Genomic DNA, 141,636 nt, shown 5'->3' with positions numbered 1-141,636 from the left:
ATGAAACCGTAATTAGGACACGGCTGGAGTGTGAAAACAACAGGACTGCCCTACGGGAATGGGATTTTTGTATTTTAGTACTTCCCTAATATTCTAGAATATCAGAAAACGTATTTCCTGGTTAAACAAAAGACAATCTTAAACACCGGAAAAAAAGTTCAATTTAGAAATTTCTCCATAGAGTTATTATTGTTGTTGACGTATGAATCTTTGACAAAGTAAACGATTAGAAGATTCTTGATTCATGCTGTTTGAACCAGCATATGAAGCAAGTTTAACCCATAAAAAGTGTGCTAAACTTTAAGGAATACTACACCCAAATGTGAAAATGTGCTGGAAATGTACTCACCCTCAGGCCATCTTAGATATAGCAGTTTGTCTCTTCATCAGAACAGATTTGGAGAAATTTAGCATTAAACCACTTGCTCACCCACTCGATCACACACACACAACAGTGAATGGGTGCCGTCGGAATAACTGTCCACACAGCTGATAAAAACATTGGGTGAATTATTCTTATAAAGACTGTGCTTTTGAATGATAGGGTCACCATATATTTAAACTACTGTTTTTATTTTTTTATCAGTAGGCCTACTTGTCAATTTTAAAGACCCACAGAAAAGTATTAGATGTCATTAACGTTTTTAAATTTTAGCACACTAAAAGTGTTAAAAATAAAATATTTCTCCATACTTATACAGAGAGAAAACTCCTCACACAAACCTTCATAAAAGCGAGTAAAAAGTCAGCTGGCTTATAGTCACAGATCTGCCCTAGATCAGAGCTCCTACAAAAAAAAGAATTGATGGCATTTTGTATAATTGGTCAACAACGCCACCTGGTGGATGATTGACCATTAGTTCTATCATTAGCCGCTCGATAACTCCTAGAAATGAAGTAAACCGTAAAACTATTTGCGCATAGGGTGACCACCCGTCCCGCGTAGCGCGTGCGCGCACAGCGTTTGAAGCCCAATTCATGCGTCCCGCAAATTGAGACTGTGTCACGCAAAATCAATGCTTGCTCAAAAAAAGTTGATGGCTCTATATCCTCGAGCCCCAGGCAGCCAAACGAACATTACTTGACAGTTCAGCACGCTACTGCGAGAGCGAGCGAGTTTGAATGAGAGATGAAGTTTACATCTTTATTATTTCTGTTTTAACGTTTTTCCTACATTATATTAAAATATGTTATGTAGGCAATAACTCAGTTTACTATTTGACTAATTTACTGAGGTGGCATCGTTGTTAACTTACAAAAAAGATAATTTGGTGGATAATTTACATTTTTCCGTTAATAACAGGTAGTGTATTCCGATGTAAAATTAACAGTCGCCTGTGGAAGCTCAACAACCATCTTATCTGAGCTCAAAACGCTGCTTGAGCAAGTGTCAAGATACTAAAAGTAATAAATACATTATTATGAACGTTTATGTGTGTTTATTTTTGTTCTCAGTACGTTATTTTAATAGCAATTAATGATTATGAACATAAAAGCATTACTATATATATATATATATATATATATATATATATATATATATATATATTATTATTACTATATACTATCAATGAAACCACAAAGCTGACGCGGGAGGTATGTATAACTGCAATATAAAGTAATTTTGAGTATTATTGCTATTAGTATTATTTTCTAAAATTAGGTAGATGTAATATAAAAGTACACATGGCAATGTTTTTGCAACAGCTCCAAGTCTCACGCGCAGTGTAGGTTATACGTCACTGTCCGAATCCGTTCACTTATTTATTTGTTCACTCCTTCCTGATATAGTGAACTCAACTGCCATACACTATATAGGGATTAGTGAATGAGTGAATTCCCTTCCCTTGAGTTGTGATGTCAGACTTTTTTTTTTTTTTTTTACTTTTCCTGTGGTGTTGAGCAACTACAATTCATTTTAATCCTATAATTTTATATTATAATTTATTTAAAGTGAATAAATTGTAAATAAATTAATAAAATAGCTAAAGTAAATCGTAAGTGGAAGTGCATCTGTCAATTCTGTCATGAGCATACATCAGCAATTACACACGTTTAGGGGAATAGGGCATTATTAATATACCATGTAAGGTGGTATGTGCTAGAAATGGGTAAACCACTATCAGGGAGTCTGCCCATGGGGTGTCCCACATTGTCCCTCAGAAACGTACCCCTTGTCCCCCCTTGGGCTTATTAGCAGGTGGTCACCCTATTTGCGCATCAAGCAAGTGTGTTTAGGAATATGATAACTAAAATAATGATACAAAATATCAGTTTGCAATATCAAGAAAAATAACAGGCAGTTCTAAAATAATTAAACACTGGTAATGGCCAGTCAAAATGTAACACTTGCTAAAATGAGCATTTAATGTAATACCTAGTGTTTATATTTAAAGTGATTACGTCACTTCCTGTTTGTTGTTGGCGGCTGTACTGCGTTTGAGCTCCGTCACTATATTCTTTTCATTGACTATTTTTAACTCAAAAATCAATTGTATACATCATCGTTTCCGTTTATATAACGTGTGAATATATCCTCTATTGTATTCTACAACAAAAACAATCAGAGCGCCTCGCTATCACTAGTTTTATTTTGATCTCCCGGGTCCGCTATTAGCTTTTAGCCCGTTAGCATCAGCGGCGTGGTTGCAGCTAACTGCGCTAACATTGCTAATACTCTATTCACACACATTACCACTGCTGTACTCACTGTTACTTACTTTAATGGCGGATGAATGTCTCCACTCTGTGCAGCTCGAGCTCGAGGCCGTGGGAAAGCAGATTCGCGACCTGGAGGTGAGGCAGGCCCAGCTGAGAGAGCGGAGAACCGCGCTGGAATCATCCCGGGCTGACGCTCACAAGTCCGGGGTAAGTATACAGCGATCTGTTAACAGTCCCACCACGTCTACTCCGTGTGTTTCTCTGCACAGGCCCGGTGCACCCAGGACGCGATCTTCCCAGATGTCCTTCACTGCGACGCCGGGACACCACGGACCCTGGGTGCATCCACAGCGGAGGACGCGAGCCGGGTCCCGGGCGACGACTTCTCCCCCTCCTGCCTTCGACATCTCCATCCGGAACCGCTTCGCTCCCCTCCGCGAGACAGGACGCGACGCTGTGATCATCGGAGACTCCATCGTCCGACACGTAAGTGCTACGTTAGCCGAAGGTAAAGTGCACACTCATTGTTTGCCTGGTGCTCGTGTTCTCGATGTTTCTGCGCAGATACCCGCGATCCTGAAGGTCGACGAGAGCCCCAGAGCGGTCGTGCTTCACGCCGGGGTTAACGACACCACGCTGCGGCAGACGGAGACGCTGAAGAGGGACTTCAGCAGCCTGATCGAGACGGTTCGCAGCACGACGCCCGCGGCGACGATCGTCGTGTCAGGACCACTGCCCACGTATCGACGAGGACACGAAAGGTTCAGTAGACTTTTTGCTTTAAATGAATGGTTGTTGTCATGGTGTAAAGAACAGAAACTGCTATTTGTTAATAACTGGAATCTTTTCTGGGAGCGTCCTAGGCTGTTTCGCGCTGATGGATTACACCCCAGCAGAATCGGAGCGGAGCTGCTCTCTGACAACATCTCCAGGACACTTCGCTCCATGTGACTAGTAAGACAATTCTCTAATAACTATTATGATGAGTTTTGTTCCACCCGCTTAAATGATAAAAGTACTTGTGCTGTAAAAACTATTAAGACTGTGTCTGTTCCCCGAATAGTGAGGTCAAAATATAATGTAGGATCTAGAAAAAATCTTATCGTAATTAAACCAGAAAAATGTAAAGTAAATGAACAAAAACAATTTTTAAAGTTTGGGCTCATAAATATTAGATCACTCACACCCAAAGCAGTTATTGTAAATGAAATGATCACAGAAAATAGTTTTGATGTACTCTGCTTGACTGAAACCTGGCTAAAACCAAATGATTATTTTGGTCTAAATGAGTCTACTCCACCAAACTACTGTTATAAGCATGAGCCCCGTCAGACTGGTCGTGGAGGAGGTGTTGCAACAATATATAGTGATATTCTCAATGTTACCCAGAAAACAGGATACAGGTTTAACTCTTTTGAAATACTTCTGCTAAATGTTACACTGTCAGACATGCAAAAGAAATCTAATGTATCTCTTGCTCTGGCTACTGTGTATAGACCACCAGGGCCGTATACAGAATTCCTAAAAGAATTTGCAGATTTCCTCTCAGACCTTCTAGTTACAGTTGATAAGGCGCTAATCATGGGAGATTTTAATATTCACGTTGATAATGCAAATGATACATTAGGACTTGTGTTTACTGACCTAATAAACTCCTTTGGAGTCAAGCAAAATGTCACCGGGCCCACTCATCGTTTTAATCATACACTAGATCTAATTATATCGCATGGAATCGATCTTACTGCTATACATATTGTACCCCAATGTGATGATATTACAGACCATTTCCTTGTATCGTGCATGCTGCGTATAACTGATATTAACTATATGTCTCAGCGTTACCGTCTGGGCAGAACTATTGTTCCAGCCACCAAAGACAGATTCGCAAATAACCTGCCTGATCTATCTCAACTGCTATTTGTACCCAAAAATACACATGAATTAGACGAAATTACTGACAACATGGGCACTATTTTCTCTAATACATTAGAAGCTGTTGCCCCCATCAAATTGAAAAAGGTTAGAGAAAAACGTACTGTGCCATGGTATAACAGTAATACTCACTCTCTCAAGAAAGTAACTCGTAGTCTTGAACGCAAATGGAGAAAAACTACCTTGGAAGTTTTTAAAATTGCATGGAAAAACAGTATGTCCAGCTATAGACAGACTCTAAAAACTGCTAGGGCAGAGCATATCCACAAACTCATTGAAAATAACCAAAACAATCCAAGGTTTTTATTTAGCACAGTGGCTAAATTAACAAATTACCAGACGCCACCTGATTCAAATATTCCACCAACGTTAAATAGTAATGACTTTATGAATTTCTTCACTGATAAAATAGATAACATTAGAAATACAATAGCGAATGTAGATTCTACAGCGTCTAACACTTCAGTTTCATCCATCGCACCCAAAAATAAACTGCAGTGCTTTACAAATATAGGACAGGAAGAGCTAAATAAACTTATCACTGTATCTAAACCAACAACATGTTTATTAGATCCTGTACCCACTAAATTACTAAAAGAGCTGTTACCTGTAGCCGAAGAACCGCTTCTCAATATCATTAACTCGTCGTTATCTTTAGGTCACGTCCCAAAACCATTCAAGCTGGCGGTTATCAAGCCTCTTATTAAGAAACCAAAACTAGATCCTAGTGTACTGGCAAATTATAGGCCTATTTCAAATCTTCCATTTATGTCTAAAATTTTAGAAAAAGTTGTGTCTGCTCAATTGAGCACCTTCCTGCATAAAAATGATCTGTATGAAGAATTTCAGTCAGGTTTTAGGCCCCACCATAGCACAGAAACTGCACTTGTTAAAATTACAAATGACCTGCTTCTTGCGTCAGATCAAGGCTGCATCTCATTTCTAGTCTTACTTGATCTTAGTGCTGCGTTCGACACCATAGATCATGACATACTCATAGATCGATTACAAAACTATACAGGTATTCAAGGGCAGGCTCTAAGATGGTTTAGATCCTACCTGTCCGATCGCTACCATTTTGTTTACTTAAATGGGGTGTCATCTCATTTATCATCAGTAAAATATGGAGTGCCACAAGGATCCGTCCTAGGTCCCCTTCTATTTTCAATATACATGTTGCCCCTTGGTAATATTATTAGAAAATACGGAATTAGCTTCCACTGTTATGCTGATGATACTCAGCTATATATTTCAACGAGACCAGATGAAACTTCCCAATTATCTAAGCTAACAGAGTGTGTTAAAAATGTAAAAGATTGGATGACAAATAATTTTCTCCAATTAAATTCGGATAAGACAGAGATATTAATTATTGGACCAAAAAACACCACACAGAATCTTGTAGATTACAATCTGCAACTAGACGGATGTACTGTTACTTCCTCTACAGTCAGAAATCTGGGTGTTATATTAGACAGCAATTTGTCTTTTGAAAATCATATTTCCAATGTTACAAAAACTGCATTCTTCCATCTTAGAAACATTGCCAAGCTACGAAACATGTTATCTGTTTCTGATGCAGAAAAGCTAGTTCATGCATTCATGACCTCTAGACTGGACTATTGTAATGCACTTCTAGGTGGTTGTCCTGCTTCGTCAATAAACAAGCTACAGGTAGTCCAAAATGCAGCAGCTAGAGTCCTTACCAGGTCAAGAAAATATGATCATATTACCCCAATTTTACAGTCTCTGCACTGGCTACCTATTAAGTTCCGTATCTGTTACAAATTATCATTACTTACCTATAAGGCCCTAAATGGTTTAGCTCCTGCGTACCTAACTAGCCTTCTACCACGCTACAACCCATCACGCACCCTAAGGTCACAAAACGCTGGACTTTTGGTAGTTCCTAGGATAGCAAAGTCCACTAAAGGAGGTAGAGCTTTTTCACATTTGGCTCCCAAACTCTGGAATAGCCTTCCTGATAATGTTCGGGGTTCAGACACACTCTCTCTGTTTAAATCTAGATTAAAAACGCATCTCTTTCGCCAAGCATTCGAATAATGTATCTCTTAAATTGTGAGTGTAGTTGCATCTGCATTTTTATTCTTTAGCTTGGGTTAAACTAATTTTACTTTGTTGGATCAGCAGCTATGCTAATGATGTCTCTATTTTGTTTCTATGTTTTGCCACGGAACTAGGATTTACACAAGCTCCAGTCTGGATCCAGAACACCTGAGAAGACATGATGCTGACCCTCAGAGGACCCCAGATGATCCTAACCTTGAATCAACAAACAGAACTAACAATTATTGCTACATGTGTGACTGCATCCTATAATTACTATTAATTAATAATATTGATAGTTCATCATCTAGCTGACTACGTCTTGTATTATTATTATTTTTATTTTTCTAAAATCCTGTCAAACGTGCACAAACTACTAGCTACTACTAAATATTTTAAACAATTTAAACAATTTTCTGTAAAGTTGCTTTGTAATGATTTGTATTGTTAAAAGCGCTATACAAATAAACTTGAATTGAATTGAAAAAAAGCTAGACTTATTTCTTATCTCCTTAGTGTCTCACAAGAAAAAAAAAAAAAACACACCCAGTACACCATTTTAAAGAAACCGATTCTACCAGAGTATTGTAGAAAATTCTTTATTTGCCATTAATTGAGTCGTACCAACGTGTAACAAAACACTTAAAACACTGAATAAAGTCAAGAACACGGTTATAATAAAGAAGTCTGATCCCAATTTTAAGCACTTCTCGTAACAGACAGGCCATGAACCTGAAATGAACGCGTGATTAGAAGGAAAACATTTTTACAGTAACTATCCCTTCTGCAAACATCCTACAATCGTGTCCAACAGCAAAATGAACACTGCTGCATTGTGTTTTCATATAAAACTATAAATATAAAGACTATGAAAAATACAAATCAAACCGTCTAGGCCGAGACATATCAGTTATTGTTATTGCAAAAGCTTTTTAGACATTTAAAATGTGAATTTAAAACCTCTGTGGGGGAAAACATGTGTAATTTGCTCCCATTCTAAAGTAAAAACTTTCCACAAACGGCAGAGATCAAACACTTTTGATGCGTTTCATAATTAACATGTTCGTCTGGATCTCCAAGGCACAATAAATACAGCAATGAAAACGATTTCTGAAGCCGAGGCACAGATATATAACCCTGACCGTCAGTGAGTACTAGTTGGCCTGGTTCTTCTTCTTCAAAACACTGAGCAGTTTCTCAGACATCCGATAGGGTCGTTCTGGGCTGCCATCATTCCTCTCCAGGTCCTCCACTGTGATAAATCAATGTGAGAGACAGATGTTGAAGAAGAAACGAGCCATGTTTACCTTTAGCTAGCACACTGGAGGAAAGGAAAGTGACATGCATGCCTTCAAACACCTCACACACAATGCAGACAGACTTAAATAACAAATGCACCTTCTTGCATAATATTTATTAAAGATTAAATAAAATCTTTGTTAAGTAGCCAAGCGCCCAAAAGACAAAGTTAAAGGCTCCTGGAGAAGGCAACAAGGTGCTTTTCCAAAGTAGGTTGCAAATTGCTACCAAAAACAATAGACAATGTTAAAGTGCATTAAAAGGTTATGACTTACAATCGGGAAGAAATGCATCAACATCATCAGCTGTATGACATTAAACAATTAAGAGTAGCATTAAATGTTCTTCCATGATGGAATAAAAGAGAATGATTTAGTAACTGCAGGTATAACTGAACCTATTGACCATTCAGTCTCTAAATGTACTAAATGAGGTTACATTAACAATTACGCATTCTAGGTCACTTTCATCAGTTTTCCATGGTTTTGTCGAGAGCGTCAGCTGCATCTCCACGTCACATTAGGGTCTGAGCCACATCTGTGTCCTTCATCAGGATGTCGCGCAGCTCTGTGGTCATGTAATATGGTCGTGATGCAGAGCCATCATTACGCTCAAGGTCTTCACCTTTGTGTGGCGTTAGTGGGTTTAGAGATGTGGGGATGTCAGAGGGAACGAGCAGAGAATGGTGTAGGTATGATAAGTGAAATGAAGTGTTTGTGAGGAACAGTTGTTGAATAGGAAATAGAAAAATCAAGGGGGAGGGGGGCAGCCATAAAAGAAGGAGAAAAAAGAAAGAATCTGGTTATTATGAGATGAAAGACAGAAAAAGCACATCAGTCCCATTGAAATGACACCTTAGTTAATCAGGTACCACAGACGGATTAGAAACACCTCATACCAGAATATATAACTGAAACCGTAGTGCCACCAGAGGTTTAAACCCATCTACATGCACAATGAAGAGTCAGTCGCTCATTAGTGACAATGATTCATCAATTTAATTGATTAAATACTTCCCTAAAAGCAGCGGTTTACCTTTTTTAAGGGATCAAAAATTACGATTTGATTTTCTACCTTCCAGAGTGGAGCTTGATGTTTATACTCGTACTATATACACTTGTACTATACACACACACACACACACACTAATTAATGCCAAGTACTCACAGAAGCAGAGGAAGAGTGTGTCCACACACATGGCGTAAACGCTGAAAAACCCATGTGCAATGAGGTAGGAGCCCACCAACACAGTCTGGAGAAAAAAAAATTAAATAAAAGGTGTTCAGAGGTGTGGGTTTTTATTTTAAAAAGGTGACCGAGTTATTCAACAAGGATGTATTGATAAAAATCAGTGAAGAAATATTTTGTAATATTTCTATTTGAAATGCATGTTTTTCAAGCTTTGTTCAATAACGAATTCTGAACAGCAAATCAGCATATTAAAACGATTCCTAATTGTGTTTTGGTTCGGTCTCCCTCATTTGGTCTTTTGTCCTAGTTTCTCTGTCTGCTTAATTACTCATTTCATTCACCTGTTGTTTAGTGAATTATCCTATTTGCTTCAGTGTATTTAAGCCCTTCAGCTCCTTGAGTTCATGGTCTGGTATTGTTTGTTAGAGTTTCATCTCATTTAGGTTACCCGAGTCACTTTGTCTAATAAATGAAGTTTCTTCGTCCACCTTCTTCAGACTAAACGTGACACCCTGAACTCTGATCACTGGCTGCGCCAATGTTGGGTCTTTACTTTCTGACATGGCCATTATAATTTAGATGGATGAGTAAAAACAATGTTAATTTACATTTTTAATAGTCTGACTCGATCACTCACCAGAATAGGAACCCAGTAGTAATGGAGACTGGGTGTGGCGCCCTTGAACGCATCCGTATGTCCTGAGAAGAAGAAGAAAGCAAAGATCCCTGGGGAAAGAAGAGGGAGTGAGAAAAGCCACTTTATGCATTTCATCAAAATAAATAAAGCTGTATATTTTATTAACTTTGTCAGTAGTAATTAAAATCTAAAGCAGAAAAAAAAAGGTCTAAAGTAGGAAACTTACCCACAAGCCCGACAATAAGGAGTTTTCCAAGGAATAAGATGAAATCGGTGACCTTATCCAAGACTACCACCCTGTGATGAGTGAAAACACCTGTGAAACACTAAGCGTACAGCCTAGAGAGCGCTTTACTTCCTGCACCTTGCCTTTTGAACTTTGTGCAAATGCATGCACTTTGCGGTTATCAGAATCACAATTCATTGTTAGTGTTTCATAACATCAGTTTTAAGATGACACCCACCTAATTACATTTCTCATGAGGAGGAAGAAGGCATCACACGCTGATCGGCAGAAGTTTTTACCATATATGGCCACCTGTGGCAGAAAAGACAGCAAGAGTGCATATAGAGATGCTATTAAGATTAATTATACATATACACACACACAAACAAATGTAGACATCAGTTAAAAGTGAAGATTGCCTCCTTTTAGACACTTTAGTGAATGGGTGCCGTCAGAATAAGAGTCCAAACAGCTGATAAAAACATCAATCCACAAGTAATCTACACCCCTCCTCCAATCAATTAATGTCTTGAAGCTAAACCTTGCATATTTGTAATAAACAAATCCATCAAGTAAAATCTGCAGATCAAGCTCAAGTCCAAAACAGTTGTAAACAAACATATCAGTCGACTTTGATGGGAGACTTTTTCCCCCTACTGGAAAAAAAGATTTGTGGATTACAAGATTATTTTGGATTAAACATTTTGATGGATTTTGTGTCATCACCACCAGATTTTCACCTCACAACATGTTAACTGATAGACTAGAGTGGATTATTGTGAGGTTTTTAATCAGCCCTTTGGACTCCCATTCTGACGGCACCCATTCACTGCAGAGGATCCATTGATGAACAAGTGACCTAATGCTACATTTCTCCAAATCTGCTCTGATGAAGAAACAAACTAATTTCCATCTTGGATGGCCGGAGGGCGAGTACATTTTTAGCAAACCATTCCTTTAAGTTGTAGTGAAAGAACACGCACCATAATGTAGGCGTTCCTGTTCATGAACTTGATGAACTTCTCCAGGCACCAGAAGCAGCATTTCAAACAGCACATCAAGAACTTGGCAAATTTATTCTCTGCTCCTGTGGGATCAAAAGGCAGCAAAAGTTCACAAACAGATTATTCTGAACAGTGTGGGTGAATAACATTCGGCATCATCTCAAAACTGCAGGGTCTAATCACCCTAAATGTAATAAAGACCTGCTGAAATGTTTATTAACCTGCTTATTACATGACTACTTATGAATAAATAAAAAGGAGATTATTGATCCGAGTTAACATTATTTTATTATGTGAGAACTAGGCTGCAGAGTAATCTGAGAGACATGAAACTAGCATAATTGTGTAGGAAAACAGTCAAATATGCTTTAACTGTCATTGTATATGCACATATTTCATAATATATTGCAACGATTACCCAATAAGATCGTTTTTCCAGTGGGTCGAATAACTGACTGTAAATGTTTTTCTCTTACCCTTGAGTTTGTGGTCAATATACTCCAGCAGAACCCTGATAATCTGGACGATGGCAAGGATGAGAGAACCAAACGCCAGAGAGCCCGTGTGATATCTGTGTACACAAAATGCTTTAAAATCTCAACTTAATCGTCCTTAGGACACATGCATAACGCATTCGTCTTTTTCTAAAGTCAAACCTGAGGGATCTGCCCAGAGAGGCAAACAGCGGGAAAGCGGGCATGTCACTGGGTTTATTAGGAGCCCAGTAGTAAGATGCAAACGCTCCTGCCAGAGTCATCTGACCCAGAGCAGTGACAAAGTTTGCACACCAGAAGAACAGGAAGACGTTGTAGAATTGAAGGAAGATCAGGTATTTGTGATATGGCGTTTCCCCACCATAGAAAGCAAACAGGCACTCAGAACGTGGACAGTCTCTCTTCATCTCAGAAAGAGTGAAGTTCTGGAGGAGTCAGAGAAAGGAGAAACCGGGATCATTCACTTTGGGACTGTACTACATACAGAAAAAAAAAAAAAAAAAATATATATATATAGTATAATGTGTCTAAATCACATTGTAATATTTTGACACCATGATTAAGCATGAATACCTCAGGGATGCAGGTTTCCCTCGCATGTTGACAAACGGTTTCATTGAAAACCTTATAAACCGGTTCACTGGATGTAGAGAGGAAACTGATCAGAGCGATTAAGGACTAGTACTCATACCATACTTTGGACCTACACTTGTTTGTTTTAGTGAGTGATTCAGGAGTTGACCTTTTGCCCTTTGACCTTCCATTAGAGTGATTTTAAGATGTAGGTTCCCGTATAAAAATGCAAACACTGATGTTTCCTCTGATCTTATCTTGAGTCAAGGATACACTGCAGTGACGCCCCAGTACGCGATGACTATGGTCAGGAGGAGGAAGGTAAAAATAGGGTAGAACAGCGATGACATCACATAGCCCACAGCCCTGAAATCAGAAAAACAGCACAGAGGGTAAACAAGACTTGTAGGTAAAACAGGTAAAATACCTTTAAACTTTAATAGTAGGCAGAATGCCCATAACAAGATGTTATTGTGGAACTTCTTCACTAATGTTTCACATGGATTCTCAAAAACACAAACCTGCTGGCCTCCTTCATGAGCTCAACAGCGATCCGAATTCGGTTCCTGAGGAAGATGAGGAGAATGATGATGATGAACTCCAAAATAGCCAAGATGATAACTGCAGAGAGGAACAGGAGATAGTTTCACATTTAAAACCCACAGAAAATCTACTTCGATTTCTTAGAGTTGTGAGAAAAAGAGAGACTAGCCACAGCAAAATAGTAATAAACGGACAACTTAATGGTCTACATAGGTTTGCCCATGCAGCCATTATGCTAAGGGTATTGTAGATTGCTTTCAGTGTGAAGCTGTGCATTTGCTAGCGTCTTCTTAGCCCTAGTTAAAAGACAATATTAAGATAATGGCTCGGGTCCCTAGTTGAGGTACACATTACAGGCTTTAATTCAATATTTAAGGTCTTTTTGCCAATTGATAGTCCCAAATATAAGCAATAGTACTCACTGAAGGCCAGCCAGGTCTGTCTGATGTGCAGGTACACAGAGAAATCAGGCTGGAAGCCCAGCTGCTGTAGTGTGATATTAGCACCAGGTGTGTCCTTCAGACTGACATACTTTACACTGCAGTGAACAATACCTGTGTAAAGAACAGCCAAATGATTGAGTTTAACAGATATACTGGACTAGCTGAATGTGCTGAAGAATATAATCCAGGCCATACCATAGGCAACGACAGTGATGACCATGACGATCATGACCCAGACCATGATTCCAGCCAGATAACGCAGAAGAACGATGAAGATCAGACTCAGCACCACAGCAATCAGCAAACAACTGCATGAAGAAACGGATAAGTGTCTGTTAGTTGGTTATAAACTTGAAAGTGTGGGGATTCACATGTAAATAATAAACAAAAACAGCACTGATCATGCCGTTTCAGCCATGATTCGATATAGAATGTACCTTTAATGAAACTCTATATTCTAACCCAAACTGAATCATTTAAAACAATGGGTTTTAAATGGGTGAATCTAATAGTCTTTTGACATACTCCGATTCTTGATAAACCCCACTAGACATGCCTATTCTGTGCATTTTTAGCACTTTTTGTCTGAAATCATATTCATTTTGAATGAAACCCACTTAACACTCACTCAGAGCAGGAAAGACATCCAAACCAGTGTTATTGCGGTCAACTAAATCTATTAAAAACATTCTTTAATAAAAAAAAAAAAAAAAAGGGAATTAAATAACTGACAAACAGGACTTACATAAAATCCTGATTTACATAACTGATTTTATATTTCTAACTGATTTTTCATTACCAAAAAAAAAAAAAAAAAAAAAAAAAAAAACTGTAAACACTTATGGTAAACTAAACTGAAATGGTAGCAAATTTATATAACATTTATATCATAACATTTCTAATTAAAGTTGAAATTCTAAAACTAAAATCCCTAAATTAAAACATTTGCCTAACAATATCAACAACGAAACAGAAATGAATAAAAAGCTAAAACTAAAAAAGACAAAACACACAAAATGACAAACTTATAAAAAAATGAATAAAAAAAAAGTTAAAGATACTGATCCAAACATTACACTAAATAGTTCTATTGATAGATATATAGAGATAGATAGAAATAGATATTCACTAATAAAAAAAAAATCACTTACATTAAGATCCAGTACCAAGACTTTGTGTAATCCTCAAAGATCTTCATTGCAACCTGACGACCCTCCATGACTATTGTCGCGTTCCTTTAATTGTCAAAACAAATAGGAATTAATAAAGTTCCCCTTCACCTGCACTGCAACTGCAGCAGTGGCATATAGATGAGTTATTTCCTTGCATATGCATGTTTGAGTATTTGTGTAGTATAAATGCGTTTACTTCATTCCAGACACCAGGTCTTTTGCTTCTCTTATTTGGTCTCCATCATTAAATGTTTCTTGATCACCGACTGTGATGACTTCACCCTTTTTGCCCAGAGATGGAAAACAGCGCTGCAAAACTGAGGGAGAGAGAATAGGATAGGAATAGGACTCATGAAAAATTTGTAATAACTTTCCATAGAGTAAATATTGCATTAAAAACAAAAACTTTACAAGGTTTGCTGGAAATCAGATATGCAGGGCACAGTTTTTCTTGCAAAATTTGCGGCACTGGCTTTAAAGGGAGACAGAATTGATCGGTCATTAGACTTTCAAAAAAAAAAAAAAAAAAAAAAAAAAAAACCTGAAAATTTAACCAATAGCCAAAAAAAAAAGGTTTGTTAAAAACTAACTTACCTTCACCCCTGGGTCTGCTCTGCAATAACTCTTGTAATATTCCCAGTCTTGTTTTTGTGCAAAGGCGGTTAACAGAGTCATAGTGCGATTAGGACACGTTTCTACACACACCTACACAAAGAAAGCAATCTTCAAGATATAACCGGTTTGCCTCTCAAAAACACAGCAAAGTAGAAGTCTATCATTTATAAACTTATTTTTGCATGCACTTATTTACTGAAACAGGAGATAAATACAAAAAGAAAGCAAGACTTCATAATGGAGTGCGAGCATACTGCACATACAGTGTCATTTTTAAAATAGTATACATTACATAACTCAAAGTTGCATCATTAAATTTGTTGTAGCCAAGTCAGAATGACCTTCTCTCCTAGGTTCACGAAATGGTTGTCCATAAAATGCGTTGCGGTTCTGTTGTAAGTTATCTTAAAGATTCCTAAATGCATCTAGTTCTGGAAAGTCAAATAAAGTGTTTTTGCTTTCACCTAGATACACACAGCTTCTCCCGAATGAGCCGTTTTAAGGAGGCGTGGCAGTGTCTTAACTTTGATAAAGAATATCTTTGGATTTGAGACTTTAATCTTTGCAACTTTACAGATCTTTATGCACCCAGAGCTTGAATCACTCCAAAGAGAAAAAGGAAAAAAAAAAAAAAAAAAAACACATCATATGACCCCCTTTAATGAAAGAGTAGTTGAGCACATTGTGGGTAATAATGTATCCCACGATGCAGTGCACTCAGATTGTATACTGCACATGCAAGCACATAACAGTAGAGAAACTTCAAATATATGAACAGAACTCTGCTATACGAGTAGTGTAGTAGTATGCTAATCCACAGACAGAGACCGGTGGACAGGACACAAACCTGAGGGGTGGGACACTGGAACTCTAGGAGGACCATGGGACTGGCACACTTCATCATGTTGAAGTAGAACAACAAGGGCTGCTTCCTGTTTCCCACATCATAAAAACAGATTCTCTATTCATTGAGGCTTATACAGATTCATTTCAATTCAAATAATCACAGATCAATCAAGCATTCTTAGAAGTCCTTGAAACAATTGTCATTATCATGGTTTCCTTTTTTTTTATAAACTGTCCGTCTTCTGGTTTGTTCAACTCAGAAAAGACAGGTCATCATAAGGTTGTGTAAAAATCTTTATTTTGATTAAAATTCAATATGAAAAAAAAAAAAAAAAAACTGCACATTTGTGGTCTGCAATCCTGATTTAATTATTCATGAATAATTCACTGGAATGCACTATGAATCTCGATTTTCCTCCTAAATCCTCACGTCTCCTTCCAGGTTTGTTTTCAAATGTAATGGTCTCCCCTTTTCACTTCTATTTCCTATTAACAATTACTTGAATATTTCTAATGCAGGCAAATAAAAATGTTATCCATCAAAATGACAGAAATTACTTTGAAATCCCTCATTGTTATAGTTAATAAGCATTTTTGATTAAGAAAAAGTATATTACATAACAGACATATTACAGATATATTCCATGTCTTTCGGGTCTGGGTAATACGTTAATGCTTTTAAAAGTGCTTTTAAGGTTTGGATGGTTGAAGGATTAATAGATTATGTCAGCTCATTGTACCCGGTTTTGCAATCATAAAGCAAACCTTTCGTGTAGGAAAAAGATGGGTACTGACTTGATTTACAAATGATTCATCAATTGTTACAAAGAATCAGTTCAAAAGAATTAGATTCATCTATATGAGGTCACTAACAATGTCATAGTATAGCAACAAACGTCATCATAATTCTACATTTGGTGCAACTTACTCCAGTTTTCCCTGGCCACAGTACTGTCCCATGCTGTCTGTGGGATAGATCACTTTCCTCGGGTCACCATGAGTCCAGGCTTACAGATGAAAACAGAAATAATAAGTATTTGATAAACACAGACAGAAATCAGGGGCCCGTTTCACAAAGGAGGTTAAGTGAAAACTCAAGAGTATGTTAACCCTGAAATGAGGGAAACTCTAGGTTTTCTGTTTAAGAATAAGAGGTATGTCAAACCCGAGAAAGCAGGTTAAGCCAAGCCCGTTTCTGAAAGAGAGGTAACTTATACGCAGAGTAAGTTACCATGGTAACTTACTCTATGAACCTAACCTGGTCAGGAGCAGGTTTTCTTTGGTAAACCCAGAGTTTATTTCGGTCTCCTCCCCCTTTTTAAACACTTCATTAATGCACGCTGGAAAAACGCTCTTCTTACCAAGTGTTTTTTTTTCTTCTTAGAATTTATAGAATTCTTAGAATTTATTTTCAATAAAAATGAACAAAATGTTCTAAAAATGGAAGTACCTAATGAGTGTTTAATAATGATACAACTATTTATAATTGTAATAAATATAATCCTTTACAAGCTGTTATTGCATCCTGTTAATGTATAATACTGAGGTGCAAATGTATCTGCCAGTATAAAGTATAACTAGCATCTAATTATTTACACTTAGTCTGTTGCAAAGAACTGCTACTTTTACATGGTAAATGAAATACATCACGATTTTCACTTTACATTTTTTCTGTAAATAGCATCTAGAGCTACTTGCACTTAGCCTAAGAAAACTCTAGCACTAAGAAAGTAATGTTAATTCCACTACATGTAAATAGCCACTGACGCATTTTTCTTACTCTCTTGGCAGATCATTTGTAAAATAAGAAAAATGCACTTAAAATATTAATATTATTTTACATATATATTTTTTGCCCATGATATACCATAAAATGATTAGCTATTGGTTCATTAATCTAACGTTCTGCCAGTTTTCACCTGTGATAGAACACTGAGAAAGAATTACAATTTGTATTGAGTCTGAAGTATGCAGACAGCTTTTTGGTGGGAGCTGTTGCCATGGTAAATCGTAATATCGGCGCTCCATTGATACTGGCTTTTTATAGTTGTGGTGCACGCGCTTAACTCCGAGTCAGTCAATTTGGAGTTGATTAAACCAACTCATTTCAGCTGTTCTGTAACCAAAAACTCTGTTTCCCATCTCAGGGCAAGTCAACTCAGAGTTCAAGTTTAAACTCAGAGTTGGTTGAACCTCCTTAGTGAAACGGGCCCCAGGACTTCTTGAACTGCTCCAAAAACAGATTTTAATGTCATTTCTATGAAGCCATTACATTTTTAACACGATGTCATTAAGTGTGCGAGTATGAATGCTGTTTTCTGAACTCCAGCACAGCTCGCTTCTGATATAGACACAATCGTCCTAAATCAAGGCTGTGAACAACTATTTATGGCATGTGAATTGGTCAAACGGTGCATTTCTACGTTTACTCACTCGCTTTCAAGGAAAGCGTGAATGACGCGCTGCAACGGAGAGATTTAATTTATCTTTTTTGCTTGCAGAAATCGACTACCACATTCTTTTGAAGCTTTGCATTACAGTCTTGACAATCAGATGCATCAATTATAATTTCATCTGAAGTACACAGTGTTTCCAAATTAGCAATTTTGTTGCAAGATTTAGCAACTTTTCAGACTACCCAAGCAACCTCAAATAATCACCTAGCAACAAATTTAGCCATTTTGAAAATGTATTTGGCAACTTTGACCCAAATGATAAAAGGCACGCTTTTTGTTCTAAATTACACAATAGGAAATCAATGGTGTCTAGCAGTACACATCACGTAAATTAGATCACTAGTTGCAATTGTAATAATTGCTCATTTATGATTGGACCTTATTAGTTTGTACCTGTACTTGATCGGTTTAAAATTTTATATTGTAAAAAAAAAAAAAAAAAAAAAAAACTCTGGTTGTATATCTATGCAGTCTTGCGTTGGGACTGCATAATGATGCACTTGCTCAATGGCATAACAATCCGTCCTGCCTTTAGAAACTTCCCCTGAGAATTAGTTGGCAACACTTGGAAGTACAACAAAGGAGGAAGCAAGCATCCATTCGTTTTACAGTCTTCTTCATAGGTAAACAGCTGCCACTCTGATGAAGCAAACATAGTGTTTCGGAAAAAAATGTAACCTCATGAACAAACTAATGGGGGCATGAGAAGGTGGGAGCAAATCAAACCCAGCTTCAGCCCAGGCAACTGAACCAAATGTAAAAGCACCCATAGAGAAAAACAGTGTGGACACAAAAAAAGGCATACTTTTACTGCATTTTAGGGATTAGACTCGATTTTTTTTTTTTATATTCGTTTGTTTTATATAAATGACGGTTCTTCCAAAAACAAAAATTATAATATCCTTAGTCATTCCAGAGCAAATACAGATTATGAAATAGCCTACTTTGAATATGAACAAAATACTGAAATATTTTTTATATCTAGCCTAGAACTATCAAAAACACACAGAGACCAATAAACCACATACAAATTTAAAGGGTCATTGTTACACAGTAACCAAATCGATCTTCAACACTGCTGCAGACTGACTTACCCAGTATTCCCACTGCAACGTAGCCCACTATTGCCACGATGAAGATGATACAGCAAACGATGTCTGTGCATCCTCTGTGGAGCAGAGAGAAACTGTTGCAACATGCTCTATGCTTTTAAAAGGTTATGAAACGCATCTTCAGATTTTTGTTATATTCTCAAGGTTAGTTTATAAAGTTTGCAAAGTTTTTAGCACCCAAACAGGTCTAATATATTTGTAATATATATATATATTATATATAGATTCCACACTGTGAAAAACAGAAGTGAAAGAGGGGTTACCTCTTGCAGAAATGAAAGTGTAATAAAGTTAGCCAGTCACAGCAGTGGGTGCACTGTATCCACACCTTATACAGGATGTTGTTTTGATACTTGAGATGGCAAGCACTGTGATACAGCCATAAATATAAGCCTGACATGTCACCATTCCCCCTCATTTCAATTCCACGCATTACAGAAGGGTATAAGTCACATTTTAAACTGGGGATATTTTTTTTTGAGTTCTGAAACTTGCAGTGCATTTATTTCTCTGTAGTGTAACGCCTGTGTAAATGTATATATATAAAATTGGATTCTCCACGTCATGACCACTTTAAAAACCACAGGACAGATCAAATAGTCACTGACCATGAAACAACACTCCATATGACAAACCATCAAATATTGCTGTTTGCATGCAAGCACAGTGAAATCCTTTTACAAAAAAAGCTAGGTTTGATAATGAATTTGAATTGGTTCATTATACTAATCTGCTGTATGGAATCAGACTTAATGCATGGACCACTGTTACAACACTTTTAATGGTGCCCTTTTTTTATATACTTCTTTTTTGGACAGGGTCTAGTAACTTTTTGCACCCAAAAAAAAAAGAAAAACACAATTTTGTGAACGATTGCTTATGTTCTGAAATCAGCTGGTTTCTTACCTGTTTTGGATGGGCCCTTTGAAGTCTGGGTCAAATTTCTTGGGCTCTCCTATGAGAATAACAGGGAAAAACTAAATTAAATACCATTGAACTAAAACATTCAATAAAGAAGACCACTCACAATCATGCGGTTCAGACCGTGTTTATCCAATAAGCACAACGTATAGCTAAGTGTTTGCATAACCACTGCTGATCTCCAGTAGGGGAGTTTCTCCGGCACATGCCTGGAAGACGACATTCCAGCAGAGTGAGTGAGCAAGAGCTTCTGCAACATCAAAAACAACCACCTAAAATAACCTACCAACCACCCAAAACACCACAGCAACATCTAGCAGTCAGAACACCCTTGTCTTTTGATTGGGAGTGGTGTTTGCCTGTGCAAAAGTCACGGTGCCATTTCTATCAGAAAGTGACAACTCTACTCTAGCTTTGTGCCATAAATAATAGCACCACACTCATGTTGGTTTGGAAAAAAAAAATCTCCCATTTTCAGCCCTGGAATGAATTCTCTCATCACAAAATGGAATGTAAAGGGCAAGCCAAGTAAGCTAAGAGAGAGCATTTCCATGCAAAACATGCATGCTTTTACTGTACATTTGTTGCTGCTTGTCAGTTAGCATCTAGTGCCAGGGGGTTGCTTATAAAATAAGTCTCTGTCAAATGTATGAAATGCTGTGCTAAACAGCAAGTGGACAAAAAGTGGAGTCAACTAAGCTCAAATTACTCAGCTGGAAGTATTTGAATCATTTTGCCATGCTTAAAATGTCTGAATTCCACTGGCTGCATTAGAAAATAAATATAAATCCAAAATGGCATGAATTACAAAAGACTGCTCAAGCACATTTTATTAAATGTAAACCAAGCGATATGGCGATCAAACCAAGGACAAAATGTATTTGGGCCCAATCTTTTTTTTTTTTCCCCAAACCAATTTGAAACCTGTTGCAGTTCCTTTAGCGCAAGAACTAAAATATCCTTCCATCTCCTCCTTGGGACTCGAGACCGGTGGGTCGAACAGATGTAGTTCATCTCCAATCACTCCACCGGCCTCGCTCCTGTTCCCACGTCTCTCGGCCCCGCCCCACTCGTCACAATCACTTATACAGAGATTCATAAATGAGGAACACCACAAACAATGCGTTATAATTTGCTAACACCCAGGTATAAAAAATTAATAAAATAAAAACTAATTACTATTTTGTATCCATTTAAAAACTCATTTTTTAGTTATTCAAATTGCTTCGAGTATAAATTTATTCATTAACCTGGTGAAAATTTGGCTAGTTTTATACACGCTCATATACATGCATACATACATACATCTAAATACATATAATTGTGTATTTAAAAAGCATCCAGCTTATTTACCATTATACAAATTTATTGAGTTTTATGCATGACTGAAGCATAAACTGCATTAAAACGGTTTAATCCTAATTGATTGAAATTTTATGCATTTCAAATACATAATTAACAGAATGCAATATCAAGTTTAGTATAAAATAGATCAGTAGATAAAACAACAGTAAAGCAAGGGTGAGATGCTTTTTTTTTTTTTATGTAAAAGTAAATGTTGGTTTATGGTTGTAAGGGTCATGGTTGTGGATTAGTTAAAACCTAAACTAATAAAAAATAAGACAAAGTTGTTGCTATTCAGCTTTATAAGTTAGTTTGGCCTCTTCATTACAATGATTTCATCAAACTGAAAATGACGCAGTGGATTGCTAAGATGTAGGGAAACCCCAGGCACTTAATGGGAAGATACTGACATGAGAATTCCTACAGTTGCGTGTGACTAAACATCCACACCCTCCGAGACAGACATTCAATGACCGAGTTTTAGTTCCCTGGCAGACCAGGGTATTGTGAAGATAGTCAAAGGCCTAGTAAGACTCTAATGCAAAAATCCAAAGTAGTGCCATTAGAGCAGCTTCAAGAAACTAAAAAAAGCCTTAAAACACAGCCGCTAAAATATCTGGACACAAACGTCTGGACACAAAACTAGCCTGACTGCACAGAAATACTCTATTTCATTAATCATACAAGAGGACATAACAGCACAACTTTACTTGTGGTAAGCTGTTCAATGTGAGCTTCAAATGGCTTTTCCAGAAACCAAACCTATGAAAACAGATGCATACTTGTATATAAGACGAGATGCCATCAAGTGACTTTACCGTTCTTTTTGTAAGCTCCTTCCTCCACAGGCATCTTTCTGTTCAGTGGCTCTATCTGATGATCAGATATTCCTTCCTCACGGTTAGGCTGGAAAATGGTCTTTCTGCCCACAATCTGATTTTACTTCCTGAATTCAAGCAGGAAAACAACCTGCCACGATTAAAAACTGGTTCAACCAGTCTAGAACAGGTTCAAGCTGAACTAAACACCCCTTTTCAAGCAAGTAAATATTGGATTTCCCTCGTTTGATCTTTTTAAACTTGGTTGGGTCTCCTTTCTGAACGGTTTTTCCTCATACTTTGTCTCTGCAAGATTAAATGGAGCAGTTGTGTCTCTAGGGATCTGAGCTGGTGTGATGACAATGACACTCGTTCAACTCCATTCATGCTACCATTTTGTTGCGTAGGTTTCTCTTGAACCTTCCTAAACTGCATTAGCAGCACGACTGAAACAATTTGAACAGATACAAGATCTTCCCTTGCAGCTCACACACAGCCTGATGTGCAGTTTATCAGTGTGAAAGCAAAGAAAAAGAACTTTGTTATTTACACTTTATCTAGAGAGACCAGTTTATATGTAATGGCACTTAATGGATTTATATGACTAAAACAAGCCTGAAACAAAGCATTTGCACTTTCATAAATGTAAAGTTGAGGTCAAAAGTGTACATGCACCTTAAAGAATCTGCAAAATGTTAGCTAATAATAATAATAATAATAATTATAATGAGGGATCATACAAAATGCAAGTTTTTATTATTTAGTACTGACCTGAATATTTCAGATGTTTACATATAGTCCACAAAAGAGAGAAAAAAAAAAAAAAAGTCTAATTTATATATATATAAAAAAAAAACAACAACCTGGTTTAAAAGTTTGCATATGCTGGATACTTAACCGTGTTGTCATCTGCATGATCCACAGCGGTTTTCTTTTTCCTTTATGTTTTGTGATGGTTGTTCATGAGTCCCGTTGTCTGTCCTGAATAGTTAAACTGCCTGCTGTTCTTCAGATAATCGTTCAGGTCCTACAAATTGTTTTTTCAGCATTTGTGTATTTGAACCCTTTCCAGCAATGACTGATTTTGAGATCCAGCTTTTCACACTGACGAAAAATGCTGCATTAAGAGCCAGGGGTGAAAACTTTAACAGAATGATAATGTTTCTTATTTTGCCTAAATATATATATTTTTTTTTAGCATTTCAGAAGCTACAGAAGACACTTGTTTCACAGAAGACAAAATGAAGTTCAATTTACTCTGATCTTCAAATTCAAAATGTTTTGACCTAAAACACTTGACCTGAATAGCTCTGAATAGCGGAGTCTGATGGTTAAAACAAAGTCAACTGTCAGTTATTAAACAAGATTTTTGATAAAGATGATGAATATTTTGTATTCATTATTATGGCTTCATTAAGGATTCAAACCAATGATTAGAAAGAGTGCATAATGAGTCTGATAAGGATTAATTTACAGAGAAAGTGTACAAAAAACTCAGTCCAAAAAGTTGCCCTTAAAATAAATGTATACTGTACAAAAAAAAATTTAAAATAAAGAGAGCAAAAGGAAGAAATCAAATCAACAACACTTCCATTTTTTCTTAATCTCTAAATGGAACGAAAGCTACTGTAAGCAGTCCATTTCCTAGACTGAATACAATAAGATGACGTCTAATTGTTAGTGTACATCAAGCTTAAACTTTTCTAAAGTCACTGTACAATTACGTTATGATATCAGAAGTGACAGGGTGAATTCTTGTTGTCTGAGAAAATGAATTCATGAATTTCCCAAAGTTTTCAGTAAACCACTGCAAGTAATCATTACTTCAGAACTTGACAATAACAGAAGTTAACTACAACATGCAAGAATTACGTGCAGCCCTACAGCATAAGTCATGAAGGCTGCACTACTCTCAGTGCTCATTTAGATTTTATTATCACCTGGCACAAAAAAGGGAGTACTGACAGTACAATTTATCTAATAAAAACGCCTTAAAAAAACTCCTTAATTTGTTTTATTCCTAAGGAATTGCATATACTGAATGCATTTATGACTTTAAAGCATGTCTGTGTGTGTACGCGTTGCAGAAGCTGCAGCGACAGCGCATTATTGTAACGCAAAAGCACATTAAAATAATGCGCAAGTGTGAAACCCTCCGCTCGCACGCAGATTTCTTTTGCTCAGTTACAAAACCAGAAGCACATGCTCAGATACATGCTGCTCTCGCCCGGGGAGAGTGCGTGCACTTAAAACGTGTCTCCTCTCGCTCAACCTGTGTCTTGAGCACTCACAACCATCTCTTTGCTAATGCACTAGATATTAAATCTTTTCGCACCTTTCTATTTCTAAACTTATCTGTTCACATCTTTAACTGCGTGCAGTGTGAACATTCTGATCCGTTAACATGACCTCGAAAAAATATGCATCACAGACAGAGCGTGTGAACCTGGAGTTAGGCATGTGCCCAGTCTGTTCTGTTCTCGTGCTCAACTCGCCGCAGAAAATCGTGCTATAAAGCGATTTAGCACATGCTCAAATCATGATTTTATTACGATTTCGATTAATCACACAGCCCTAACAACAATCACATAATCTTGCTCTTTAATTGTGCTCTACTCTAGTATCGTGTTAAAGGGATACAATTTAAAAATTTGGTCATTAACACTTACCCCCATGTTGTTTCAAACTCAAAAGCTTTGTCTTCGGAACACAATTTAAGATACTTTGAATGAAAACTGGGTGGCTTGTGACTGTCACATAGACTGCAAAGTAAATTACACGGTCAATGTCCAGATAATTATAAAAAGCACCGCAACACAAGAATGTGCGGTTTTCTTTCAAATCAAAGCATAAATACACGTAGAAAACTTGTCCTTGTAGCGCGGCTGACACAGAATATTGTATGCTGCCTGCTCAGCTCATTCTCTGAAAATGGCACTACGGAGTGCAAATGATGCAGAGAGCAGGGCTGGGGTGTAACGAAATGCATGTAATAGCGTTAAGCATGTAAAATGAAAAATACAAGTAACTATTTTGTTATAATTACATTTTAAGTGAGGGGTAACCAGATTTTAGATTACCAAAGTGATTAATTTTAATTGTAATGTAATTTCTTAATTTAATACTTAAGTAGACAGTCTGGGGATTAACCAACACTGTAAACCCGAACAGAGAAAATAAAAAAATAGTTAATTTCACTCAAATAATAATGAAGTTCATTGGACTTAATTGAAATAAGTTCTGTAAACTCAAAATGCTGTTGTAGTAAGGTGAACTCAAAATGATTGCGTTTTCTAGTTCCCAGCATGCCTTGCATCAGCCAACAAGGAAATTAAGTGTAGAAATTAATTATTTTGTGTGTTTTTACCGAGCGCCAACCTCCCGCTCTCCCTCGTGAGGCCAATAAGAAAGTGACTAAAACTGCAATTAATTGACTGGCCGCTTGAGTCAGTCCCATAAACTCCTCATGTCAAAATGCCCAACTTTACAGCAAAACACAGGTTTACAGCCTGGTTCAAAAATTATTTAGTCTAAATAGCAAATTTTGCCCTTCATGACAACTGTGAGGGTGGTGAATTTTTTTTATTACTCATCCGTTTAAATTATATTAAGACTTAAAGTTCTGCATAATTAAGGGTGTGGCCACTTGAGTGACAGTCTCAACTTCTATAAAGAATCTCTTTGGAGACTTTAGTCTTTGCAACTTTACCAATCTTCTTTATGCACTAAGAGCTTGTAACACTCCAATGAGAAATGAATAGAAAATTGCATCATATGACCCCTTTAAGCATTTCAATGTATACTAAAGTATTTAAATTAAGTTACTAAACCAGAATAATATAATGAAAAATACATTACTCATTACTTTTTAAAGCTTGTATTTTGCAAGCTGTAGTTAAATAAATTGTAAAAGTAAACTTCCCAGACCTGGGAGACAGACACAGAGACAAATTGTTGAATAAAGTTGTTATTTTGGTTTTCTTATTGCACAAAAAGTCTTCTTGTCGCTTCATAACGTTACAATTGAACCATGGACTCTTCTGATGACGTCTTTCATACTCATCTGGACATTGACACTGTTATTTACTTGGCCGTCTATGGGACAGTCACAAGCCACCCAGTTTTCATCCAAAATATCTTTAATTGTGTTCCAAAGATGAACAAAGCTTCTATGGGTTTGGAACGACATGGGGGTAAGGGATTAATGACAAAACTTTGCATAACTCTGCCTTCATTCATTTGTATGTCCATCTACAGTATAAGTGTTTGGGCGGTTTAATATTAGGATTTGGTCTAAAAATCCCCCAACACCCCCAGATAAAATGAGTTCCCATGACTGTTCATACACAAAACAGCTGCGTGGTTTAATATATCCTGAGGCACAGCTTTGCTCGATTCTTTTGACGTTTTTGCAGCTACACAATGAATCTGTAAACAAACCAGCACACGATTACTATAAAATTAACACATTAATATTTCAGCCATATGAAAGCCACATGCCCAGTATTTATTTTCCAACCACCAAATTTACATTAACTAGAAAAAAAGTTAACTACTTTATGGTCAAAACCCGCAATGATTGCCACAGTGTTTTAGCCTTTTATGTTTGTTTCGGAGTAAGAAAGTCACAAGACACGAGGTTCCTCCTAAAAAAAAATCCACTGACAAAGCAAATAACGGGAATTTAACGCGTTGCCTTACTAACAAAACACTTTAAACACCACACGATTTCACTTAAGAGCCCAAAACATCTTTCTTATCAGATCTGGGTTATGTTGTTAGCGGCGGTGACGTTCAAATCTAATTTCAAGTTTATGTTTGGAAGCATTAAAAACCTCAAACCGCCAACTTTAACAACAAACACTAGCAAATGTTAACCAGGAAAAACTTACCGTATTTTGGCTTCTCTTCCATATCCATCTCAGATGAGCGTGTATTTACCAACTGTGGAGAACTGGGGCCCGTTGTTTGTGCGTCACTTATTATCGTTACATCTGAGATGAAATATCATATCATCTCGCTATCCCGGATCTAGTTAATGCGGTTCTTCGAAAGCACCTGCTGTTGATGATTGTTTTGGCTGCATTGAGTAATCTGAGATAATTGCGCGTTCATGAGCCGGTTTAAAAGGGGCTATATCAATCCTCGAAACCACGAAGAGCAGCGCAGTGATTGGCTGGAGACAAGACAGCAACGTAATGACATCATATAATTAAAAAAAGACACCTGTCGAAAAACTTGACAAATTTTTTGACTTTTATAAGGAAACAGCCAAGCAAACAAAGCTACGTAGATGTTATAATAGATAAATGAAATGTGCACTGTTTTTGTTTTATTTACATTTTTTACATGATTCCCAGTTACTTATATTCACGATTTCTAATATTTGTACAGGCTTTACATTTTTATTTAATTAGCAATTCAACCATTTGATATTTGAACATTTTTGTTACGTGACAGCATTAATTAAAGTTTCTTAAGGGTCAAAATCATGTTATCTGATCTCCTGGTTTAAGTTTAGGGAACATAAAATATAATCCAAGATCATGCCAAATCGTCAACAAACAAATCCAGCTAACAACGAACTGCAGACTGAGCACACCACTCAATCCATAGGCATGAAACTAAAATCTTCCCTTTTTATAAAAAGATAAATATTTTTGTAAGGATTTTATCCTTACTGAGAAAAGTTCAAGGTAACCTAAATGTATGTCCGGTTGCTTAAAATGTCTTTACACACTCTAAGGGTGTAGATAGTGTCTGTTGCTCAATGAGATAAAATATCCTGGTGTTGGTAAATTCCCCTTTTGTTAAAATATTATTGTTCCCCCTCATTTTAGCCCACCCCTGTATACATTAAAATTGTGTGCATGTGCAAAAATAACAAGGTGGAAAAAAAAAACTTATAGGCTACTTAATGATTTAGGCTAAAAGTATGTCCATACGTTTGTTTGTAGTTTAAAATGTTTGTGATTACTATGTTTATGCTACTTGTACTAAACTCTTGGATTAATTTGTGTGGTTTCATAATTATAATTTCATTTTCAGAAAGTAATGAGAAATAGAGCATTTAACTTAGAGAAACTTAGAAACACTAGAAATATTTTGAACATGCATAACCTTAACATAATTTCTTATACTTTCTATAATTTTGTTTGAATTAAACAGGGAATTGCAGGGTAATCTGCACAGACCTCATCACAGACTATCAGGGCAGCTGTTAAGAGAGATTGACAAAAAAAATAAGGGATATATAGATATTTTAGACTTGCTTGCGTGTTTATTTTCATTGAATCAGTGCTGTAATGCTAAATGAATGTTATTTGTATAATGTGAAATGGTTTGTAAAAGCAGTCAAAGAATGTGTCTTATGAAGATCACATATACAGTGATAAAGGGATAGTTCAACCAAAAATGGCAATTCTGTAATCACTTAATCATTGTAAAAATGTCACCGTATGGGAATACCTCTCGGTGTGACGAATGTCTGAAGCCCTATACCACCCCGCCAATCCTATCGCATGCGTACGCATTGTATACCTGAGTGCCGCGCGCTATTTCGCTCAGATTTCATGAACTGAAGAAATGCTATCAAGGTACGGAACGGCCGGGACTGCAGCATCTCGTTCCCTATTCAGGGAACCGTGGTTACATACGTAACTGAGATGTTCCCTTTCATAGGTCACTTCGATGCTGCGGTGACGTCACCATATGGGAACCCTATACCATAACGCCTGACGTACCTGATAGTTGGAATCCAAGGAAAGCATCTGCTCAAGCGGACAGAACCCGGGAGCCAGGAGCCATCCTCACATCCAGACTGTAAAACTTGACAAAAGTGCTCAGTGAGAAACATCCTGCCGCAGCACCGACATAATATATAGAAGAACCACTGAGAAAGCTTGTGATGAAGCCACTGCTCTCATGGAATGAGCTCTAACTCCTAAGGGTGAAGCGAGTCCGCGTGCCTCTATAACTCTATAACTAACTATATCCGGTATAGTTTCAAAGGGCTCAAACGGATGCCCTGATAAACCTTGCAACACAATGGATAAATCCCATGAAGGAACTCGCACAGGGCGGAAAGGCCTCAGCCGTCGCGCACCCTGTATAAAACGAGAGACCAGCGGAAGACGGCCCACTGAAGCACCATCTATATATACGTGGTTAGCTGAAATTGCTGTCGGGTAAACTTTCAGAGTGGCTGGCGTTACTCCATCAGAGAAACGGTCTTGAAGGAACTCCAGTACTGAAGCCACTGGGCAGTAAACCGGATCCTATTACGAATTCCACACCAGGTCGTAAACAGTTTCCATTTGAAAGCATATAAGCGTCTAGTAGAAGCTGCCCTAGAATTCATTATAGTCTCGATGGTTTCAACAGAAAGACCGGGACATATTAACTCACTCCAATCAGAGGCCACGCCCACAGCTTCCATAGATCTGGCCTTGGGTGCCAAATCATTCCCTGTGCTTGCAATAGTAAGTCCTGTCTGAGGGGAATCTCCCATGGAGAGCCCGCTAACAGACTGACGAGGTCCGCAAACCACGGCTGTGTGGGCCACCACGGAGCCACCAGCAGCAGCTGCTCCACTCTGTCCAGCCGAATCCTGGATAACACCGCTGGAATTAGACGAATCTGGGGAAAAGCATACAAGCTGGTTCTGGGCCAATTGTGAGCTAACGCATCCAAGCCTAGGGGCGATGGAGGGCATAGGGAGAACCACAGTGGGCAATGCTTAGTCATGCTCGACGCGAATAAGTCCACTCTTGCTTCTCCAAATATTTGCCATAAATGGCTCACCGTTTGGGAGTGCAGCCACCATTCCCCCTGCTCCAAAGTCTGTCTGGATAGCAAATCCACTCAGAAGATCAAACGTCCGGGGACATGAACCGCTCGGATCAACAGAAATCTGTTCTGAGACCAAAGAAGAATATTTCTCGCCAGCCTGCACAGGGGGCGAGGGCGTAATCCTCCTTGATGATTCAGATACGACACAACCGCTATGTTGTCTGACCTGAGTAGTACATGACGGCCGATCAGCAGATTCGAGAAATACTGTAGAGCTAGAAAAACCGCCAGTAATTCCAACCTGTTTATATGCCAACTGCGTTGTGTCGCCGTCCATTCTCCGTGAGCTGGGCGCCCTTGACAAACAGCTCCCCAACCGGTCAAAGACGCGTCCGTCGTGACTGTCTCTTGTGAAGCACAAATCCCCAGCCGAACTCCGGCTAGAAGGAATTCGGTTGACATCCATTGTCTTATTGACATAACATACCTCAGTGTCACCGAAATCGTCCGATGTGGAAGACAACGGGGTGAAATGTTCCGGCTTGTCATCCACCACTGAAAAGGGCGCATATGAAGTAAGCCCAGACGGATTACAGGGGATGCTGCTGCCATTAGACCTAAAAGTCAGAGGCACAAACTCACCGTCACTGTGCGACCCACTTTGAAGTGACGCACGCATGACGCGAAAGACTGAGCGCGCGGGAGAGATAGTCTTGCTGTCATCGCGCGAGAGTCCAAGTCTATTCCCAGAAGGTTTTCCGCTGAGAGGAATTAAAACACTCTTCTAGAAATTTGTGCATAAGCCCAGGCTGTTTAGAGAATTCAGCACAAGATCCCGATGGGAGTGTGCTTGAGTCTGCGATTGTGCTAACACCAGCCAATCGTCCAGGCAATTCAATACATGAATGCCCTGGAGCCGCAATGGGGCCAGAACTGCGTCCATGCGTTTCGAAAGTACTCGATGAGCCAAGGCTAAGCCAAAAGAAGAACACAGTATTGATACGCTTTGCCCTCTAAAGCAAATCTGAGGAACTTCCTGTGTCTCTTGATGATCTGAATATGAAAGTATGCATCCTTCAGATCGATCGTGACAAACCAACTGTTTGGTTGAATCTGAGACAGAATAGACTTTACCGTTAACATCTTGATTTTGCTATCTTGAGTGCAAGATTCAAACGGCGTAAATCGTCACTTTTATTATTTTACCAAAATAGCGGCTGTAAAACCTGACTCCATCTGAGAGGGGTCTACTTTTATAGCTTCATTCCCCGCAGAGATGCTCCTGCCGCAGCACGATTTGGTTAACAACCATGGGAGATTTCCACGGCAAAAATGCGCGCCTTTCTGAACTGAATGGTGTCTCCATGACGAATTGTGCGTAACACCCATAGTGAAAATGCCGGGCAAGCGCTACCCTGCGGCCCATAAAACGTAGTGGTTTCCAAGCCTCCGCCTGCAGCGTTCCCACATGCATTAACGTCCGAGCACGGAAAGCTCACAGCGTCCGTAAGCAAGGAAAGCGCATGTGTAAAAGTCACTACGTTTCGTTGTGTCTAATCCTGAAGCGTATCCACGGCAGAATTAAATCCAACAAAAAGAACATCGGGCCACGCCGCTAGCGTGATTACGGCAGCTGTGTGAGCCGTCATAAACAGGCCATCTTAGTCAGCCTCTTGTGCCGTCCCTCAAACTCTGAAGGCTGGATTGTACAGCTTGTCTGAGGGGGCGCTCAAGTGATAGCTCGATCCAATGATGCTCGAGGTGCCTTTGCTGCGAGACAGTCAGTGTTAGAACATGGGGACTGCAGTGAGAGGGTTGGGTGTGCATTAGCAGTCCAACAGCACTCTCTAGTGGAGGGCACAGTCCTTGACGAACAGGAAGGGAAGCGCATGCGTCAAAAACGCTGCGTTTCGTTGTGTATAATCCTGAAGCGTATCCACGGCAGGATTTAATCCAACAAGATAAACATCGGGCCACGCCGCTAGCGAGAACGCGGCAGCTGTGTGAGCCGTCATAAACTGGCTGTCTTAGTCAGCCTCTTGAGCCGTCCCTCAAACTCTGAAGGCTGGATTGATCAGAGTGTCTGAGGGGGCGCTCAAGTGATAGCTCAATCCAATGATGCTCGAGGTGCCTTTGCTGCGAGACAGTCAGTGTTAGAGCGTGGGGATTGAGGACGAGAGGCTTTTGCCGTCCAACTCAGGTTTTGTAATGTCGGCGAGATTAGCCAAGGTGGCGCTCGACCGTTAACATCCCCGTATAGAACAGTTCACTGCTCGGGCAGTATGTTTGGTAGCACTTAGTGCCAAATCTGTTGCCCCCGCAGCTTTTTCACAGCCTCCGGTTGTAATATTTTTCTCGTTAAGAACCGCCATAAAGCGAAGTAAATTTGCCGAGATTAAACGCGACTCGACACGCCTTCGACGAGACTTAGGCCACAGCCGAGTTCGGCGCGATCCGTTCGGCTAGAGAGTTCGTCCACAGCGGCATCGCTGTATAACAGCAGTCCGCCATGTCAGCAATGGTGGCGAAACCTGCGGCGTTCGTGACGTGCGCTGATTAAGGCTGCTTCCAGGACCTCGAAACCTCTTGGTGGAGGTCCGTGAAGAAGGGTAGCGGCTCACGGGGGGGATAGTTTATCCGCCACGCGGGTAACCACATTCAACAGCTCACTGAGGAAGGGGAGGCGCGTTTCTCCTGTCCGCCCCGGAGGGAGAGAACCGCATGTGCCGGCCAGAGCCTACGCTGAGTCCGAAGCCGCGGTGGACAAACATAGTTTGTAAAAGCAAATCTGCTGATTAACACACTCGAGTGGGGGAGAGCGAGCAAAGTGGAAAAAACTCCAGGGCATCACTGTATTATATTCCAAGCCGCACACATCGCCCCAAATAATAAACCCATTATGATAAACCCATTATACGGTTCTTACCTTTCGTTGACTCATCGCGTCCGCGAAGAGGAGTTGAACACTGCTCGAAGAAAAAGCCGCTGAGAACGCGAGATGGTTTCCTTAGGGCACAGATGATTCGCTTTCCTGAAGGAAATGAAATCTGAGCGAAATAGCGCGTGGCACTCATGTATATGATGCGTACACATGCGTAGAGCGGTGCTTTGCGCTATTAGGCCAATAGGATTAGTGGGATGGTATAGGGCTTCAGACATTCGTCACACCGAGAGGTGTTCCCATACGGTGACGTCACCGCCGCATCGAAGTGACCTATGAAAGGGAACCATTTTTAGCGATTTTTAGCACTTCCGTTTCTGACGCGCAGACTCAAACTAAGCTTGATGAAGTCAACAACCTGTCTGACAGATGTAAATCTTCTAGTAGCTGTGAGTGCAAACTGCCATCGTTAATCTTGCAGAGACGGCGAGCTTGAGCGGGGAGTTCTTTGGCGTGAGTGAGCAGGAGTAAGTATTCAAATAGCAAATAAACTGAAAATGTGTTTGTTTGTGAAAATGTTAACTTTTTACATTTCAAAATATATTTCAAATGAAACAATTTGCATAAGTTAAAACATATATGAAAATATATGTTAACATATTTACATATATTTAACTTAAATATATTTATTGGGCCAATTTCAAATATTTGCATATATTCCAAAAATATATTTCAAATATATTTCTTTTGTGTATGGGATATGACACACACACCCATATGAATATGCACGTAAAGACATGTGCATGCACAAACACACACATTATGCACATACACTCCCTATATTAAAAAATATATATGATTGCCATTCATTTAAAATAAACCTGTTGTTGTGGCATTTCACTTAGAGTACAATTAGTTTTTGGGCTTTCTGAATTGCAGGTGTTTGAGTTCGTGACCTATGGTCATGACTGCAGCTGGCTGCTGATGAGGCCGAAACCAGCACATCCAGTGCATTTAATTACAATTTACAATATTTTATATATCATCTATATGGACAAATTATAATCTATATTTTACTTATAGCATTTTATAGAAAATAAACATGATTGAAATCAGATACTCTTACTGTACGTTTACTTAAGTAACGTTATGGTTTTCAGGTAACGTTACTCTTTACACCTCTGCTTAGGCCTATATAATGATGATTCAAAAATTCATAATCTTGCATTATATAGATGGAGAAAGTGTATGTGACAAGTGGGGCGGGACCGAGGGACATGGGAGCGAGGCCGGTGGAGTGATTGGAGATGAGCTACACCTGTTCGACCCGCCGGTCTCGAGGCCCACGGAGGAGATGGAAGGATATAAAACTGGAGCGACGACAGTGAAGGACGAGAGAGGACCAGGCCTGGGATTTTAGTTGTGTTTTGGTTTTTATTTTGTGCGCACTAGTCGTCCGTGAGGGGCTGGTGCGCTGTTTTGTGCTTATTTTGAAATTAAATGTTATTTGATTGTCCGCCGGTTCCCGCCTCCTTCTTCCGGATGAATATGAAAGGTTTTATCATTACAGTGGTGCCGAAGCCCGGGAGAAGGAGGGACGCGCTGCTGAAGATCCCTCGCCACTGTGGTGAATCCGCGGTGCCATCGAGAAGGCGAGGAGTGTGCCGCCATGGACGCTCGAGGCGGTGGACTGGAGCGAGTTACCGGGGACGGGCGAGCTCGCTGCCGACCGCCCACGATAGGGAGGGGCGGCTGCCTCCGTGAGGGAGCGGAGGAGTCAGCGCCGTTCGCCAGGGGGCCGGAGCCGGCTGCCTCCGTGAAGGTATCCGGAGGAGCAGGGAACGGGGGACTCCTGCCGGCTACACATCAGAATAAACTCACATATGTCTGTGTGTGTGTGATTTTGGAAATCAAATCGTATTGTATAGTAATAACATAATATAATAATATTATAATAATTATATATAATATCATATTACGCTATATATAATTACAATATGACATCTTACATTAAAACATTATAGGCATGACAAAAGAAGTGGCTAAAATCGACTTTTATTATTATTATCGACTCTGAAATTATAGCCTATTTTTGGATTGTAATCGTTTGCCTTTCTGCAGTACTTAGTCATTTTAGTTAGTTAGTTTAGTTAGCTTATTTTGAACACACACACACGCACACATAATAATTTTGTGTGTATATATATATATATATATATATATATATATATATAACAGATAACAAAGAACATGTACAATCATCCAAAATTATTAAAAGTGATTCAAATAGCACATGCACACATCTACATCAAACCGAATAGTAACCCAATCCAAAACAGACAAATATAATCCCAGGAACCATACTGTCAGTATACAATATCCCCTCGAGTCATTTTCGTATCGATTCAATATAGGCTGTTCATTAACTAACGTTACATGATTTCATCTCTTCACGTAAAACATTTGCCCATAGGCTAATATTCAAATAATTGTGAGCTAGGTGTTAAATCATGCAGTTTTGGCTAATAAATCATGGTCAAAAACACTTGAACAAAAAACTTTTTTCTTTATTTCACGTTATGTAGGCTATGACATTTTGTAGATGGTTTCCGACCAGGATGAAAGGGATCACATTCATCTTCAAGCGTAGATCTGTCAATAAATAAAGGAACGTTAACCGCGATTGACATTGAGATTTTTCTTACACTGCCTGTATAATTTCCTGATAATTTCTCCATTCCCGGTCAATATACCGGCCGTTACCCATACTTCATTATTTAATGAAGTAGATAAATTATTAAAGTTCGTGGATAAAAGCTACTTCATATGTATTCACTTGCCACATACCGAATTATTTCCAATTCCCCAAAAACGTTGTTGAAATATTTTGTCCCGTTGCTTTTATGGACTCTATATGTATGGGCTTCTCTCTTGACGTCTCCCCGATTGCCTGCGAGCTTCTCCTCCTGTCTGTACGGTAATTTCTCTACTGTGCGACAGAAAGTCTAGGGGTTATGACGCAATCGTTAGCCTATTTTTACAAAAACTGTTTCTACGGGGCCATAATGTAACATAGAAGGTAATGGAGCCCTTTATACATTGTCATGTATCTTTAGAAATAAATAATGGACAAATTGAGTCTTCAAACGCCTCAGATGTAAAGTTATTCGCTGTCAAAGTGACGCCAAAATGAATGGGAGTCAATGAATTGCTAACGCAAGTGAAGTTCTGCTACAAGATGGCGGCACGCGACCGACTTCAACTTCCGGTCGACTTCCTTCCCGCCTGGGATGTCACAGATCTCGTGTTATTGTATTCTATCGATGATTGGCTGCATTGTTTTCCTCTTCCGCACTCATCGCATTAGCCTAAAGTCCTGAGTTCTGCTCGAATAAATCCGTGATTAATAAACTACAGGTATGTGAAACCCACATCTGTACACATGACAGCACATATGAGTGTTTATAAGCTTCTAGATTATCAGAATCAGAATGAGCTTTATTGCCAGGTATGTTGTTTTCGTGACAGCAGCTCCGCAGTGCAACATAATGACAGCGACAAAACAAAAAACACAATAAGGAATAAAAAATACAAATACAAATTATTATAGTCTGCTTGACTGACTGCGCTCTTGGTCAGTTTTGCAAACTAATTTCCTTTCGATTTCAAATTCTCTATTAAAGTAGACGTGTTCGTATAGTATAGTATACATATAGTATAGTATGTATAGTATAGTACAGATAGTATATGTGAAAGAAGTTACATAATTACAACAAGTGACAACTTGCCCCAATCTTAGACTTAAAAAATGTGCCCTTGTTATCGTAGTTCAGCAGTTACAGTGTACTTTGACTATGACTTTACTTCATCTAAATGATTAAGAATGCAATAATTGTTATAAAAGCAGTATGCTAATGTTGTTTTGCATTTTTTTTAGCAACTTTACAGGAACTGAAGAAAAACAATGGAACATCAGCGTAAGTTTTGTGTTCACTCACACTTAAATGCACAACATTTGAAATAATATTGGCACAGATTAAATTTGCTTGACCTAATGTTGCTTACTGGTTGATTTGATTTTTGGTTACCATGTACTGAAGGTGAGAAAAGGTTGAAATCTGTCTTTGCTAACTGATTGGTATTTCATATTTCCGCAGATGCTGAGTTCGTGGACACACACTATGAAGCTCTCCTTCAGATAGTTACATCTGTGATGCCCATCGCCGATAAGCTGTATGAAAGCAGAAAGCTTACCTGGGAAGCTTATTCGAAGATCACAAAGGCCACATCTAAAAAGACTCAAAGGAGAGAGCTCCTAAACACTGTGAAATCTGGAGGACCTGCAGTAAAATCTGCTTTTTACAAAGTACTGCAAGAAATCAAGCCTGATGTCATTCAAGAACTTGAAGGTAAAGCAAGATTGGGAGGAAAAAATGAACAAAGCAAAGTACTTAAACCTTATGTATTTTCAGCTTTTATCTTAAATTGATTTCGCAGGGCCATCATCACCGACAGACATGGAAAAACAGGTCACTGAGAACAATATCATCAGGTGGAACCTATCCTCAATAAAGTACAAGAGCAAAATAAAGGAGCTCTGGATTGATTCCTCCAGGAAAAAAGTCGGGAACCTTTATTTTTCTAAAAATAATAAATACATTATTGGCTCTGGAGGAAGTGGGACAGTGTATCTTGGCCTGAAGGAAGATGGCACTGAGGTAGCCATTAAACGAATAACCAAGGACCAACAGAAAAGCAAATGCTTTGAAAATGAACTAAAGCATCTACGAGATTTGAATCTTGAGAGCAAGAACATTGTCAGGTACGTGGACTTAGCAGAGGATGATGACTTTTATTATCTTGCACTACAGCTTTGTGAATATGATATGGAGGATTACATGGAAAATCTTCGTCAGCAAGAACAAAAAGACAAAGACGCCACTTTGAGAAAAATAGTGAAGGAGATTCTTCTTGGCCTTCAAGTTCTTCACCGTGCTGATGTGATACATCGTGATATAAAGCCTGGAAATGTTTTGATAGGTATTAAAAAATAAGTTTAATTTCTGCTTTTGTAGCTTTATAAGTTACGGAGCCTCACACATGACATGCAAGAAAAAATAAATAAATTGTGTGCATGATTACTATTTAATTCCCTCGATTTGCTAAATCGTGCGCTCAATTAACTCATTCGTTCTCTCGATTTATAAATCAAGCAAACGATTAGTACATCATACACACGATTTAGCCTACTATTATTTTTTTTCCTGTATGCCATGTGCGGAGCTCCGTAACAAGGGATTCATCAAAGTAATGTTACACTTTGTATTTAAGGAGACTTAAAACTCTGTAACATACTCTCACCAGATTCAGGAAAAAATGCAAGGTTGGCCGACTTTGGCTTAAGTCGCAAACTGGAGGAGGGCAGAAGTACAGTGCATACTGCTAGAGCTGGTACACAAGGATGGGAAGCTACGGAGATCCTGAACCAAAAAGATGCAGTTTACAAGAAGAGCTCAGACATCCAGGTTTTTGTGAAATATCATGAATCAGCTACAGAGATCTTCTAGCTATAGGAAATATGAGTCTTTCGAACTCTAATAAAAGCTAACTCTAGTGACAAGATTATTATTAAAAAAATCAGAATTTGGGTTTTTAATAAAATAAAGTGCATGAAGATAAATAATGACATAATTATTCCTCCAAAAAAACAGACACCGAAAATGCCATTTCTTTATTAAACATTACTAATAAAATGCCACGTGAGACTGGTCCCAGAGTTCAACCTTCTTTATCAGCTCTTGGTATTGTCTCTCTCTCTCTCTCTCTGTCCTGCGGTCAGCATGTGTTTGACGGGCTGCTCTGTTTATTACAGGTTGCTGGGATGTTGGTGTACTACATCCTCTCTGATAGGAAACATCCTTTCGGGGACGTCAAGGATCGTGAGGAGAACATCAAGAAAGGGCAATACTCTTTTGAAGATTTACAAGATATAGTAGCAAAGGATCTCATAGAATGGATGATCAACGTTGAACCAGCAGAGAGACTGACCATTGATGAGGTCCTACGACACCCTTATTTCTGGGATAATGACAGGTGAATAGTAAATGGCGTCTTTCATAGTTTTTATCACTGTGAATGTTTGTTAATCTAGTGTTCCATCTTTCTGAAGGAATATTTCACAGTCGTGGCTATGAGATCGATCTTATGCATGGTCTCCACTGCAAACCCACAATTTCTTTACGTCTTGCCTGCTTGAAAGAGTTTCTTCTGTTTATTTCCAGTTCTTCAGATGCTGTTCTTGCCTGATACTCTGACAGAACTAACTCTTGAGTCACTGCCAGGATCTTGTTTCTAGATTTTGGACTCTTTAGGCTGACATCTATCTTGTGTCTGAGAATCGTAAAGGAATAGTTCACCCAAATATTACATTTCTCTCATGATTTACATCACCCTTATGCCGTTCGTCCATAAGAACCACTTTTATGATGCTATTTTGTAATTTTGAAGCTGGACAGCCCTCATTTAGATTCAATGTATTGACAAATGTGGCCAGAATATTTACGTTTTTTTCCATGCATATCGTGTGTGTTGTGATTAAAGTGCACTTTCTGAGTGTACTCCCTTGTTCTGTTTCTGAACTGACCTGCTCAGTGCCTGCACTTTTTTTTCTTTCCTTCAGCAAAGACACAGTCCTTAGGAAGCTGGGTGATAGGCCTGAAATCCAGAATTACGAGACTTTAGCTAAACTTCGCAAACTCTACATAGAAAACGGACACACAGAGGGAACAGGCGCGACAGCAGCACTGACCATTGTTGAGGCCTTCAGTGAACTGAAAATCGAGAATGAAAAGAAGTAAGTTTTAAGTTTTTGAAAGAACTCTCTTCTGTTCATCAAGGCTGCATTTATTTGATCACAAATACAGTAAAAGCAGTAATATTATGAAATATTAAAATTTAAAATAACTGTTAACTATTTGAATATATTGTAAAATGTAGTTCATTCCTGTGTTGCAAAGCTGACTTTTCAGCATCATTACTCCAGTCTTCAGTGTCACATGATCCTTCAGAAATCATCATAAATAATATTAATATCAATGTTAAAAACAGTTGTGCTGCTTTTATTTTAATGGAAACCATAATAAACTACCATTCAAACGGGTAAGTAAATCAAAACAAAAAGAGAGAAAGGAATATATGAAAGTAGAAAACAGTTATTTAAAAACAATATTCCATTTTTGATCAAATAAATGCAGCCCTTTTAAGCATAAGAGACTTCTTTCAAAAAACTGTTTTGAAAATCTTAATTATTACAAACCTTTGACCAGTTGTGCACGTATTATTAAATTAATTTTATTTTACATGACAGTTTACATGAAATGTGGATCATTTTTCATCCTTTAGGCGAAATGACATTCTTACAATAGTGGGTGAGGATTTAAAAAACCTTTGGAAGCTCTTCAACGCTGCAGAGAAGGTCACAGAGGGAAAATACTTTTCTAATTGGCAATCAGAGGTGAGTAAAACAGCAAGACTCACCTCAACACATCACAGGAGCCTTCCTCTACTTGCTTCGTACATTATCTTGGTTTATTCAGCAGTGTTGGGACTGCTAACAGTGTTACACACTAGACAGTCTGTGCTAGCCAAATGCCATAAACATTGTATTTTTTTTTTATGTGCAGCTTTCAGAAATATGGACAGACATTAACAAAAGGCTTCCAGAGGACATTCTTGGCCTGCTGCGTGTTTTGCGCAACAAATTGGTGCATGCGTAAGTGAGAAAAAAATGTTCATCCAGATCTCAGTTAGATCTCTATTTCTGTCATTTGACCAGTGCTTTAAGTACTTCCAAATATAGCTCTTGAGGGTACCGCCACCTCTCCGTGCGCCCAGGACGTGCTTTTAGCGTACCGGTAGGCTCATTTGGACACCCCTTACCCATATATATATATATATATATATATATATATATATATATATATATATATATATAATAGATTACCGGCACCTCTTTTGGGCCACTTAAATCACTGCATTTGACCCTTTTACTTGTTTCAGTTCGCTTTCATTAATATGGGAATGTAGGTAGTCAAATGTTGATGCATTTATTTTTGTGACTGTAATGCTTCTGTACTGACTTGCAATTAATTAATTCTGTCTCTTTTGTTTCTAACAGAAATGTCGGAAATGAGTTTGAAAAGAAGAAGATTTTTGACCTCTTCCCAGACTTTTTCATCAGTTTACACAGAGTGGCTAAAATCTTGAGCTGGAAATACTGAAGATGCTGAGAGAACATCACAACACGGCACGACTACAGTTTTCACCGTCGACATAAAACTTCTCGTTATTTTAGATGGAGCAGTTATTATTGTCAACCAATTTAAGCACCGTTCTCAGAACTCACTTAACTTCATTCCTACATGAATCACAAATTAAATCTACTTTTTTAATTATTATTTTAATTTCTTTTTTTCTTGGAGCTCACACCTCCCTGAAACAAGTCTCAGACACCAGTGTCTTTTCTACTTTGTGATTTAAATAATAAATATATTTACATAAACAGCATGTATTCCAAAAGTTTCATTTCTAATGTTCAGTTTTATTGTGTTGAGTTATTCTCTTTTACAGTTTTGCATGCAATTATATAGCATAGTTTGTATCACTTAGTTCTTCCGTTAGGATATTAGGTCTATTAGGATATTAGGAAATTAGGTAGAATCAATAAATTATTATTTACTGCCATTTTGTAAAAAATAGGTTATGTAATATCATCAGTTAAGTCAGTTACCACCCACCGTGACACGCTTGTTTCCCGTGGGGATCCCTTAGTGACATGAGTCGAGTCAATGTGTATTTATGCAGAGTCTCTACCTGGACAGAAATACACGACTGTGTGTGTGCTGGTATATTTCGTTTATGAGGACACAAATGTCTCTCTCTCTGTGTGAAATGCAGACTAAAGTCTCAAAATCTAATTGCAAGATAACAAACATCAAAGTCTGCTTTCAGCCTAATTTCAATCTTTGACATGGTCAAAATTAGTCAGTGAAAAGGATTGTTGAATTTTCACAGAATGTTCTTTACCTTATGTAGGATGATTTTATAGTATATAAAACAGTAAATCACCAAAAAAGGGTAACTTGATAATGACATGGGTAATAAAACGTAAACATGGTTTATGAGGACACTTCCCGTGTCCACCTAAATAAAAGGCTGTAAAAAAACCATGCAAAACGGTGTTTTATGATATAAAAAAAATTGCCAGTGGTTTTCTGTAAGGGGGAGGTTTAGGGCAAAAGAAAATAGTTTGTACAGGATATAAAACTATTAAGAGTCCCCGTAAACCACAAATGCAAGTATATGTGTGTCCAAATATATTTTCTAACTCCAGAGAGAGAGAGCAGTTTTGGTCAACAACAAAAAAAACGGATACTTGGGACTAACGTTTCTGGACTAACTCCATGCGGGTAAAAGCAAATTTCATTAATTTTTCTTTCTGCCCTGTTTCATTTAAATGCTTTTTTGAGGCTGCAGGTGCCACACTAAAAATGGCGCCCTGGACTCTCCGTCTCTCACGCAATCATCATGTTCCTCTTCCGGCCTCCATGAGCTGCCAATCTGTAGAGATCCCACCTGTCTAATGTCCTTAGCGCTGTACGAAGAAAGTGTATTATTACTGTGTTCACAGCTCGTCTTGATTACAGGTACGTGAAGTTCTTATCTGATTACATGACAGTTAAACGGAGTATATTATCAGCTGCTGGATTGTACCTGTGCTCCTGGGTCAGCTGCTTGACCTATGGCCAAGAACTGTGACGCTTTAATGTGTATGCATAGATAACGATTAGCTACTTGAGGATTTGTTTACAGTGACTGACACTCTCCCACCTGAAGGAGCATTACCAAATCTGTCATTTAAAACACCGTTGATATCTTTAAGCTTAACTAGTTTTTTTTACAAAATATTTTGCTGATAATTAGTATTTTGTTGATAATGTATCCCGTCATTCTGGACAGTTGTCTTTTATCTTATCTGAAAGGGCCAACCTGGTAAAATAAAGATTTAATAGTAATGATACATTAAAATGTTTTAAGGCATTGTCCTCTGTTTTGATGCATGCTTTGTAATGTACGATTGCTCTCTTTCATGCATTATTTTCCAGAGGCTCACTCATCATGGCATTAAGGAGTGTGAGTCGCCTGCTTGTGAACAGCCAGAGATGTGTCCTCTTTACAGCTTCCAGATCACAGAAAACTTCTGCAGCTTCTCCATGGGGTCAGAACTGCAGTTTGTTGGATTTATGTCTCTAGATATATATAATGATATAATGGACACTTATGCTACCTTGTGTTATTCTAGACCTGTGTTTTGTTATTTTTTTTCAGTGGAACATGACCATCCCTGTCTAGCTGAAAAAAAAACATAACTGTAATCGATATAGTTTTTTGCAATTATTTTCCAAGCCTTCTGAAGCCATTTATTGGATACATGTGAAGAACCGAATGAAAGCAAAGTCTTTATTCAAAACAAATATTGTATGCAAATCATTATGTAGCATGAAGATTCTGTTAATAAAAAGAACAACATACAGGTTTGGAACACCATTAGAATTAATTAATACTTTACATTTTTGTATGAACTATCCATTTAAATGTGATTTTATTTGAGTTTTATGTAATCTTTATCAATGCATTTCAAAGCTCAAGTATAGAATACATTTTTTTTAATAATTAATATTTCATGCATTTCTATTTTCACATGCATAACATTGTAAAGATGCACATGTATAATTCTATTCTATCAGATGCAGAGAAGTCTGGCGAAAAGAAGCAAGTGAAAACACGTATGTTTACTTCTTGTGCAATATTTTCGGCTCTAAATGTGTGAAGATGAGGTGAGCACTAACCTGCATGTCTGTTTATAACCTGTGATATAAACCTCAGCTAAAGCGCAGTTTAACTGGCGGGATGCTTTGGACCTGGAAGGTCTCCTGACGGAGGAGGAGATCATGATTCGTGACTCCTTTCGCACCTACTGCCAGGAGAAACTCATGCCGCGCATCCTGATGGCCAACAGAAATGAAAGTGTGTATGTTCATATTACATAGACAGCTTATAGTTTACAATAGGACTTCTAAAATAGACTTCTAGTAATAGTAAACTAACTGCCCTTTGTTCTTCACTAGTTTTTCATCGTGAGATTGTGTCTGAGATGGGGGAACTTGGTGTTTTGGGGCCCACCATTAAAGGTTTGCACAATATATCATTCCCATATTGGTTAGCATTCAATATTAGAGTAGAGCTGCATGGTTCACTGACATGAAATCAAAATCTACAGTTTAATTCAGTGAAAACATGTCCTGCATGTTTCAGAGTAAAGCTCACCACTGTGTTCATTAATAAAAATAAAAAAAATTAATAAATGAATTAATAAACTAAAAAACGAATGAAATTAATAAACTGAAGCAGCTCAGTTTCGGTTCGCAGTAAATGCTAATCCACACAATCTCTTCTCTGCATCTGCTCTGAGCTTGGGTCACCTGTAATGTATCATGATCACCTTTTTTTTTTTTTTTAATCCAGAAAAATGCAAATAGGTCTTTTTCCCCAATGCAGCCCTATATCAAGAGATTTGTTCACATATATCCTTCCCGTCATCTAGTAACCAATCAGGAAATACAGAGCTGATTGTTTGTTCAAAGTGTAACCATCTATATGTTTCTGTACCTCACTCATGCACACTTCCCTATCAAGGTTACGGTTGTGCTGGCACAAGTTACGTGGCGTACGGTCTCATCGCGCGTGAGGTGGAGCGAGTGGACAGCGGCTATCGCTCGGTCATGAGTGTGCAGTCCTCGCTGGTCATGCACCCCATCAATGCTTACGGCACAGAGGAACAGAAGGAGAAATACCTGCCCAGGCTGGGTACGACCGCAAAAATCAGTAGCCAAACTTTCAGAAAACGTGTTTGCAAAAAATCCCAATGGATCATAATCTTTATCTTTAGATTTTGAGCTGAAGTATTGCTTGTAAGATTCACCCACTGTTGTCTCTGTGTCATGCAGCTCGAGGAGAGATTCTAGGTTGTTTTGGATTGACAGAACCAAACCATGGCAGTGACCCGGGCAGCATGGAGACCAGGGCCAAATACAACCCATCCAGTCGTACCTTCACCCTCACCGGCTCCAAGACATGGTGGGTTCAGCGCAGCTCTTATATAACACACAAGATTTAGGACCACAGTAAAGACAAGCAAAGTTTACAAATGCATAGAACTGCATGGATGAACTCAAATCACAATCCATTTGTACAAAATAAGGTTAAGTAACATTCGCTGCATTTACAAACTGTGTCCACATGGTGGTGTCAGGAGTCTTATTTAAAGACTGCATTCACTCAGTGGACAGTTGAGTGATGACCTATTTTTGTAGGCCAACCCTAAAGTTTGCATCCCCCTGTTTTACTTGACAAAAAGCCAATAGGATTTTCCCTTGGCTTTTGGATTATTCATTATGATAATCTTCAAAAAGGAATTTTGAAGCCTGTAATTGTCAAAGAAAAAAAAGACTACAAATAGACTACAGATGCAACTCTTTAAATCTTTATTTAATAATCATGTTCCCTGAAAGTCAACCGTATTTTCCGGACTATAAGTCACACTTTTTTTCATAGTTTGGCTGGTCCTGCGACTTATATTGTTAACTTCATGTGCGAGGGAATGTATTATCGCGAGAGTCTACGTGACCGGAAGGGAAGACTGTTTTTCCGGTGTGTAGGTTTGGCGGGGTTTGTGAGGGAGGCAGAAAATAAATAACCTTGTGCAGAACCACGTCGTGTCTGTGGCTATTTTCATGGTAGCAGAGGATGGTTTCCAACTATAGAGTACCGCCTAAGCTTGACAAAGCCAGACCATATGAGTGCTGGAAAAATGAAATTAGTATTTGGAAACTTGTTACGGATTTGGACAAGAAGAAGCAGGCACTCGCGGTGGTGTTGGGGCTCGAGGGGCGAGCCAGAGAGACCGCTTTGGAAATACCCGCGAGCGATCTGAACGAAGACAACGGTATGGAAACCTTGCTAGCTAAGCTGGACTCCGTATTCTTGAGAGAAGAAAAAGACCGCGCTTATGAAGCGTACTCTCATTTCGACTCGATTTCCAAAGACAGCGCGGTCTCCATGGCAGACTACATCATAGACTTTGAGCAGAGATACAACCGCATGAAGAAGTACAACATGACCCTGCCTGATGCTGTGTTAGCGTTTAAACTACTGGACACGGCTTGTCTTGAAGAGAAGAGTAGGCAGCTAGAACTTACAGCGTGCACGGATTTAACATCTTCAAGCTGCACAGACCTTTCAGATTTGGTGATGGTCAGGTGGTACACTCCAACAGAAAGGTAAAGCTTCCCGCTAAGATCGGACCAACAAAATGTCACATTGAAACGGAAGTTGTTCCTGTTGATATTCCTTTACTGCTGAGCAAAATGGCTCTAAAGAGAGCAGGAACTGTTTTAGACATGGAGAATGACAAAGTTGTCATGTTCAAGCAACCAGTGCCTCTTGAGCTCACTAGTTCGGGACACTACTGTGTCGACATTAGAGATGGTAATACTGAAGTGGACACCAATAAAAGTGAAGTCCTTGTCATCACAGCAGAGATGTCTACAAAAGAGAAGCGTAAAGTTCTCCTGAAGCTTCACAAGCAGTTTGGCCATGCCTCTGCAGACCGGCTGCAGAGGCTTATCCTCAGCTCTGGAAATACTGACAAAGACTGTCCAGTTATTCTGCAAGAGATCATCCGTGACTGTGAGGTATGTCAAAGATATAGCAGGACCAAGCCCAGGCCTGCTGTTGGTTTGCCTTTAGCCTCAAAGTACAATGAGACGGTGGCAATGGATTTACATGAGCTGGAACCTGGCATATGGTACCTCCACATCATCGACCATTTCACACGCTTCAGCGCTGGAAACATTGTGAGAACAAAGAAAGCCTCTGAGATTGTCAACTCTTTCATTCACTCGTGGATAAGTGTTCATGGTGCCCCAAAACGGATATACTCTGACAACGGTGGCGAGTTCAACAATGAGGAGATAAGAGAGATGGCAGAAAAATTCAACATTGAGATGAAGACTACAGCGGCATACAGTCCTTGGAGCAACGGGCTGCTGGAGAGACACAACATGACTCTGACTGAGATCCTCCTGAAGGTGAAAAGGGAAAACGGGTGTGGCTGGCGGATTGCTCTAGACTGGGCTCTAATGGCCAAAAACAGTATGATCAATGTGTCCCAATGTGTCCACAGTCCTAATCTTCCCTCCGTTTTGGTTAATAAACTGCCTGCTCTAGAAGGCACTTCTATGAGTACTAGAGTAGGACAGCACCTAGCAGCATTGCATGCTTCCAGAAGAGCATTCACAGAGGTGGAATGCTCAGAAAGAATAAAAAGAGCTTTACGAAAGCAGCTCAGGCCTACAGATGAAAAGTATGAGACAGGAGACAGAGTGTACTACAAACGAGCAGACCGTACAGAGTGGAAAGGTCCTGCTGTAGTTATCGGTCAAGATAGCTCTGTAGTGTTTGTCAGACATGCTGGTATCCTTGTCAGAGTACACCAGTCCAGGCTGAATAAAGTTAATGCACAGGATGAGGATACACCTGTACTACCTGATATCCCTGAAAATAGTAAAGAAAAAGAAAATGTAATACACACTGATGTGTCAGAGAATTCAGATGATGAAATGACTGTTAATAGAGAAGTGCAAATCCCTGAAAACACAGAAACAGATGATAGAGAAGATGTGAGACAAACTAATGAGACAGAGAGGGATGCTACTAATACAGTGGGTTCCACTGGTGTCAAACTGAGAACAGGTCAGACAGTGACATTTACAAACAGAGATGATGGTACTAAACACACTGCCAGAGTTTTAGGCAGAGCAGGGAAAGCAAAAGGGCAATATAGAAACTGGTACAATGTGCAGTATCTTGAACCAAATGGCAGCGAGAGTCAAAAGGAAGCTTTAGACATGTCACAAGTTGATGATCTTCTCACTGAATGTGAGAACACCGATGGTGATGTACTTATTACCAAAGACATCTCTTTTGATGCTGCTAAACAGCAAGAGATTGAAAACTGGCAAAATAATAATGTTTACGAAGAAGTCACAGACAAAGGTCAGAAATGTATCTCTACTAGATGGGTCTGTACGTTAAAGGAAACTTCTAGTGGTGTTTTGTTTCCAAAGCCCGCCATGTGGCGAGAGGTTTTGAAGAAGTCAATATGCATGAATTACAAAAAGATTCTCCCACAAGTGCATCAGAGTCACTCAGGCTGCTGTTGGCTGTTATTTGTCATTACAAATGGCAAGTGAATTCTATGGATATTAAGTCTGCTTTTTTGCAGGGAATGGAACTCTCAAGAGACATTTACATTCGTCCCCCACTAGAAGCTAGCGTGGACAATGTGTTGTGGAAACTAAAGAAATGTGTGTATGGACTTGCAGATGCTTCCCTCTACTGGTACAACAAGGTCAAAGAACTCATGCTGAACAGTGGTGGTAAAATGTCACGAGTTGATCCTGCAGTGTTTTATTGGCAGAATGAGCAGTCTGAGGTGACAGGAGTACTGGCATGCCATGTGGATGATTTTTTTGGGCAGGTTCAGAGCATTTTGTAACTAATGTCATCCCTGTACTTAAATCTGCATTTCACGTGGGTCGTGAAGAGCATGAGAGGTTTTCATATGTGGGGATGAACATTGCTACTGTGGGTGGTGTAGTGCAGGTGCATCAGCACAGTTATATTGAAAACCTACGACCAGTTCACTTACAGGCAACACGTGCTGTACAGAGAGAGGCCCCACTAAATGAGAAAGAAAGAGAACAACTCAGATCCAAAATAGGACAGGTTCTGTGGGTTGCTAAACAAACAAGACCAGATGTTATGTTTGACACATGTAGCCTAGCATCCAACATTAAGAATGCTATTGTTCAGTCCATACATGAAGTGAACAGAGTGATCCGTAAACTTAAGTCAGAGAAGGTAACACTTAAGTTTCAATACTTGGGCAACAGTGATGATTTGAGTTTGGTGGTATTCAGTGATGCTTCACTGGGCAATCTTCCAGATGGAGGTACACAGGGTGGGGCTCTAATTGCCCTCATGGAAAAAACAGGAAAGTTCTCTCCACTGTTTTGGCAATCTAAGAAAATCAGACGTGTGGTAAGAAGCACACTGGCTGGAGAAACCCTTGCCATGTCAGATGGTATTGACAATGCTATGTTCTTGGCTATGCTCTACTCTGAGCTCACTACTGGTAAAGCTGATCTTAATGCTCTTCCTCTTATCTGTGTTACTGATAACCATTCCCTGTTTGACGCTCTTAAGTCTACAAAACAGGTCACAGAGAAGAGACTAAGATTAGAAATAAGCGGTGTCAAAGAGCTCATACATGCTAACAAAATCAAAGAAGTGCGTTGGTCAAAAGCCAAGTCACAACTTGCTGACTGTTTGACGAAAAAAGGTGCTTCCTCTCTTATGCTTCTTAAAGCGCTGTATGAGGGTGTATGGAAACTGTAAAATCTGGTCCATTGAGCATCTATCTTGGTACAGTTTTTTTTATTTAAATACGCAAACTCACTTAAATGTTACTGTGTTCTGAAAATCATTTTTTTGTGTGACAATGTTTTATGTCAAAATCACCCGTTCATTTTTTTTTATTTAAAGAAGAGAGTGAGATTGTTAACTTCATGTGCGAGGGAATGTATTATCGCGAGAGTCTACGTGACCGGAAGGGAAGACTGTTTTTCCGGTGTGTAGGTTTGGCGGGGTTTGTGAGGGAGGCAGAAAATAAATAACCTTGTGCAGAACCACGTCGTGTCTGTGGCTATTTTCAGGTGCGACTTATTTATCAAAATGAATTTGACATGAACTAAAAGAAATGAACCAATAGAAAACATTACCGTCTCCAGCCGCGAGAGGGCGCTCTATGCTGCTCAGTGCTCTTGTAGTCTACCACTGAAAACATAGAGCGCCCTCTCGCGGCTGTATACGGTAATGTTTTCTCTTGGTTCTAAATAAATGCGATTTATAGTCCAGTTTATGTAACTTATGTTTTTTTCCTCATCATGATGTATTTATGGACAGATGCGACTTATACTCAGATGCGACTTATAGTCCAAAAAATACGGTAGTTAGAATGGTGCTATAAACACAGCAATGCTGCAGACTAGTAAAAGCTTGGGGGAGGGGGGGGGTGCTACTGATAAATTTCACATTGTAGAGTAAAATGTGAAAATATCTTGAGCTTGTGTCAACCAGGTATTTTACCAAACACCCATTCAAAAAAAAAGAAAAAATTAAGTTGGTTTCTGAGTTTTAGGACTCATTCCTGAGGCACTCTACACATGTTGTGAAATGATTTATATTGTGGACAGCAGAAGTGGCAGAGTCTGTTCTGTCATCTTACACTCGCCCCCATCTCTTGCACAGGATTACGAACTCACCAGTGGCTGACATCTGTGTGGTTTGGGCCAAATGCGAGGATGGGAAAGTACGCGGCTTCATCTTGGAGCGTGGCATGAAGGGTCTGTCCACGCCTAAGATCGAAGGCAAGTTCTCCCTGCGGGCTTCAGCCACCGGCATGATCATCATGGACGAGGTGGAAGTGCCAGAGGAAAACCTGCTGCCCAAAGTTTCAGGACTGGCAGTGAGTTACATTGGATGCAGTGCAGTGGCAGTGACATTTATTGGATTTACATTATTACTAGCAGGCAAAGATCTGAAATCAATACTAGATTATGATATATGACATCTTTCACAATAATGGTAACGCACTGGCTTGAAGACGCCAGAGCTATAGTCATTTAGTAATTAGAAATTTTAACTAATGTTTTAATTTCCGATTGCCAAAAAAAAAAACAAGACCATATTGAATGAATATGAATTTTTCCAGTTTTCTTACCCCTTGGGTGAGATTGCAATCGTACTATTTCCTCAGAATATTTCCTCAGACTTTTTAAAAAAATAAATTTTATATCCAAATTGTGCCATTGATAGCAGAGGATTTGTTTCCACGCAAATTAAATCCAACCAAAATCTCTTCAGGCAGATTTAATCCATGTCTTGGACCCCATGGTACACATGTTATCTTCTAAAAAAGCAATATAACAGTGTATTTCCTAACAAATACGAATTAAAATGGATAAGCAAAAAGAAACAAGCATAAAACATGAAATGTCTTAAGCGCCACCTACAGGGATTAGAGATGCAAATTATATGCATGCGCTTTAATATTTACACATAATGCATGTTTTTTGTGTGTATAATAATATATATTTTTTTATTGAAATTTATGAAATAATTAAAAAAATGCTGATATATATTACTCGGGCCAATTGTTGACCATTATTTCAGTCCTTAATTCAGTTCCAAACTCTGCTAACCACCTTGTCAGTGCATAATACAGTAATTTATTTGTTTTAATTTCATATTGACTTTAATTGCATGCTAATATACTCGCTAATATTTTCGTCCTCATTCACCAGGGTCCATTCGGGTGTCTAAATAATGCTCGTTATGGTATTGCTTGGGGGGCTCTGGGAGCCGCAGAGTTTTGTTTCCATGCCGCACGACAGTACACACTGGACAGGTCAGAGCACATCTGTTATTTAATGACCATCTGTACTCATGAATGAGTCACTGGATAATGTGTGGAAGAATTCCAATACATAAATGTTAATGTCAGTAAATTTGCTTGCTTCCAGTTGATTGCTTGCTTGCTAAGATTGGCTGTCCTTGTGGTTAAATTCTTCATGGTTCTTGCAGATGTTGTTTTTCAGCATGTAAGATAATCTGTAATGTTCCCATCAGAATCCAGTTTGGAGTTCCTCTAGCCAGAAACCAGCTGATCCAGAAGAAGATGGCAGACATGTTAACAGAGATCGCCATCGGCCTACAGTCGTGTCTTCAACTGGGCCGACTGATAGATGAGAAGAGGTGAGGTTCATCTTAATTCTGCTGCAGTTTTGACTGGATTTATAGATAGATTTGGATTGTATTTTTGTGAGGACGCAGGTATTGAATGCACAACCAAGAAAGACAAATATTTGGTGCAATTAAAACCTGCCACAGGGTCATGGAAAACCAGGAAATATTGGTATTTTTAAAAATGTGAATTAATATGTTAGAAAATTATTAGCATTATAACCCCAAAGGAGCATTTCCAAGCTTTTGATCGTTGCTCTCTAAACTACAGAGCGGCACCAGAGATGATATCTATGCTGAAGAGGAACTCCTGCGGTAAAGCCCTGGATATCGCTAGACAAGCCCGAGATATGCTGGGAGGAAACGGCATCGCAGACGAGTATCACATCATTCGTCACGTCATGAACCTGGAAGCCGTCAACACATATGAAGGTCAGAGAGAGTGAAGGAGATGTGAATAAAGTGATCAGATCAGGCGTTACAGAGAAACTCTGCATGCCACTGAACATTGATTAATGTCTTCTTTTGTAGGTACCCATGATATCCATGCCCTGATCCTGGGCAGAGCCATCACTGGACTGCAGTCTTTCACGGTGGACAAATGAGCTGCTGTCATGTCCACTGTCATAGCCCATATAGTCCCTGAATGCTTTTAAAGTTTGCATCATTTACCATTACAAATGACTTGAAATTGTCAGTACAATATTCTCTGAATCTGGTGTTTAAAGGTGAAAAACAAATGATAGCAGTATTTTAATTAATGTGTGTCATTTTCATTGACTGTACTTTATGTAGTCTTTGTCAGAGGTCTATTTTTCTATGTTCTCACTAGATCACAACATTTTGAGTGAAGGTTTGACTGCAAGTAGATTTGTAAAGAAATGCACCAAGGATAACAGAGATAAAACGTGCATGTTATTGTTTGTACATTGATGTATGTATGAAATGTTACACAGAATTAACTGCAGTTGAATAAAAGCTGAAATATTAGTGTTCCCACATTGGTCTTCATTGCACAGATTGTACTGAGGGGCTCTAAGGTCTGTTATCAAATCCTCATTTTATAATGGTGTTGTATCTTGCTATCTGTATCTATTTACAGCAGCTCATTTGTACCGAGAAAGCCATAAAGAGAATTGACAGCAGATTAAATGAGTTTTCAATAACTAATGCTATGGGAAAAAGCCTAAATCCTACAAAGCTCAAACCTTAGTTATTGAAACACAAATAATCTGGTTACCCAAACCACATTTGAAGGGGTTTAGAAGAAATGATAGTCAGAGACCTTTAGGCAAACCATGTAATCCATCAAAAATACATTTTAAAGAAACAGACATTACTTTCAAGACATGCAAACACAAATCAAATTAGCATATTAATGTGCATTCAAACTTTCTTTAACATACTGTGGTATTAAAAAAAATTGAAAACATTTTGAAATGTTTGAACAGTTCCTTAAAGTTAAATTACTTTAAAGTAACATACAAAGTGTACTCTTCCTCATGTTAAGTTAGAGTGTGATTAGTTTGGTTGTGTATCTACTGCTCTGTGCTGTGCTGCAGGCCTTTATTGATGGCGGCCAGGGTTTGACTGGCTCCCTGTAGCTCCATACTCAGCTGACTGCTTCTCTCCAGCACCTCCGACAGCTCAGTGATGCTGGCCTCCATGCCCTGACTGTGCTGCTCATAATACTCAAACATCTGCTCCTTCACCTGCTGACACATCTCCCTCACCTGCACAGATACGAACAACACTAGATCACCCAAGACTGTAAATATGCTGAAAATGTACTCCATCTCAGGTCATCCAAGGTGTAGAATATGTTTCTTTATTGGACATGCTATTCACAAGACATTAATTGATGGACTGGAGTCGTGTGGATTATTGAAATGGTATTATAAGCTGTTTGGACTCTCATTCTGACGGCACCTATTCACTGCAGAGGATTCATTATTGAGTGATGTAATGCTACATTTCTCCAAATCTGTTCTGGTGAATAAAGAAACCCATCTACATCTTGGATGGCCTGAGGGAAAGTCAATTTTCAGCAAATGTTCAATTTAGGTGAACTGTTCCTTTAAATGTCTAAATGTACAGTGTTTGCATTAAAATATAAAGGAAGGTTTTATATATGTTAGGCCAGTTGTTGCTGAGCCATGCTACATAACTACTTTTTATGCACATATGCAATCCAAACAAAGCAAATGCTCGTAGCTCCTTTGGAAACCATTTGGATTCAAAGTTTCCTCAAAAAAAAAACTAAAGTTAACCCCAAGACCACACTTCACAGGTATGAGGCCTTCGAAGTTTGTACAACTTGTTCAAAAACATATTCATCAACATAATGAATATTCAGGCATACATCAGATCGCAAAAAAAAAAAAAATAGAAAAAAATATCTTGAGATTAATAATATTCTACATGTTCCTGCTTGGCTTAACTAAATGCCAAATCCTGTTTCATTTTTAAGCATACTGTATGTTTTATGATATTCTGATACGTCTAAAATATTCAGATATTATGCTTGTATTATTTCAGCCAACTACATTAACTACTTAAACAATATACATTAGTCAGGCACTACTGTTTCTTCTGTCTTTATCTATTTCTTTTTACATTTTTAGTACCTTTTTAATGAGCTTTTCCTCAAAGCTGTTCATCACATGTTGGTCCATGGCCCGTCTCTCATTGATTCTCTCAATAAGGTCCTGTGCTTTCTTTCCAATCTCATCTATTTGTGAATTTGGGGGAGATAACACTGCTGCGTCTTCCATAGTACTGTTACCCGGCGAACTTCTTGTCGAGGTTTTTGAAACACTGATACCCGAGTCCTCACTGTTATAGGGTGAGAAATCGGCAAAATGTCTAAAAATATTTTCAAGCAACAGTTAAAAAGCAAGAATACGTTTTCTGTTACTGGCTCACCTTTGCTGCTCATTGCTGTCATTCAGGGTAACAAATGAGATAGTTTCACCCGTTGAGTTAAAACCATCATCTGACATCTGCACCGAAAAGAAATTCACTTTAGCAGCAATACTATTATCAGACATTTGACCACAGGGTATAAAATCACATGTACCTTTGAAGAATGGTGATGGCCAGATTTGGGTGTTGACTGCAATGTCATAGAGCCTGAATTTCCAAAGAAGTGCTGAGCCATGGCTTTAAAACATAATAAATGACACATATGTACACAGGGCTTAAAACTAACATTTTGCCACACCTGCCAATGGCCGGTGACATGATAAAATGTACCGGCCATGAAACTCTTTTTTTGCAAAAACAGGCAGTTATTACTACTACAATGATTAAACATATTTACAATGTTTCTAATTTGTCCAGCTGGTGCGTTTTTCCTCAATTTTCCATATTAATAATAGCCATTCAACACTGAAGTATAATTGAAATCCATTATTTTCAAAATTTAATAGGCTCTGAATTTTTTTTACTTTTAAGTGATTTTAAAACAATCTTCACATAAACAATATTATATATGCTTAAACTATACAGATTGATCTTTATTCAAGCTATTACAGTTTATCAGAACATTACAAGGATTTCTCTTTTTCTTTTGTTCTTTGAATTACATCAATGACAGGCTTTAAAAGGTTTCACTTTAAAATCTGCGCTGTCTCTTTAAAACCTGATGCACATGACACGGACACATAACTCTTGACGGTCTTTTAAGACTTTATAATTATTTAAGAACACGTTTACAAGGTAACTCGCCAAAACTGCGTATTAAGACACAATTGTGTGTGTATATAATTCCGTTATAATTCGTAGAAGTTGTACCCGCCAACTGGCGACTGACACTTACATATAACGTTACGTTACTCGCCAACAATGATTTGTACTCGCATTTGGCACTTGGCAAATGTTTATTTTAGGCCCTGTATGTACAGATTAACATGACAGATGCACTGTATAGTACATATAGTACATACACACATTAACATGGGAATTAACCTGCATCATTGTACAAAAACCTAGTGATTTCACGATATTTAACACCGAAGTACGTCAAAGGATACTATGACTATCGTACATTTAATTCATACGGTAACGTTACGTAATAACGTACAATTTCGAATTAAATCAAGTCAAATTTACGTTACAGGTTTAAGCTTCGTGTTTAAATTAGCATGTTAAATTATCATACTGTAAGTTAACTAACGTTAGCTCGTTGCTTTGCAAATCAAAATGACTTAAACTTACTCTTTTCAAATGTGTCACCGTCGAGTAATGTGTCTGTGTGGTTTTTCTAAACCGTAATAGTAACAAAGTAACAAATGGGTGGTAATTTTGCTAGTTTTTTTTTAGCGGAGTTGTTTAGCCTACAATTTACGAAAATCCACAGCGCGCAATGATGCACGTGACGTGCACGCGCCGTGTGATATTAATTACATATCGAGATTAAAAAACATTTATAGGCCATTTTCAATGTAATTTATTTCTAAATAAATAAGTATTAATAAGTGATTAATAAAAAAATAATAAAATGTAATAAATATAGGATATGTCCAGTAACCCATGGTATTTTTCTAAGTGTTGTGTTAAGACCATACAGTCTATGGTTAAGACCAACGGAGTCTCTCTCTCTCTCTCTCTCTCTCTCTCTCTCTCTCTCTCTCTCTCTCTCTCTCTCTCTCTCTCTCTCTCTCTCTCTCACTCACTCTCTCTCAAATCCTCCTTCAATTTACAATCCAACTACAGTGAGTTTTATAGGAAGACCTAACTTCATAATTTGCACTACCGTCTCAGGTCAGCATCTCAGGAGCAACCATTAATCCGTAAATGGAAATACATTCGGGCTAGGCCTGACTGGCTCAGAACATAATGGACTGTAATAATGAGATGAATGAGTGTCAGAGGACACAGATAATCCCTGCTGTCGCTGAGCCAGCTGGGACAACCAGGAGAAAAGTACAAACATTTGCACCATGTCCAACTTGTAAATAATATAACTTAATGACAGTGTTGGGGAGTAACTAGTTACATGTAACGGCGTTACGTAATTTAATTACAAAATTATTGTAACTGTAATTAGTTACAGTTACTAAGAAAACATGAGTAATTAAATTACAGTTACTCATGAATTTTTTTACGATTACAAAGGGGATTACATTTGAATATTTACCCACATCCACGTACAGATTTAACTGATTTCTTTCCCAAATTGCACTGACTATTCTGAGACATACCGCCCTAATAATTTCTGGGATGCGGAAGTACAGTCTGGTTCGTAGAATCCAGTCATAAAAACGAAATGCCTAACGCGGACGGAATATGCCACATTTTGGATGACTAAATCAAAAGTAGGTCAGTTCACTTGAATCAAAACATGACATCGACTACTGTCTGTTAATATAAAGCCCCAAAAATGCAATATATGACTTGCACATTCTGCGTGTCTGTGGAAATCAGGCGCGGACTGGACACCGGGAGAACCGGGACAATTCCCGATGGCCTGGCAGCCGATTTTGCCCCACTATTTAATATCATTATTGTATAATTGCCTGCTGAATGTACTAAAGTGATCATTTGCGAATCCGCCATTTGATAATTAAATCTCTAATAAATCATGAATTGTTAGTCATGACTTGCGCGCTCTCCGCGCCTCCGCCAAACGGTTTGGATCAGACTCAGAGTAATCACTGCGAGAGAGAGAGAGAGAGAGAGAGAGAGAGAGAGAGAGAGAGAATAGAGTGGACTGCTGGAGCAGAGAAGTAGAACTCCTGTTCAGGGTTCCAGGTCAGTTTCATCTGTAAAGATGCTTTTTTGTCTTTGTTTTTAGGATGCAGCAGCACGTTGCTCATCAGTCATCACTCAAAATACTATTAAAGGACATCATTATTATCTGTTGTAATGTTACATTAGTAATTTAGCTGAAAAAAAAATATTTTTTCGATTTTTTTATAGGTTTAGGGGGAGCTACGACAGACAGCAACACAACCCTTATTAAAAAAAATTAACATTTTAATATTTAACTATAAATCCAGAGAAAATGGTTACTATTGTTTAACTGTGATAACCAAAAATGTAAAATCTTTTTTACAAATGTATTTATTTAAAAATAAATACAAATCCATTTGCAAAAAAAAAGGTTATTTTACTTTTATATAGGCTAATAAAAGCATGGTAATATTTTGTAAGGGAAAAACATGACTCGTGTACAGTATTAAGATTTTTCTATAAAGATATTGTAGTATTGTAGAGAATTGTATTGTAAAGTATAGTTTTGTTCAATCTTGAGTATTAAAGTCATGAGAGAGATGGATAACAGGGCAAAATAAAGAGACTGAAGAGAAAAATGGAAGTGAAGGTGCAGTTCAGGAGAGAACCTTTAATTATTTTGCATGTCCCCAAATTAAAGATTTAAACCTTTTTTTATGTCAGGTCCATACAAATAATAGTTTTGTCCATGAATTTGTTTGTATGAGTTTGAATTTTCCAGTCTGAATTTTTTTCCCAGTCCGCCCCTCCTGTAAATTAATGGCAAAGACATGGTTTCATTTACTACACATAGGCCTACTGAAGCTTGCAGTGTTTTCAACCTCTGCTGCCTCAATATAGGAGTACACGAGCACATAAACATAATTTCTAGAACTGCTCTGTGTCACTTCATGTGCATTTTACTTATTTTGAGAAAACTATCATCATATACAGAGACAGCAGTTTAAAAAAAACACCAATGTTTCATGAGTTTATTACACAGAATACGTCACATGCTTATTAGATAACTGTATTTAAGTTGATGTATATGCTTTTATTTATTATTCTTTAATTTTCACAAATTTAGAAAAGTAATCAAAAAGTACTCAAAAGTAATTAGTTACATTACTTTAATAAAGTAATTGAAAAAGTTACACTACTATTACATTTTAAACAGGGAAACTTGTAATCTGTAACCTATTACATTTCCAAAGTAACCTTCCCAACACTGCTTAATGATTAGCTAACATGAACAATATTGTTTACAGTATGTATTTTATTATCTTTGAATAGTTCAACCAAAAATAAAAATTTCCCACCGTCAGGACATCCAAGATGTAGCTTGGCTTGTTTCTTCATCGGAACAGATATTTACCATTATATTACTTGCTCACCAAGGGATCCTCTGCAGTAAATGGGTGCCGTCGGAATGAGAGTCCAAACAGCTGATAAAAATTTCACAATAACCCAAAAGTTATTCACACCACTTAAGTCTATCGACTGACGTCTAATGAAATGAAATGCTGTGATTTTGTAAGAAACAAATCCATAAAATAATTTTTTACTTCAAACCATCGCTTTCATCTAAGAGTTATGTTAGAGTCATAAGAGTAATATTGATTCCTTCTGTGAAAAAGCTGTGTTGTCTGAAACAGAGGACAAATATGCACAGATCATGTTTTTGTTTACAATCCAAAAAAATGCAAAACAGATCTAAACAAATATGTTGGTGGACTTTGATATAAGAGGACAATATTATTATAAGAGAAAGCGTTATTATGGATTGATTGATGCACTGGAGTAAATTACTTGTGTATCATGATATTTTTATCAGCTGTTTGAACTCTTTTTGAACTCTAAAATGTTCAGCAATTTTTCATTTTTAAATGAACTATTACTTAAATGTTACAATTTACATGTAACATTTAAATGTTCATACATGTTAGTTCGAATGCACAATGAATGGAGACCTTGTTTCAACGTTTTACCGTAAAATCTATGCATGGCACTATTTAAGGCTAAAAGGTTTTCTTGTTTATATACACTGCTAAATATGCCACATTTTTACTCTGGTGCGTTTGGTTGTTTTTGAGATGTTAAATGACCCTTGTATTAAAAAAAAAAAAAAAAGGTGCAAAGTCACATAATTCAGAATATTTCCCGAACACTGACTTCTAGCAGGGACACAAAAAAATGTTCAAATGTTCAAAGTCAAACCAGGTGCCAGATTTCATTTAAAAGCTCGTCCTAAAATAGAAAACAGCGAGGGACACAGAGAAGAGAACAGGATGTTGTGAATGCATGATGTCAATCTACTGATGTTTAGAGAGACAGTATCTGATATTAACCCATGTGCTGACACATTATCACAGAAAGATCATATTCATCAGTGTCTTGCACTAAATGTCATGTCTGCTCAACTTTTGTTCACCTCAAACCAGGCACAATTCCCAAGAAGGAGAGTTTTGGGCTAGTTGAACAGGCAAAATTTTAAGATAATGTGTGTGCAAAAAAAAAAAAAACCTACTTAAGTGAAATGCGTGACAACTTGCCCCTGTGCCGATAACCACCTCCCACATAGTCATGTAAAATATGTCCACAGTTGCAGCAATGGCCCTGAGATTTTTCTTAAGAATTTCTTGATATTGATATTGATATTTACATTTGCTCATATAAATATCAGCTACTGCACTAAACTGCATATTTCCCTCAGTTTGGGCCTCTGAATAAAACTGTGGGGTTTTCTCCCTCAAGTATGAGCTCCATATTCCCATATGAGCCATTAAAACATTATGTATAAAAAATGACTTTTTGGCAAAAAAAACCCTTTTTTTTTTAATTTTTTTATCTTTGTTCATCTGCCGTAAGCACTCTTGTGCAATTATTCTTATGATTCTTATTGCAGGGGTCAAGCTGGAGAGCTGGAAATCCATCAGGAAATACACAGGAGATAAAAAGCCTTTCATGCAGTACAACAAAATAACTAACACGGGCTCATGGTCTTCTGTCAAGCTATGCTGATTTTGAAGAGGGCCATTATGAAATCAACAAATCCTGACCTGCACAAGCTCAAAATGGTTATGTAAGAGGAAAACTGCTTAGCTGTAGCTTAAAATTAATTTGACAATATCCTGACAGAACTTCCATATTTCAAAAAATGCCCCCTGATCCTAAATTTAGTCTGAAAAGTGTTTTTTCCGCGTGTATCAATGAGCCCCCTTTACTTTCATGTTACTCTGTGGCAATGTGGTTTGAAAATGGTCAACATAACACTAGTGCTTTAAAAGCTCTAAATTAAGCGTGACACAAACAAAAAGAAAGTCTATAATCTTCATTGTCATAGTCCAGACTATTTACATCCAAAGACTCCATCAAGTCTAATAAGCATCCAAATAAAGGTCCAGCTAAAAGTTTCCATGAAGAACAAAAATAGATCAGATTTCTGCTTTTTTTAACTGTTACAATTTTTTACATATTTTGTTTACTCCAAATAATTTTTTTCAACATTCATGAAAAATTTTCAGCTTAAGCAATTTATTATGCTAATAATTTATTTATATTATGTATTATGCAAGTGACTATCATCATGCATGACTGCAGTAGAAGAACTAATGTCATAACGTTACAAGTTTTGCTCTGTCAATATGAAATGCTACTTATTCTTCAGTATGAAAGTCGTGCCAATATTAAAAAAAAGGTTTGGTGTGTTTTACCTACTCTACTTGATCTTTACGAACAGTAAAGTTGGAAATTTTCTCCAAAATAGAAACGTTTAAGAGACAAATGTAGTATTTTTATCTGCTAAAATATTCGTTAAACAACTGTTTATCACTTTTTATACATTATCATGAACTAAATATCAGATACTTTATAAAAAAAATGTTTTTACATTTTTCACGTCGCCAAAATTTTGGTTTACGTGAGAATTTTAGTTTTTTTTTCTTTGTGAAAAGCGCCATGTAAATAATCTGACTCTGACTTATCAATGGCACGCTGGCTGTGACGTGTCGGACTGGGCTGCTGTCACGCACAGTGATTTATTTTCGCACAAAACAAAGCCAAGATTAGTCTGATAACCTGGAATTAACAAGTGTCAATGAAAAAACAGGTCTTTTTGGAGGGATCGCCATGTTCGCGGAATTCCCGACTTAATTAAGCGAATTAAAGGACTTGGGACGGGGCCTGCGGCGGCATTATCTTCTTCTTTTGGCAGCGGGGTGAAAGGAAATCATCTACCTCTATCCAGTGACGGAAAGTGGGCGGTCTTGGAAATGTACTCTTGGCTGATTGGTAATACTGGAGTCAACCGAGAGTCGCTCGGGCAGTGAGAGGCTTTAGCACCACGGACAGCGCACGGACGCGCACGCGCAGCACGCGCCTGTGAACCTTGGGCTTGTATGAAGACGAAGCTCTGTACACTCTCAGAAGCGAGAATCTGCAGGCACTGAAGAATACATAACTTCAACAATGAAGATGAGGACACAAGTTGCAATATGAATGATCCTGGATCTTAACTGCTCAAATTATCTCACTTTTCCAGATTATTATAAAGCGAAGAGTTTTTAATCAGAAAATCAACAGTCAAAGTTTTTGGACGGATTGTTTGGCGAAAAAAAAGGGCTGGTAATGAATTCTCTCAACGTAACAAGTTTGAATTTTACGGATAAGACTGGGCATGCTTCTCGATACTCTTTTCCAAACGAGGACCCGATGTTCAAAGACTACAAGCCAGTGACCCGAGACCTCATCCCCTTACCAAAGGGGGTTTTGTACCTGTTAATGGCCGCGCTGGTGATTGTTGCAGTCGCCTATGCCATAGTGGGACATCTGATCAAAGACCTCGCTAATGATGTAGTAGGTAAGATGTGAGCTCAGAAACTAATCCTTGTGGATAGCATGTTAGCTGATCAAAACCTTTTCCAGTTTATTCTGCAGAATGGGAAAGCTTTGGCATAATGAGAAAATGTCATGGTATGTTTTAAAGTGCCATGGTATTGCTCTCCAGTATCATCCTTGTACCATGGTATTGCCTTTATACGTTTTTAAGGGGATCTATACAATGTTTTTGTTGCAGGGTATTGTTTTCAGCATAAAGATTAATAAGATTCAGCATAGATCCTCCAAGCCAGGACATATAGAAACACGTGAATCAATAAGTTACTTATTGTAGGGCAATTTGTGTAACATTAATAAGAAACTCTTTAATCCACTTCCACGTCTCTATTTTAGTCTCTAAAGCAAAGGGGAAAAAAGTTTTGACTCAACATTTTAGCATTTTAATACAGTAAAATTACAGTATATCCATATTTAAATTCAAGTAGAATTTCTCAGTATTTTTACACTCCTGTTAAAAGTTTTCTACCTTAAAATATATGTTCTCATCACTGTCTTTTCCTTGCATCGCATGGTAGACTGTGTGCTTGGCCCTAATGAAGACGATGCAGAAAAAGACGACATATCGAGCATCAGACCGACCCGTCTGCCCACGGCTCTGACTCTGTCCCATTCCAATGCCTTCCACGTGTGGGACCAGGATGATGTAGTGATCCCCTTACCATCGGACGACAGTCCCCAGATGAGCCCTCTGCTGCTGGCCGCCATCCCCTACTTCCCCTCCTTTTTCCCCACATCCAGCTCCAACAACAGCCCCTCAGTGCCCAACAGTCCCGGGCCAACATCCCCTATCCCACGCGACGTCTGAGAAAGAACGAAAGGTAAGAAGGTGAAGCTTGGCCACTTCATACGAGTATAGGAGGGGTCAAGTCCACAAAAAACAGGAACATTCAAGGACAAATGTCTTTGTGCATGTTCTTTTAGTGCAGATCTGACTAAAACTGACTCTCCTGTGCTGACTCATATTATGAATCTGATAACATTTACATTCATGCATTTCATTCAAAGCAACTTCCAGTGCATTAATACATTTTACCATTCACACTCCCTGGGAATCAAACCTATAACTATGGCGTCTTTGGAGAACTTCATTGGAAGCCTCTTCGGTTTTATTTTCCAAGGTTTTTGGACTCTGAAAAGGTCACTTTGGAAATACATAGGATGGACTGCTCTAATCATGTTACTTTTTCCTGTTGTGTAAGACGATTTACGGAAGCTCTGTTATGAGCAGTCTTGAACATCATTATAACTCATCCCCAAAAGGAGGATTAATTTTAAAGAACTTGAGCTGAGAACGACTCTGCATTATATATTCAGTTGGTATTAATGACATAACAACTCAAGTCTAGACTTTTCATGCCAGTGCAAATAAACCCAAAATTCTTCTTGATGTCGGATGGTCTCAAAGGAGCATCTCATTACGGGAGCCAGTATCTTGGAAACATGAGATGAGCGGGGCGAAGGATAAAAAAGGAATGATATTTGGACGGAGGCCCAAAGCAACATAAACTCAACAAATGCCCTTGAAAGGGTCGAGAAGCTTGTTGGATGTTTGAATTTTTTTTATTTGTCTGAATATGTTGGATCTAGATGACATTGAATCTTTAGATTCACCATGTTAAGGATGCACTAAAACATTTGAATATTTATTTTGTTCATTTGCATTTTGGAGACCACATGGGGTCGTCCATACAAGACATGTTCTTGCATTGTTTGATCAGTTTTAAATGTTGGTTTTACATACTTATAACATATTCCTGGAGTTATTGTGCACAAATCAGGGCATGCTGTTTAACAGCACGTAAACCTGTCCTGACTTAGATAGGCTTTCCTGTTCCACTACCACAGGGGTAATTCGCCACTGGCAAGATGGAGTACACCCATAATGCACTGGGTTCAATCAAACTTTCCATGAGTGGGATATAAAATGCAATTTGTAGTTTTCACAAAAGCCTCAGGGCTGTCAAATGCATTTTACGTCATTTGGCAGACTTTTGCTGAGTCTAAAAAGCTTGATTAGCATGTTCTGGTGTGTTTAATTAACACCCCTGCTTTAAATGTATGCATCTGGCAGACACCTTTATCCAAAGTGACTTACATTGCTGTAAAGGTATACGCTTTTATTAGTTCTTGCATTCCCTGGGACGCGAACCTGTGACCTTGCTGTTGCTAGCCAGCTACTCAACAATTTAGGCTTTGTTTTAGAAACCATGCACTATGGTATGAATATTTATTTTTGTCACATTATGAATATACCTGTAATACTCCGACTAGATTTCTTTTTTTAACCCAAGAACGTGTGCTGTGTGAACATCCTCATATACTTATAATGCAATGTTTTTTTTTTTGCAAACCTTTAACAGTCCATACTGGTTGACATGCATTAACTAATGATGTTACAAATGATTACAAATGCTGTGAATAAAGACCTGTTCTAACCCTTAAGTTGTTACGTTCAGTAACCATTTTTAAAACAAATATATTGTGTCTACAGGAATAAGAGTTTAGACACAAATACGCAAAAATATAAAAAATACTACCATCTTACATTAAAAAAGTTAATTTATGATGATATCCATACAGGTAGTGATTCGAGCATTGGCTAAAATAGGGCTGTTCTCAGACAGGTTATTTCTAAACGATAGGGGATTACTTTTGACCCGGCCACTTAAGATGTTACAACATATACCCAAGTAAACAAGACGTAATCCTTCACTGTCACAGAGGATTCCCTCGACCTCTCCTCCCCCAAAGAGCGATCAGCGGGACCAGCAGATTTACCATGCGCTGCTGACGGCCCTCTCAAATCAGGATTGTCTTCAAATCATCCAAATTGTTTTTCGGTGGGAAATGTGTCCTGCCTAAACTTCATCGACATCGATGTTTCTGTTCCAGTTTCAGAGCCTGACAATCCAATCTTATCATCTACCTCTCATCCTCTCTACATGTGCTTTATGTAATCTTATGTACTCTCATGCGTGCCAACTACACAAGATGCAGAGAAATCAAGAGATTACGAAGCCTGCAAGCAAATCCTAATGTCCAATTCATTAAAAAAAAACACAACTGTTCAGAAGTGTGGGATCTGTATTTGTTTTGAATTACTACTTTTTTTCAGCAAAAACATTAAGCAAGACATCTGTTTTCAACACTGAAGATAATAAGAAATGTTACCAATTTCCAAAGCAGCTTTAACTCATTTCCAACCATGAGTTTTGCTGAAGGGAATGGAATTAGTGCCACTAATCTCATTTAGTTTGTTCATGGAACTTGACATTCCACGTACAAGTGTCTCAAGGGATACAACATACTGCTTAACATTTACGTCAATTTCAGCGGAAACAGAATCAATGCGGCCAGGAAATAATATTACTTAGAAAAGACAGAGAACATTTAAAGGTAGTCGATTGATGGCAGAAACATCAATCCAATTTGACTCAAGGGGCCTCAGCAAACTTTAAATGAGTTAAATTCTATTAATTCATATATTTAAATAATATATTTTAAAAATAATCAATTTTAATTTCAATTTTCACATCTATAATTTTTTGTTCAATTTCTTTTCCCTTTAAAAAACTATTGTTTTTACCAAAGAACTTACCGTTCGTGAAAGTTCTAGAATCACAAAGTGAATTCAGTGGCGGTTGTAAAGAACAAACTGTTTTGGGAGAAATATCTTTGAATATTGTGACCAATTAGTGGGGCTTTGATTCAGAAAGTTTGAGAACCACATGTTGTGTTGCGTAGCCCCGCCCACAGGACACCGTGAAACCTCATTGGTCCCTGCTCCCCATAGCTACACATTAAACATCTCATGCATTTTTGGTTTCAGCATGGACTGAAAAATGCACAGTAAAAAAAAGTCCTGGTTAATACGATATATTGCACTCTGTAACCAAACACAGAAACAATAAGATCAAACTTAATAAATATTCCACATTTAGTTCAATGTGCTATTTGTCAATTCTATTATTTGTGAAATCTAGCAACTTGAAAAATTAAAATAGTTTTAAAGTAAATCTAACACCAAATGATTTTAAGTGTGCTTGAATATGATAATGCGGCCATGAAAAAAATGCTCAGCCAAAAAGGACACTGGTTTAATCACATAAACTTAACAGACAACCATTAAGTAAGTCCAAATGGTGATTTGAAACATTTTTAATTGTACTTTTCTACAGTATGAGGACTTCAATAGTTTCCATTGCATTCTGGGTTGTGAGAACAAACTGGGTGGCTGTTTTTTTTATACAGAGCTGTCATGAAAAAGGGCAATGGAAAATGACAATAAATCAATTCAAATCATGTTATATATATATATATATATATATATATATATATATATATATATATATATATATATATATATATATAATATTATGTTAAACAGAAGTGGTGCCAGCAGGGATTTCGATATCAGCCGGTGATGTAATATAAGGTCAATTTCACACTCATCATGCAAAGACGTGACTCTTTTCCTCTGCTTTGACGTCAGTCTGTTCAACACGACCCTCGTAACTAATGTCGTTTAGCAAAGTGTAGTTCAGGATGTGTGGTATGGCTTAAATAGACAATAAAAATGCCGCTGAATCAAGAAAGCACAAATGAATCCATATGCTGAGCCTTGTGCTGGTCATTTAAGAGTCCAGTCGACATATTGGGCTGTCGTACACCATCTGGAGGTTCACTTTGTGGCCCACGAGCTCTCGGATGTTGTTGATTCCGTACTTGATCATGGTGGGTCTGAACATGGGTCAAAAGAAAACAGAAACAATCCAGAAACTCTGAGATTTAAAATGCAACTGTTATTTCATATGTGCGTGTCGACGTACCTTTCCAAAGAGAGACCCCAGGCGATGACTGACACCCCCTCAGGCAAACCCATGGGCAGCAGCATTTCAGGCCTGAAGACCCCAGAGTTACCGACCTCCACCCACTTCTTCAGACCTGAGAGAGAAACAGCCAGATGGAAGGATTGTGATGCTGAACTGGCTCAGAAGCGCATTTTTTATTCATCATATTCTAGAAGTTTAGGTTCAAGATCTTGCTGAATTATTAGTAGAAAAATGTCAACTGCATCTTGCTCAGGCTAAATGACTTGAACACACCGCAGGTCATAAATACGAACTTCCCAGATCATAAATACGAACTTCCCAGATCATAAACACGAACCTCCCAGATCATAAACACGAACTTCCCAGATCATAAATACGAACTTCCCAGATCATAAACACGAACTTCCCAGATCATAAACACGAACTTCCCAGATCATAAACACGAACTTCCCAGATCATAAATACCACTTCCCAGATCATAAATACGAACTTCCCAGATCATAAATACGAACTTCCCAGATCATAAATACGAACTTCCCAGATCATAAATACGAACTTCCCAGATCATAAATACGAACTTCCCAGATCATAAACACGAACTTCCCAGATCATAAATACGAACTTCCCAGATCATAAATACGAACTTCCCAGATCATAAATACGAACTTCCCAGATCATAAATACGAACTTCCCAGATCATAAACACGAACTTCCCAGATCATAAACACGAACTTCCCAGATCATAAATACCACTTCCCAGATCATAAATACGAACTTCCCAGATCATAAATACGAACTTCCCAGATCATAAATACGAACTTCCCAGATCATAAATACCACTTCCCAGATCATAAATACGAACTTCCCAGATCATAAATACGAACTTCCCAGATCATAAATACGAACTTCCCGGATCATAAATACCACTTCCCAGATCATAAATACGAACTTCCCAGATCATAAATACGAACTTCCCAGATCATAAATACGAACTTCCCAGATCATAAATACGAACTTCCCAGATCATAAATACCACTTCTCAGATCATAAATACGAACTTCCCAGATCATAAATACGAACTTCCCAGATCATAAATACCACTTGTCAGATCATAAATACCACTTGTCAGATCATAAATACGAACTTCCCAGATCATAAATACGAACTTCCCAGATCATAAATACGAACTTCCCAGATCATAAATACGAACTTCCCAGATCATAAATACGAACTTCCCAGATCATAAATACCACTTCTCAGATCATAAATACCACTTGTCAGATCATAAATACCACTTCTCAGATCATAAATACGAACTTCCCAGATCATAAATACGAGCTAAATAAGAGCTGGTAAATAAATACCAGCTCTTCCCTTAGAGCGAAATCAAAATTACAACTTTGAATTAAATCTGAAAAGTATTTTGTGTATTTAATGTTGACACAGTCAACAAAATTCTTCATAGCCTTGCTGTGTTAAAGTTTTATATAACTTTTTATTATTTCCATTTACATGATCTTTAAATTTTTCATCCAGTTCTTTAGACACCATGAAATCAAAATTGACATTTACTTTTATTTTATGGAATATTGTATTTTTTATGATTAAGGATTTATCCATCTGTGCACATGACAAATTCAGTGCATCTGTGTGTAAAATACAAAATCAGGTCCCATCTTACATGTTTTCTCACTCAAGCGGTTTTTTTTTGCAATTGCCATTTTCTTTTCATGTCAACTTCAATTCCATTTCACTATTTAATAATTTTTCTTCTAAAATTTTAATTCTGAGTAATTGCATCACCACCACTTTTTTAATAATTCGCCTATTATTAGTTATTCTATGCTCACAAAACAGTGTAGAAAATAAAAGACTTCTTGTTTTTAGATTTAGCAATATAAACGATGCACATTACACACAGGTGTAACTTCATAAGGAGAGTTTTACCTTCATGATAGCTGAAGACCTCCATACTTGGCTCGGTGTAGGGGTTGTACGCAGGCTTGAAGCGCAATTTTGTGATTCCTGAAAAAACAATCAAAATCATGATCAAAGCAGTTAGGGATCCAATACAGAGTAATTTACCATGTTTACTAAAAACTTAACGAGCATTCAAGATTCCTCCTTCACTGTAAATCAATAATACTGATTTAAAAAAGGAGAATCTTGTTCCTAAAAAGCAAGGTGTGTGGTACAGTACCTAGTTTGGTAAAGAACTGGTGCAGGATGCCCATGAGGTTTCCCAGCGTGAGGCCGTAGTCGGCCACCACTCCCTCGATCTGGTGAAACTCTGCCAAGTGTGTAGCGTCCAGAGTTTCATTACGGAAAACTCTATCGATGGAAAAGTACTTCACCGGTGTGAACTTCTCCTGAAACATACAACAGAGACGAGTGAGATCTGGACTAAACAGCAGTGACGCTAGCAGTGAGTGTGTTTGTGTTCACCTGCTGTGCGAGTTTATACAGCATACGCGCGCTGACCGCCGTGGTGTGCGTTCGCAGGAGGTTTTTCTGAGCTTCTTCAATCTTCCAGTCATATTTGTACCTTAAAATGGATTTGAAATAAATATAAACTATTGTTTAAAAGTTTGGGATTGATACGATTATTAAGGTTTTAAACCAAGGCTGCATGTATTTGATCGAAAATACAGCACAAACAGTAATAATATGAAATATTATTACAGTTTAAAATAACTGTTTCTATTGTAATATATTTTAAACAAAATAAATGTAATTTATTCCTATGAAATAATAATATATTATTATTTATATGAAATAATAAATAACATTGTAAATGTCTTTACTTTAATGAATAAAAGTATTATTTAAAAAAATTAATATAAACATAATGTCTCATCTTACCCCTGTGATCCGTAACCTCCTTCAGAATGAACCTTCTTCACTCTCTCCAAATAGTCCTGAGGAAACTGCTGAGCAAGGGCTGGGTCTGTGAAATACACAAAATATTATGTGAAAAATGGTCTCTGAAAGGAAGCGGCGCACACTCCTGCAGATACAGTCCTCACCCGAGATGAAGAAGGTGTCGTGCTGGTCTCTGGCTGGGTGCTGCTGCGGCTGGAACAGAGAATCGAAGTTCCAGAAGGAGCTCTCGATGAAGTTATTGGTGGGCATCTCTGTGAATCTGTGGATGAGAGACTTAATGCTTAGGAACATGCTTGGAATCTAATGTTCTCAGATTAAAACACTGTTATGGAGTAGAATGTATGGAGGCATCAATGATTTAACTATTAGCTTCAGTTTAACAGTAATACTATTGTGTCTTCTGCTGATATATGTAGTGATATTTATGTACAAATTGTGATGTTCTCCCACTGCAAACATTGTATTGATTTGATCAAATAGTTCACTAAATTATAACATTAATACCAACATTCTAAGTTATATTTTAGACACAATATTATATTTCGGTTTTATTTTGTCAAAGAAAATTTCCACGTGAAACCACAGCAGAAGTGCCTCAAAGCAACAAAATCAAGCGTTGCTTCATTACTGAGTGAATCAGCTTTTTGAACGAATCAATTTAATGAATGAATCAATGGTGGAATGAATCGGCCTTTGAACAAATCGTTTGAATCAATCAATCAATAATGACTCACTCATTAAGACAGTGACTTGCTGCCACCTACTGGTGGTTTTAGTTTCACATTTAATTATACATTTAAATTTTTTTTACATTAACAAATATAATAAATGTTAATTTAAACGATAAAAAAAACAACTCACAGCATTTGTAAATTGCATTCGAATCACGTCTGAGCTGCATTTAAGAGTCTGTAAATACATCTAAATGCCACTTCTGCAGTACAAAGATGGATTTTGTTTATACTGATTTCATTTGATTGGTAATTCATTTGATAATTTGAACTGAATTTACTGATTAAATGACAGAATTTGACACAAAAGAGGATGCGTACATCTAATAAGGTAAAAAAAGTCACCACCCTGGTAAGAATCTCTGGGAAATCAGTTTTAAGAGGCAAACACTGCCACATAGTGGAAGTTCATTTCTATCACTACTGTGAACACAGAACATGAACACGAAAAGCTATCCATGCAGAGCTTAAAACAGATGAAAGAGGAATGTTAGGTTAAAGGCATGTTATATTTTTAATTTAAATTCTTTACTGCTCCACAAACACACTGACCAAGCATGTGTGAAACTCTTATTTCTGAAATATCATGTTATGTGATAACCGTTGGTTTATCAGCTGAGGCAGAAGAGTGTTATGCACAGATAAAAGACTGACCCCATCTCCAGGAAGATCTGCCTGAACTGCGTCCGGACCTTCATGAGCGGGTGCAGGTGACCGCAGTCTGGAGCGACACCCATCGCCTCGAAATTATACGGCTTGAACTTCTTCTCCTTCCAGTTGCCGCTGAGAGAGAAAAAAAAACAGACTCATGAAGCGTTTCGTGAGACTCCCCTCAAACAGAATTGCATCACTGCTACACGAACTTGTGTAATACGTGAAGGTCCTCTTTTGTTGTTGTCTTTGTGAAACTGATTGTTCTTACCTGGCGATCATCTCTGGAGTGAGTTCGGTCTCTTGTTTGGTGATGGTGGTACTGAAGCCGCTGCCTTTAGTGATCCAGTATGACTTAACCGTCCTGAAACCAATCAATCATCCATATATATTTATAATAAAATATACAAATAAGGAATACATTATATAGTTTTCCCACTGGCATGAGATTGTTATTGAGTGACTCCTATATTAGCCTGAATAAAACCAAAATATCATTTTCAGACTAAACAAACACACTTGATTAAATTAATCAAAACGAAGACCTTCAGCAAGTTAAAGCCGATAACACTGCACTGTCTCTTACACTTCAGATAGCAGTTTACGTTTCTTGAGTTCATTCTTTTCTTTGTCTTCCAGTTTCGCCGACTGTCCCTTCTGCACCAGCTGTAGTTTGTCCCTTACTGTATCCTCGATAGTTTCCACCTGACACACACAAACACACTACATTAATAACACATTCATTGGGAGATAGCGCTTCATTCATTATCTGTGCAGCATGTCACTGACGGTTTTGAAGACTCTCGGTCCTCCCTCGTGAGCTTTATCCAGTCGGATCCATTTGTTCGACATGGCTTTGCTGAAACCAACTTTCCCGCTCGGCATTTTCTAAAAGAATCAAAAGGTACATGAGATATCAGATGCAAACCAATGTATGTGCATCTGTCTACAATTCATAGGATTAACAGGTAATTCTCGCCACTTTAGAAATATTATATTTTACCCAAAATTATCTAGATTATATTTTACATATAGAAAATAAGAACCTGGGGTTTGTCATTTCATTTTATATAAAGAATGTTCTTCAGTTATGTAATTAAATGTCTCTTTGGTCTCTCACCATGAGTTGATTCTGCGGCAGTCCCTCGTCCGGGATGGCGTCGAACACTCGGGCTTCGTGACTGCCCTGCTCCGCGATCTCACGGCCCTCTCCGGTCAGCTCCCAGTGTTTGGAGGACTTCTGCTCTGCCGAGATCACCTGAGGACAGGAGTCAGACGGGGTGAGACAGAGAAACAATACCATGTTATATTAAAACATGGTATAGATATACTGATACTCATAACCTAACAGTGGTCAAGAAAAACAGGAATGTCCTTCAATCTACAATAATATTTTTCAAAAAACAGGCCCTTTAAAAGAGGTGCAGCTTGCTTAGGGGTGATTAAAAGAATACAGACAGATAATGTGTGTGTGTGTGTGTGTGTGTGTGTGTCTGACCCTACTGTCCACGACAGTGATCCTTAGTATGTTTGTGTGATTTTATGTAAGTTAAATACTGTGGTATCAAATGTTCACACATTATAATTTGTTACAGTTTAATATTCTAAGATGTTATAATATTCAGTTCCATTACTGTGATGTTCATTTAATTATTACAATTTTGTTTTTATATATGTACACTAAGCTTTGTCAATATTGTATCATTCATGCCAATAAGCCAATACTGAATTGAATAGATAGATAGATAGATAGATAGATAGATAGATAGATAGATAGATATTCTTATGTTAGTCTGTATAATGTCTCATTGTAATGCTGGCTCCGCTAGATTCGAGTGTTGTACACACTGATGATCCGGACTGAACGGCTGTGGTTTGCGCCGGTGTTGCATCAGTCAGAGCCGCGGACAGATACAGAGTCAGAGCGGCGGGATCTGCTCACCTCTCCCAGCGCCTGCAAGCTCTTCACCGCGCCGACGATCACCTGATGATCCACCCCGAGATCCGCGGCCACATCCTGGCTGTCAGTGCCGCCGCCCACCTTCTCCAACAACCGTAAGAGTGATTCCAAAAGCCCGGTGTCAGCCATGCTGGAGTCGCCTTGCGCTCGGATGGGGAAACGGATGTGACGTCACACCAACCGTAAACTTAGTGACAAAAACGCACGACATTACTTTACCGTAAACCACGGAGTATGTAAATATTATTTAGTTGGGGGTAACATTTACAAGAAAATAGCAGTTACCTTTTCAAAGAAGTAACGCCAGTTGCTTTGTTTTCCCTTTATTGACGGACAAATGTCCTGTCTCCATATTGGGAGAAATCGGAACAGGCATTGTGTGCGCTGTGTGAACATGATGTAGTTAGAGACTAAATGGGAATGTGCATTCATTCATCCCACTCGCAAAAAAAAAATTATATATATATATATATATATATAATAATAATAATAATTTAGTATTCATTAAAATGAATTAAGATGAACTAATGAACTAAGAATAAGACACAAACCTGTAATAATTAAATGTTAAATAACATCTTATCTATCCCTATTTTATTAACTAACATCTTTGCTGCTAAGCTTTGATGATCCAGTTCAACCTAATAAGCAAAAATGACTTCAGATAAACTAACAATTATGCTTCTTTTTTTTTTACTGAAGAGTGTTTTGCTGTACAGACGCGAATTTATTTTTCCTAGGTTTAGTCATAACACTGTGGCATGAAAGAGCTTTTACATTTGCTACAAAGAACTTCTTAATTAAGCCCTGCTCATATTTATCACATCACATAACATGTGCATCATATAACGTGAAAGTAACGCAAAAGTAACGCAACGCATTACTTTCAAAAAAAGTAAAAGTAACGCGATTAGTTACTTTTTTTTAGGGAGTAACGCAATACTGTAATGCAGTACTTTTGAAAGTAACTTTCCCCAACACTGATTATGACACTTCGAAACATAATTTTTTTTACATTGTTATTGTTATCATGGGGTCTATAAGCCTTTATAAAATTATGTACTTTAGAGCATTGATCTTATATTTACATTATTGTGGTTGTCATCATTACCAGCGTTTTCAATCATGCTGCCAACACACCTTTATTTATTTAAAATATTTTTTTACACTATTCTTCTCTGCGTCTTCAATCATTGCTTTCACATTTAATAAAAAGCACATTTTAGATCCTGAAACACAAGTTATATTTTCCAAGTTTAAAATGCTTGGTTACATTTTTAATGCCAGATTTTAATGTGACTTTTGGACCAAAGTGACAAGTAGAACCAAAACACCTGGAGAAGATTCAAAAATACAGCAGATGTCAGATATCCTCCAAAATAAAATCCTTTATTACAAACACCACACATCCTTTAAACGTTGCTCGGAAAAATAAAGGTCCCCCACCAAAAACAGTCAATTATACAACAACCTGACACATCACGACTTTCACAATCACATAACAATTTAAAACAACGTCACATGTGCATTCATAATTTAAAAGAAAAGCCTACAGGAAAAAAAATCATGAAATGTTGCATTGTTGTCAAACAGAAGAAAATATAAATAAAAATCATAAAACTAAAGATTTACAGCTTGAGATGGATTCATCTTATATTTGTACATGTCTGAATGGTTAAAATCACTCGAGGACTGAGCATCCCGTCTTATTAACAAATGATCAGGTCCTCACAATGCGTCGCTTTGGGTTTATTTCACTTCTCCCTCATTACGGCAGTAGTTTGTGGGGAGTTCACAGATTTGAACGTCAAAAGAAACATGAAAATGCACTACTTTGCACAGTTTAGAGACTGCTATTTTTTTTTTTAGCTCAGGTGTTCAATAAAAATCAATAACAACAATCAAAACGGATGATGCTCTTTGTTTGGAAATGATGCAGGACTGCACACAGCAAGGCGGGTTTATCGATACTGGTAGTTCATACTGGGATCGCCCCGGCCGTACCCTGCTGGTCCACTGTTATAGGAGGTGGAGCTACCACCGAAATTCTGGTTGGCTCCGCCCTGTGAACCGTAGTTTGACTGATTGCTGTAACCTGTGAGAGACCAATCAGAATTAGTAAAAAAAACTAAACAAATCTACATTGAGCAGTTAAGGATGACAACTATAATGAAAAAAAATTGATAGTCATTCTAAGACCACAGCTATAACAATAATGACTTTTTCTCCAGCTGATTAAATTTGACAGCCAATAAGATTAAAGATCTTCAGCATTTAAAGCAATACACGGTGTAACTTATAATAAACCTAATGTTGGTGTTATTGTTAATGTACTTGTCTTATAGTTTTTAGTGTGAATGGGTCTCAAAGGAACATTCAATTAACTTAAAATTGGTTGAAATTGAAATAGAAATGTATCATTTCATTTACTGCTCACCAATGGTTCCTCTGCAGTGAATGGGTGCCATCACAAAAACATCACAATAATCCACAAGTAATCCACACCACTCCTGTCCATCATTGTCTTGTGAAGTAAAAAGCTGCGTTTTTGTAAATAAATTCATCATTAGGGTGTTTTATCTTCAAACTTTTAGCCCAAAAGTGTTCATAATCCATAATGCATCCACCAGTGAAAAAGTTCATCCCCTATTGTTCGCTCACATCAAAATCAACCCACATAGCTGTTTATAACTGTTTTGGACTGCTTTTGCTTGATCTGTGCATAAGTTTTTCCCCAATCATTTTTTTTTACTGGAGAAAACAATATTATGGAATGGATAGAGCATATTTTAGCTGGAAGCGACAGTTTTAAGTTAAAATGTCTTAATGCATTTGTTTGTTTGTTTTTTAAAACACAGCTTTTTGCTCACACACATTCATTGATGGATGGAGTGGTGTGGATTACTGTGATGTTTTTATCAGCTGTTTGGACTCTCATTCTGACGGCACCCATTCACTGCATAGGATCCATTGGTGAGCAAGTTATGTGACGATATATCTAATGCCGCGTTTCCACCGAAATTACCCAGAACATTTGTACCAGGAACTTTTTCCCCCAGACCTGTTGCTTTCTGCGTTTCCACCGCGGTGTAAAGTACCGGGAAGATTAGGCAAATAGAGTTGTGACGTAGGTTTGCGCGCGTTTCTCAATACAAAGTAGGCTGATTTTGGACGTGCATCCTCGGTAGGGCGGACTTTGTGCATTCGTCTCGGGAGTGTGATGTCCGCGACGACGCAAATCCGGTAAATCTGCAAACAGCAGCGTACTTGATAACTTCAGTCAGCTGACCATGGCTACTGCAATTTTCCTCTCTGTATATTTACAATAAAATAAAGATAGGATATCAAATACCACTGCCTCCTTTCATTTTCATTTAAACATAATAACAGCTGCAGAAATGTACTTAAGTTCAGGGATGTGTGTATATATATACAGCTATTACAATGAAATGAAATATTATATAAATTTGCCTTTTTTATTTTCATTTTAACATATAGATAAATTGAATACAGACCAAAGATAACCGGTTAGATTTACCCAAAACGAATTATATTTTGTGTTTAACCACTAAAGGGAATAAAGCCAGCGGCACATATCAGAAGGTCTAGCCGAGGTGAGGCTGCTCTCGGCGGATAGATGATCACTGAGCTCCCGCTGATCGCGTGGAGCTCACCGTCTCTGAGATCGACGAAACACATTTTTAAATAGGCGCTGTCTTTATAAATAAACCACAGATTTGAGTTTTAAACATCTACATTCTCGCCTTAAATACTCTTAAAATTACATTTCATGACACAATAACAGTAATATTTTGAAAATGATCCGAATAAATGGAGGTTGAACTCAAGCAATGCTGCGTGAACTCAACCAATCAGCATGTTTAGCGGCCAAGTCCCGCCCCCGAAAGTTCCGGAACTTTGAAAAAGTACCACCTAGCCAGCAGGGACTTTCTGAGGGGCATTTTTTAACCTGGAACTTTATTTAGTTCCTGGTTCCTGCGGTGGAAACACACCGAGTACCAGGCCAAAGTCCCTAGTTCCTGGGTAAAGTTCCTGTGGTGGAAACGCGGCATATATCTACATCTTGGATGACCTGAGGGTGAGTGCATTTCCAGCAAGCCTCAATTTTTGGGTGAACTATTTTTGTAACCCAGAGTGTTTTCGTCACCTTCATAGCTGTATTCCTGTCCTCCGGTCACCTGTGAGGGATAAGCAGTGCTGTAGTTGAAGTTTCCACCTCCACCACCTTGAGCCGGACCGAAGTTCTTTTTCTGTCCGAAGCCCTGGCCGTACTGACCAAAGGAACCCCCTTGGCCAACTCCAGGTCCTTGAGGCTTGGTGTTTGGATGCATGGGTGGCTTCTTAGCGGCCGGTTTGGGGGTTCCAGTAGGGGACGAGTAGCCAGCGTCACTCTGATAATATGAGCCGAAACCAGTCGCCCCTGCTGCTCCCCCTGAGGACAGGTTTACACCTGGACCTGATGATCCAGGACCCGAGGCCACCGGTCCACCATTAGACCCTCCATTGTTAAAGAAATCTGAAGAGGAATGATGCAGTAAATGTTAACAGACGGACAATTAATTCTAATTAAATTCACGTTATAAATCTGAATCAACATATTACTGGCTCTTAAGTAGTGAACAGAGCAAAAGTTTTCTGTACACACTTGATACAAAATATACTTTAATAGAACCAGACTAATCCACATTTTCTTCTCGCTTTGAAATAGTAAATGTCTCACACTACACTTCTCATTCCATTCACTTCCACTTAAACTCATGCAAATGCAAGCTCTTGTTAAGATGTTTCACATTTCGCTGCTCTACAAAGTTCAAGTTTGGACCTGAGAATATGCATCACATCAAGACGTGAGCAATAGAAGACCAATATGTCATAGCAGATTTAGAAGAACTCAAACTTTGCAGCATTGCAGGAAAGTGGGGTATATTGTAGATTTTTACAGTTAAGATTTGTTATACATTGAAGAGAGTGGGGAAAAAAAGGGTACTGCAGAGACTGATGTCATATCATGACCATGCACTATCCAAAACAATTTAGCATGCTCAAAATCAGCTAAATACTAATTTAGTTTTGTAAATCAAGCTCTTTGCTATCGGTCTTTGAAAATTTGTAAATACAGACTTTTCTTCAAAGACTGAATATAAGAGGCCAAAAGCTCTTAGCAAATAAACAGAAAAGTGAAAATGGTTTCAATCGTAATACTAGCTAAAATATTTAATATAAAAACATACATTTACACATACCAAAAAAACAAACAAACAAATAAAAAAAACACTTTACAAAACCTGACCAAATAGTCTAATTTAAAAAAAAAAAAATGTAATATAGATATAGGTTTGTAAATTAACTCGGATGTATTGCAAAATAAGACGTTATCCAAAAAAAAAGCAGCAAAAAAACCCCATTTTATTCAATAGATAAAATTCTGATATTTAAAATCTATGCCTACTCTTCAAAAACCCAATTTCTCACAATCAATCACTATTAAAAAAATAAAAATAAAAAAACTTTAAAACATTAAAGACATGGCAATTTATTGGTGACAATTAAAAATCCATCAGGAACATTATTCCAGGAAAAACAACTAAACTGTTGGCAAAATGGCTTATACAGTGACTTGAGAGCTACAGTGAAGATAGTCATTATGAAATGTCAGTCCGCTACTTTGTGTCCATCCACCAGCCAATCACATTGCTCGACTGCACTGATCACGAAACAAATAATACGTCAAAGTGTCTTGCTTTTCTTGATTTCCGTAGGCAGAATCTCCCGTTCACATCCACAGTGTTAGTTTATCGTTGGTGCAGGTGTTTTGAGGTGAAATTGTAGATGATACATCACAAGGAAACGAGTTCATAGTGTGGGTAACCAGTGTTTTTTCCCCCCTCTGTCTCTATTTTTCATGTGTGCTTATTGAAAACATTGGTCGGTTTATGTCGCAAACTCGTGGTAGCCATAGGAGTCTGAGACAAAGTCACCTAAAGGGTGAGACAGAGCAGAGAAGCACAGAATTAGACGTCTTCTGTGTTTGCATGCCATGACAAACGTCACCAGGCATGAGTCAAGGACGTCAATCAGTTATCATCAAGGTCAAAGATAATTTGTGTTTTGTTTTGTTTTTTTTAGATTTCTCTGCTCCGGTCACCCTCAAGAAGGTCTTTCCTCAGAAAATGGCGTTGGCATGTTGGAAACATTTCTCGTTTTTCGCCGAGGAAAGTTTGCGTCCCATGGTACAACAAAGCAGAGAAATGTAAAATCAAAAGGAAAATACAATAGCGGACACTCGCATTATAGACATCATTAACATGTCCTCAGAACTACCAGAGCAGAATTTATTGAGATGAAGTCAAAAATGGCAAGAACTTACGCCATAAGAGTCTTGTGGTTAAAAAAACTAATCAACAAGAATAAAAATGCTCAAAAGTTATAAAAAAAAAGAGAAAAGAGTGGAATCAGTGAGAAATAAGAAAATACTCACTGTATCCAGAGTTATTGCTGACATATCCATACGTCCCATATCCACCTAAAGGGAGATGAGAATATAGAGAAGAATGTGTTTGTTCAAATGCAAGTCAACACAAGTTTTGTTTTATTAGACACAATTTGAGGTATAATGCATAGCACAAGGAAGCCATTAGTTATAAAAACTATTATTTAGGCAAAATTTGGGGTTGCAAAAATTCACTACCTTTTGATAAACTTTCAGACAGCAATAGAACTGTACCTTGATTGAATCCTCCACCATTGTTAAATCCGCGCCCTCGGCCCCTGCCACGTCCTCTTCCTCTGCCCCTGGGATTGATTGCCATGTCTGCAGGTGGCCCACTCGTCATCCCAAATCCAGCAGGGTGCTAAAATGAGCAAATCAGACAATTATACACGGAATATATAAGTGGAGATAATGACGACACTGAAAACAGAAAGAAACAGGCATACCATTGGAGGCATTTTCTTCTTCTTGTTTGCCTCGGAGTTGGAGCCTTCTGGGAAGAGCTTCTCTAGGGCCGCAAGTGCAGCGTAGGCCTTTGCCACCTTTTTATTGGATCCGGTACCCTGAAACTTTTGTCCGTCGATCTCCACCTGAAGAGAAAAGCAGCAGCTTTTATTACTCGATCTGCAATGTGTAAAACTAGAATGTGTGTCAGAGTTCATGTCCTCACCTCCATGACGAAGCGCTTGTCGTGGCTTCCACCGGTTTCAGAGATGAGCTCGTACTTCAGTCCCCTGCGCTTTTCGTTGAGCTCCATGACGGGGTTTTTTCCGTGTTTGGTTAGGATGGGCCCCTGCTGTCGAGCACTCTGAGAAAGCGAAAGAGGAGGAACAAGCTCTTATAAGACTGAATAACACACATTATTAGAGGTTTGGTGCAACTAATCAGTCAAAATTAAACCATAATGAATTTAATTTGCATTACAGGTAAAGTTAGTTATTCAGTGATTCTGTACAATACTGTTTAGAATTTGGGGGTCCATGAGATGTTTATGCTAAAATATATATTATACTCAAGGCTGCATTTATTTGCCTAAAAACATTAATATTGTTAAAAATTATTTCTATTTAAAATAGCCGTTTTCTATTGTTATATGTCTTAAAAAAAAATTTTTTTTAATGGCAAAGCTGTATTTTCAGCATCATTACTCCAGTCTTCAATGTCACATGATCTTTCAGAAATCAGTCTAATTTGCTGCTCAAGAAACATTTCTTACTATTATCAATGTTGAAAACAGTTGTGCTGCTTATTTTTGTGGATACTTTTTCTCTCCTCAGAATTATTTGATGAATAGCAAATACAGAATTTAATTAAAATATAAATGTTTTGTAACATTATGCAAGTCTTTACCATCACTTTCGATCAATTCAACAGAACACGTGCATTCATTTTTATTATTTGCATCATAAAACTGCCCACAAGATGCTCTTTAATTATAAGCCACTATATAGATACGTGGTAAATTAAATCTTCTGTACCTCGTCAGTGGGGCTGTCTGCGGTTGGTGCTGGTTCTGGCTCCATTTGGGTCACAGCGGGCAAAGTCTCCTGTGTGATCACCGGCTCCTCCTGTTTCACCACTTCAGCTGCCTTTTGCTCCAATCCAGTTGGCAGACCCATGTCTTGCAACACCTAGAAAAGGAGTTAAAAACCCCAGTTTCTAGTTTCAGAGTGATTCAGTAAGCCAAATAATTGACCTTCTGCATCACAGTCTCTTACTTTGACAGCTACGTGTAGTTTCGCAGTGCGTTTGGAGGGACCAGAAGCTTCAAAGTTCTTCCCGTCCACCTCTACAGCCATGGTAAAGACCGGCACATGGACAGGCCCAGTCTGAGAGATGAGTTTGTACTGTAGACCCGGCTTCAGCTGATTCAGACGCATCAGGGCATTCATGGCCTGTGGCGGCTCTGCCTTCTCCTCTGGAGCTGAAGCCCAGAAGACAATTTATGTTTTGTGTGCTATGGTATGCATAACTCCACTAAGCAGATTGTGAACACGTGAACAGCATTTACATTTCTTTTGCAATTTCTTCTTCTTCTTGTTAGGATTCTTCTCATCAGTAGCCTCCTCCTCCTCGATGGGGCGTTTCATTGGTGGCACATAGGTTGTGCTGGGTGGGATTTGAACTATCGAGATGAAAGACGACAAAAGTCAAGTTTCTCCTTCAAAATAGATAGATCTATAGATCATAAAGCATACATCAAGTAAAGAAAAATGTCCACTCCCACTCAATTTTACCTGTGTAGTCAATAGGTGTCTCACTCCGTGGTTTTCTGGGCATTTTTGAAGGAAGTGGGTCCATACCGAGCACTTTGTGCAGCTGTCCAAAAGCTGAAAGCCTTAAGGCATGCTGTTAATCAAAACATTTGACAATGTCACTCAGAATGCAAGCAATCGAATGTAAAACTTTGCAAAATTGTGGACAAACCTGAGCACTCTGGGTGATGTCCTCCCGCTGCTGGCGATCCATGTGACCAATGGCATCTGTTGGCTCCTTTTCGCAAGGGTCACAAATGCCTGAACCATCTAAAGCAGAGAGATGCACATTCAAATTCTATACATCTCAGTCAAACATAATACTGATTGGTCAATACAACACAAAAGTAACTACTTATATTTTTTAAAGAGCGCTTTATTGCAAGGGTGCTATAGTGTGAATACAGAGCAGTCAAAATGGTCTCTCATATTGTATACTGATATACTGACAGAGTCATTTTGTAATCTATTTTAGATCTGAAATGCGGAGCTGACGTACCAGCCATGAGGATTCCAGATGCGAGACACTCAAGAACTCTTCGGAGAGCCTCTCCTGCTCCCATTGGCCGAATCCCAGTGCCGATCGCCTTCTCGCACAGCAGCTCTAAGGGCTTCAAGAAACAAGAGCTACATCACATGGATGGCAACATATAAACGTTTCCTAATGCTTTTTATATCAAAAAAATAATTAACAGAAAAAAAAGACTAACGGTTGTAAAAAAAAATTATAATAATACTAAATATTATATCACATTATTTCTCAAATCGTCATGAGGAATCCACATTTTATAATGAAAAGAAATATTTGAAAACTACTTTGAGAACAGCTTACTTTTTCCATGAATGTACACATAAATTTTAATAAAATAAATTAAATTAAAATCAGCATTTTTTGAAGACTATATAAAGTGCATGATGTGTTGATCAATCAATCGCACATCAGCTTTGCTGTGGCTCTTCTAGGAACTATTTTCATTGGCAAAATTGAGCAAAAACACACAAGACAAGTTAATATTGTGTTTTAGACAAAATATTGTCTGTTTAATAAACTTCTAAAGTTTATTAAAGTATAAAATCTGTATTACATTTAAAATCATGCAGATATTGAAGAAAATGTGTGGGTGTGTTAAAAAAGTTAATTTTAACGTGATTTTCTGTGATTAGAACACAAGGCCTTTTCTATTTTAATGCAGCATTGTTTTGCACCACAATATAAATGATACGTAATTTTACACCATCTTTTGTTGCAATTTTTTTAATCTGCCACCTCTATAATCTCGGGTTGTTTGTGTACTTACCCATCCTCGCAGAGGGGCCCAGGTAGGAACACGAGCACAGAGGTCCCTCAGGATACGGATGACAATCACACAGGAGCGTAGTCCATTAGCCCTGGCCTAGAGACAAAAGCAGGAGGGACACAAACCAAAAGTTTATCTCATGCACTCATAATGTGGCACAACACCAAAGCAATAAACAAAGAAAAGGGGCGAGATTTGCAGATACTGAATAATGTGTGTCGATAAGCATTAGCAATGTAGAGAGGGCGGCAAATGGTTTAGAGTTATAAAATAAAAAATTTAAAAAAGCATATTACTCAGTTGAGAAGCTACATATATGACAGAGATTAAGAGAGTAGATTAAAAACATCAAGCTCAAGAGATGAGGAACACAACAGGGCTTGTGTTTGCGCTTGGCCTTCCGATTAAACATTAAATAACAGAACTGATACAAGCGAGAATGTACTACAAGATACTAAATATGGATTTAATCTGGGAAATGCAGCTGCATTTTTAAAGCACTGCAGGGCATCATCGAAACCATAAATACACTTATATGGCAGAAAGGTGCAATATTCCTTTTTGGCATGAATAAATGCTGACAAAGATTTTCTACAGGTACTTGAATTAAATACTTATAATAATGTTCTGTGTTCAACAAGTTTGAGGTAGCATATATGGCTTTTTTTGCAGTAAAAAAAGTTGTACTGTGAAATTATTACAATTTAAGATAATATATTTAACTTCTAATACGCATGTTTATATTATATTTCTTATATAACTTTAATTATATTATTTCTGCAATCAATTATTACCTACGATAAAAAAATTGTTGCATATTTTTGTGGAAAATTATACTTTTTTTTTCAGGATTCTAAAAAAGTTTTTAATTGATATAGGAATTAATATGTAATTTCTTTACAGTCTCTTCTAATCACTTTATATTCTTAATGAATAAGCTATCCATTTATAATTTTTCTATTACTATGCCCGTCTGCATTCCATTAGAACACTATATTTTGAACGAAGTCAAAATGAATTGCGCAAATCAATATTATGTCAAAAAAAGAATTGAAGTTAAATTGCACTGAACCCAGAACATTTCCAAAAGGACAAATCGGATGCAGAAATATTGCACCTGCCATTTGTGCTGATGCATTTAAATTTAAAATCAAGTCATTCAAAAACATCCAATATTAAAATGGTCTGTAAAAGCGGCAGCTGGTACTGGCAATGACGTCTCAAGAAGGTACTAAACAGCTATTAATGCGAAAATACACTTAGTTAAATTAGCCAGGCAGAGGTCAGACAGCACTGACAAAGAGGTCCTTGGCAACGCAATTCAAAACCATCCAGCAAGAATTTGACATTCTACCGGAGGCAAATACACTCCCACAAATAAAATCGACACAGAAAAACATCCACACAAACAACTGAAAAAAAAAGATACAGCTGGAAATAAGGTTTACACAGAAACTAAATAAAAACAAACTCAACTACTAGAAGACAAATAAAGACAAGATGCAAACCTGGAACCACTTGGCGTGGCGGAGGGACGCCAAGGCAGTCAGGCATTTCTGCCTGTCCAGTACATCCGGGGGATCGTTGACTGATAGCGTTTCTATTGGCAGGTGGAATAAGAAGACAAGGTACAGTTTGACCAAGGGGTTTTTCTGTCTCACGGCCGGGGGGGGAGGAGGCAGATAACCCCTACCAACGGCAGTGGAGGGGAGAGGAGGGGGAACCCCCCTAAACAAGAGCAACGCTTCCTGTGCTAGAACACAGCAGGACAGAAATCTACAAGTGGGCGGAGCATCCGGCTCTGTTCCAAACCCAAGTGAGGCTACACTTGACAATAAAAACCATAAATCGAGTCGTTTCCTACTTCCTCCTTTTAACACAGATATATTGAACTTGATTTTTTAATGAGCCTTTTTATAAAAGAATAATTAAAATTGCTTTCAAACATTATTAGAATTTTTTTTTGGTAGGCTAGAGGTTATTTAAATTATCAATTTAAATTTAAACTAAAAAACAAACACATAAATCTAGAAACGTTCATGGTTCATTACAACATGTGCAACTAATATATAGTTAACAAAAATACTGGGTAAAGGTCTATTTTTAAATAGACAGAATCATTTATAATGCAACTTTTGAATTAACTGATAAAATTTACGTAAAATACCACTTTACACGAAAGTACAATATTTTAGATTAAATTTCGCCAACAAAACAATCATGACACTTTGGTTAGTTGTTTTTTTATGCCATGCCAAATTCCTTGGCTATTATCATGGCAAGTCACAATATTGAAATATTATAAAAGAGTATTTTAAAAGCCAATATATAGTTTGTGTTACATAAATAACTCTAAAATGGATTAAGGGTTAACTGTTAAAAATTTGTGTAAAAGTGTTTTCATAACGCACTGGAAAAATTCAGAATCCTGCCAAGACGCACAAATGTAAATTTATGCGCAATGCATTCTGGACTAACAATATGTGATGACGTCCTAGATTTTGCCAATAATTTTCTGCTACTGTCTTCACCTATGATGCCTCAAGATGGCGTCTAGGCAGGCAGCTCACTATGATTTGGAACAGAGCCCTTGTGGCTGTATTTTGTGGCATGAAGGTGTGCAGTGAGTAAATGTTAAAGGGAGGCCCTTCTATGACAAAAAATGTGTGCATCAGTGAGATCTTAGTGCATTTGCGCTTTTCAAGTGACATGGGGGAACCCCTCCCCCTCGCCCCCTTGTTTTTTTTTCTGGGTGCACTGCCTTGCCCCTTCCGAGACAGAGAGCGTCCAGTTGGTCAAAGGTCCAGCGTCCCTAAAATTGACAAACTAGAAGGCTTGACAGAGAGAATCAGATTTTGAACCACAGGCAGCAGTAGTCAGATACACAAGAGGTATGATCAAAACGAGTCCACACTGCAGCAAAACTGATGGCTTGTGATGGTCTAAGGCAGGCGTCACTAACCGAGGGGTCACAGATAGGGCTAGGCTTTGAGATCGGCCTCAAGTTTGCTCTCGATTGACCCTTCGCTAAGCCCCGCCACATTTGGTTACTGTTGCATCACTTGGTGCAAGTTTTGCTGGCACCAACCACAGGCGTGTTAATTGTAATTTATTTGTAAAATTTGCACAAAGAGTGGTAAAACTTGATTGCATTATATATGTTTTTTTTATTCAATTAAAGTGGGACACTTTAATGCAAAATTATCATAATCTGCCCTTTTTTTTTTTTAAAGAGTACAAGTTTACAGTAAAATGAATAAAATTTGCAAAGGGAGAAGCTTTAAAAACAACTGTAAGATGGGCAAAAATGTGTTTCTCCATAATCAATACATAAATAACATGTCACACAATTAACATTTATGTAGAAACAAATGTTATAATTACTGACATTTTAGGTTTTCAATTGGGGGAAAAAGCATGTTCACTGCAACATTTTACCATATTCCTGGTTAAAAACTTACTGAAATGATGCAAACAAACAGAACTTCCACTGACGAAAAAAAAAAAAGATAAACTGATAAATTTGAGAATGGCAAAAGCTGCCAAGATTGTAAAAATTGGGTTTAGCCAAAGGTCAATTGTTTTATCTCACCCAAACAAGTTTTTATTTCACTGTTTCCCATTTCCAACATTCTAGCCCTAAAAAACTCTTTATTAAACTACAGATCCATTGAGTTACTGTGACCATAAATTACCAGGATGGGTCTAGTCTATTCTTTACACTGTGTCCTAATGTCTAGCATTATCTATAACCCTCCTGCCCTCCGTCCAGCCTCTTTGAGAAAGGCTCTGTCAAAGAGTCCTGGCGAACAAACCAGAGCTCGACAATACATCTGCTTCTCATTTTTGCTGCAATGCAAACCGTTCCACTTCTTCTCCATTATACGAACACATGCAAACAACAAGGTTTGTGATTTTGTTTCTTAATTCTCAGTAAGCCTTCATTAAACTCTCCTTTTAAATACTTCAAAGGGAACTGGGTCTTATTTAAAGCTTTACCCATCACTTATGTTACTGTATATTGGGCCATCAACACTAACATCACACTGCATGGAACTGTGAGACTTCAGGTGACAGTAAACATCATAATCTGTGTTACATGACTAGTCTGAATACAATATCCCCAAGCTCCATTGAAGGCCCAATAAACAATATCCCTGCCTGATTCCATCCCATCTTGCTATCTCTGGGGTTGTGGGGTGGTTAGAGGAACCATAAGGCACGTGATTTCAAACCTACCTCCAGCAGCCTGCTTCTCAGCCTCCTCCCGCACGAGAGGTGAAGTCATATGAATGGTGAGGGTCAGCGGTGGCTCCTTGGAGTTCTTGATGACAATGGTGGCATCGCGGATGCATGGTTTAACATCATATTTTTCTTCTGTGACGACCTGTAGGAGGTTCATGCATGATTTTAATCCTGCCTTTGTAGATAATGTTTAAAATAGGAGCTGCAGACATACCTTGAGCTGCACAGCAAGGTTCTCAGACACTTTCTTCAGAAGGGTGATGGTGGGTTTGTCTTTGCACAACAGCACCAGCTCTAGGTCAAGATCTCCCTTCAGCAGGAGACCTTTAGCTACCAGCCCCACACGCATGACTCCACGCAGGGAACGTGTGAGGTGCTCCACTGACTTTACTTCACTGGAGGGGAAAATATGATGGGGAGTTACATGAGAGATACTAACACACACCATAGTAAAATGACATAGTGAACAGAAAAGTCACAATTAAATATTCTCACATCTCTTTCTCGCCATCTCCATCGGACTCCAAAGCATTCACTTTGACATTTCCTTTCTCCTGCTCATCAAGCCAATCAGAGACAGCCTTGAGGGCACGTTCGGTGTGGGACACCATGTTCTGCACCCCCTCCAGCTCCTCCTGGGTGGGATAGATGGAGGAGTGTTTGGCCATCACATGGCGGTCGTCGTTCACAAAGATGCGCATGGAGCGATGACGAATGGGAGGCGGCTTCACGGAAACAAAGAGAAAAAAATAATAATTTACATGAGAAGTTAAACCAAAAGACTGTGCTGTCCAAAAGCCTGGGTGTCATTCAAATTTTTATTTTAAGAAATTAAAACTTCTGTTTAATAAGGATGCATTAAGTTGATCAAAATGGACTGTAAACTCATTTGTAGTGTTACAAAATATTTATATTCCAAATAAATGTTCTTTTGAACTTTCTATTCATTAAAGAATTCAGAAAAAATTAAAAGCATATAACGTTTTTTAACATTGATAACATTAAGAAATGTTTCTTTAGCAGCAAATCAGCATAGTAGAATTATTTCTGAAGGATCACGTGACACTGAAGACTTACTATATTGTTTATCAAATAAATGCAGCCTTGGTGAGCCTTTTCCTTATAAGTGTGACTGTTTTGTGTAATTACTGCCATATGAGTATAATTAATTATAGGGGTTAAAGCAAAAAATAGAGGCTGAACTTTTTTCCAGGGGCGAGGCAGCACATTAAAAGCATGCAATGACTGCGGCATCTTTAACATTTGAAAGGATACTACAGCAAAGTTACTGCTTTCTTTTTCATGAATATATGGTTGACCTGAAGAATGAAAGCTGTATCATACACTTGGAAAATTTTGAGCTACATCACAGCGCATCCACACTAGGGGTGTGAGAATACACTTAGCTCACAATGAGAAAAAATACAGCTACTTGGTTCACTAGAATGTGACAATACTTTAAAAAAATTTCAGTGACAAAATATGTTTTTTTAGTTACAAAAAGTAAAACAATGCAGTTGTATTTAGAAATATTTGAACTAATCTAGGGCTGCACGATATTGGGAAAAAATGACATTGCGATATTTTATTTTTTCTGCGATATATATTGCGATATGAAATCTAATCAAATTTTTCCTTACAAACAAAAATGGGATGAAGACACTTACTCATTTTAAATGATTTAAACATCAGAGTATTATTTAAATTTGAGTAAATTATTTGTTTGTAACTTTAGGATGTGGTTTGAATTGTTAACATTAACTAAAATGATCTTACCACAAGCAATACTTCTGTTACTATATTTATTAATCTTTGTTTATATTAGTTTATAAAAACAGCTGTTTATTGTTTGGTAATGTTACTTCACAGTGCATTAACTATGTTAACAAATACTGTACAACTTTTGATTTCAACAATGAAGGCTATAGCCTAAATGTTGAAATTAACAATGTTGTAGAAGTGCAGTTTAGTAATAGTACATGTTAAATAATGTAGTTAAATAGTTTAATAAATAGAACATTATTGTTACAGATACAGATTAGAGTTACAGATTTTTTTGTAATACACCAATTCAGACGTCTCGTAAGTTCAGTGTTGGACAGGTCAGTTGTTTAAACCATTCATTAAATTGAATCGGTTCAAAGGAATCATTAGTTCGCGAATCAGACGTGTACAGCACGCGTTGTGTAATTATCTCTGAAGTTTAGGATATCACACAAGATTTGACAACACAGAAAACATTTCATCACTGGATTGTTTTTTTTTTTTTTTGACACCATCGTGTCAATTGATTTTGATTAATATGCGCGAGGGAGAGAGAGCAAGACAGCGCTCGTGTTGTTTGAAGACAGTGAAGGTGAGTATGCGCGCGGCCGGGGCTCGCGCTCGCTCTCTCTCTGCTCGTTCTTATATGCGGCCTGTTAAACTGACAGGACTTTAAAACACATGCAAATGATAAACTTTCACTCTATGATGGTTAAGATGAGGAATTAATCCGCGAATCACATTCGTCAAGGGCCGGGGAACAGCTGGCCCGTACAGTTAATGAATAACGGATCAACTACGACAGCCTACATCGCACATCCTGCAATGTGACTATCGTGGATTTGTACATCGCGATATCGATGCTTAAACGACACATCGTGCAGCCCTAGATGTAACTAATGATTTTTTTGGTAATCAAGTAATCTCCTGATTATTTTGACAACCGAGTAATTCGATTTTTTTCGTCCGTGAGGGGCTGGTGCGCTCAAATAAAATGAAACCAAAACACAACTAAAAGCCCAGGCCTGGTCCTCTCTCGTCCTTCACTGTCATCGCTCCAGTTTTATATCCTTCCATCTCCTCCGTGGGCCTCGAGACCGGTGGGTCGAACAGGTGTAGCTCATCTCCAATCACTCCACCGGCCTCGCTCCCATGTCCCTCGGCCCCGCCCCACTCGTCACAATATATAAACTAACTATGAGGCAATAATAATTGGCTCAAGTAAAATATCAAAACCAAGAAATTACGATTGTACTGAACACTTAAAAATTATATAGCGTAATATGCCTATATATATAATATGAACATAACTTAAGTACATTATGTATAAAATACCTGCAGAAGGCGCCCACGGCCTGGTGATGTTTCACTTTACAGCGTGATTAAACTATGTTTAAATCAATTACATTTTAATATTTGGCCAGAGGCAATTTTATTTTGAAATTGTGATGTACAATACATGGCATATTTATACATAGGTTGATGTATTATCCTGTGCCGGAAAAGGTTTGTAATGATTTACGTTACAAATCTAGTGAGATGCACTGTTTTCCCAGATGAAGGTTTTTTGAACACAATTCAAATTCGCTGCATATGCAGAGGAAGAGTTTAGCCCCTTTCACACATACAGTCTTCACTGGTAAATTACCGGTAAGTTATCATTAATAGATCATGAGTGAACAAGATCTTTTCAAAAATCCCGGTAAATATGTTTTGGCAATCATACTGTTTTTTGGAGATGACATGATTACCCTGAGCTCTTTTCAAAGCTCTGCTGCTTCATAATTGGCTTTTATATGTAAATATGCGCAAGATGGACATCTTTGACCATTGTGCCTCGCAGCTTTTTGTTGCGCTTCTCCATTCACCAGGGCTGCAACTCTGCAATTGGACATTTATTATCTATTATTATGCTTGTCTTGTGTTTATAAGAGCAAAATATTCTGACAGGCTAGTAATGCTAGTTTGGTTGAGAGTGAAAGCTGCTCTCATACCATTGGTAGACAAACTCATGGACTCAAAAAGATAATCAAAAAGTGTTTTTTTTTATGTAGCATTATTTTATTATTTTTTCCGCAGCCAAACACTGCGTGCCGGAGATCCCGCACGATGCAGGAGAACTTTAATCCCTGTAATATGTACTATCCAGAAGAAATCAGACTACAAGAAGCATTAATATATGTATACTTTACCATAATGGCTACAAAGTGGTTCTTCGGTTTGGCAGTGTTGGCCTATATGTGGCAGAGGAATGCTGCTCCAGTTGGTCTGTAATGAAAAACAACCAGTTTTTTGTATAATAATCAGTCGAAACCTATAATGCAACAAACACTGCTGTCCTAAAGATTAAGTCAACCAAAAAACAGTAAAAACGTCAAGATTCCTAAATGTATTAGTATCTACAAGATACTTCAAAGTAGAGGTCTTCACGGGTCCAAAAATTCGTGCCCGAACCCGAAAGAGACCCGTAATGTACTACACCGAACCGACCCGGACCCGTCTAATATTTCAAAAGCTGGACCCGGACCCGTGTAGATCCGAGAAATGCCTACCAGGACCCGACCCGGACCCGTATATTATTTAAAATCTGGACCCGAACCCGCCGGGAAGACACAGACCCGACTGGACCCGACTGTCACATATTCCACCTTAAATTGCTATTACAAGTCAAATAACCTGTTGCGAAAAATACTGCTTTTTGTCTTACCTAATTTAAAGAGCCGTAGTCTCTCTTCCTTGTACCTGACTGCCTTACATTGCCTTGCATTACAATCCTCCGACAAAAAAGTTATTCATGTTATTCCTCTCGTTATCCCAAGTCCAAGCTGAATCCACTCATTATTTCAGCTTCAAAAGTCCACTTGATGTCACGGTGATGGATGACAAATGCTACTGTGCACATGTACATTCTGACTCGAGTTAATTGAATTAATGACGTTATTTATTTGCTATCATCTGATCTCTGTGCTCTCTGCTCTGCATGGAGTCTGAATCTGACCACTAAAACTTTAAGATTAAACGGTTCATTTATAATATTATAAAAATGGGAGAAAATGTAAAACGCGGTTTGGCGGTCGAAATGTCCCTCACTGGTTGCCAATATAAACATGAAACACGATCGAGACTGCACATGCGTGCTAGCTGTATCAACCTAAAATGCTTTAACGCAATTTGAGCGTCATAGAAAACATTAATGTGACAGTTCACCTCAGTTTGTGTTGCTGATTTGAAATATATTAAATATGAGTGTGTCAAGTCTTTAAGCATTAATACAGTGCGTGCACTTGTATTAACTCTGAGTCTGCGCGCAGAGAGAGAGAGAGAGAGAGAGAGAGAGAGAGAGAGAGAGAGAGAGAGAGAGAGAGAGAGAGATCACTTTTTTTGGCTCACTCTTTTCTTTTCCTAATTTTACAGGTTGCAAGTTACAAAAAACACAAGCAGTCTTTGATCACGGCCGGGTGTTCTCCGAGTCCGATGATTCCGATCGCACGGGTATTACACACAATGTTAAACAGACCCGGGACCCGAGGTAATAGTTTCGGACCCGACCCGGACCCGGCTGATGATTTAAAATATAGACCCGAACCCGTACGGGTCCCGGGTCGGGTCCGGGGTCGACGGGTCTCGGGTGCACTGTGAAGACCTCTACTTCAAAGAATGACTTCGTTCCAGATTTGTAAGAGAAGTATTTCATGTTAGTGTGTGCAACGCACGCTTCCAGTGCCTCCCTGTGGACGTCTGTGTTTTTCTCCTCATGCAAGCAGCAAAAAATCACTACAGCGAGATGGCTGCATTAGTGACTTTACTAAACTGATTTGGCTTTACTAAAATGTATGCATAATCGCATTAAATAGTTTAAATAAGTTGTTCAGATGAACAAAGCACGAGGTTTTCTTGCAAAAAGGGAAGTCGTGGCCTAATGGTTAGAGAGTCGGACTCCCAATCGAAAGGTTGTGAGTTCGAGTCCCGGGCCGGCAGGAATTGTGGGTAGGGGGAGTGCATGTACAATTCTCTCTCCACCTTCAATACCACGACTTAGGTGCCCTTGAGCAAGGCATCAAACCTCCAACTATATATGTATAGTTGGGGGGCTTCCCACTGCTCCAGCTGTGTGCTCACAGTGTGTGTGTGTGTGTCACTGCTCTGTGTGTGTGTGCACTTCGGATGGGTTAAATGCAGAGCACAAATTCTGAGTATGGGTCACCATACTTGGCTAAAAAAAAAAAACTTTAACATTTGAATTGTTTGGTCAGACAGTTCATATATAATATTCATATTAATCGGGGATTAAACGTGGAGTTATGTTCTGTATGCTAAATATGAAAACGAGCGTATCTTATCCTTCTACATGCACCAAGGGAAATGTTCACGGATCACAGGGGCATCACATATTCGGATCTCCATGGAAACAGTGACTCAATACATATCATAATATCATTCAGAGATGCAGAACAAGCAGTTCAGAAAACACGAAACCTCCTTTACGCTAACCCGTTTAGATTGGAAACCCCTTTTATTTACCAGACTGCAATCTTAAATAGATATGAATTTAAAACATATGACTGGCACGGTTTTTGAATTTCCTGAACCCTCAAACTCATTTCCTGCAATTGTCTCCATGCTTGCCACGTAAGTGCGAAATCAGATGTTCAACAATGCTCTTCTCACCTTTTGGTCTGGACAGAACATGTTTTTCATTCACCGCATATCTCCTAGAATTGGCAGGAAATGTGAACCGTCTCGCATCGCTCTACAGCTGTGAGGAACGCCTTTCTAACACTGCTACTGCTATAAAAAGCTACAAACATCACAACTGTACTAATCTCATGCAAGAACAATAAAATGAGAGAAAAAAAAAACTAAACTCGAATAAAACAAGAGGCAGGACAGACAGGCTGCGTTGTATTATATCAGGGTCTTAGCAACCTTTTAGATGCCACAGACCCTTAGTATTAAAATCAAGCAACATAATTTCATGCATTAAAGGCCCAATTTATATTATTAAAAAGTTATGTGTAAAGTATAACTTGGAAATGATTTAGTTGTTATACTATATAATATGCCTATTCATTGTACTACACTACACAGTTTGCACATGTTTTAATAATTTTATTATGTTAATCAATTAAAAAAAAATACTTATTTTAATATTAAGCATGCCCCCCCCCGGGTCCCAAAAATGCATTCTGAAAATATCTGCATTATATTTTAGAGATCAAACAAATACATAATGAATGCACATATATATATATATATATATATATATATATATATATATATATATATATATATAGGGCTCTAGTGGGAGAGTTCTCCTCAAATATTACCATGTAGCATAGGTACTTCAGCATTGACGGATGTACATTTTGTACTGTTGTTCAAAGACAAAAACTATTAAACTTCATTATTATAATAATAATATTTTTTCGCTGTGCAACTTTATATCGTGTTATACAATGTGTGCCCATTAAACAAGCAGGACGAAACCGCCCCTGTAACTCTAAAATCTTAGTAAAACATACAAAATAACAATACATCTCTTTCATAATCACCAAACGCGCAGGTTAGCGTATGTTGTGACTAAAGCAACACAATATTGGAGGTAAACAAGAGAGACGCAGTCTACATCACAGCTGCGCGGCCATCTTACTGCAGACAAACAATGAGGAGAGCAGCTCATCTAGCTTCATTTCATAAAACATTGGATTCTTAAGATGGTCATATAATGTTTGTACACGTAAACCTGGCTAATGATGGCCAAAAATGCTTTCTAACCTAGATAACGTTATGCATTTGGTTTTAAGACACAGCCAGAGATAATGTTACTGAATTAGATAAAATGGTCGCGACCCTCCCTCAAAACAACTAAAAACAGAATGTTTATTTAACTAGAACGAGACAGAATAAAACATTATTTCATTCTTTTAGGCATAAAAGTAAGATAAAATCAAGTCAAACAATGCTCAATTCTCGCCGTTTTTGTGAACTACATAAGGAGCTAGCTGCTAATCGCTAGCCATAGCCGTTTGCTACACAAATATTTAATTTCTACTGCAATTAAGTGTTTAAATTACACATTTTGGTTTAGATAAAAAGGTACTCAATCGACACATCTGCCGCTTAAAACACTTAAACCACTCAATATTTAAGGATGTGTGTGTTTTCATCATGTACTCACCAGCGTAGCGACAAAGATGCGCCGATCTACCGCTCAGCGTGCGCGAGCGAAGCTGGAACAGTGACACGTGATATCCCCTGACCGATAGGATCATTGGTACGCCAGAGGCAGATGTGAGTGAATTAGGAGGGCGTGGCTTTGTCATTCAGACTGGCGACTGCAAGATCAAACACATCTTTTTCTTTCTTTCTTTCTTTCTTTCTTTAGCTTGGCAATGAAGGCGTCAGCTGAGAAATAATGTAAAGTGCTATGCAAATGAAGACACCGTATTTAAATTAAACAAATAAACGACTATTTCTTGTGTTTTTATTATTAATTTTTCTTTTTTTCTCTCTGCATTTTTCTATGTCAGATTGAGTCATAGACCGCGGTAGGACACGGGCGCAGATGTTTGGGGGCGATGCAACACAAAGAAAAAGGCGACAAACGGACAAATTACAGAAATAACAGTGCCCCCGCCCCACCCCCACCAATACATAAATAAATAGACCAAGGAGAACTGTTTTGATACTAACTTGTATTATTTAACATAGTTTGATTTTACAATTGGAGGAATTTGTCACTGCTAAAACAATGTTAAACGTGAGAAAGATGGATCAACTTTGAGAAATGCTTGATTTACTCACCTAACTTTTCACTATCAGAAAAATGTGTACAATTCTAATTGAGGAAGTATCTTTTAAAATGTAACAATATGGCCACTTCATTTAATCTCCTAATATTTACACGTGATTTTGCCAAGTACGACATGTTCCTGGATCAACATCTTTTGTTGATCCTGGATCAACGTTATTATTAAAAATATAGATTTAACCAAATACCTTAAATAATTTATTCCTAAAATCAGTGGGAAATGATAGCTGATTAACAAGGGTGTAGAAGCACCTAACCCTGATTTTAAGCCTAAAACAGATATTTCCTGAAAAGTTATATCTGAATTCTGATTGGTTGATTGGAATGCTGTTCCAGGATCAACAAGGATGTTGATCAAGGAACATGCTGTACTTGGTGAAATCACGCTCACCAATATATAGCCTATGAACATATAAGTTATTAATATGTACCATTTAGGGGTAAATATGGTACAAACACGTACCTTGTACCTTAGTGTACAGTGACAGTTTGTATATTATTTTATTTTTTTCTCAGAATGCCCGTTTTGAAAAAAAAAAAAAAGACAGGCCTAAGTAGTAGAAAATTCAACACCCTGACATAGAGACAAAAACAGAGATTCTTCCAGAAGTTAACCTTTTATTGGTCAAAATAACATTCCTTAGCTTTTCAAGATCACAAATAACAGGGCGAGACACAAATATACAGATACAAGAACACTGAAACTCTCATGCAGATGTAAAAGTTCTGCCTTTAGGTTGAGGTGATATATTTACACTATTCCTTCATTTATACTGTATGCAATACTGGATATGGATTATATAGAATCCTGTGCAATAGCTCAGAAGCCAAACAAAGCTTCATGTTCAATGATAAATTCACTATAAGCATCATTTTACAATGAATCACCATAAGAGAACTAGCTTATTAAATCCCAGACCCAAACAACATTTCTTTCTTTGCTCCAGTGACTCATCTTGTCCTCTGAGTCCTTTCTGGATTTCCTTTTCCTTGTAGTTTACATGGGAACTACGTTTTTTTTTATATATATATATATAATAATAATAATTGAGGTGACACACGGAGGGCATGTTTGCAGTCCATTTCACATTGTCATTTATCAGACTCATTCTACAGAGTGCAATAGGGACTGCAAACTTTTTCAGCAGCCTTGGTTCCAGAACTATCTTCCCATTCATTTAGACATTCATTTAGAAAATCCTTCAATAGAGTTTTAAAATTTCAATCAACAATACAAACTGAGGCAAAAGAGTATTTGAAATTGTGAAACTAAGGTATAAGACTGTGTACTTAAATTATTTTCAGTCAGTTTCTTGATGGAGAAAATGAATGGGATTGTAACTTCCAGAACCCCACTGTGCTCAGTTATAATGCTTATTGAAATCACTGCAGTTCCAGAGCATCATTTGCATTACAACTTCCAGTATGATGCTGCTTCATCAACCATTCAATTATTAGGAACTTACATCTGTTTCAGCAATGCTGCCAAATAGGATGATTAATAACATCTCATTTCTTCTCTCTTCCTCATGGTAGAACTCATATTCTGGAATCCCTCCATTAGTTCCGATTAATTACACTCTTCATGGAGTTCTGGAAGGAGCTGATCTCCCACCTCCGGAATGTGCTCCCTTTAAGGTCACTGCGGCCGGTGGTTATGCGGTAAATCTTTTTGAGGACGGCCCGGCGTAGAAGGATATAAACCCAGGGGTCCAGAATCTGGTTCCAGGAAGCCAGACGAACTCCCATGACCATTAAAGTCCTGTAGGATTCCAAATCACCCCCCATAGAGCCACTGTATGAGCGGATGACTGACATCAGACCGAAGATCTGTCAGAAACAAAGAGAAAGTTAGTTGTAGTCAGTGGATGAAGCATTATAAAGTCATGGAATAACAGCACAAGAATAGTAAGGATTAGTCAGAACCCAGATCAAACAGACTAGATAGAGGCAAACTGCGCGTTGATCAGAGTTTGCTCATTTATAGCTTGAGAGACAAAATAAATCCTCGGTTGTGTTTCATCCTCACAATTCAGGCATGTTTTGACCCCTGAAGAGATACGTAAAAAATATATATTTTTCAAAAGCATCGCTTTTAGTATGGAAACCAAACTTTTTTTTTTGGGTCGTACGGCTCACAGACTTTGTTCTTTGAAGAAATGTTCATAAATTATGGCAAATCTACACACAGTTTGAGGCCCAGTTTGAGGCAGCTGACATATTGTGGAGGAAATATGTTGAATTAAAAAAAAAAATCTAAAAAATCTGAAAAGGAAAGTTTGTTTTCTATTTAATCTTACTGCAAAACAATTACAACGATACAGAGCTCTCTTTGTGATTTGTCTGTCAGTGGTACACAGACAATCTTAAATAGTCTTTAAAAGTATAAAATAGTTTTATTTTATTATTCAGATGTGTATACAATTAGGTCTTATGTCTGTTTATAGAAATTTTGAGCATAGAATGTTTTTTTTTCATGTATAATTTGCCACTTGACTTCTAATATTAATATAAATATATCTAATATAAATGGTATTTTCAAAAATGTTTGATATGCATACTAATTTTATATTCTTTTATTACAATTATGTGCTTGGATCCTTCAATCTTATGATTATTATTTGTTTGCATGTGAAATACCTCAATTTTATAGTAATGCTTTTTTTATTGTTCTGACAGACAGACACATACAGTCATGGTCAATGGCATTATAACGGTCAGGTTGTAATGGTCATACTCACCAGCAGAGGGCTCCAGCAGATGCAGGAAGCGATCATAATGCCCACCAGCTGTGCCACCATCTCAATGTCATGTGATTTAGCTGATCTTCGGGGGCACTTCTTCTTGCGCAGACGGGCGATGACCAGCGTCACCCCGCTGATGGTGTTGCAGACCAATGCCACAGCCAGTGCGGCCAGTCCCAGTCCGGAAAACAGCAGCACAAATATCACGTCTGTGAGGCTGGTGTCGTCCAACACATTGATGAAGCACCAGGTCCCTGGGAACTGGTAGGTGTATGTGCCCAGGTGAAAGAAAGGCAGCAGTGCTACAGATAAAGCCAACAGCCATATCATCATCAGCACTATCTTGGTGTGGATCGTGCAAACCATACGGGCGTGCAGGAGGGGCCGCGTCACGCCCATGCACCGCTCTGCCGCCATGATGCATCCGAGAAACAGTGGGCACAGGCCGAAGAATACCATGCTGCCGCCCAGGAAATGGCAGGTGGCATCGGACGGGTTACAAAGTCCTCCATCGGTGCCAGAAATGTAGAGCCTCAGAACCAGAGCACCTGCGATACCATGACCGGCAAGGTCCGTAGCCACCAGAGAACTGGCGAACAGCAGGAACGTGGCTTTCGAGCGCTTACGCAGATTTGCATAGGCTTTAGCCAGAATGATCAGTGCTATGATGTTGAAAATGATCCCCAGGGTCATGGACAGGCCCGCTACCGTGGGGTTGGTTGTGGTGTTCAGGTTTTCCCTACAGTGCACCGGTGCCACTCCATGCGCCTGCTGGGTCTGATTGCTGAACCTTTCATCCACATCCGGGGCTGAACTGTTCAACTGTTGGATGGCTAACATCTCCAGGTTATGGGACGAGCACCATTGAGCTTTGAGACACATATCTATAGAGAAAAGAGCATTAAGAAACCGGACATTTAAAGTTGAGATTAAGAATCTTTAATTAGCAAACAACCTGCAATCAAATATGTAAAAATAGGAATGTAATGCTTATTTTGGCCACAAAATTCATCCATTTGGGACAATTTAATCAGTTAACAAGCAAGTGATTACAATCCTTCCTGTGTTTTTTCCTTGTTTACGCACAAGGGACCTTATGTCCAGAGGCCTGAAATGATACACTGACACAGCTTTCAGAAAACTTTAGTGAATAGGAACATTGTTTTTGCACAATTTCCTCTACATGAAAAGGCAAAAAAAAATGCGGTACCAATTACTTCACTTCTGACCATTCACTGCTGTATTAAGAAGAACTAAGCAACTGTTTGGAGATACAGAAAAAAAAGAAAAGAAAAAAAGGGTACAAGTAATCTTTAATAAATGTAAATCGCTTTGCCAGCAAACCTAACAATGTCTAAATATCTATATGTATAATCGCATTGGCATTGCTTTGCAGTTTTTGACTTTTTCTGCTACTTTAATATTTTATTTGTTCTGTCACCTATCAAAAATAGAAACATGACAAATCTAGGCTATGTCTATTTCAATGCAAAATGAGAAAGAAAACAGAATAAATATTTATCATTTGTGACGCGTTCTGGATTATCAAAGACTGGATCACCTCACCTGGAAATCTTCATCTTATATCTTAAACCAAAAAAAAAAAACCTCCTTGACACAGTCCTTGAGAATCGAAAGGCGATATCAGACTCCCATCATCCGTTTAGTCCTAAGAGTCTTGTTACTTTTTCCTGAGAAGAAAATCGTATTCCAGCACTAATAAAAGTGTCTTTGTAGTCTAAATATTAGGGTTCAGTGGTATTAATGGTATTGTAGTCTTCGTTGTCTGAAAAACATCACGTAAATATGAATAAAACAGATCAAACACGTAGCGCGCGCGGCGGACTGTGGAGTGAGCGCGCGCTGCTGTATTTATAGTCGCCGCGTCTGCACTGTGAATAATGACGCGTCACAGCAAGTGAGCGCGTCTGCCTACCAGCGGTGTAAGGGAAAAAAGTGGTTTAATTACTATTACCCAGTCGCATGTAGTGCATGGGGATTCATGGACACGTCATGAGCGAATGCAGCAGCCTATGCTAACGCAAAGACGATTCCAAGATATGCTTTTCAGGTAGGCAGCAGACTACTTTTGATCATCATTAGCGCCCTGTAGCAGTTGTGAACATCATGGATTTCAGCCATGGTATTCAATCTGCAAACACCTATGATGCCCGGGAATGATGCTATCTGGGTAGGCAACACACTAGGTTTTGAGCCACATTAATCTTGGCAAGTGAATGGACAGGGCACCGTGAACCTGTCAGCTGAAAATATAGTGTCAAATGTGAAATTAATAGCTAATAAGTAGCATTTTAATGACTCAAAAATTATTTACAGCTCAGTCCTTCAGTTTCACGTCATAGAATTTCTGGCTTCTTTCAAGGTGAAGTCAAATATGCAAAGCAGATTTCAACAGCATTTTCACTGTTTTTTTTCATGAAATGCATCAAGGCTTTAACTATATAAGCAGATAAAGTACAATATTGCCATATGGATGAGAGTTTCTCAATGTTTTAGCATTTTATTGGGAGTCCAGGATTTGACTGGTCTAGGATATGGGACTGGCCATGGGACCATTACAACACTTTCTTTAGAACTTCTTTTTAACCACTATTTTCTTATTTTCTAACTTCAGAATAAGGTAAAAAAAATTATATATATTCATAAAATTTCTACTTACATTTTTTTTTCTATCCCAAGATTGTTCTTAAGACAAAACTTTAGCATTCAAATCCTTTAAAATAATCTTCTTAAATATCATTGTAAATAAATTCCTAAAGTTACACTGAAAAAAAAAACTGGTGTAGAAAAAAAAATCTCTCAGAAATTGTTAACTTGTTAACTGTTCTTAACTTCTGTGACTGTCTTATAAGATTTTTGAGAATCCGATAGCACCGGCTCCAAGGACATGGAAGGGAGAGGAAGAGAGATTATGCCAGAGCTAGACCCCACTCTTTAAACATTTCTTCCATGACCATAAAAGAACAATTCCCTACAGATTTAAAAAGTCTCTAATTACTGAAGAGTGCAGCAGCTGGCCATAACTGGATGAGAGCAATCAAGTGAATCTAACTAAAGACTTTTTCACGTAACTCTTCCTGTTACTGACATTTTTTTCCAACCAACCTTATTTGGCACTAAACGGAAAGATGCAACAAATACCGGCCCATCACGACTGAAAGGGTTGGTCGATCTTGCGTCCTCACCTTTAAACACTCTGAGGAAGAATAGCCACAAGATATATATATATATATATATATATATATATATATATATATATATACAGAAAAATAAATCAACATAACGTGAAACATCTTACTTCAAATGAAAGAAATGGACATGTACAGCCCACAGTAAGATCTGCAGATCATTCTTCATAGCTTGGTCATTCCTTCAGTGTTGCTTCCACGAGACTTGTGTTTGCAGGACAGAAACTACAGTTTACGAAGAACGTATCCCTGAGAGGCAGTTTCAAAGTTTCAAATGCAGGCAAAAGATTTTTCATCTGGTCATATTTTTTACTGTCAGCTCAACACTTATCTTTTCAACATGACTTCTAAGTCATCTAGTGCATATCAGGCAATCTTGCGTTTTTCACCATAGGCATTATTGTGGTCTCATGAAAGGACTGCAGGAACATCTTAGATTGTGATAATGAAAAATGCACCAGAATTAGATTTCCCTTCATTCCCAGAGGCTTTCCGGAGCAAGAAATGCATAAAGATACAGTTTAGATGAGAATATAGGTCTAATGTTCTCTTGTAATCTTTAGGAGAAGGCTACAGAATGCATTACTTTTAATTCACAAGAAAACATTTTAGTTACTTTTTCCAAATAAGTAATGCCAGTTACTTTGTTTTCCCATTTATTGACTGACAGCTACAAATAGAACATTTTGATATAAAAAAAACAAACAAGCAAGCCCAGCCCAAATTAAAAAATGTATGCAAAAGTAACATAACACAATTACTTTCCATAAAAAAGTAACTGAATTAGCTCCTTTTTTGGGGGGGGGGGGGGGGGGGGGTAATGTAATATTGTAATGCATTAAAAGTAGAATGCATTACTTTCCCCAACACTGTGTTAAACACAAAACAATGAAGTGCGAAATTAAAAACACCTGTAAAACAGTACATTCTGTGCTATTTTCTGCACATTTCTACAGTATGTTCTACTGGTTGAGCTAGAGGAAGACAAATAAATAAATCTCTTAAACACAACTGAAATTCCTGGGAACCTGATCAAATGTCTTCAATGCAGTGTAAGCTGCTTTGGATAAAAGAATCTGACTTATGCATAAAGGAAAATTGATATTAATTGGATGCCAATAGGAATTTTGGCCACATCTCCTGCTTCTAAGATGTTTTTTTTTTTCTTGAGAAAATATATTTTCCAAAGTTTCCAAAGAGATCTCACATTATAGCAATATCAGCAAATGACTTTATATTTCCTAATGGAATTTCGGGAGAAAAATCTGATACAAAGTTGATATTGTATATAGACAACATAACTGAGAACTTGAAAGAACATCTTCTGAGCAACACTGACTTACATTTCTAAACATCGTCCTACAGTTGGCTGACATCAGGCATTTACTGAGGATTTGATTGTGCTGATTGATTGCATCACATCCTCATGCAGTACCACAAAATTGCAGGACGTCACCCAAGCACTTTCCTCGGGTCATTAAGTATGTGAAATCTTTCTGAGAGTCGACTTTATCCAAAGTGGATCTGCAGAGGAAATGGATGAGCAGGATGAATGTGCTGGAATTAAATGCTTTGGAACCTAAAGCACAGTCAGTTTAAGTATAAGTTTCACACATATAAGGTTATTTAACCTGCACTTTGGTCCAAAACAAGTGTCGCAGCATTTATTTTAGAAGGGAATCCCCCTGGAGCAACATGAAATGAGGTGTTTTTCACAATGGTGACAAGTGACGGCTTATTCCCTTTGGAGATCGAACTGTCATTCTTCTGACTTCAAGCCCTGGGCTTTAACCAATATACCACATCTTCAGTTTTTTTTATTTTTTTTGCTAATAGCTTTAAATGGAGTAAGGACTGCATTGACTAATGACTACATTGGTCTCTAGTGAGGAGAATAAGATAAACGATCAACTATCACGATGTCATCTGCTTTTAGGCCAACAAAATACACCACGGGTGAAATTTCACTCATCCATTTCCCTTATGAGAAGAAATAAATGTTAAATCGGATATTAAAGGGAAGCAAACACGCACGTGCACGCACGCACACACACACACACACACACACACAGAGAAATTGCATTTTAAAAACAAACTCGACTTTAGATTTTCTAAAGACAATCTGAGTGCAATCTAATAACTGTTTGCGACTCAGTGTAGATAGTTTTATCATCTACCAAAAAGAATTTGTAAAAGTATTCACAAGCAATGTTTTACAGTAAAATTCATGTCAAGTTTTTCAAACTTCAGTTTGAAATAAAGGATACACATTTCTAAATTAGTAATTTGGCGTATTAGTATATGTATTTACTTGTTCTCACCTTATTATATATATAAAAATGAAATAATAAAACATTTTTTACACTGCACTGTAAAGGCCATGTAACAGGTTGGATAAATTTCCTGATAAGCAATCAGTAAACTGAAATGGGAATTGCATGTAATAAATAAAAATAAACACACATTAAATGTTACATTTTTTCCCCAACAATCCTTCTCAATCCGAAATACACTAATCTTTTAGAATTACCCCAAAACAAATGATAATCTGATTTGATACTGAACTGATATAAAAGCCATTTTCTCCAAATAAATTTTTCAAAACTAACTTAAAGAGACCTTTAGATTTCAGAAATGTAGATGGAAACCTGGCCTAGAGCAATCTCCTCAGAGAATAAAAAGAGTTTGAAGCTTGAACATTTGATGTGCAGCTTCTGGGCGATCCATATTTTCTCCATGATCGACTGAAAATATAACCTTTGCTGGACAACGATGGGTGGCAAGTAAATGCAACTGGATAATGATATTGAATACAAATGTTATCCCTTTAAAACTGATGCATGATGAGATATTCACACACAAAAATAACTACAACAAGTGAGCAGGAAATGGCAAATGTCATTACAAATGCAGAAAACGATCTAACCCCGTCCCCGTCACAGAACATTAAACACGCTCGTATTTCACACGGGAAAGTCTTTGCTTTGTGGAACAGAGGTAAACATTTGAGAATTGGGACTGTTTAGTGTCAAACAATGGTTTTATGTGCATTGACTCTGGCCGGACCTGTCCAGGAAATAAACAACAACTGACTGCAATAAAAACAAAAAAACAAAAAAAAATGAATACATTTTCCATGCATGCAGGCTAGTTCATATCGCTTTTGTGCTGCTTTAGTCATAGTCATACTATGCCACTGTACGGCTTAGTTTGGGCAGGCGATTTTCATGATAAATGAAATATTTACACTGATATTGTTGGTCAGGGGAAGTAATTTAGCTTTCTAAGCCTGTCTGGCAGTGGTATGGGTGCAATGGGGCCACGATTATTTGTCATTTCCTTATTATGAACTACTTTTGTTGTGCGCAATCAATAGACTGAAACGGAAATTGCATGTTTGGCACTAAAAACTGAATAAAGCAGCAGTCATAGAATCATGAAAAAAAGTCATGAAAAAAAACTGTGACGTAAAAAGGAAAAAATTATAGTGTTGAGCGGTAAACATACCAAGTGCACTATGTAATGTACCCCTTTTAAAAATGACCTAAAGTTGGGTTAAAACAACACACCATATTTAGATTTTATATAAATACAAAGTATTTAATAAATAAATAGGCAAGCACTGCCAATCACAGAAAACTAATATATATACAGGTCCTTCTCAAAAAATTAGCATATTGTGATAAAGTTCATTATTTTCCATAATGTAATGATAAAAATTAAACTTTCATATATTTTAGATTCATTGCACACCAACTGAAATATTTCAGGTCTTTTATTGTTTTAATACTGATGATTTTGGCATACAGCTCATGAAAACCCAAAATGCCTGTCTCAAAAAATTAGCATATTTCATCCGACCAATAAAAGAAAAGTGTTTTTAATACAAAAAAAGTCAACCTTCAAATAATTATGTTCAGTTATGCACTCAATACTTGGTCGGGAATCCTTTTGCAGAAATGACTGCTTCAATGCGGCGTGGCATGGAGGCAATCAGCCTGTGGCACTGCTGAGGTGTTATGGAGGCCAAGGATGCTTCGATAGCGGCCTTGAGCTCATCCAGAGTGTTGGGTCTTGCGTCTCTCAACTTTTTCTTCACAATATCCCACAGATTCTCTATGGGGTTCAGGTCAGGAGAGTTGGCAGGCCAATTGAGCACAGTAATACCATGGTCAGTAAACCATTTACCAGTGGTTTTGGCACTGTGAGCAGGTGCCAGGTCGTGCTGAAAAACGAAATCTTCATCTCCATAAAGCTTTTCAGCAGATGGAAGCATGAAGTGCTCCAAAATCTCCTGATAGCTAGCTGCATTGACCCTGCCCTTGATAAAACACAGTGGACCAACACCAGCAGCTGACATGGCACCCCAGACCATCACTGACTGTGGGTACTTGACACTGGACTTAAGGCATTTTGGCATTTCCTTCTCCCCAGTCTTCCTCCAGACTCTGGCACCTTGATTTCCGAATGACATGCAAAATTTGCTTTCATCCGAAAAAAGTACTTTGGACCACTGAGCAACAGTCCAGTGCTGCTTCTCTGTAGCCCAGGTCAGGCGCTTCTGCCGCTGTTTCTGGTTCAAAAGTGGCTTGACCTGGGGAATGCGGCACCTGTAGCCCATTTCCTGCACACGCCTGTGCACGGTGGCTCTGGACGTTTCTACTCCAGACTCAGTCCACTGCTTCCGCAGGTCCCCCAAGGTCTGGAATCGGTCCTTCTCCACAATCTTCCTCAGGGTCCGGTCACCTCTTCTCGTTGTGCAGTGTTTTTTGCCACACTTTTTCCTTCCCACAGACTTCCCACTGAGGTGCCTTGATACAGCACTTTGGGAACAGCCTGTTCGTTCACAAATCTCTTTCTGTGTCTTACCCTCTCGCTTGAGGGTGTCAATGATGGCCTTCTGGTCAGCAGTCTTACCCATGATTGCGGTTTTGAGTAATGAACCAGGCTGGGAGTTTTTAAAAGCCTCAGGAATCTTTTGCAGGTGTTTAGAGTTAATAGGTTGATTCAGATGATTAGGTTAATAGCTCGTTTAGAGAACCTTTTCATGATATGCTAATTTTTTGAGATAGGAATTTTGGGTTTTCATGAGCTGTATGCCAAAATCATCAGTATTAAAACAATAAAAGACCTGAAATATTTCAGTTGGTGTGCATTGCAATGAATCTAAAATATTTGAAAGTTTAATTTTTATCATTACATTATGGAAAATAATGAACTTTATCACAATATGCTAATTTTTTGAGAAGGACCTGTATATATATATATATATATATATATATATATATATATATATATATATATATATATATATATATATATACATACATACATACATACACACACACACACAGAGGTGTGAAAAATTGTTTGTCCACCTCCTGATTTTTAAGTGACGTGACATAGATCCAAGCTTGGTGACCAATACTCAGAATTCATGCTCATCCAAAGTGCACACACACACAAACCCGGAGCAATGAGCAGCCAGCTCAAACCCGGCGAGCAGTTGGGGGTTTGGTGCTTTGCTCGAGGGCACCTCAGTCGTGGTATTGGCGGCCCTAACGGCCCTCTCTAACCACTAGGCCACGACTTCCCCACGTTTGTAACTTTAATGTTTCAGATCATCAAACAAGTTTAAATGAAGTTTTTTGGACCTTAAATCCTTAAATGAAGGTTTTGAACCTTAAATTAAGTTTTTTTTTAAGGGAAAACAAAATCCAAAACTACATGGCCCTGTGTGAAAAAGTGTTTGCCCCATAAACCTAATAACTGGTTGGGCCACTCTTAGCAGCAACAACTGAGGCAAGTGAGGCCATCAGTTCTTTGGATCTGGTTGTGGGGTCTTTTGTGACCTCTTGGATAAGTCGTCGCTGTCCTCTTGGGGTAATTTTGGTCAGCTGGTCACTCCTGGGAAGGTTCTCCACTGTTCCATGTTTTTGCCATTTGTGAAAAATGGCTCTCACTGTGGTTTGCCGGAGTCCCAAAGCTTTAGATATGTTTTTATAACCTTTTCCAGACTGATGCATCTCAATTACTTTCTTTCTCATTTGTTTCTGAATTTCTTTGGATCACAGCATGCTGTCTAGTTTTTGAGGATCTTTTGGTCTACTTCACTTTGTCAGACAGGCCCTATTTAAGAGGTTTCTTGATTGCGAACAGGTCTGGCCTGGATGTGGCTAGAGAAACTGAACTCAGGTGTGATAAACCACAGTTTTAACAGGGGGGCAAACACTTCTTCACACAGGGCCATGTAGTTTTGGATTTAGTTTTCCCTTAATAATAAAAACCTTCATTTAAAAACTGCATGTTGTGTTCACTTTTGTGTTATCTTGACTAATATTTAAATTAGTTTGATTTAAAAAATTAAGAAATCAGGAAGGGGACAAACACTTTTTCACACCACTGTATAAATACACGCAATATATAATATGAAAATAAAAGTGATTTACTTAATTTACAAAATGTACACTGACATCAAGAAGTTCTCTATGCTATTTGCTATTTATTTTTTAGATGACTGTACGCTACGTACAATAAAGATACTTTCTTTAAGATCTAAAAACACAGTTTATTTAACAGTCCTCTATCAGTCAAATGCACATATACTTGATCAAATTGTGAAACATGAACTAAAGGAAGTATACTGTACTTGTGACACAAACCACTTTGTTTGGTTTGTGGAAATGTAGAAATCTGCCAACCCATCTATAAACCCTTTCAGTTTGTAATGTGTGACTAGCATGCATTATGTTCTAGACACCCTTGTGTATCAGCAAAAAATTATCACAAACTGAGACGGAAGCCCTTAATGCATCAATATCTGTAAATACACATCTCACAAATCCCCTTTAGCACTTTGAATAATAAACCCCTTCAGCTGGGCAGGTAAATCAGCTGTGCTACACTGTGAGATAAACAGCACATCCTCAAAATAAAGTCATGCCACTGCCAGCTCCAAGCGCCTCTGCTGACAGCTACCAGAAATAACCATAGATTTATGACTATGAAGTTTAATAAAGCGATATCTGAGAGGAGAGACAGCTTAAAGCAAGGGCCTCTGGTTTAGTCACTATAACTCTTGCTGTAATGTCCTGTTAAATGTTTCTGGCTGAATTGTTAATGCAGGGATTGGCATGTGCTATAGATCTTAAAGGAATGTTTCATGTTTGACACAAGCTGAAAGTATACTTTAGATTATCAAGAACAACAAAAAAATCATTTTGCAATGTCCCTCCCACGAACAACTGCATGTTTATAAGCAGCAGAAGGTTTTTTTTTATCAAAGCATTTATAGATGTGTGTTATTTGAGTGTTTAAGTCTAACTCATTATTTTAGCAGTGGAACAGCTGTTTTGACAACAATTTTGTGGCTTTATTTTCCTTTACAGTAAGTAATCAGTCTCTTTTGTTATTGTCGAGCAGATCATGCGAGGTTTACTGGCTTTACAAGAGTTGGAAATTGAACGTAATTCTACACAAACTAGGTTAGTAAACAGTTTAAAGTCTTGTGGTTATACTTAAAAAAAAACTGTATTCTTACATTTATTCCAGTGCAGTGTTTTGCCCGTTAGACTCTTGCTACATTAAACCATGTGTTATTATTAACTAAAGTTTTTAACCGAAATAATGCTGAAATGAAGAGAAAGAAATTAAAATACAATCAAATAAAAAATAGAAACAAGATTTTTAAAAGTAAAGTTAAATCAATCATTAACGTATGAATAGTAAAGGATGCTGTCAAAACATTTTAGATTTGGATTCAGATTGAGAGAGAAAAATGAGAAAGTGACTTCATATTGAATTGAACTTTAAGTAATTGAAAGTGATATAGAAATATTTTCTCCATAATCTTTTTTTTTCTCCGTATCCCTCATAATAAATAAAATCCACGGAAAGTGTATTGGTAACACTTTAGAATACTGTTTCTTACTTACTACATAACTAATAAGGAATTATTGAAGAACTAACAGGTGATTATTCATTAACACTTAACTCACTACTGTTAACTACTAAGAAAGATGTGTTAACTAATCAGTATGTAATAGAATTTTATGATTGTGTTAAGTAACAGTTAGCTAATCAGTAACTAATATATTCTGTCATACCTCCTGAAGAACTACTATTAATTATCTACTAGTTAGTGTTGAAGAAAAATAACTATGAAGTAACTACTAATGAACAGTTATACGCAAAAAAAACACTGTAATAATCAGGCTGTGTCCCACAAATCAAGTACTTGAGTAAAAGTACAGATACCCCAATAAAATATTACGCCAGTAAAATTATAAGTAGGTCTATTCATTTTCAAAATTACTTGAGTAAAAGGACAAGTACAAAGTACTACTACAGTAGCAACTTTGTTACAGCCCACTTATTAGCCTATAATGGAAATGAAATATGGATTTTGTTTGCTTCTAAATGTTTAACTTTTGATTATGAAAGGTTTGTTAAATTAGTTCAAATGTGGGCAGTATACATGTTAAAATGGAATAAAATATGCTGTATTAAGAAATGTTCTCATCTGAAATAAACAGATGAGAGTATTTTAAAAAGTTTATGATTACTTTTATAGGTTGTTCTTAGTCAAAATGATGTAGTTTATTATTATTTACTAATAGGTTCACTTTAGAATTCTGTAAGTCCTGCAAAATTATGTGATAATTCTTTATTAATTACTAATGGTTCCCTATGTTTTCACTTTAGAATACTGTTTCAGATTCTAAGTAATTCTTCAGGAATTATTTGATAATTCTTTATTAATTACTAATGGGTTCCCTATGTTTTCACTTTAGAATACTGTTTCAGATTCTAAGTAATTCTTCAGGAATTATTTGATAATTCTTTATTAATTACTAATGGGTTCCCTATGTTTTCACTTTAGAATACTGTTTCAGATTCTAAGTAATTCTTGAGGAATTATCTAATAATTCAGCCTGATCTCACAATCAAAACGTACATATTTAGACGTAAATTAAAACTGTCCAATACGTATGTGCCTTTACGTATTTACAGTGTCGTTAACGTATTATCTGGACGTAATTAGAGGTTCGATACGTAACTAAATTTACGTAAAAACAACCTCAAATACGTACAGATAGAACGTTTTCTCTGACCAGTCAGTTATCCATAGAAGCTCATGAAGCTGCTTTTCAATGCGTATCGGATTATTATTATTATTTATTTATTTTTTTTCCCTTTTTATAATTTTTTTTTATAAATGTAAGATCCCTAAACCCCACCCGAACCTAAACCTACCCATTTTATACAGAATGTTAAAAGAATAAAACATAATAAAACACAATTTTAGTAAAAATATAACATTAAAACGTTATTTTGAGCCACTAACGTTAATCCTACACCTACCCCTAAACCTACCCATAACCATTTCTTAAAACTACATAACGTTACTGTTATAAATAAACAAATAACAGACAAACAAATGTAACATTAATCATTTATTCTTTGCGAAAATATTAACAGTGGTACCAAAAGTAGTTCAAATGATAATGAGTTCCAGTCGCAGTCCTCTCTGAAGGTAATAGTTTTTATAAGGTGCAGAGCAGAATTTAATTTATTAATCCGTGAAATTATGAATCTTCTCTCCGTGAAGGCGCACTGGCGCAGTACTGATTTCAAATGTCTATCAACTGAAACACAGCATGTCGCAATCTGTGACGAATAAGGTGAGAACCAATGAGAGTTCGATATCAGTGCCGTAAACCATGTCGTAACGTTTCTCGAGGGTGGCGCACTGGCGCTATTTTCAAATTCGAATCATAATCATATCATAACAAGCGCAGGCTTTGACTGTGACGGTCGCTGTTGCTGAGAATGAAGATGAAGATCGATTGATAAAGGGCTGAATTTGGATATGTTCCTTGCAAACATCTGGATTCTAGAGATATGGAGTACAGCAAACAAATAAAATGGATGTGATTTGTAATTTTATGCTGTGCTTTTGTGTATCTATGGTTATAATGCCAGTCATTGGATAGGAGAAAATCGCACAGCAAAATATTACAAAATGGTTAAACAATTACATAAATTGTATTCATTTTAAGGTTTCAAAGTGTAGTCTCGTTTAACATTATGTAATCCCCGAAACGAGTCTGCAGCATGCACAGAAATGTTATTTCCTATTAAGTAGATGAGTAAACTGCTTTCAATAAATTCACTAAAAACATGTATTGATATGACAAATACAACAGATTTAAATCATTAAGGCCACGATTTTAATATTAATACATGGGAATTTATATACATTCACACTTTACGTTAGATTATTTAATTTTTTTAGCTGCTAACACGTAAGTATTTTTACGTTTTACTGCTATAAATACGTCAAAGTTGTACGTTTTTATGTGCATGAAAACGTAAGTAAATGTACGTGTGGTAGAACCACATTTAACATAAAAATACACACGTATTCTCATGAGATCACGTTGCAGCTGAATAATTCTTTATTAATTACTAATGGGTTCTCAACATTTTCACTTTAGAATAGGCCTAATGTTTCAGGTTCAAAATAAGTCCTTCAGAATTATTTGATAATTAATTATTAATTACTAATGGGTTCCCTATGTTTTCACTTTAGAATACTGTTTCAGATTCTAAGTAATTCTTCAGGAATTATCTGATAATTCTTTATTAATTATTAATGGGTTCCCAATATTTTCACTTTAGAATAGGCCTAATGTTTCAGGTTCAAAATAAGTCCTGCATAATTATTTTATAATTCTTTATTAATTACAAATTGGATACCTATATTTTCACTTTTCCTCAGGCTTTGCCTTACATACAGAAATTGAATTAATGGTAATGTGGTATATGCTGAGGAGGCACACATACAGTACTGTATATAAAATATAAAAACTAAGGTAAGTTATCGCAAGGCACTGGAGTCGTGGTGGGGTTCCTGTCGGAAGCTGAGTTCTTACAAAACACACTCACAAAACAATTTACTACATAGGCAAAACCTCTATAAAATGTATTGCATTTATTAATATTGCATTTTCATACTACTAATAATATTGCTAATAAATTTTATATGAAAGGGTCACAATTCAATGTAATTGTGTAAAACTGTTCATTAGTAGTTACTTCATAGTTATTTTTCTTGAACCCTAACTAGTAGATAATTAATAGTAGTTCTTAAGGAGGTATGACAGAATACATTAGTTATTGATTAGCTAACTGTTACTTAAGATAATCATAAAATTATATTACATACTGATTAATTAACACATCTTCCTTAGTAGTTAACAGTAGTGAGTTAAGTGTCTGTTAGTTCTTCAATAATTCCTTATTAGTTATGTAGTAAGTAAGAAACAGTATTCTAAAGTGTTACCAGTGTATTTGTCTAAAGACTTACATAATACATGTAAAAATAAAATAAAATATTGAAAAACTACAAAATGTAAAATGCTGCCTTCGCAACTATAGTAAATGAAAAAAAAGAGTTTAAGTTAAAGTATTAAAATTACTAAAACTAAAAATGAAGAAGGAATGGAAAAATGACAACATTACTACAACTTAAATGAAAATGAAAATATAAAAATAAGGGCTAATTCAAAATATGAATAAATACTATAATAGTATATAATCACTACTAAAATAATGTTTTTGTTCTATCATTATTTAAAAATTAATAAAAAATAAAAAATCTAACAATTATTTTGTAATCAACTGCATGCCAACTTGCACTGAACTTGAACAAGGGTTTTAATAATCATAAGGGTGAGGGCAAATATTTAGTATTCATAGAAATCCCACAAGCCCTGCCATATAAAACATGTCTAAATATGCAATTAAATGCTCATTTCCCTGTTTCCAAAATCCACAGTCCAGGATCAGATGGAAAAACATCAGTGGTCTATTTTGTTTGAGATCACCCTCCCAGAAAGGCATTCAGACCCTTAAGCCTTATTGAAACATTTCAGTGTTTAATTTATTAAAGCGTGAAGAACTAAATTAATTGTTTATAGTTTCCCTCACACACACACACAGACCCACACACACACACACACACACACACACACACACACACACACACACACACACACACACACACACACACACACACACACACACACACACACACAGACCTGCTCTTATACTCATTGTGGTCATTAACTAATCCCAGAAATCTCATCTGCAGTTTCAATGGATTCCCTTATCCTTAACAATCAAAGCACAAAAAAATAACTATTCTCACCCATAATAACCTCCAACTTTGAGACTAACATAATCATTGACTCGTTCTATCTTTATTTCTGGCACAGTGCACTCTTCCTTGATCTCTGATATGAACATAAACCTTCTCAAATGATGAACTATATATCAAAGGCAGAATACTGACTCTTATCTCACTAATTACACTGAAGATTTGGCATCACCGTGACCTGCTGATATATAATTGCTAAACAAACCTTTCACTCAAGTGAAAAAAAAAAAAAAAAAAAAACCCTGGCCAATTTCCATGGAAAAGTACTGGCAGCTGCTTTTCGTTCTCGATGACTCAAATCCATCTGCCCCAAAACCCTTCTGGGACATTAAAAATTGACTAACAGTTGAAGGAACAGATCAATACAACAGAATTATAGATAAAAATGGAAATGCAATGAAACCCCTCAGTATATATTGTATTTCTATTTACTGTACATTATCAATTTCAAGATCTTTCGGGTTTCAATGTACATAAACAGTAGGATAATAATATTATTATTATTTTTGTTTATTTTTACTGCATTTGTTTTAGTATTTTAGAAGAGAGTCCACATTCAGTTTTAAGTATATTTGGTAGCCTGTATTTATGACAGGAATGAAAATGAGGCTGTGTTCATGCCATTGTAAAGAATTTAATTTTTTTAAGGCCCTCAACCGATCTATTGTTAGCCATTCTCAATGAGAAAGTGCTCAAGTAACATTGCTCAAAAAAAGTTGCCCTGTGTATCATCCGCATAACATGACTAGGTCTATTAGTTTGTCCACAAGGTGGCAAAAATGAACTGGGCTGTTTTTTCAAGAAAAGGGGGAGACAAGAAAACAAAATACAGGTGCATCTCAATAAATTAGAATGTCGTGGAAAAGTTCATTTATTCAGTAATTCTACTCAAATTGTGAAACTTGTGTTAAATAAATTCAATGCACACAGACTGAAGTAGTTTAATCACTGAAAAAAGCAAACAAAAACAAAAACCCACCAATCTCAACAAATTAGAATAATGGTGACATGCCAATCAGCTAATCAATTAAAAATACCTGCAAAGATTTCCTGAGCCTTCAAATTGGTCTCTCAGTTTGGTTCACTAAGCTACACATTCCTGGGGAAGACTGCTGATCGGACAATTGTCCAGAATACAATCATTGACACCGTTCACAAGGAGGGTAAGCCACAAACATTCAATGCCAAAGAAGCTGGCTGTTTACAGATTGCTGTATCCTAGCATGTTAACAGAAAGTTGAGTGGAAGGAAAAAGTGTGGAAGAAAAAGATGCACAACCAACCGAGAGAACTGCAGCCTTGAAGGATTGTCAAGCAAAATTGATTCAAGAATTGGAGTGAACTTCACAAGGAATGGACAGAGGCTGGGGTCAAGGCATCAAGAGCCACCACACACAGACGTGTCAAGGAATTTGGCTACAGTTGTCATATTCCTCTTGTTAAACCACTCCTGAACCACAGACAACGTCAGAGGCGTCTTACCTGGGCTAAGGAGAAGAAGAACTGGACTGTTGCCGAGTGGTCCAAAGTCCTCTTTTCAGATGAGAGCAAGTTTTGTATTTCATTTGGAAACCAAGGTCCTAAAGTCTGGAGGAAGGGTGGAGAAGCTCATAGCCCAAGATGTTGGGTGTTAAGTTTCCACAGTCTGTGATGATTTGGAGTGCAATGTCATCTGCCGGTGTTGGTCCATTGTGTTTTTTGAAAACCACTGCACTCGTTTCCCAAGAAATCTTGGAGCACTTCATGCTTTCTTCTGCTGACCAGCTTTTTGAAGATGCTGATTTCATTTTCCAGCAGGATTTGGCACCTGCCCACCGTGCCAAAAGCACCAAAAGTTGGTTAAATGACCATGGTGTTGGTGTGCTTGACTGGCCAGCAAACTCACCAGACCTGAACCCCAGAGAGAATCTATGGGCTATTGTCAAGAGGAAAATGAGAAACAAGATACCAATCAATGCAGATGAGCTGAAGACCACTGTCAAAGAAACCTGGGCTTCCAGACCACCTCAGCAGAGCCACAAACTGATCACCTCCATGCCACCCCGAATTGAGGCGGTAATTAAAGCAAAAGGTGCCCCTACCAAGTATTGAGTACATGTACAGTAAATTAACATACTTTCCCGAATGCCAACAATTCAATAAAAATGTTTTTTTTTTTATTGGTCTTATGAAGTATTCTAATTTGTTGAGATAGTGAATTGGTGGGTTTTTGTTAAATGTGAGCCAAAATCATCACAATTTAAAGAACCAAAGACTTAGTCTACTTCAGTCTGTGTGCATTGAATTAATTTAATACACAAGTTTCACAATTTGAGCTGAATTACTGAAATAAACGATTTTTTCTACGACAGTCTAATTTATTGAGATGCACCTGTAGTGGTAAAGTCATCGCATCAATGCAGCTGCCTTTAGTTTAAAAGCTCCGGTTGCTATAGAAACCTATATGATAGAAATAATCAGAGTTCTGAGACATGCGTTTAGTACTGCACATGCGCATTGGCTGGACCTGAAAAATGAGCATTATTAACACTATTTGAGCATAAGAAAGAACATTTGAGAGAGATCTGTTCTCATCAATTTCATTGGTGATTTAAAATATGAAATTTTATCATAAGCTTAGTGGACAGGTTTGGAGAATTTGATTATTCCCCAATTCAAAGAGACAGAAGCTGTTTCAAAGATGGCTGCCGAGTGAAATGCCTTAAAGTAGGGGTGTCAAACTCAATTCCTGAAGGGCTGGATCCCTGCAGAGATTTATTCCAATCTACATACCATACCAATCACACTGCAAATATACTGTACATCTGTGTTAGACACCATTGTGCCCAAATTACAAACACTCAAGCTTTTCACTAGCTTTTCATTTTTATTTGCAACTCACTTTAAATTACCGCAAAAATGGTAAAAGGACTTTTATAATATTAACCTTCTAAAATGTCAGTTGTTCAGAATGACCCTAAATGGCTCCAAATCCTGTATGCATTAATGAGAAAAAGCTTCTATTCAGTCAATTTGCTTTCATTTAAAATAAGATCAATCTTGTTCAAAGCTCTTTAGTCCACTGAAGGCTATGCAGATCATGATCAGCTGTTATGTAAAAGGGCAGCTCCACTAACCCACCAGAGACTGAGGTGGCGACAGATGCTGCTGACCGCTAACATGTGTGTTTTGGGTCACATCCAACATATACAGTATCTCTTCCCTGATAACACGCACACACACATTCTCATGGACACACACACACACACACACACACACACACACACACACACACACACACACACACACATCTTATCAGGGTTGAAGAGAGAGAGCAAGACAGCAGAGTTTAAGGACAGGATACTGATTAATACTGTTTCCTAGTGAGCATTTCAACATGGGAACACTTCAGCAAGAGAAGTGTAAATGTTTAGCAGATTTTAAGTACTAATACATTTAAAGGGGTCATATGATGCTGCTAAAAAGAACACTATTTTGTGTATTTGGTGTAATGCAATATGTTTATGTGGTTTAAGGTTAGAAAAACACATTCTTTTCCACATAATGTTGTTGCTGCTCTATGCCCCACCTTTCTGAAACTCGTTTTTTTACAAAGCTCTTCGGTCTAGAAAGCAAGGTGTGCTCTGATTGGCCAGCTATCCAGTGCATTGTGATTGGCTGAATGCCTCAAGCATGTGAAGGAAATGTTACGCCCCTTACTATACTGTAATGTGTGTCCAGGTCAGAACACCGGCGCGGCGAGACAAAAACAATAAAAGCCATTACAAGTGAGGCATTTGTTGCATCCAGTGGGGTCATAATTACAGATTATAATGACTTATACTATTTTATTTCAGCAGTGCATTGCATCGAGCCGCATAAACATAAAAACATGTCTGCATTTGTGATCGGAGACACGACAAACAACAATCTACCCCAGCGGTTCTCAATCCCAGTCCTTGCGCCTCCCAGCTCTACATATTTTGCATGTCTCTCTTTGTTAACACACCTGATTCAGATAACCAGCTCGTTAGAAGTGAGCATGGTCCCTACACAGTGTTCATTGCTCCCTACTCCCATATATGTTCGCTTCTAACTGGAATCATGGCGGAATATCCTGTGATGTCCACTTGGCAGGGCATTTACGTTCGAATAGACCAAACATCTGAAGGCATAAGAGAAACATACAAAATGTGCAGAGCAGGGGGCACGAGGACTGGAATTGAGAACTGCTGCTTTGCACTGCTCAAAACTCACTACTGAATTTTCAGTGGCAAATCATTTACAAATGTATACAGCGAGAATCAATGTTACGCCTTCTTTCTTTGTGTGAACATTTGGGGTGGTGTTATGCAAATCTTCCCACATCGTGATTGTGACGAGTGGGGTGGGGCCGAGAGACGTGGGAACAGGAGCGAGGCCGGTCGAGTGATTGGAGATGAGCGACACCTGCTCGACCCACCGGTCTCGAGTCCCACGGAGGAGATGGAAGGATATAAAACCGGAGCGACCGGAGTTGTGTTTGGTTTTTATTTGTGCGCGTCAGTCGTCCGTGATGGGCAGTCGTCCGTGACGCTGTTTTGTCTCTATTTTGTAATTAAAGTTTCAGTTTGATTGTCCGCCGGTTCCCGCCTCCTTCTTCCCAACGATTATGAAGTTTGTAATTTGTTACAGTGATGTAGACATGTGTGGGCATGTTACAACGAGCCATTTTAGTGGGGGTGGACAAGTCTCAACTTTTATAAAGAATATCTCTTTTGATTTGAGACTTTTGTCTTTGCAACTTTACAGATTTTCTTCATGAGCCAAGAGCTTGTAACACTCCAAAGAGAAAGGAAAATTTGATATCGTGTCATATGACCCCTTTAAGGTACCAATAGGGGTAAATAAGATACAAAGATGTACCTTTTAGCTTTTTGTACCTTACACCAGTGACAGCTTTGTACATCCAAACATCATTTAAAGGTGCAGTGCACGTAAATAATCTAAAGATGTGGTATTTTTCATATATATATATATATATATATATATATATATATATGGGATGTTTAGAGGTGTAAATAGTGCTAAATACTGTGGGAGATAAGGTTACACTAGATAAGTGTAATAGCAACAATTGCATTGTGTGTAAAACAAGTACAAACGGTGATAGATGATTTTTACACACAGTGTAAATAGAAGTGATATGCTATTTATACATGAATGATAAATTAGAGCAATGATAGCCAAAGTTACTGAAAACTGCCTTTGGCTTTTTATTCCCTGATTTCATAGGCAAACATTAAAGGGACAGTTCATGCAAAAATACACATTTTCATAATTTACTCACCCTCAAGTTTTTCTAAACCTGTGTGAGTTTCTTTCTTCCATTGAACATAAAAGAAGAAATTTTAATAATAGAGGAAACAAACAGCTGCTGGTAGCCATTGACTTCCATAGTATGGAGAAAAAATTGCTATAAAAGTCAATGGCTACTGGAAATTAATTACCAACATTCTTCAAAATATCTTCTTTTGTGTTCAACAGAAGAAAGAAAGTCATACATGTTTGGAACAACTTGAGGGTGAGTAAATGACGACTGAATTTGAGGGTGAACTTTCCCTTTAAACCATTTTTCATGTTTATCATAATTACATTGTTTCAATGGACTTTCTGGAGCACATTATGCTTATACAATTCTCATTTTGCATGGAATTTGGTACGTAGATGGAGATATTTATGTTTTATGTTTACTATATTGGAATATTTATACCTTTTTAAATCTTTTCAAGCTTTCCTCGTATGCTGGTGTGGCACTAGGGTGTCAAAATCCTTAGCAATATAATGCTACTGAGACAGCTGAGCTTTTAAATTATTTCTCGTTTGCTAACAACGACCGGGGAATGTTTGCTTGGACATCTGTTCTTGACACCTGTCTGCTGTAGGAAAATATTGAAAATATTTCAAAATTCCAGGTTGTGCTGTAGAAACAAAATGGATCTCCACAACTGAACCTGAAATGCATGGCAATGATATACTCCACAGATCTCCAGACTAGCCTTTTTCTAGCAACACGGGCCTTCTGTGTGATGCAAACATGGAAAATGCAACAACAAATTCCAAAAAGCCTGGTTTTATGTACTTTAATCACAGAATTCTGTAGAATGCCATACTTAGCATTAAGGAGAAACAGTTCAAAGGAAAAACAGGAAAAGTTATGTTTTTAAGGAGAAACAGATGATAAGGAACATAATTGGAATAAAAAGAAAAAAGCATAGACTGATCTCCCAATTGTGTTGTCTTGATTGTAGGCCTCCTGTTTTGGTTATTTTTATATATTTCCATAACCAGTTCAGCAGAAAACAGTTTTTAGAATATATGCAGCATTTCAGGATATCAGATTGTATCTTCAATGAAACAGTGGTAGGTCTTCGAAAGGAAATAAATAAACAAAAAAAGGCAATAATTTGTCAAAGACAAAACAAATAAAGACAAAAAAAGCATAATTTGCTTAAACTCATATCATCCAAAAACTTGCATTGTTACATTTCCTTATACACAGATTAAGTGTTTTTCATCTTTAGGATTCTGTTTTCCACACGGCCACACTAAAATAAAACTAGTCATAAAAATGTTTCTATTTCTATTTATTTCCCTTAATAACACATTGGCTTATGCATCATCATCATCATCATCATCATCCTGCATGATGACCTAGCACAGAATATCTGGAACTAGGTTAGAGCCATCCTTGTTTTCTTGCCAAGATAATGTAGGGCTTCCTGGACATCCTAATTTATCATGAGGGTATCAAGGGATGGTTCCCAATGAGATGTTTTTCCTAATCTAATGCTTTGTGATGACAAAAATGGAAAGACAAGTAACTAAAACGAACATATAATCATAGAGTTAAAGAAACACACAAATAATAATTTCTCTGAATCTATTTCAAGATTTAGAAACCCACTGTGATAAAGACTTGATAAGCAGTAATTGTTAAATATGAAGTGCTTTGTTACATGAAGCAACACTGACTGTGTTCTTGTGAGAGTTCTGACTGTTTAGCAGAGGAAACAAGATATGCATTCACTTGCTTACACTGTGCTCTGTCAATACTAGATGTGGTTCCAAGAAGTTATACAAAAAAATAATGAAAATGCTTTTGAGCTGGCAATGGATTCAATTCCCAAAAAACACTTATAAAATAGCTTGAATGCACCCTAAATCCCTTTGTATAAAAGTGTCTGATACAAATGTGATGAGTAATGCAGGAATTGATACATTTTTCCCTGTAAATTAAAAAAATTCGAACTATTTTTCCCTAAATGTGTATGTCTTATATAACATATACTCTAAAATGATTTGTAGAAGTTGTGAATAAAATAAGATTATTGGAGTACGGTTTACAAGAAAATACTTCATCTTTTTTAACTTCAAAATTTCATGTTTAATTCAATATGTGAAATTTACTAGAATTTTCTGAGCGAAAATGTTTTCAAAGTACAATTTATATATATTTTTTCAGTGATGATTATGGAAAGACAATTGTTCTTAACAATTAATATTTTTTTTTTAATCCTTATTTCTCATACCTGAACCACCTGCTGAATTATAGAAATATAGATAGATACAAGATAAATACAAGTGGGTATAAATACAGTATATATATAACGTTATGTACATTCTGCCATTAAACTGATTACATATTTTGCTTTTTTATTTTTTTAAATGATAAAGGTTTCAACTGTACAACATTCTTTTAAATTAAACACTTTATTTCATAAATTAGAGGCAGATTTTGTCTCAGTAGTAGGCGAGACAATGCTAGTGTACAAGGCATCAGGTGAACTTTGACCTTGTTGCAGTTGATGAACAGTTGTGTACCTTCACAGATTTTGCCAAATCACATCTCCATTCATTGATGTACAAAGTGACCATGACATTTTCTACAACATCCTCAGAACTTAACAAGTCCAGTTTGAAGGGTTATGCTAGTATTTTTTGGCAGCTCCTTTTGTTTGTCTGCCGAACAGAGAACAGGTGAAACAACACGCTTTTAATCCACCACAAGAGTGTATTTGACAGTCCAAGACACTACAGTCATCTGGCCAATACGAAAACAAAGTTTAACGTGCAACTGCAATGCACATGTTTTGCTAAAAAAATATTAGTGCCATATTATTTGGATTTAGAAGTGGAGTAACACTATAAAGTTTTATTTCTTCATGAATAAATGCTTTAATTAGGCTGTTTCATAAGAATAATCTTCACACAATTCCATTCCGCGGCAGCTGGAAACTTGAAAGGACGAGCCAATATTTGGATCAACTTTTGAACTAGATTTCCAAACAAACCCATAAGGCTTTATTTATCATGCGTCTAGAACACTGAAGTATTTCCTGTGATGTTCAGATGGAGGTGTTCGGAGGAGCACACACAGAAAATACAGATCTCTCTTTAATCAGTCAACACTTCTCTGCTCTGCTCTCTGGAAACCAACAGGCCAGATGTTTTAAGAATGAAAACAATGAAACCGAGCTTCGGGACGGGTGTACTGATCTGAATTCCTTTATTTTGTAACTTTTTTTTTTGCCTTTAATATCAACCAAAAATGGCAAAAATAAGTGTGATTTTCTGCTATTAGTTGGGCAAACAGATTGCCCCGACCCCAAACTCACAAGATTGGTTTGAGCTTTAAAAAAAAAGTTTGGAAAGCAGGACAGCGGTGCAGAAATTAAAAAAACAAAAATTATCTGACCAAAGTAATTTTTTTTAACGTTCTTAATGTTCTTACCAAGGCTTGTATTTATGATTAAAATATACAGTAAGAACAGTAATATTGTGAAACATTATTGCAGTTTACAAGAACTGCTTTCTAATTTAATATATTTGAAAATGTAATGTATTTCTGTGATGGTACAGCTGAAATTTCTTCAGTGATCCTTCAGATATCCTTCTAATATGATGAGTTGCTGCAATTATTATTGGAGCTCAAATATGAAATATGGTCCTTATTTTTTATAAATGTTGAAAAAATGTTGTAGAAACCGTTTACCGTGATTTTTTTTTCCAGAATTGTTTGATGAATAAAAGGTTCATTGAGCAGCACTTTTTTTTGTAACATTATAAATGGCTTTACTGCGACTTTTGATCAATGTAACCTGGCCTTAATTACATAAAATATAAAACAAATGTTTGTGTGTGTGTGTGTGTGTGTGTGCACATTTTGGAAAGCATCTTAGAGACATTGCTACAGTTCTTCTGGATTGAGTCTGTCTCAGTTTGTTTTGTCCCATTTCTTCATGTCCTTCCAGACAGACTGGATGATGCTGAGATCAGATCTCCGTGTGCTGTTTTCAGACTCCTTGTGCAAACAAAAAACTCTCTGGATTATTACAATTAATGGCAAAATGAACGTTTGGAAATGTAAACTGATATTTTCTTACTGACACTCTAAATGACTTAAATTAATTTTTAGTTGGTGAAAATACCAGTATTCTAAATATATATATATGGTTTCCACAATAATATTGAACAGCAAAAACTATTTGTTTCAGCATTGATAAGAAATGTTTCTTGAGTGAATCGGGTTAAATTGTTAACCATTAATTTCGAGACAGAAACACTAAAGATTTTCAAAATATGGAGAGTAAACATTACATGATCCATCTAAAATCTGAGTCACTAGTGAAAGTTTATTTTAATTCCTGGTGCATCTTCTATTACTGGCCTTAAGTGTGTTATCTAGGGGATGTGATTTCTTGAGCATCACTCACATTAGTGCTGAATATGCAGTTCATAAGCATCCACACTCAGTGTTAAACTGTACAGAAATGAGCGATTGTTATTATTCTGTGGAATTAACACACACCCTGCTAAATTCAGTCTTTGGTGTCTGCATACAAGGACTAGACATTATCCTAAACAAAACCCAGTGGGATTGTCAACCTCTTTTTTAGAAGTTATCATCCTATTTTTTTTCTTCTAAACAAGTAATTTTGGCATGCAACCATACATGTACCTTAAACCTTTCATTTACAACCATATCAGTTCCTATAAAATCCCCTTTCCCAAACACAAACCTGGCAGCACACTTGACCTTGGCATCACAAGAAGCCATCCAACATCCTGAGCTTACTGTGGCACTCTTTATTGTGTCCGAATCTTAGTTCCTCCTCCCATGTTTGACTGTTCGGTTGGGGTTTTGACAGCCTAATCGAAATATAGCAAGAGAGGTTGTGCATTAAACATATTTGACCACATGCAAAAGCTAAAACATGAAATCGGTGAAACTCTGGTTAACCATGAGAAAACAGCAACAGGTGGTTTATTGCATTTAAAGAACATCAGCAACAGCTATATGATAAAAGACACCAATGTTTACTCTAACCAGGGTTAAAACATGGTTTAGAATGATGATATCCAGGGGTTGAGCGCCACGTGAAAAGCTCTTTAGTAATTAACCTGTTAGAAATAAATAAATAGAACTAGATAACAAATAAATAAAGGTTATAATTAAATAGATTAACTGTAGGCTGTTTAGTACTTTTAAAAGTGAAGGTAGAAAATGTTAGTCACTCATTAGTCTTAATTTAGCTAGGCTGGTTTGTTTTTATCAAGCTTTTGAACAAATGACTGCATGCCGAACCTGGCAAAGTTCACAATTTGAGCAGTGGCTTATGGGTAGTTTTGATAAAGTGACCTCTCCTTCAAAATCTCCTGCAAAATCAGATACTTGTAACAATTATGTGGATATCCTGTATCATAGCAGCAAATAGCACCTGGCGTTTTTAGCTGGCTAAAGGTTATTTCAGATGAGATATGATAAGTTAATTGAAAGCTCTGTCATTGCTTAATAAAGACACTAAATGCAAAGAACACAGAAATTAAAAATGGAAAATTCTGTGAATAAAAACATATTAAGTAACCACTTTTATATTAGAAACTGTGTATATTTTGCAGTTTGTGTACATAATCTAGACACGTTTATGTAGGTGAGGCATGCATGAGACCGTATCCCCCCTCTCTCATTTCCAAATGATTACCTCACTTTCCTAAAGAAAAACAGAGACTAAAAAGCCTTCAAATAAATAAAGAAATAAAAATTCCTTAAAAAAACCTTATGATCAAAAGAACTCAACTGAGATTGATTTTCAGTGCAGAGTGAAGTAGATAGCAGATAAACTCTCTGATTAACTTCAAGACCATTTGTTTCCTATTTTGGCCAAGTGCAATCAGTCTTCTAACACACACACACACTCACAGCTGGCTACATATCAGCCTGACAGTTTGCACCGTATTTCAGCAGAAGCCAGAGAGAAGGCCTGGTTCATAAGAGAGTAAGATTCACTCACACTGCAGTACACAAACATAATCAAGCCCAATCATTTCAAGAGCTGCAGACGCTTCCTGTAAAGCCTACTCAAAGAGTTACTCAAAGCCTCGAGATGTCTGCGAGGCAACGTCAAGGATACACACCAGCGTGACTCTTAAATACACTAGTTTGAACTCGGCGTTCCTCTAATGCTACATGTTCCTCTGAAGTGCAATGAATTGAGCCAAGAGACTGTCATTTAAATGTAACCTGTCTCCTACAAAAACATATATTTAGAGGCTGTGAGACTCAGTGGTTATGAAACGTTGGAGATGTCCCTGTCTTTGAACTTCTGCTTTGGCTCCAGGAAGAAGATGCATCACTTCAGTCTGTCAGGAAGGAATTATTTGAGAGACTCTGAAAAAAAAAAAATCGTGTGCGTTACGCCCTGTCTAGGGAGGAAGACAAACATTTGCGACAACTATTTCATTAGGAGTTTGAGATCCGGAGCTGACAAGATCAAAATGTTCTTAGTTTTATAACTCTTCCTTACCTATCCCAAAGAAAATAAAATCAAATATAGTTCACTAACGACCCACCCAAACATAATCACTACCCAAGATCATTTTGTTTTTACAAGAGTACTTACAGAGCCAAATCAAGAGGGCAATTCAGAAATCAGAGTCAAACAGGCAACGTGTTCAAATAAACCAGCAGCTCTTTTGATACAACACTTGCAACTAAACACAAAACAAAGCAAAGCAAACAACTTTGGTTATCAGGGTGTTGATGGGTGGTTGCAAAGGTTTATTTGATATTTATCTGCATACAACAGCTCGGTGAACTTTGACCTGTGAATCTGGAAAGCAAAAAAAAGGATGGAGCTGTAGAAGATGCAGTCAGAAACCTGGAAGACAACTAAAATGTTCAAGCCATGAACCATCTGGAAATTCCTGGGTGTTTTTGTTTTTTAATAAAAGGCGATGTTCAGTTTATGAGTAAAATATGGTTTTACTCACAGACACTTTGTTCTACAACATAAATTATACATGCATGATATCTCAAACATGAATTTTGAAAGTGTATTTTTTTGTTTTAGCAATATTTTTTCTTTTTTTTTTTTTAATGTGCACAATATCATTTGTCCATCAAAATGTGCACAGTGTTGGAGAATTTAACAAAACATCCATAAATCTTCAGATAATGTTTACTACAGACCTTACATTATTCAATAATTGAAAAAAGTCATTACAAAAACCAAAAGGAAATTCCCTAGGAATGGCATGGTAAATTAGCCTTTTGGATTTGCCTACGAAATTAATTTCAAGGCTGTACAGCTCTATAGAGGATCTAAACGTCACAGACTGACTCCTGGGTTCGAGAAGAAAAAAAAAAAGCAAAGATTTACAGGATCCAAAGCTTCATGTGACTGCAGCTGGGGTCCTGATGACAGCTGTGCAGTTAAATTACATGGCCTGAAATTACATGGTCTTAATATCTAGAGCAATATTGCTTGTCAAGAAAATTTTAACTGATTTAAGAATGTTTGAATATTTGTATGTGAATTATTATTTTTATTTTTTTCAGGTGAAAAGATATTAATGGGGGTGGAAATGATAGAGAAAATGTGATTTTAACAGTGATGAGAAATTAATAGTGATGTAAAAAAAAATACAAAAGAGAAAAACACTGATTAAAATAATTATTACACGGAAAAATTATAGAAAAAGACAAAAAAAGACAAAAATGTGGATTTAAAGTTTTTACAGGAGAAAACAAAGATACTGATGAAATTTTTTTTTTACAAAAAATGAGACAAATACGTCTTAATATCTTAAATAACATTTAAATTCTGAATGTTTTTTTCTCCGGAAAACAAAAACAAAACAAACAAAAACAAAACATTATATAAACAGACCAAAGGGTGAAAGTTTTTTTTTGATTTGGTTTAATTTTACAGGGATGAAAAAGACAAAAAGAGAGATTAAAAAGGCATTTTTACATTGTAAGGCAGCTCTAATATAAATAATATAAATATATTTTCAGGAGAAAAACGGAGGTAAACAGAGGATTTAATGGAGATAGATGTAAGATTTATCCATGTTACTCCTTTACTTCTCTGTAAACACCCAAAAAAACTGTGTTTCTAAGCAGGCACTGAGCCCGTAGGCTTCTTTTTTGAATCAGTCTCTCTCTGTTTAAAGTCATGAAGCAGACATTCAGACTGTGGCGGCAGGTGCATTAGTCGTGATTATGTGTAAGAGATGTGTTAATATTCATAATCTCCACCATCTCTCATCTCAAAGACTTGCAAACACACCCAGTGTTCATCTGCATGAGCACACATTCTTTAAAGTGGTCTCATCACAGTATAAAACCAACATTAAACCCATTTTACAAACATTACAGACTCTTCTGGAGAAGATTCGGATCTCAGAAAGAGCTCTGAGCCTTAAAGTGTCTCAGATCTTCTCTTACAAATCCCAGTTACCCATAACAAACCATAACACAGAAGGACTGAAACAGTAATATAACAATTCAAAAGCATTCATTTGTTAATGGCTATTTAAATTGCCCAGAGGAGCGTTTTATTGCTCAGATATTGCTCTTTCAAATTAAACATCAACATGACAGAGCAATCTCTTTCTTGAAGTTACAAAAAATAAAAAATGATTCAAATTGATAAGAAATGTGTTTAAAAAGAATTTCAAATTAATTTTGTTGAACTTGAAATTGTGATATATGTGTGTGTGTGTGTATGTGATTGTGTGTATGTATATATATATATATATATATATATATATATATATATATATAGAGAGAGAGAGAGAGAGAGAGAGAGAGAGAGAGAGAGAGAGAGAGAGAGAGAGAGATAGATATATAGATATATATATAGATATATTATATATTCTCCGGAAAAAACATTTATGTCACTGGCTTCCAGTGCAAACATACTGACTAATCTAGAGCAGTAATATAGAGTGACTCACTCAATATGTGATGAGGAACAGATATTCATATGATATACTGATCTCTGCACTTAATGTCACTAATGCAGACTCTGGAGCACATGCATGATAAACTGGTGTGACAAGCTAGCCGTTACACACACACACACACACACACACACACACACTGGGATGAGAAGAGCTTTAGATTGATAGTGTCTGCTTGAGGAGCTCAGGTCTCTGGAATGTTGTGCTGGAAGAGGATATGAATCTGAACATGGAGTTCATCAGCAGCAGACACACAGAGGGAAAAACACACATAAAGTGTAACCTGTCAAGAACATGTCTGAGTCATATTTCACACTATAATTAAATATTTTGCACTGTGAGATCATTTTCATTCAAATTAAATTCTAAATAAAATAATTTATTACAGAAAAAAATGAAATACTAATCAAACTGTTTTTCAAATTTTTTGAAATCTTAAATACTGAATAAAGTCAGCATTATAGTCAGTATTATATCTGTAATACTACCAATAAAATGATTATTTATATAAATGATTTTAAAGTATAGGCATACAACATTTACCCTTACATTTAGAATTTATGCATCAACAAAAAAATTAAGAAAATAACAAAATAAATATAACATGAATAAAGTATATTAAGTAAGCAAAATAAAATATGGATTTTATTTTTAATAATGTCCTGATGCAGTACAACAATGTGGAAAATGTAAGGGAAAATGTTTTTTTTTGTTTTTTTTACAATCCTTAAAATTTTTTTACAGGTTCAAAGATACCAGGTCACTTTTTCTTGTAATCTTGATATGCTCTTGTCATATTCACTCATATACCATAATACACAAGTGGATTGTATCTTATTTTCATGTTTTTTTACCCCTTGAAATCTAAGTTTTGCATAATCATGGCTCGTTTGCCAAGAATCTGAAATATGTTTTTCAGAACAGTAAAACTTCTAGTAAAACTACTGATCATACAGCTGCACGTCCACAAATACCTGTTCTTACAGCTCCATAATTGTATCCATATTTAGCCTGAATTACTTTGATGAGGAGATCAACAGATACGGGAATATTTCTGATGACACAAGAGACATTAAAGCCTCCTAATGCACTGCACCAGTCTTTCTGACATCGATTGTCCATCAGAGCCAGGAAGACAGCTAGACTATAAATAAAAGATGCCACTTCATGTTCTTCTGTCTCAAGATAGCAATTAAACAGGACGTCGATCGGCAAAAGCAGAGGAAAGAAGGGTATTAGTGTCTAAGCCAGCATCACCAAGGGCTCTCAGAAAATCAAGAGAGGGGCTCTGTGAAGTAATGTGGGGCATATATGAGGAGACGGTCAGACAGTGTCTGACATGCTTTTTTCTTTAGGACTGAACTCAGAATAGAAACAGAACAACAGAAGTACAGAGGCTTGACTTTTGCCCAGCTGACAGACATTTACTGTCAAAACGACAAACAATTTCATATACGTATACAGGTTATATATATGAACAAGAAACTGGTGAAAAACAGTGAAATACGGACTTAATTAACAACAACAACAACAACAACAACAACATCAACAAAAAAGAATAAATACAGTATTATTTTATTGGTCTCTGAGTAAGGCTTGGTAACATCTCTGTAAATGTAATTTAAATGCAGAGGGGTTTATGGCAAAGCTGTGTGGAAAACAAATCAATACTATCAGGAGCAAGAGGTCTGACACCTCACTGAGTCACTCGTCTTTGTTTTTCCTCAACAAGAAGAAGAACAAACCTGCTGGACTGTGACTGTCCACCAGGAAAACAAGCACATTTCACTGACAATATAAAGCAGTGGCTTTTGACGCAAGCTAATCGTTTATTAAAAGCCAGTGGAAACTGGTTATCAAGGAAAGCAGCTTGCCTTGTCCCTTCAAGATCAGGGCCAAACTATGAATCAGAGTTACGAGAAAGCGATCGCAACCTCGATGCCCTCGCCCCAGAGAAACACTCCTCACTTTCCATACTAATAAACGCATGTTTGTACAGTAGATGCAAACACTTGGCGCTAACATCCCACTTTAGCACGATGCAGGCACAAAAGTGTGCCAGATGTCATAAACATAGAAAACATTAAACGAGCAAAGACTGACACGTGCATATCGAGTGTGACGCGTGCAATCACATCCCAAAATAAGCTGTTGTTTTCGAATCAAATTTAATTCAGATCTCGGTCTTCACATAGGGCAGCAAAACCCAAGAGAGGGAAGGAAAAAGTAGAGCAAACTGCATGAAATAAATGGACGGAAACCACTCCAGAAAGAGAAAGCCACAGGCTTTGAGAGTGAATATTTGTTTGGAAGCTGATTTTCAGCAGAGACACTCTATCTCTGTCAGATCTGTTTAGACACTGGCAAATCTTCTCTAAACATGTTTTGCTCAGAAAAAAACACACTTTTTACTGTGTAATCTTAATGACGTTAGAATTGTAGCTTGTGGCCAATATAAACACTAAGCTGCTTAGCAAGACCAGTGTGAAAGAGTGTGAAAGAGTGTGAACGCCGAAAAGACAACACAACAAGCATGAGAACAGGAGGAAGAGTATTACCATCCAGTCTTCAGAGTCACATGATCCTTCAGAAATCATTCTGGTATTACTGCTCAAGAAACATTTCTCATTATTATCAAAACAAAGTTTCTTTAAGAAAAAAAGTGCAATTCTGTTATCATTTACTAACCCTCATGTCATTTCAAGCTCAAATGATTGTCTTCTGTGGAACTCAAAAAGACATTTAGCATTCTTTTCACGATTTCACCAGAGGACTCTGCTACACCTGCAGCACTCTCCAATAATTTCTCATTTTCCAACACCCCCCGTTTGACTGGAAGAGGTGGAGGTACTGGTCTGCTCATCTCTAATGATTGGAAATTTAATTCTTTACCATCTTTGGGTATCAACAGCTCCTTTGAATCTCATTCAGTTACTGTTACCAACCCTTTTAAAATACATTTTGTAGTTGTCTATCGACCCCCAGGACCACTGGGTAACTTTTTGGATGAATTAGATGTGTTGCTCTCAACCTTTTCTGAGGATGGTACTCCCCTAGTTATGCTTGGAGATTTCAACATCCATCTAGATAAACCTTTGTTTGCTGATTTCCACACTCTGCTTGCCTCTTTTGATCTCAACCGAGTGTCAACTACTGCTACTCACAAATCAGGCAACCAACTGGACCATATTTATGCACGACACTGCTCTACTGATCATGTTCTGGTTACTCCACTGCACACGTCGGATCACTTCCTCCTCACTCTTAACCTCAACATGGTCCCTGCCACATCACTTACCCCTCCACATGTCATCTTTCGACGTAACCTACGCACACTTTCACCCTCCCGGCTTTCTGCAATGGTTTCATATTCACTTCCTTCCCCTAAACTGTTTGCATCTTTGGATGCTAACAGTGCTACTGATACTTTCTGCTCCACTCTTACATCTTGTTTAGACACTGTTTGTCCCTTATCTTCCAGGCCAGCCCGTAACACCCCTTCTGCCCCTTGGTTATCTGATGTTTTACGCGAACACCATTCTAAGCTTAGAGCTGCTGAAAGGGTGTGGCGCAAATCCAAAAATACTACTGACCTTAATGTGTATCAGTCACTCCTATCTTCCTTCTCTGCTGATGTCTCCACTGCTAAAATGACATACTACCATAACAAAATAAACAATTCGTCTAACTCTCGCATGCTTTTTAAAACATTTTCCTCACTTCTTTGTCCTCCTCCTCCACCTCCTGCTTCATCTCTAATAGCTGACGACTTTGCAATGTTTTTCATTAATAAAATTAAACACATAAGTGCACAATTTTCCACACCACAATCAGTCAAGCTCATATCACCAGCAAACATACACTCATTTACATCCTTCTCTTTACTCTCTGAGGCAGAAGTCTCAAAACTCATCCTTTCTAATCACCCTACAACTTGCCCGCTTGATCCTATTCCATCTCATCTCCTTCAAGCTATTTCTCCTGCAGTTGTACCTGCACTCACTCACATCATCAACACATCCCTCCACACTGGTGTTTTTCCCTCATCATTCAGACAGGCACGTATAACTCCACTACTTAAGAAACCCAACCTCAACCCATCTCTTTTAGAGAACTACAGACCAGTTTCCCATCTAACTACTGAGGTGCCTCAGGGCTCAGTTCTTGGACCACTTCTCTTCTCTGTCTACATGGCATCATTAGGTTCTGTCATTCAGAAACATGGCTTTTCATACCACTGCTATGCTGATGACACTCAACTCTACTTCTCATTACATCCTGATGATCCGACGGTTGCTATTCGCATCTCAGCTTGTCTAACAGACATTTCTTCCTGGATGATGGACCATCACCTTCAACTCAACCTTGCCAAGACAGAACTGCTTGTGATTCCAGCAAACCCATCGTTTCATCACAATTTCACCATCAAGTTAGGCACATCAACCATAACTCCTTCAAAAACAGCTAGAAGCCTTGGAGTTATGATTGATGATCAGATGACTTTCACAGACCACATTGCTAAAACTGTCCGATCCTGCAGATTTGCTTTATTCAACATCAAGAAGATCAAGGCCTTTCTTTCGGAACATGCTGCACAACTCCTTGTTCAAGCTCTTGTTCTGTCCAGGCTGGATTATTGCAATGCCCTCTTGGCAGGTCTTCCAGCCAATTCTATCAAACCTTTACAATTAATTCAGAACGTGGCAGCAAGATTAATTTTTAATGAGCCAAAAAGAATACACGTCACACCTCTGTTTATCAATTTGCACTGGCTTCCAATAGCTGCTCGCATAAAATTCAAGGCATTGATGTTTACCTACAAAACTACCACTGGTTCTGCACCCATTTACCTAAATTTGTTACTTCAGACTTATGTGCTCTCTAGAAGCTTGCATTCTGCAAGTGAACGTCGCTTGATTGTGCCATCCCAAAGAAGCACAAAGTCACTTTTACGGACTTTTAAATTAAATGTTCCCTCCTGGTGGAATGACCTCCCCAACACAATCCGAGCAGCTGAGTCGTTAGCCATCTTCAAGAATCGGCTGAAAACACATCTCTTCCATCTTTATTTGACCCTCTAACTTTAACACTCACTATTCTAATTCTATTCTTTAAAAAAAATCTACCAACCTTTCTAATTTTTTGTATTCTATTTTATTTTCATTTATTATGCAATTATATGTGTGTGTGTGTGTGTGTGAAAAGATCTCTAACACTAGCTTGCTCTATTCTTTTTTTATTCTATCGGTTATTTTTTTAATTTTATTTATTTTTATTATTTAAAATCCCATGCTACGTGTACTGTGTTAACCTATCTGAGACTTGTTATAGCACTTATATATCATTGCTCTTTTTGTTGTTTTTGATTGCTTCCACTGTCCTCATCTGTAAGTCGCTTTGGATAAAAGCGTCTGCTAAATGAATAAATGTAAATGTAATGTAAATGATTTAATACAGTAACAAAGGACTGTCAAGCTCCAAAAAGTACATGAACGTACTATGAATGTAACAATAGTCCATATGACTCATTCATTTTATTGCAAGTCTTCTGAATCAGTATGAGAGGAACAGAGCTCATTTTACAATACTATTAACTGAAAAGTTAATATATATGCTTTAGCTGTATGGAAAAGACCAGCATAAAGATTCAAGAAAGTCACACAGGTTTGGAACAACATGCTATAAATTAATATTTTGGCAAGTTACTATTTGAACCTGAAAGAGTGTTATGTAAGTGTATGAGTAAGACTTTGTGTTGGTGTGTGTTTAAACAGAGGAGGTGTAAAAGCAAGATACTCGGAATCATCAAAGCGATGATAAAACTGATAAACGCACACTTCTCTCCGTTCGACGTGCTCATGTTCTTTGTTTAAATCTTTGGACCACATCCGTATGTGAATAAATCTGGCGTGGATTCTAGTTCTTTACATGCTCATGGGTGACCAAGAAACAGTCATCACCTTCATATTACAATGAGCTATTATGGAAATATCCATTGCACAACACTCGAGAGGGAATCCTGGTTTGAAACATAACCTGATCATCCACTGTGAAACAGATGTATAAATGTGACTTGCAAGTTATGTTCGGGAACAGATACTACAATAGTACTCATTAATTCTGCATTATATACATCGTGTGATCAACATGCATTTTTTTTGCTAAAATTAACAGTTCAAATTTACATTTTTGTATTTGACAACACAAGTAATGAACTACTAAACATAGCAAGTTTTCTTCAGTGGTCATGCTCATCAGAAAAACAACTGACTTTCCACCTAGCCATCAAGCAACCACCCACCCAACTAACAAATATATATTTGATATATGAATGGCTTGCTAGTGTTACCTATTTGCAATTGTTCGTGTTAAATATAGCAAAACAGGCAACATCAAAAACCTTGAGAAATCCAGAATTTTCCAGAAGCTTCCTGTTATCTGCTGCCCAACAGCTACATACAAAGATACACACATATGCATGATGCAAAGCAAAACAACAGTGTCATTGAGCTGTCGCACTGTTTTCCTACAGCATACACCCAGGGAATTAACCTGCATCCTTTCTGGAAAGAAATAATCCAAGCTAAATATGGCTCTACAAACACAACATTCAACAGAAGCAGCCTGGAACTCACTGGACACAGAAAAGAGAAACGCAGAGCCTGTCCAGATGAGTTTACTGTATGTGAAGTCATGGAAGAGGATCTCGTCCAGCTGCTGACTGGTGTATGAAAGCTGGGAACAGAAGATACTTTGTTGTACAAAAGACCTGCACTTCACTTCGGTGCAATATTTAGATGTCAGAATGTTTTGTGAAGGCTTCCTGACCACAATTTATGTCAGACGATTTGGGATTTTTGGAAAGAAACAAATGCCCAACTGTGTCATGTGGTCTTGGACAACAACAAAAGTTGATTTATGAAAACATTTGAGTGGTGGGATTAGAAAAATGGCTGTAAATGAATGCATCAGTGTCAAATAAATAAAACCAAGTTAAAATATTGTGGCTTAGAGAAGGGAACTGGTACAAATTTGATGTGCATTGCTAAAAATGGCAAGGATTTAAGAGTAATGTCATTTCCTGATGTCCTCTCAAAATACAAATTAAACACCCACATGTTTGTTTAGAACTGTTTTGGACAGTTTTTGCTTGTAAACGGTGCTTGATCTGTGTAAATTTCTTACCTGATTCAGACAAGACTGTTTCCGGGAGAAAACAATCATATGGACAGAGTGCACGTATTTTAGCTGGTAACAACACTTTAAAGTTAAAAATGTCTTGGATTTGTTTCTTTCAAATTCTGAGCTTTTCACTTCACTTGTTTGGACTCTCATTCTAACGGCACCCATTCACTGCAGAAGATCCTTTTGTGAGCAAGTGATGTAATGCAAAATTTCTCCAAATCTTGGATGGTCTGATGGAAATGTTCATTTTCAGCAAATGTTCATGTTCAAATTTTATCCAACACCGAACAACAAATTTGTGTATAAACACTGAACGATTTCCTCTCTGCCTTTAAGCTTTCTATTTTAATACATCTTTTGCAATAGTTGAACATGACTCACTCAGACATAAGGTCACTGTTTTCAGAGACTGACATCTTCAATAAACATCACTCTTGCAATTAGCAATCACAGCATAACAGAAGCTTGATTCCATTAGTATATGTTAAATGAACGGTCAAATGAGATTTCGAGATATTGATAATACAAATGTATGCTGATGATGATGCCTGCATCAGACAGTAACATATACGCAGGCATTTAACATTTACAGTTAGTGCATGTATTTCGTTTGGGGTTTATGTGGGTGACATAGGTTTGAATCTTTTCTATTCATTGTTTTATTAATATTCCCAAGTTGAAAGAGTTCACCCAAAAATTACAATTGCCATTATTTACTCACCCTCCACTTGTTCCAAAACTGTGTGAGTTTCTTTTCTAACTGACGGTAATGTATGTTTGTTGACACGTAGAACAACAGCTCAATCTTAATAGGACGGGTTTGCAACTGCATAGTCATAATTCCCCAAAATAGACCGTACATTCCCAAAAATAAACAATTGCGACCTATAACGCTTTGCCAAAGATGTTGTTAAACCTTTATGAGTCAATGTTCTGTGAAAGTCATGTAGCACACTTGAGTTGTGTAAAACCTGTGGTACATCTGTATTACAGACCACTCTTTCTTTCATAAGACATGAAAATGATTAAATTAGCAAGCTAGAAGAAAGACCTGCTGCTTTGCAAATCTGTACCATTAGAAACCACCATAAAGTAGAACTAAAGTAATTTCAATATGTGTATAAATACGACTTCACCTGCATTTAAAGGGATAGTTCACTCAATAATGAAAACAGTTGATGGTAGCCATTGACTTCCATAGCATTTTTTTTTCCATACTATGGAAGTTTTTTTTTTGTTTTTGTCTTTGTCTATCTCTTTAAATCTTCTGAAATGTGATTTAAAATGAATACTTTAAGCTAAAATTATGTACAAAAACTTGTAATATGTGTTTGATTTAAGAAATGGCATATATCTTGTTTTGGTATAAGAAAAGGAATATAATGGCCAATAGAATGCTGATATACTGTAGGCACAAAAAAAAAACTAATTATGCATATATGTATATATAATTTTTTTTTATTAAAATACATAAAATAATAAAATCAGCCGACCACGCCCATTAAATACTAAGACACTGTTAAGAAACTTTTAGTATTTTTCATTAATGTAGTTATGTTAACTAGTATTAGTATAATTCATTAGCTATGTTTTGTTTTAGTTAGTTCATGTTAACAAATGTAGTAACTAATGAGAACAAATAGCCCCTTATTGTATAGTTTTTTCCAAGTTGCAGTATTTTGAGAACTGTGCGAAAAATTCATAGGAAAAGGCCTTGTGGTTCTTTGTTCCTTGCAATGTTTTTGTTCAGAGGTAGCCTTGACTTGTCTTTCTGCCTGTTTTGAGACACAGGACTGGGATTTTTCTCATACTTAAAAGAGACACAAGTGTCAGTTCAGTTTACGTCTGTGCCATTTCCCCATCCTGTCAGACACAGATCTCTCATCAGCTCGCCATGTTTCCGCCCCTTTGCTCAGGATCTGGCATTGTTTGGCTTTTTTAAGGCTGCATTCATGTTTGTTTTAGTTTGACATATACACCCCCTTTCACAGTAGTTCATCTATTTTTCTATTTAACGCTAAGGTTCCTGGCAAATGTCTGCGTCTTTTCTCCCTTCCGTGCAGATGTCCTAAGATTATTCACACCATATAATTATTATGCATATAATACATCAGACAGCTCACTCTCACAGTACTACCACAAACTCCTTCATGGTTTGAATAAGGCTTTTGCACACGTTTTGATATCGAAATATCCATTATCACATTAAAGCCTTTCCGGGTAGGTTGGCATGCAAATCAGATCAACTGGACTCATTTTATCAGTTCAATCTGAGAATTTGAACTGGACAAAATCAGCCAAAATGGAATGCTTCCCACACTTCCTGCCTTAAAAGCCTCTGGATGCATCCAGCTATGAAGAGAAACTGGTCATAAGTCTGTTATACAGTCATCACGAAACATACAGTCATCACAAAAAATACAAATATTGACAAAATATTCCACGTTATACTCCAACTTTAAATCTTAGGTGAGCAAATAATAGGCCAAGTTATTTCTTTAGTGGCTTAATCATAAGGCTGAGAAGAGGTCTAAATACTTTATGTGTTACACTCAGTAGCTCCATAGCGCCCTCATCTGTGTGTTTGTAATATGTTCCACATTTACTTATCATAAATAATGTTTATATATATATATATATATATATATATATATATATGTTTGTGTGTTGGGGGGGGGGGGGGGTAGCCGTTTTAGCATTAAACACTGAATATGCTAAATGTATGCAATGCAATGGAATAAAATGAAAAGTAAGTTTAGCCTAAATTAAACTGTCACTCAGTAGAGCCATAGCTTGGGACTAAATATTGGTTCATAATATTTGTAGACTTGACAAAAACATTATTTCACCTTTCATAACGTAAAAATAAACTAATTAGTCAACCAGTAAAATTAACTAGTAGGCTACAGTAAGACCCCATCAGTTAACATCAGTTAAAATGAGGAGTACATTTGTTATAGCATGTATTAATCATTGTTAACATTGATTAATAAATAAAAAAACATTTTGATTTCATGTTAGCTCAGGTCCATTAAATAGCATTACAGTTTTTTTCAATTGTGAGCACAACTGGAGCTACATGTGCAAAACTCTAACTACAGTCTGCACTAGCAACAGTCACCTGAGCTAAACAGTTCACATCACCTGCAAAACTCACTCCAAGCAACACGACTCTTAACACTTGGCTCAAAACAGGCTCAGAGCAGCCAAACACTAAACACAACCCTCACTGAGATAACACACACTGTCACTCCGAACACACTGAGAGGATAAACACTAGCATCAAACACCAATACAGAAAATACTCACTCTTCATCTTTACAGTTTGAACAATTTCAGTGACTTCATACAGTCATATTTTCTTCAAAGGAGTGACTTTCTTTCACATGATTTATTTACATTTCTAGAACATAACAGTTCTTTAAGGTAAATGAAAATTAGCAGTTTGCTTTAATAGTCTGTAGTAATTTACGGAATTACAGTAATGAGAAAAAAAGGTAGAAACTAAAAGTACATACTGTAATTCGAACAAATCATTTTCAGGGCTAATCCTGAAATTGCAATCAGCAGTGTTTGAAAGGCACAAGGCTAAAATCTATTCCTATTTTGAATGTGTGGTTCAGTTTTGACAGCAGTGTGTTAGCATTTGAACAAAGTGCTGCAAATCCACAGTGTTGTGCAGGTTGTGGTTAAAGTCCTGGGATAGTTCGTCCACATGAACTACTGCTGTGCAGACTGTAGTTAGAGTTTTGCACATGTGACTCCAGTTGTGCCCACTGTCATTTAGCAATTGAAAAAAACTGTAAATAATACAACTTTTGATTTTATTAATGTTAAAATTAACAGATTACTAAAAGCTTTATTACTATTTTTTATTGTTAGTTCATGTACTTTATTGTCAACATGTAATAGTTTATATCTACCATATATATCATTTTCACAATAAGTAACATGTGATTTGTGTCCTATTCATGAAAAGCAGCATGCATTTTACAAACATAGTTCAGGAAGCTTGTTATCTCTGTGTTCCCATCGCGTCGACTTTAACTATTTACCAGCTGTTTGTTTTGCTGTCGTACTGTTTACAACAGTCCCAACGCTGATAAGACATATGCAAAGGAACGTCACGCTCCGTCCAACGAAATTATGCCATTGTTGATCATCCTCTTGAGTTATCACTCAAAAATGACGCGTGCAGATTTTTGCTGAGATTTCAGATCACATTTAATGATTTTCATTCAAGAGCAGATTCACACGAATCCTCCTCTGGTCAACACTTCCATGTTTTTTTTTCACTTTCAGCCACAAAATGTCTTTTTATCTCTCTCATACACACAAATACTTGTACAGAGACTGCAGTCTAAACCAGCTGAGGAGATCTTTAGGAGAACGTACACCATCAGCTGTAAAACACATGCCAACTAGGCAACAGTCACAAAATGACCCAACTAAGCAATTACATAATGTACAGAGCAGATGCATTTAAGACATGTTATTAGAGTCCTTGCATAAGGACTTGGAACAACCTTCAATTAAAAATCCATTCACATCCACTCGTCCGCATGAGCACCAATGTCCTGTATCTTAAAAGAGAAACTGACAGAATAAAAAATAAAACACTGATCTATTCCACTGGTATGCAACTGCAAGTAAAGGAACGCACGTCTCATTAAAAAACACAAAGCATTAAAAATCTAAATAAATTCACAATGATCAAGATCACATTTGAAGTGTTAAACTGTTAATATCTTCTTCATGTCTGTACAGTCGTGGCCAAAAGTTTTGAGAATTACATAAATATTTTTTCAAAAAGTTTGCTGCTAAACTGCTTTTAGATCTTTGTTTCAGTTGTTTCTGTGATATACTGAAATATAATTACAAGCACTTCATACGTTTCAAAGGCTTTTATCGACAATTACATGACATTTATGCAAAGAGTCAGTATTTGCAGTGTTGGCCCTTCTTTTTCAGGACCTCTGCAATTCGACTGGGCATGCTCTCAATCAACTTCTGGGCCAAATCCTGACTGATAGCAACCCATTCTTTCATAATCACTTCTTGGAGTTTGTCAGAATTAGTGGGTTTTTGTTTGTCCACCCGCCTCTTGAGGATTGACCACAAGTTCTCAATGGGATTAAGATCTGGGGAGTTTCCAGGCCATGGACCCAAAATTTCAACATTCTGGTCCCCGAGCCACTTAGTTATCACTTTTGCCTTATGGCACGGTGCTCCATCGTGCTAGAAAATGCATTGTTCTTCACCAAACTTGTTGTTGGAAGAAGTTGCTGTTGGAGGGTGTTTTGGTACCATTCTTTATTCATGGCTGTGTTTTTGGGCAGAATTGTGAGTGAGCCCACTCCCTTGGATGAGAAGCAACCCCACACATGAATGGTGTCAGGATGCTTTACTGTTGGCATGACACAGGACTGATGGTAGCGCTCACCTT

The 141,636-nt window shown here is 37.5% G+C and overlaps 7 protein-coding genes and 1 long non-coding RNA gene across 14 annotated transcripts; 2 read left to right on the top strand and 6 right to left on the bottom strand.

The window, feature by feature from the left end:
• Window positions 1-7,245: 7,245 nt before the first annotated feature.
• On the bottom strand, window positions 7,246-22,473 carry LOC132149546 (choline transporter-like protein 2). 2 transcript variants are annotated; one of them, XM_059558876.1, is made up of 22 exons: window positions 22,355-22,472; window positions 20,178-20,226; window positions 19,254-19,327; window positions 16,632-16,710; window positions 15,705-15,789; window positions 14,837-14,947; window positions 14,654-14,714; window positions 14,439-14,559; window positions 14,222-14,305; window positions 13,266-13,378; window positions 13,050-13,181; window positions 12,606-12,705; window positions 12,358-12,450; window positions 12,085-12,169; window positions 11,674-11,936; window positions 11,494-11,588; window positions 10,997-11,100; window positions 10,252-10,325; window positions 10,014-10,084; window positions 9,788-9,876; window positions 9,127-9,211; window positions 7,246-7,912 (listed from the first exon to the last, which is right to left on the bottom strand). In XM_059558876.1, exons 1-22 carry the CDS (start codon window positions 22,386-22,388, stop codon window positions 7,815-7,817), a joined length of 2,100 nt encoding a protein of 699 aa, XP_059414859.1. In that variant the 5' UTR covers window positions 22,389-22,472; the 3' UTR covers window positions 7,246-7,814. The 2 variants fall into 2 exon arrangements, with proteins under 2 accessions (XP_059414859.1, XP_059414858.1); XM_059558875.1 differs by lacking the exon at window positions 7,246-7,912 and adding an exon at window positions 8,338-8,583 and having other exon boundaries at window positions 22,355-22,473.
• Window positions 22,474-36,314: 13,841 nt separating this feature from the next.
• On the top strand, window positions 36,315-41,588 carry LOC132149545 (serine/threonine-protein kinase/endoribonuclease ire-1-like). The gene is made up of 10 exons (XM_059558874.1): window positions 36,315-36,443; window positions 36,964-37,003; window positions 37,184-37,435; window positions 37,524-38,066; window positions 38,391-38,551; window positions 38,899-39,119; window positions 39,706-39,879; window positions 40,428-40,539; window positions 40,709-40,797; window positions 41,203-41,588. The coding sequence occupies exons 2-10, from the start codon at window positions 36,991-36,993 to the stop codon at window positions 41,303-41,305; spliced, it is 1,668 nt and encodes a 555-aa protein (XP_059414857.1). The 5' UTR covers window positions 36,315-36,443; window positions 36,964-36,990; the 3' UTR covers window positions 41,306-41,588.
• Window positions 41,589-42,569: 981 nt separating this feature from the next.
• On the top strand, window positions 42,570-52,773 carry gcdhb (glutaryl-CoA dehydrogenase b). Of its 3 annotated transcripts, none has more exons than XM_059558870.1 (12): window positions 42,570-42,730; window positions 43,190-43,302; window positions 43,838-43,870; window positions 43,971-44,111; window positions 44,213-44,275; window positions 44,781-44,951; window positions 45,092-45,221; window positions 50,517-50,733; window positions 51,572-51,675; window positions 51,897-52,022; window positions 52,282-52,442; window positions 52,542-52,773. In XM_059558870.1, exons 2-12 carry the CDS (start codon window positions 43,203-43,205, stop codon window positions 52,613-52,615), a joined length of 1,320 nt encoding a protein of 439 aa, XP_059414853.1. In that variant the 5' UTR covers window positions 42,570-42,730; window positions 43,190-43,202; the 3' UTR covers window positions 52,616-52,773. The 3 variants fall into 3 exon arrangements, with proteins under 3 accessions (XP_059414853.1, XP_059414850.1, XP_059414851.1); XM_059558867.1 differs by having other exon boundaries at window positions 43,832-43,870; XM_059558868.1 differs by lacking the exon at window positions 42,570-42,730 and adding an exon at window positions 42,937-43,076 and having other exon boundaries at window positions 43,832-43,870.
• Window positions 52,774-52,905: 132 nt separating this feature from the next.
• Window positions 52,906-62,107, bottom strand: LOC132149543 (synaptonemal complex central element protein 2-like). 3 transcript variants are annotated; one of them, XM_059558872.1, is made up of 5 exons: window positions 61,962-62,107; window positions 55,090-55,172; window positions 54,936-55,012; window positions 54,638-54,875; window positions 52,906-53,743 (listed from the first exon to the last, which is right to left on the bottom strand). In XM_059558872.1, exons 2-5 carry the CDS (start codon window positions 55,168-55,170, stop codon window positions 53,549-53,551), a joined length of 591 nt encoding a protein of 196 aa, XP_059414855.1. In that variant the 5' UTR covers window positions 55,171-55,172; window positions 61,962-62,107; the 3' UTR covers window positions 52,906-53,548. The 3 variants fall into 3 exon arrangements, with proteins under 3 accessions (XP_059414855.1, XP_059414854.1, XP_059414856.1); XM_059558871.1 differs by lacking the exon at window positions 61,962-62,107 and adding an exon at window positions 56,229-56,375; XM_059558873.1 differs by lacking the exon at window positions 61,962-62,107 and adding an exon at window positions 56,229-56,368 and having other exon boundaries at window positions 54,638-54,845.
• Window positions 62,108-62,978: 871 nt separating this feature from the next.
• LOC132149544 (uncharacterized) lies at window positions 62,979-66,264 on the bottom strand. The gene is made up of 2 exons (XR_009435033.1): window positions 66,220-66,264; window positions 62,979-63,422 (listed from the first exon to the last, which is right to left on the bottom strand). It is a non-coding gene; the product is annotated as an uncharacterized LOC132149544 (long non-coding RNA).
• A 712-nt stretch (window positions 66,265-66,976) lies between these two features.
• On the bottom strand, window positions 66,977-73,851 carry farsa (phenylalanyl-tRNA synthetase subunit alpha). Its single transcript, XM_059557372.1, has 13 exons — window positions 73,661-73,851; window positions 72,839-72,976; window positions 72,508-72,606; window positions 72,305-72,423; window positions 71,990-72,082; window positions 71,722-71,850; window positions 70,480-70,595; window positions 70,316-70,400; window positions 69,899-69,998; window positions 69,654-69,822; window positions 69,401-69,478; window positions 67,451-67,565; window positions 66,977-67,361 (listed from the first exon to the last, which is right to left on the bottom strand). The coding sequence occupies exons 1-13, from the start codon at window positions 73,805-73,807 to the stop codon at window positions 67,256-67,258; spliced, it is 1,494 nt and encodes a 497-aa protein (XP_059413355.1). The 5' UTR covers window positions 73,808-73,851; the 3' UTR covers window positions 66,977-67,255.
• Window positions 73,852-75,265: 1,414 nt separating this feature from the next.
• On the bottom strand, window positions 75,266-96,066 carry ilf3b (interleukin enhancer binding factor 3b). Of its 2 annotated transcripts, XM_059558865.1 has the most exons (19): window positions 95,930-96,066; window positions 91,944-92,019; window positions 88,483-88,712; window positions 88,202-88,382; window positions 87,982-88,129; window positions 85,251-85,342; window positions 83,743-83,838; window positions 82,944-83,055; window positions 82,617-82,714; window positions 82,427-82,538; window positions 82,201-82,314; window positions 81,908-82,113; window positions 81,668-81,820; window positions 80,860-80,997; window positions 80,636-80,779; window positions 80,424-80,550; window positions 80,178-80,222; window positions 77,847-78,215; window positions 75,266-75,773 (listed from the first exon to the last, which is right to left on the bottom strand). In XM_059558865.1, the coding sequence occupies exons 2-19, from the start codon at window positions 91,944-91,946 to the stop codon at window positions 75,640-75,642; spliced, it is 2,502 nt and encodes an 833-aa protein (XP_059414848.1). In that variant the 5' UTR covers window positions 91,947-92,019; window positions 95,930-96,066; the 3' UTR covers window positions 75,266-75,639. The 2 variants fall into 2 exon arrangements, with proteins under 2 accessions (XP_059414848.1, XP_059414849.1); XM_059558866.1 differs by lacking the exons at window positions 75,266-75,773; window positions 77,847-78,215 and adding an exon at window positions 79,217-79,677.
• A 1,094-nt stretch (window positions 96,067-97,160) lies between these two features.
• On the bottom strand, window positions 97,161-101,172 carry ptger1b (prostaglandin E receptor 1b (subtype EP1)). The gene is made up of 3 exons (XM_059558864.1): window positions 100,873-101,172; window positions 99,304-100,190; window positions 97,161-98,392 (listed from the first exon to the last, which is right to left on the bottom strand). Exons 2-3 carry the CDS (start codon window positions 100,186-100,188, stop codon window positions 98,123-98,125), a joined length of 1,155 nt encoding a protein of 384 aa, XP_059414847.1. The 5' UTR covers window positions 100,189-100,190; window positions 100,873-101,172; the 3' UTR covers window positions 97,161-98,122.
• Between the last annotated feature and the right edge of the window lie 40,464 nt (window positions 101,173-141,636).

The sequence above is a fragment of the Carassius carassius genome, chromosome 9 (genome assembly GCF_963082965.1).
Source record: "Carassius carassius chromosome 9, fCarCar2.1, whole genome shotgun sequence".
Taxonomy (NCBI): Eukaryota; Metazoa; Chordata; class Actinopteri; order Cypriniformes; family Cyprinidae; genus Carassius; species Carassius carassius.
This window is presented reverse-complemented; position numbering and strand designations above follow the sequence as displayed.

Excerpts from the sequence above, each read along its gene's own strand:
- ilf3b (XM_059558865.1), bottom strand. Across the intron at positions 82,715-82,943 it reads ATCTGGAATCCTCATGGCTG|ATGGTTCAGGCATTTGTGAC; the intron begins GTACGTCAGCTC and ends TCTCTGCTTTAG. Across the intron at positions 78,216-80,177 it reads CAGCAATAACTCTGGATACA|ATTTCTTTAACAATGGAGGG; the intron begins GTGAGTATTTTC and ends ATTCCTCTTCAG.
- farsa (XM_059557372.1), bottom strand. The coding sequence starts at position 73,807 with ATGGCTGACACCGGGCTTTTGGAATCACTCTTACGGTTGTTGGAGAAG. Across the intron at positions 72,083-72,304 it reads CGTAAACTGCTATCTGAAGT|GACGGTTAAGTCATACTGGA; the intron begins GTAAGAGACAGT and ends GATTGGTTTCAG. Across the intron at positions 69,999-70,315 it reads GGAGGTTACGGATCACAGGG|GTACAAATATGACTGGAAGA; the intron begins GTAAGATGAGAC and ends ATCCATTTTAAG.
- gcdhb (XM_059558867.1), top strand. The coding sequence starts at position 43,203 with ATGGCATTAAGGAGTGTGAGTCGCCTGCTTGTGAACAGCCAGAGATGT. Across the intron at positions 51,676-51,896 it reads CGACAGTACACACTGGACAG|AATCCAGTTTGGAGTTCCTC; the intron begins GTCAGAGCACAT and ends TGTTCCCATCAG. Across the intron at positions 52,443-52,541 it reads AGCCGTCAACACATATGAAG|GTACCCATGATATCCATGCC; the intron begins GTCAGAGAGAGT and ends CTTCTTTTGTAG.
- ptger1b (XM_059558864.1), bottom strand. The coding sequence starts at position 100,188 with ATGTGTCTCAAAGCTCAATGGTGCTCGTCCCATAACCTGGAGATGTTA. Across the intron at positions 98,393-99,303 it reads TCTGCTGGAGCCCTCTGCTG|ATCTTCGGTCTGATGTCAGT; the intron begins GTGAGTATGACC and ends TGTTTCTGACAG.
- LOC132149545 (XM_059558874.1), top strand. Across the intron at positions 39,880-40,427 it reads AAAATCGAGAATGAAAAGAA|GCGAAATGACATTCTTACAA; the intron begins GTAAGTTTTAAG and ends TTCATCCTTTAG. Across the intron at positions 40,540-40,708 it reads TTTCTAATTGGCAATCAGAG|CTTTCAGAAATATGGACAGA; the intron begins GTGAGTAAAACA and ends TTTTATGTGCAG.
- LOC132149543 (XM_059558872.1), bottom strand. The coding sequence starts at position 55,170 with ATGGCTCAGCACTTCTTTGGAAATTCAGGCTCTATGACATTGCAGTCA. Across the intron at positions 55,013-55,089 it reads GCCATCACCATTCTTCAAAG|ATGTCAGATGATGGTTTTAA; the intron begins GTACATGTGATT and ends TTTTCGGTGCAG. Across the intron at positions 54,876-54,935 it reads GACAGCAATGAGCAGCAAAG|ACATTTTGCCGATTTCTCAC; the intron begins GTGAGCCAGTAA and ends AAATATTTTTAG.
- LOC132149546 (XM_059558875.1), bottom strand. The coding sequence starts at position 22,388 with ATGCCTGTGGAGGAAGGAGCTTACAAAAAGAACG. Across the intron at positions 14,306-14,438 it reads GACCTGGTGTCTGGAATGAA|GAACGCGACAATAGTCATGG; the intron begins GTAAACGCATTT and ends TGACAATTAAAG. Across the intron at positions 10,326-10,996 it reads ACAGGAACGCCTACATTATG|GTGGCCATATATGGTAAAAA; the intron begins GTGCGTGTTCTT and ends TTTCTGCCACAG.